This window comes from Photinus pyralis, unplaced genomic scaffold (genome assembly GCF_008802855.1).
Source record: "Photinus pyralis isolate 1611_PpyrPB1 unplaced genomic scaffold, Ppyr1.3 Ppyr1.4_LG1, whole genome shotgun sequence".
NCBI lineage: Eukaryota > Metazoa > Arthropoda > Insecta > Coleoptera > Lampyridae > Photinus > Photinus pyralis.
In genome coordinates, this window is record NW_022170249.1 from 48,392,050 (window position 1) to 48,536,228 (window position 144,179).

General features: G+C 34.8%; 1 protein-coding gene and 2 long non-coding RNA genes across 3 annotated transcripts; 1 reads left to right on the forward strand and 2 right to left on the reverse strand.

The window, feature by feature from the left end:
- Positions 1-18,674: 18,674 nt before the first annotated feature.
- On the reverse strand, positions 18,675-120,626 carry LOC116162150. Its single transcript, XM_031475698.1, has 5 exons — positions 120,583-120,626; positions 120,081-120,140; positions 23,194-23,702; positions 19,750-19,757; positions 18,675-18,734 (listed from the first exon to the last, which is right to left on the reverse strand). The coding sequence occupies exons 1-5, from the start codon at positions 120,624-120,626 to the stop codon at positions 18,675-18,677; spliced, it is 681 nt and encodes a 226-aa protein (XP_031331558.1).
- Positions 30,187-30,475, forward strand: LOC116158574. Its single transcript, XR_004142765.1, has 2 exons — positions 30,187-30,307; positions 30,363-30,475. It is a non-coding gene; the product is annotated as an uncharacterized LOC116158574 (long non-coding RNA).
- On the reverse strand, positions 76,466-77,007 carry LOC116158573. Its single transcript, XR_004142764.1, has 2 exons — positions 76,826-77,007; positions 76,466-76,756 (listed from the first exon to the last, which is right to left on the reverse strand). It is a non-coding gene; the product is annotated as an uncharacterized LOC116158573 (long non-coding RNA).
- Positions 120,627-144,179: the final 23,553 nt, after the last annotated feature.

Below are 144,179 nucleotides of genomic sequence, written 5' to 3' on the forward strand. Positions count from 1 at the left end.
TGTTCATAAAATATAACAGGCTTTTAATGATACCTAGGTACGTGTTAGTATAAGTCTATAAGTAGAACAGCATATAATATTTACCCCTCACAGTAACGGTAATAATGATACTAGATAATAGGGATTAACATTTTTAGGCGAGACACGTTTTAAAGGTCAACTAAATTGTAAACAGCACAATTGATATTTGCAATGTATTTATACTATTTGAGTTCCAATATTTACATTAACTACCTACGTATTGCATACGGGTTATAAAATTTATTAGATAATCTATTTTACAGAGAAAAACAATTCATGATGTATGATGGAAATAACATTATGTAATTGCTCAATGAAATACGGGCAGTTTTTTTGCTCCATCCTTCACAATATTAATTATAATTTTCCAGTGTTAAGACTAATTAATTAAAAAATTCAAGTGGGGAAGCTTCAAATTGTAGCCGGCGTCATCTGCACGAATTAAATTAATAAAACTTTTCGAGTATACATTTCGTAAAAATTCATTACACTTCGTTATTGAAATGTAAATGATGAAAATGTGTGAGCATGAATGGATTTTAGGATATTAAAAAGTTTTTAGCTTCTTTTACCAAATTGGTTTGTGATACGTTCCATTTTCTTCAATAATTTTCATACCATTGACCTACCTACCTATAGTTTGGTATTTTGTTAACACTTCATCAAGCGGAAACCAAATGTTAATGAAGAAACGTACTTAGATTTACGTACGCGTGAACTCGCAATTGCGTAAGTGTTCTTTTTGCTTTGTGCAAAGTAAAAGTAACTTTCGAGGTTCAATATTGATTACAACTACCGCTAGGTAGGTACCTCGGAAAAACGGCAACTATTAATCCCCATTTAACGAAGAAGCTTAAAACTTTCCCTCCACGAGGTAAGGTAGCATCAATCAATAAATAGCCAGATCCTATATGCAAAACACGTAACGGGTTTACTACGCAATGAACACGAGAAAGGCGGAAAGAAAATCTCACCCTCAATCTTATGGACCTCCTGAAAACTGTCCGAAATCGTGTTACAGCTTGGTGTTAATAACCGTAATTGATTAACTTCCCACTAAGATTGCCTGTGCTATAAATTTCCACCTATAAAGTAAAAGAAGTAAATCAGTGACTAGAAATACGTCAATAGTTGAAAAAAAAAGGTTAATTTATTATTGCTTAAACGTTTGGGGCTGCCACATAACACATTTATCGGGGAGCTGTCACTTTGAATAATTACTACACCGTGTTTATGTAAGAAGAATATATTTATCCAATAGTTTAAACGTTTAGGTTGATTTTTCTGTTGTTCATAAAAAGGAAATCGACATTTTTATAAAGTGGAGGTGCAGCATGAGCTAGAGATGGCATAACAATTAACTTAAAGTAAACCCCTTGAGCAAATGTTACTAGAACAGTAATTACTAAACCCGAAACCAACTGTTTCCTTAATTTGAGCTAGAAGGACGCTTTCAAAGAAACGCCTGAAAAGCTCAATATATATCTTGAGCAGAGTATTGCAGTACTGTACCGCACTTTAATTTAATTTTTCCAGCTCCCATTCTACTCAATTACAATACCTCTTGAATGTGAATGACATGAGTATACAGGCTGATTCAAATTCGAGGGCGACCGTGGAAAACTCGGGAACTGTAAGAGATAGGTTGGTAATTTGGCAAAGTTGCGTATTTTGATGATTAATAAAATGCAGTTTTGAAACTGAAAAAATTCCGATTACTTTCGAAGAGATCTGGAAAAAAACCGAAATTTTGCAAAATCGTTTTTATTTTTTACTGAAGAAAAGATATTTCGAAATAAATTACACATTATTATGGCCACAAGATGCTAGTTTTAAGTTTTAAATCCCACATTTCGTCTCCGGTTGACCATCATCAACTTTGTTTTTTCTTATGGCAGTAATTTTTACTTTTTGTGTTATTTGATAGAGATTTTTTCCGGGTTCAAAAATGTAAAGATCATAATTTTTTAATATTGTTAAAATATCTTGTTTTTTTGCCTAGAAAACATTGTCTTGGGTAATGTACGTACGTAGTTTCTTACGTTTTTACGAATTAAAAGATAGTGACATTTTTGAAATCAGAACAAATTCTCTATCAAATGACACAAAAGTAAAAATTACTTCCATAAGAAAAACAAAGTTGACGGTTGACTGGAGACGAAACGTCAAACCTAAAATTTAAAAGTAAAATCTTGTAGAGGAACAAAAGTGGCCATAATAATGTATCATTTATTTCGAAATATCTTCAGTAAAAAATAAAAACGATTTTGCAAAATCTTGGTTTTTTCTGGATATCTCCGAAAGTAGTCGCAATTTTTTCAGTTTTAAAACTGCATTTTGTTAAGCATCAAAATACGCAATATCATACAGTTCCCGAAATTCCCATGGTGGCCCTCGAATTTGAATCATCCTATATAAACTTCACCGCAACAGTACATGCGAAACGCTAGAATGCTAGATTCTCGCAGTATATCTAATCCCGGGGTAAATCACTGTGTTATTTCAAGGTATTTTCTGATTTTTTTAAGGTTAAATTAAAATATAAAGCAACGAAATCTTAAAATTATTTCCGGCATGGTCCTTACCACCAAATTTTAAATTTTAGCTTTCAAATTGAAGTTTAAAATTTCAATTTGGAATTGAATAGTATATTAAGAGACAAGAGTATAAATCAAATTATGTGCAATTTGACGACATTTACGTCTCGCTGATTCAAATTCACAAAAAGCTGTAATTTGGACAGCATTAAGAAGTAGAAAAAGGTTTACTTTATGAAAATGTCTGTCTGTCCATCCGTCTGTCAGTATAAAAATTACTATTATTGCAAAAATACGGGAAAACGCCTAAACGCCTTGCATCGATGCCCAATAAATGAATCGGTGATCACATACCTTCGTATGGCTCAAACTACCTTAAGTTCTCTTAGCACCTGTACTTTTTTATTAGCATTATTGCAAGGCTCAATAAGAGTAGGGGCCCGAACCTTTCTTCCACTAAATTTATGTGATGTACAGATACTTTCTCCAGGCGAGTTGTAGCCTCAAGGAAGCGGCGTCAATTTACCCTCTGCGCTCGCCAAAAACGTAAACAACATAAATTAGAAGAAAGATTATAATTTAGAAACATTACTTCCTCTATACACATTGGATAAAAATGTCGGATGTATGTGAGATCAGATTTATTCTCCACCCCATTTACCTACTTGGAAAGTATTAGCAAGCGCAGACATAATGTATGAGCAAACACATCCGAAACGCTATAATACACAGAACGAGGGTTCTTTTTCGTACGTGGTCTAGCTCTGTGTATAATACCCACTAAGCTTTTCAACTCCTATTTATGTACAAAAGCATCGCTTCTGTTTATTAACCATTTACTTTGTCCGGACTATGTAGTGTAAAATCCCAAAATACATGACAAAGAGTAGTTTGGGAAAGTAAGAAAACTTCAATCTTTGGAAATTCAGGGAACATATGGGAATGAATACATTTCGAGCGCTTTGTAACAAAGCAATTTTAGTCCTGGCGTTTACCAAAGGAACGCGGTTAAACTTTTCCAACGCTGTCTAGTAGAATTGCAAACTAGCCATTCTATTTATGACTATTAGAAATCGATAATGAATGTGATTAGGGGGTATCTACAAATTTATGAAAATACTTCTTCAGTTGATAGAGAAGACAATAACTCTCATTTCCAAACATGCATTTCATGAATCTTGCAACATGAGTGAACAAAAATTAACCGATCCGATGATACGTTTAAACATCTCTTGTAGCGGGGGCTGCTGAGTGAAAAGCGTATAGGAGAAAGTATAAGTTATTCAACTGGAAAAATGCAAATAGGGCTTTGTATGTACGATATACAGATTAATGACGTGTACTTCAAAAATAAAGAAAAAAATATACCCCCGTTTCCAAAAATATAGATAGTACCTATATGTATATTCCCGAAGGGAAATTATAATCTAATGCATTTACCGTTATCGAAACGGCATGCGTAATAAGATGGTGGCTATTTTACATAAAACTAGAGTTTAGAACTTTATAGCCGTTGTTTCACAGTACCGACGTCCTTTTAGTTATAATCTACAATAACAAAAATTTGTACTGAATTAGTAAAACTAAACGAAAGCCCAAGAGAATTACATTTATAGTTCGCCGAACAGCCAAACGTAAGAGAAAAATATGCCAACATCGAGCAACTTAATTAAACAGTGTGTTTCATTAGAGTTGTATTGGAGAGCTTGACTAAAATTGTCTATACAGGGTGGGTCTACGATGAATAGTCGGTAACTTTACCAACTACTAATTTATGTAAAAGCGCTTAACGCTACATGAGCAAACAAAACTCGTCGTATTTTGACGTTTGAACTCTAATCTCATCATTTGAATCGATCACGTGCAGTAGTTTGGCAACTATATCTACACCTCATAGCTATTGTTAAATTTTATACGGTCCCGAATCTGTAATATACTGAGATTACAGTGCCGCACATCAGCATTGTGGGAATGAGATAGGATAAACTGAAATAATTAATAGAAACTGCTTAAATAATGTTTAACAATCAGAGAATAAGTTAGGTGAAACCATAATGTCTTGAGAAGGCCGTGTATGCTTCGCATACAGACAATTTAGTTGATTCATTTTGCGCGTTTTTTTCAGTAAAGGCCAGAGGGCAACTGTGATTGAATTATGAACACGCCACTTGCTTGAATTGAGTACGTCGAAACAAAACAATGCGACTATTAAATTGGATTGTTTGTGCAAGTAATGTTATTGTATCAGATCTATAGATATAAAAACAAATCCACGTCTGGAATAGCTATAAAATTTGTTGGTCAAAAACTGGACAAGAAATTGGAATTGAAGGCAGCTAGAGTCATTTGAAAAGGAATTGAGGCTTTAATAAAAGTGAACTACAAACTAAAAGCCGAATTCAATTCCAATGAAAATAAAGTGAAGATTTTTTTTGTGAAATTTCATGGTTTCAAGTCCATACCAACAAAATCTAATCTACTGTTTGAAAATGAAATGAAGTAATATCAATGGTAATATACTACACTTCTATTAAAGGAGGTGAAAAGAATACAGGCAAAATGGTTACTCAGTACGCCAGGATCGGGCACTACAAACAGAAAGACACTTTGTTGGATCCGATCTGGAATATAACCATGTTGCGATATCAGCCTACTGCCTTCAAGGTTAAAGGCAAGGGGAACTTACCTTTTTTAATAGCAACAATTATTTTTGTTGATATTCTTTCTTTAACACCTGCATACCGTTCATGCTGTTATATCCAAAAGAGTGTACCATTTAATAATAATATATACATTAAAAAATATGCCCCTCTCCCCTTGATAATGGAAAAGTACGGCCACTGACCCGCAAATTTATTAGAGCTCTGTACTTAATGCGTATGAGAGGATCTGTCCCACAAAAATTGAAGGGTTTACAAGGAACGTTCCCTGGTGGAATGAAGAACTAGAAAAACATAAGGCTAAAGAAGACTATTCAATAAACCTAAACGACAGAGGCGCGAAGAAACATGGGAAGAGTAGAGAAGCGCCCTAGCCTAGTACAATTCCGCGATAAGCAGGTCCAAAAGAAGGACTTAGCGCAAATTCTGTGAAGGAATCTATTCGATACCAACATCATTGGCCTACAAAAGGTCCTACAAAGGAACCACTCCAATGTCATTGGGAATCTTAAGAAATACACAGTGGGCGCCATGGAAACGTTAGAGCTCCTTATGAGAACTTACTTTCCAGGCTCACAAGAAGTAGAGGGTTCAACAGATAGAGGCCGAGGGTCAAGTAAGGCCGGACTCCAGAGTTAAAAGCGAAGCCTCAAAAATCTTCACACAGGAGGTAGAATGGGTCCTAATATCCTGCAAACCCTTTAAGAGGCCTGGTGAAGACGGTAAATCTTTCTAACACCAAAACGCTTAATCTATGCCCATCAGCCTCAGCTCGGCCCTATTGATGAATGACGGGGATAGAAAAAGTCTTAGACCAATTCCTGAGAAGCGAGGTTCTAACCAAGCATCCGCTTCATCCCCACGCTTATAATAAAAACGAATTATCACGACCCTACATAGATTTTCTTTAGATTCCTATATTCTTTCCAACTAGCAGGACTGTTATTCTTGAGGCATTGGAAATAGAATTAGTGAGAAAAAGGGGGCGGAGATCTCTCTCAAAGCAAAATAACGTATTCTGCTACTGTAGCAAAGTTCCAGTCCTATGAAAAGTGGGAGAATATGGTTCTACTGGTAATCGCCGAGAAAAAACGATTGTTACTGTACCGTAGTTTGAACCATTTATTGTGATCTTATGAAATGATGAATGTATTACGTGTTTTACGTTTTTCTGTTTACACTTTATAGGAAATTGAGATAAAAGTATGGATCTTGAAGAAACATTTGGCGTTGTACAATTAGTAGGGCCATCGAAGACGCGTAGGAACAAGCCACCATACATAGACGGATTTGGAGATGTGAGAATGGTTTTGATATGCCACCAAACTTGTTTACAAAATACTTTCGAGTGACACCTGAGTTGACCCGTGAAGTAATGAAGATAATATTACTCCATTTGTACAACACGACACTTTACATTGACAGTAGTCCAGTCATTTACAGTGGCATATGACAAACTCAAACAGATGATTCTGATGCGGACGTTTTTTTTGCACCAACCAGAACACTGACCGCGACCAATAGCATCTGGGAAATTATGTTTCTATCGCAGTCAAGAATACGCAATTTTATCGGAAGAAAGGGAGAAGACCAACTGATGTACTGATATACTCAAGAATAAGCGTCACGAAAACAATTGATTTTGTTAATAAGAGTGGTTTTTTGGAACCAACGAAGCGAGCTGTGTCCTAATTATGTCGTTTAAGGCGTTTTACTGCTGAAAAGATAGCAAACATTTCAATTTTCTAATAAGTTAGGAAAATAAAACTTATCGTAATATTAATCAGTTTTGAACGGCTTCTGGAAAAGAAATTTTCTTCGAATTTCCAGTACTATCAAAGTTAGCAATAGTGCCACCTTTTGTTGGAACACACGGTAGGTTAAAGTGAAATAATGCCGTTCCCTTTAATAATTTATCTATTCTAATCTATCATGGGGATCTACCAAACCATAAAGATACGACAATGATCAAATTAGCAATTAAAGGTATTAACATGCTTTAAAAGTTTAAACTTTAAAGAAAACATGAAAATTCCGATTAGTTCTGAAGATATGCCAGAAAAACCAAAATTTGACGATTTAATTTGAACATCAGATACGAAAACATCAAAAACATTTTCTCATTGTCACTTTTTGGGCTCTAGTAGACATCGTTGAGAGATTTTCGATACAAGTACGTCTGGCCTCGGAAAAATCATCACAAAAAAACAAAAGATGGAAACTGTTGGTTTCAACATGGTGGTGCACCCTCGGACAATGCCCTAATCGTGAGAGAATACCTATCGGAGAAATTTTAATTCGTAATCTAGAACTCTATACCTGCATTAAGTTTTAATTATTTCTCAACAATCTATGTATGTATTAGTATATCCCCACTGAAGGTAAAATATCTCATGATAATAGTTTGTGGACAGCCCTGTCCACCTCCTCGAAACATGCTAAGAAAATTCGAAAATAAATTAATTTGATACACAAAAAGCAAAGAGATTCTTACAGAACCTAACAAAAAAATTCCACTTGACTTTCAAGTTACTTTACATTACCTGTGATCAAATTAAGTCAAGTATGGAAATTTGCTATCACGTAATTATTTATACCAGGTGTTTTAGATAAAATTTACACGCTATAAAACCAGTTCTCTGAAAATCAACACATAAAAATCTCGAATACATCACACTTGTATTGAAATGGAGCAAATTTAACCTGAACGACACTCATCTCGTCTACCTAGCTCCTCTTAACAAATTTAAATGGATGTGGCGTGCGATACACGCCCATTTCGTTCAATAATTGTATTTCTATCACTATCAATAATATTTAAAAATGTGCTTTACTGGTTGAGGTGGTAGAGTACGGTGCTATTGACATTTTTTTAAAGAGATTGCCACCCCAACGAAGGGATGAAATGTAAGACTTTGAAATAAGGTTAAATTTGACATACTCGAGGAGTTTTGTTTTGGGAATTTTGTCGGAAAATATTTATCAGGAGGTGCAAATTATATAGGTACCTACTCGTAGTTAGGGCACGCCTATGTCCAAAATATAAAGTAGGTTGCCAAGTTTCTTGATTTTCTAATCATTTAAATAACAACAGATGTTATTTAGATTCAAACTCAGTTATTTCTATATGAAAACAAACAAATTGAAACGGTACTCGTTCACAAACGATTATTATAACTATACTAACAACTATTTATAGGCCATCAAATGAACAGCTGGACTTTTTCCCAGCGAACAATCAATTTTGGGAAAATCGAACTTGGACCGTTTTAAGAATATGTTAAATTAATGTGCTTTAACTTTCGATTGATGCTGCGCCTTCACGAGGTAACCATTTTTTACACAATCGTGAACAATATATTCAAAACTTAAGTGTCATCTTTCACTGTTTAGTACAAAACAAGAACATGATGCAAATTCTGTAGCTTAGGTACAGGTCCTAAACGAAAATAATTTTAATGGGTGGTTCTTCAGTTTGTCGCTAAAGTTCTCAGATTGAATATATAAAATAGCGAATATAAATCAATAAAGTTATGTGTAGCATCTTCGACCTTCTAAATAGTTTCGAAGCCAAAACTGCTTAAATTGATGAAGATGAGGATTTTAAACACGTAAATTTACCTATACGACAAAATTGGCTGATTACGAAAATTCCTTAAATAGTCTCACATTATATGGTTTTCTCACAAAATGTAAAGTTTCAAATGTAACACTTTACGTCTAAAGGCTCATCAATCTCGCATTACGTAAGAATAACAATTAAACGCAGACATAAATCGTACCAGAAAAGGTATTTAGCGAATACGCTAATTGAAATTAAAACGCTATTCTCGTCACTAAATGAGGCTAGAAAGAACCTTAGCAGAAAGGGCAACTCTTTCATTGTCAAATCTCCTTTTTGTAAAATTAGAAAAAATAGTGATCAGGATGCAATCATTTAATTAAATCAGCAATCACAAGCAGATAATTAAAATAGTCTTAGTAACAATGTTGACTTAAGAGGATAATAATTCTAAATTGAATGTAATAGGTCTTTTATTATAATTCAGCACCACCAGTTGTCATTATTTTGACGTTCCCATTGATGAAAATAGAAATAATAATTTTTGATTAAATCTGTTGTGTACTGTATTGGTGTTACTTTAGGAATGATCACTCTGAGATTTTGCACTACATTACGATTGTGTAAACTGCACAACTATAAAATCACTCAAGGTTAAAATTAATATTTATAGAGATTTACTCTACATTTTCAAGAGCACTTCATAAAGTCTCGAATGGAAATTTTTATGCAGTGAATTTCCGAAGTTCATCGCCGTAGATGTCAATGTCGCAGAACGATTAACCTAAACCTTCTTTCAAGTTGATTGAGTACTACGCCTGAAAGATCCTTGAAGAAATTCCCTTGTCATTATAACTGTTTACCTATAGAGGAAGTTTTAAAATGTGCAGTTCACATTGGCGTCAATTTGTACCTAGTTAAGGACGATAAACTTGGCCTGAAATTACTTTAGACATCCCAAGGACGACAGGCAACAAAAAAAGTTTATACGATTAATAAAATTTGACAATCACAATTATTGCAATTACTACTAACGGTGCTTAGTGTTCCTGTATCTTATTGTTGGGTGACACGCAACATACTCGTTTGGGGCGGGCGAATAATTTCGGTTTCACCTAAATAAAACCGACCAATTCAATTAGTTTTAATTAAAATCAACTGATGCGAAAAAATGTGATACAATTCACAGAATTCATTGATATTCGTGACGCCACCGACTGTTTCGCTTCATATTCTTAAATCTCCCGATTTTCCTTTAACTACGATGCCCCAGAAAATGTAAAAAAATTGCTGAAATAGTATCATGCATGTGTCCCGTCCAATAGGTATGACACGTACACTAACATTAAAGAGCAAAGTCTATGTAATAACAATGTTAATGATCATAGATTGTTGCGTCATGAAGGAATGCACAATAAAATGTTGCAATTAACAATAATGAAAACAATAACAAAACTGAACATCCATATAATAATTAGTTTTACACCGTTTTTTGAGAAAATTGCTATTTCTCATCTCTATTGCAAATAAAAATAATAATTAAGTGTTTAGTGTTGCCATGGCTAGATTTGCTACATTTGATCCCGTGACTCAGTTTGACCTGGTTTAGTAGTAAAATGCGATTATTTGCAATAAGGATAATTTTTCTCCAAACGCAGCTATAAGGGCAGCTGGAGGTCCTCTCCGTTTATTAGTTTAGATCGCAAAATTGATAAATCGCATACGAGATTTTAAACTGTATAATAATGTACCTAAAGAACTGGGCAGAACTCAGCCTTGAGTAATACCACATTTTACAGTAGGAAGTTTTAGTGTGTACTAGCTATACTATCACATACTGTTTTAGTATTATGCAAGTAATGGGGAGTAAGGATATAGAATGCAAATACAGAACCTTTTCTAAACCAAATGCCAAACCTCTCCTTTACGTGATGCACTCTGTTTCGACCTGGCGAGGGAAGGGCGAAAAAGGAAAGGATACAGTTAGTTAGATTTTATACTAACACAAAATAGGAAGAAAGGAATTAAAAATCATCGCGATTTGCTCGGTGCAGAGATAAACAGTGATCATGTGTGGCAGAAGTGAAAATAAGACTTAAGAGAGTTAAGACTGCTAAAAATGTGTGGAATGTGGAAATTTGTTTCCACAATAACTGCCTTCTGGGTACAAACTTTTGGTTGAAATAGTATTCATTCAAATATATAATGTTTCGACATTTGCATGAAACAAATTATTTAGCTAATTCCTGCATTTCCGCCGTTATTTAGGAAATAAGTTGTTAAAAAAACTCCCATATAAAATACATATCTTTCATGTTTATCCACACACTGATGATAATAGTTTGTTATCAAATTTAACTTCATTCACAAGCTTAAACCCTTAGACCCACAGAAACTAATGTGGATAAGGATACCATCGGAGAGGTTAGTTGGAACTATGAAATATATGAAGTATGGCAAGAGAGCAGGTTTGAAATGCTTACACAAAAAAGAAGGGACCTTTGTGCTTGCCGTTGTGTAATGATATTGTTGTGTCAACTGCAGGGGAGTGTCGTTTCTCTAGAATGAAAGAATGCCAAAGATAAGAGCGAGCCACCCTGTACTATAAAATGTACGTGTTCCCTACGTAATTTCCGGTTTAAATGTTGAAAATAGCAGCCGGGATATAGTGTATGTGACATTTTTCAATTTATTTAATAGGACCTGCTGGGAATTTAGTTCAAAAATACACAGAATTGGAATCTTTATTAATCTTTTGTTACTTTAACCTTAGTTTTTTAAATTGTAAATTTCGGCATTGTTTAAGTGTGTTAATTGTATTTGTTATACTTAGTGAGTATCATAAATCTTAGAACGCATAAATACAACGTAAGGCAAAATGTTTATCTGGCTATATGTTTTTGTAAAGGCGTTATCGAAGAATAATATGGCTTTATTTAATAACAAGCCTCGTGCAAGATAACGAAGGCAGGTGTTCATCAATACGGGCGACGAAGCCGTGGTTCGAGAATCGCCGGTACGAAGAAGGTTAGGTAGTACATGCAATTATTTGTGGATTTATGGAGGGATTTAAATGAAATTTGATACATAGGCACTTGGAATAAAAGCTGAAGTACCAATTTTCTTATTTATAGAAGCAATTAAATGAAGCCATACACTTTAAATAAAAGCAAAACTAACACCAGGGTCAAAATTTGGTTTTGCACATGCTATAGCCATACCCAGGAGCTCGTTTTCTAAATTTGTTTACACGCTTATTTTGATCTCCATTAAGAACTGTCTAAAATTACGTGTGGAAAAGACATTTAGGTAATTTGTTTCCGGATTTTGGCATAGCTTACCGGAACGGAGCTCGAATTAAATTACGTAATTAGTGAGTAGAAGTACACTGTACACAACAAAAAGAACATCCCGTATCATATTTCATACACGGTAAGTAATTAATGGATCGCCACAGTTGCTAATTAAGTTTCGCCCAGTTTGGCTAATATAATAATAACCGTGAGTGGACTTACCCCTAGTGATCAATAATGCATATTAATTGTCATGTTAATTCGTATTTCAACTGCTGATGATCGCTGAACTGCAACACTAATTGATAGTAATAATTATTAAACGTACCAGTAAGTAAAATAATGTTTATGCATCTAGAAGTATATTAATGCAGGTGTAGAATTCTGTATCGTAATATCCATTTTAATCACATTTTGCGCCACAAAAAGGCTAAAAGTCCACCCATATCCGCTATTATCCTAGCGTATCAAATTTCTACTGAAAAATTGGAGGAGAGGATATAATCTCGTTTAGTTGTTTTAAACATCATCCCTAAAACCGTAATACTCAATCCTGAGGGTATTTCGGAATTTTCAAATCCATTAAATGAATGTAACAGTGTGCTTAGTGTAGGTTGCAGAGCATTTTGCCAAAAAAATGGGATGGGATTAATGGATGACACAGTTTAACTATTTGTGCCGCACTTAGTTGCCTATCATATACGTTTGAGATTCATTTGCCCTAAAATCCCTAGTCTGATGCTATTACTGTACGCGGCTAGGTTCCATATATACCTAGAGATTCGCAATTACAACATTCATCCATTTTCGGAGAAACATTAAAAAAATTCAGGAATTCACTTTGCCTAAAAAAATCTAAATATTGTACCGCACTTTTACTTTTTTAAGAGCGTTGTGACCAATTTACAACAAATTGACATTAACTCGCTTACTTAAATCTGACACATTTAACTTCAAATTTGAAGGAGTGCATAGGGTCCTTCGCGACAAGTGAGTTTTTCGTTCAAGATAAATGTATTAAACTTTATACATAAAACTAACACTAATTTTCCGATCGAACGAAAATATATTCAAGATAGCGGCACATTCGCAAGATCGGAAGTCCACACTAACTTTGCTATTTTAAATGGCTGTAACCCTTTTTTATTAGATTAGATCTCAAATTACTAGTCTTTTTAATGGAAATAAACGTGGACTCCTATTGCCACGACAGTGTAACAAACTCTATTTTATATAAGTAACCGCCACCTTTTCGAGCTTCTTCAAATTTTACATCGATATCTTGAACGACTTTAGTATTATCATTGAATAACGCGAAATCAGAATTAAGGGTATTATTGATGTTTGAGAGCAAGATTTTCTCTGTTACTGTGATTTCAAATTTTCAGTTTCTCATTTTTTGATATCGAATCCAACGAATTTGTAATTTCTCTTTAGCACATATACATAGCATAGAAGCAAAACGATAGTATTCGTTCCGTATACCCAAAAAGTGTACCTTTTTATCTATTAAAATCGACTGCCACGTCAACAATAACTTATTTTGGTTATCGAGTATAATACAAACTTACTTTCGATTTATGTTTATGACAAAGAAAAATTTATTGCCTCGCTTCTGTTTGAAATCGGCTTCCTAGAGGAATTCCTGGAGTATAAGAAAACAATTTCATGTTTATTTGCCTGATCGCTAAGATCTCACGCAACATAAATATAAAAAACCATTTATACATTGTATAGACATTTCAGAAGAAATTTGGAATGAATGTTATTGAAAAAGCTTCCGATTTACATTACACAGATTTTGCAAATGCAAACGAAATAATGTATTAAGTGCAGACGAAAGAAAACTAAAATCGCAATTTAGAAATAAATATAATGGTATTTATTATACTTGAAAATCTAAATGCTAGTATTGATGTGTGAGTATATTGCATTAAATACCACCTAGGTAACCACACACTTACCTTGCAATCCAATTCTATTTGTAATTTCTTTTTGTATTGGAGAAGTTTATTGGCAAGATGAAAATGAAAAAATTATTTGTGATAAAACAAGCAATTACTACCGGAAATGCGTGCCCATTTTTTATGGATAATTACAAATAGAATAATGAGAAATTATAAAAGAATAAATAATAATGCATTGGGTAAATATACAGGATGTAGCATCTAAGACTCCTCGGATGATAATTCCTATACCATAAAAAAGATAATGAAAAAAGTCTTAGAGGAAACTTGTACACCAAAAACTAGTGTGGGCACAATCGATTGAAACACCGTATGAAACATTTTTATAATTTTTTACAAAGTTTGCGGCCATTTCTAAAATGTGTATACGTTTTTTATGTACTTCCAAATTCTACTAGACATTTCTAAAACATTTCAAACGTTTCTACACATTTCCATGTTTGAGAAACATTTATGAAACATTTCAATCACTTCCGAAATACTTCTGAATTTTTCTAAACACACCAAATTATCGCTTTTAAACCTTTAAAATTCTCTACTCGTTTCTAAAACATATCCGAAGTTCTTTCAAAAATTCTTCCAACATTTCCAAAATTGTCTGAAGCATTTTCAAAAGCCTTTAAACGTTATTGTCAAGGGAGTGTTCATGGGTTTAATTATCGTTTTATTTTAGGCTTTAATGTTTTGAATTAAGTATTGCCCGATTCATTTGGGCAACTTCATGAAATTCTGTTAGCAAATTAAATCACTTTTAAAGATTTGCTGCCACTTTTGCTGTTGTTTTGGGGTTGCGGAGAAGCAACAAAATCTCTGTGTAATTGGCAGACGAGAGTTACCGGTGGCACCTAAACGAAGAACCAACCAACCACCCGAAAACTGCAAAATTTACAAACGCGACGCTTCGTTCATTAAAAAGCACAAAATGGCACAACTTGTTCCACCATACATCTTGGATTCTGATCACCAAAATAACCTTTGAGGGTCGAGGGTCGTCGCGTGGTATGTAGGCGCCCAAGGCAAATGTACACCCTCCCCCTCCCCCGGGAAAACTCGAAAAGACGTAATTTTTTTCGTTCCAGTTTTGGTTGGGTCGGGGGGATGATGGCCCCGCCGTACGTATGTTGGCAATTTTCCGAAGTAAAGATTCGCGGGATTTTGTTAAAATTTTGGAAATGTATTTTAGGCGTATGGAAACGAAAAATAACGGGTCGGATTTTTTGGAAAACATTTTTGGAGCGGCTCAACGGCACCGGCAAATTTTCTTATAAATTATATGAAAGACTTTTTTTGTATGGACAACCATAAAAAATGATGCTAGGTTTTATTACAAAAAAATTGAGGAAAAATATTAAAGTTAAATAACTAAAATTTTTGTTCAACAAGTTATTTTGATTTCATTAGAATTTTTGCAGTGTAAATTAGGCATAAAGGATGTACCTGAGGATGTAAGACATACAAAAACGTTTTTTTTAATATCTCGTTTGAGGTAGAAGCTGTTCTCTCAAGAATTTGGCATCTGATATTAGCCTGTAATTATGGGGGCGTATCATTTGGCCTTATAAAAAGAATTATGAAATATATTTTCGAATATCGAATTCTTATGCGTTATCGCCAAGACTTGGATAAAACGTGATAGTGTAGATAAGTCTAGCTCTAGATGATTCTCGTTACAATTTTTAAATCTCCAAAAAGGGCTACACATTATGAAAAAATTAAAACGTGTCAAAAATGTTCTTCTATTGATTTTCTCAATTTTAAATGTCTTCCCGTATTCCTAAGATTCTTAAAAATGTTTGATATATATCCAAAATTTCCTACACATTCTTGAAACAAAAATTTTCTTAAACGTTTCCAACATTTCTACACGCTTCTCATACGTTACCAATACCGACAAATCATGTGAAATTTGGGAGGTGAAATAAAATAAAATACTGCAGCTTCATGTTAATTTTGTGCTGCGACATGCCGTAACAAGTTTTTTACCTGAATAAAAAATAATTAAAAGATAAACCTTCGAATTGTATAATTTTTCTACTTTCTACTTTTATACTTTTTGATTTTAAACATTACAGTTTGGAGAAATCAAAAAGCAAAAAGCAAGGCATTCTGCTTCTTCTAAATTAATTAACCTCTCAACAGAGCTGATATTTTATAGGAGAGTGAATACTGAAATGGGTAAAGTGAATAAGGTTATTAAATCATGTTGCGATTAGTCCACTATAGAAGAGTCCACTTGGTCAGTATAGTTAATATATCGATTTCGACTAGTCGAAAAACAGAATTATGTCCCGACCTTTTATACCCACCAAAATAATAAAATAAGAGAGAAATTGGCAATTGGATCATAAAATGTCTAGGCACTTTTGAATTTGGAATAAAACTTTGCTAAACGCTTCCTTTTATGCTATTATCATTTCTATTTTTACATTTCTCAGAGCTGAGGCCAGCAAGGTTTCACGATTTGAATCACGAAAATCCCAGCTTTCTTAGCGGGACTGTCAGTTTGGGAAAGCTGATAATACCTTTAGCAACCTTTTCAATAATCCCATTCATGACGACACAGATTTAAAATATCACTTTCGGCGTTCACAATCGCATAATTAACGACATTCAGAACCTATTGTTATTCACGAAACATATTCCTTCTTCATTTTCCGTATTATACGTATTCATGCTCGGGCGCACTTCCTTCCTAGCATACTAATAATTTTATTGCCGCTTCTAAATTGAGATTTACAGTTTGGTATCGGTGGCGCAAAACTAAAAACAGGAGTTTTTTTAGAGGATTTTATCTCTTTAGTTTCATCACAGATTTTAAATCTGTGGTTTCATAGCGCAAAGGAGAATGGTGAAATTACCATTGCCATTTGTGACCCACCTACGATTTTCGATTTCCGGGAATCTCTCCCGTGCTCAAGTTGCCAAGAAAATTAATGTAGAGGAAAATGGTGTTAGGGTATTGGAGGAGGGCTTTAAGCTGTTTGAGTACGAAACGATTAATTCTGACAGAATTTGTTGATTGGGGATATCACGAAACAGGATGTTGGTTTCTGTAAAACCATTAATTTGAACAATCTTTATGTATTAAAAAATTGCTTTACGTGTAGGTGGACTTATAACAAGTTTAAGAACATCAACATTAATTTTAGTATTTTGCAAACGTAGCGAAGCTACGGAAAACGGAAGGACTTTCAAATGTTTGTTCCATGATGAGAATGTATTCACACTTTCAGTCGTTGCCCCGATTCTAATCCAAACATTTCATATCCCAATTAAAATGCAAATGGAAGGGCGATAGATAGATAAATAAAGGTGGACCTTTCGCGTATTTACATCGCTCGAAAATGTAATAAAGTGACGCTTGTACTAATCAGTTAAAGTGTCATTAATGATCGCTTTCCTGCATACCAACAGATATTGTGCTAAACGCGTTAACCTAACAGATAACAACTGCATATATATCCCAAATTGTGAATTTGCATCACAGAGATCTTATATTGGATCAAATTTGACAGATCCTGGCCTCGAAAAGGTCTTGCACTTGAGTCTTGAATTATTCATGTGAAGAATGTTTAATTAGTATAACCATTGACTAATAATTAGTATAACCGCAAATGACTTACTTTGTAAATATATTCTTCAAATCGTATGCAAGAATCTCGTTATTAATTTAAACAACCAAGCCAAACGATAATATTTTATGATATTGTATGATTTGCGTTTGAAAGACTAGTAAAGTTGCCCTTAGTGACGAATTTGTCAGTTTCGTAAACTATCGTTTGTCATTTTTGTGATCCTTGAACTTTGCTACGAAAATCCCAATTTATCGTCATATGATGGAAACGTGACACAATATACTGATGACAGTTTGACTTTCGTGCTTCCTTTTCAGTGGCTTTTTTAGATTAGGAAACTGTACAAATAAGATATTGTGTTATAAGAATAAAAAGTACACATCCTTTAAATGGTCAAAAAATATCTTGTATTACACATTACAGTTTTTATCTGTGAACTCATGGATGTATCATCTTCTGGCTATAATACGAAGTTACAAAGAAATATTTATAGATCTAGAGTAGGAGACCGGGGCTAGTTGTCATAATTTTGGATTCAGTCGTTATAACTCAGACGCCTTTTAATATTTTGAATCAAAATTACTCTAAATACTCAGTTGGTATGTAGACTGCCCATTATTTGAAATTTTAGATACTAACAATTAAAATAGTATGGTTTTCAATCATCTCTTTTCAAATCAACACATTTCCAAATGTTTCGTTTAGCAACAAAATTTCTAAAATTTGTGTTATCCGTAATATCCATTGGAAGAAGGGCGAATGGAACTTAATTTCATATGGTCTTTTCCAATGTGTATTCTTACTCGAAAATGACTTAGTTGTTACATCCTGTATAACTGTTAAAAATAATAGAAGTGAAATTTCATAACTGGTAACTCAAAGTGTTGGTTGGTTATTTATTAAAACGATATTCGTACGATGTTACGGTATGACGTGAACGCATATTTTTATTAAAAAGAAACTGAAAATCCTTCGAAGTGATGAATAACTAGGTCGCCGTGTTTTGAATGTGTAGAAGATAAATTGAAATACCTTCCGGTTCTATACGAAAATACATTGTTATTGACATTTTAAAATAATCTCCATGACATTATTACATATTTTGTAAGTACACAAATCGTATATTAAGTCCTACGCGTCCCACGCATTCAATCCCGATAAATGAATGATTGATATTCGATGGTTTTGATATTATTGGATTGCTTTGGGCAGTACTCGGTTTAACTAATTCATGTTAGCAGATAATGTGTGTTCTCTAGCCACGCCATCCAGGTTCGTGAACCTAAGTTGTTTATTTTGTTTAAGGGTTTGACGGGGAAGTACAAATTCTCCCGAAGAACTAATGTATGACAACCTACGTACGCCATCGAGGCCACAGGGTGGCGCGATGAAAACTAAACTATTATCGGTTAGATAAAAATAGATCTCAATAAAAGTTCTGTGTTCCAGAAAACCTCGCCAATTTCTGCATCCCTTGATGTTGTAACCAAGACCTCCAACAACATAGACGTATAATGAATCCCTGTCCCTGACGAATCTCTAAAGTGGGAAATGTAAACAAGTTCGGAAGCATATTTCAGGAATCTATATAGTTAGCATATTTGAAGATTCCCTAAAGCTAAACTATACCTGCAAAGACTCTTTGAAAAAACTCCATGAAGAATAATGGATAAACCTGAAGAACTTCCGGAGCACATTTAGCGAGCTTTAAAATCTTTAAACATTCCCTGAAAAGAATCGCTAAAAATCACTTGAGAATGTCCACAAATTCAGTCAATCAGAATCAAAAACATTTACCAAATATTGAGGAGTATTATAAAGATTCTACTTTTTTTTAACTATGACGAATCCTCTAAAGAATCTCAGAAGAGCTTTTGGTAAGGACCTCTGCAAATGATGGAATCTATTTTTCCTATGTTTGTCTATATTTTTAAGTGGACAGTATTTTAGTGGAGGTTGCTCCAGTCCCGCTATTCAGTTACAGAATTAGTCCCAACACAAATTCGAGGTAGGGACTCTCTTGGCCATAGCGTCCACAAAACCAAGGGGCCGGCAACCCCGGCTGCTGCATTTCTAGAGATATCTGTAAAATCGCTTTCCTAGGTTTCTCTGAGACTAAACAATCTCTGGAGAGCCAATAAAAACTTTTTGTGAAGATAATTTTGCATAAGCTTAAGGAGTTTTTGAGATACCTAATTATAAAACCCGGACGAAAAATCTGCTAAAAATTCAGACATTTCAGTCTAAGCACCGAAAAAATGGCGGGACATCCTGTACATGACAATATTTCAATTTATTTAGTGTAAATCTGGGGGATTATTTGCGAAATAAGCAAAGCGTTGATTAATTTTATTTGAATTTGTATCTCAGTGTTGTTTGCAAAATTTTGTAACTGCGTAGTTTTCGTTGTAATTTTATCGCTTTTGTAAAATGTTTATTTAGATTTGTGTATTTAATTGTAAAACGTGAAATTGCGTCTTAAGGTGTAGGATCATCGCGATAAGGACTTTTATCGGACAAAATTTATTTAACGCACGTGTTCTTCTCGCTGTTAGAAGAGATAATGTATTTCGAAGAACTGCTCATTATTTTCGGCGTGTTCCCTCGAAGCTGGCGTTATCAACTTTAATTGTGATTAGCGGCGTTTTTGGAAATCTTGGGATACTGCATATATACTAAGGTATGGTTATTATATTCATTTATAAAATTGGTTCTTTCTCCTACAATCTACATCTAAATTGTCTTAAATTCGCTATCATCATCATCTTCAGCATTTAAGTCACCTCTGGTAATTGGAGCTGGGCAAAAATATTATGGTATCAGTTGATAGGAAGAGAACAAGGAAGTACCTTTTTTTATTACAAAATATGTGCAGATGTAAAGAACAAAGGATTTAAAAGTAAGAGGTTCAGGACCTATACAACACACTGAAAAAATATGATTTTCAGAACTAATGTGCTCGAAAGAAATCTGATATAACATTGAATTTATTTCAGTTGAAAAGTGTCATTTTCCGGCTCCAGTGATGGTTTCACTAGGAGTAACAATTCTGGGAAAAACAAAAATTTATTTTGTAGGCTAAAATTGATCAAACAGATATTTGATGCATCATGCACTTTATCTTCCAACAAGATGGTGCACCATTGCATACTTCCAGAAGTACGATAATAAGTTCTAAATTTTATATCGCGTGGCCTCCAAATAGCCCCGATCGTAACCTCGTTGAATACAACACTTTGAGTAAGTAAATATACTCATAGGTCATAGTTCACAAAAACACTATTTTCAACACTAGCGCTTAATTAAATTATCGCATAGTTTTTGTTGTTTGACACCATGCCTACCAAGAAATTAGTAACCGATCAATTTGGTGGCGCCGAAAACAGTAAGCTGTAGTAAATAATCATGGAGGACAAATCCATAATGAATTCAATTGATTAATTTTAGGTTGTCTTAATTATAGTTAAAAAAGTTTTAAATTATCGTATAGTATCAAAATTTCACTAACCAACTCTGTGCAATTCATTGAATAAGTTGAGATAAAATTGATGACCTTTTGTATAATAACTGAAACCGATATTCCCTCGGATTTACTGCTGTAATCTCTGATGCCTTACAATCTGTTTTATCGGTTGTATTGTGCTGTTCTTTGATCTTCTCTTTCGAAACTGTAAGAGAACGTAAGAAAATGAAAGGAGTATTTGAATCAAGAAATTACCACGGAATAAAATGATGAAAAAAGTAGGTATCATTTTCCATATGATTGTTGACAAAAAATGCGGTAATTTGATTTCTATGCAAAAAAATAGTAGTCACTGGATTCCAATGAGTCCTCATGTATTACTTTTACCTCATACCCGACCTTAATTGACCAAATTATAGTACAGTGGAGTAATGTTGCTGTACTACAAGCGTTATATGTATAGTCAGTGGTAACAATTATATGCAGAAACCATAATTTGGACCTCCTTTGCAGATAAGATTTTAATAATTCCATCTTTCTATACCTAGGGATAAATTTAGAGCCTGGTAAATTTAAATATTCTATAGGAATACTATACATTTTTTAGAAACGGGCAATTAATAAACGCTCGTTCTGTTTGGCAATTTAGTATACCTTCTTAGGTACATTTATGATTAGCATCAGTTTTAGTCTTTTTTGTAGATTTCGGAAGTTGTGAACTTACACAATACAAAGCGAATTAAACAACACGCGATTATGCAAGAACTTAATAGCCTATCGTGCCGCTGCACCGTAAGGAATTGAGTAAATTTATCTTGATTGGATTGTTGCTATTAATAATTTGTTGTAGGTAGAAAGCATAAACGTACCCATTTCATTAGTTCCGAATACTTTTCATTAAAGAACGATTAAGCATATAATGAGACCAAATCTAAGAAGTACTACTCTTCCGCGGTTTGAGACCACCAAAAGTACAGGCTATTGGTTTTGATTTTTTGTATACCTAATTCTTGGTCAAGGTTGGAACATTAGAACAGAGATGGTATTCGCATAACTTAACGCAAACACGTGGAAAAAGTTTGCGCATTCCTCGTTTACGAAAATTTTTCTCATTCTTTTTTCGATTAGACAAATAGAGCAATTATTTTGTAACCACTTAATCAGGCGAATTTATTGCCAACGCGCAATTGCACAAAATAAGAGAAAAATGCACCACTAGCTGCAAATAATTACTTAATGCAACACTGGAAGCGTACGTACACTAAAAATTCGGTAGGTACCCAATGTTCGTAATCACTTTGCCCTGCGTAATTAATTCTTTGATTAAACTTTATCTAGAAACGGGATTGTTAAATTTCAACTTGTAAAGGACAAGGTTACGTTGTCATTGATTTACACTTTGCGGGTTATCTATTTCCTAAGAGAGTTAAGTACACGATATAACAATCTCAATCTAAATAACAATACAACGGACATGCAACTCGTACTAGTAGCGTTTATGAATTGAGAAATGTGTACTAATAACCTTAATAAATTTATTTATGATGTATTAATTTAAATTGATCAATCAGGACTACGATTTTCAGTTAGCTGAAGGGGCGCATATCGAATAAGACACACGAAATTTACTTCATTAAGAAATTGAGGCAAAGTGTTCTAAAAGAAATTGCGAACCAAGACACGTTCCCAATTAATTTATCAACTGTCAAAGTCAACTTATTGAATTGAAAATTTCTTCTTCTTTATGAAGGATGGCGAGTTCAAGGTGATACGATAAACTTTTACTACACGATTAAATATGTATTAACAATTACCGGAAAGATCTCAAATTAAGCGCATATTTACTGGCAACAGGTAACGTTTTATAGGGTATTTTTTATGCCCAGTTATCAAAATCGAATTAGGTACTTAAAGTTATGTAAAAATTATGCTATTTATATCTAGATTAATAGAATTCTAAGCGTAAATACTTGCAAAGTAAGTAATTTTATGGTTTCTTTGGGAAGGAAACCTATAATTTTCATAATATTGAAACTTAACAGCTTCTGTCCCGCGAATGTCTATTAGAGGTACAAACCGCATGCCCGTGTTTACGCAAAAATAATTAAGGTACTCACCTAAAGCTAGAACAAGGATGTATAACCCAATGACCTGAAGCTTTCTGTCGAATCCGTTCTTTCATAAGTGCCTTCTTCGATCCAAAAAGTTTCATGGCCAATTTGTTGTCCGTGGGTTGAAAGAGTGCTTGTAGCTGGTTCTTGAGGAAACTTTGTTTACCGGCTTCCGCGGAGCCCAGGGGGGTGGGTCCGGGCTCTTCCTTTGGGGTGCCGTACAACGAGACATCGTCCACACCGAAATGGACTTTGCCGCTACCCTTATAATTCATGTCGTTGGAAAGGTAATCCGCGATAAGCAACGTTTCGTCATCGAGTGCGGTCACCAAAGAATCGGTGCACGTGTTCGTGTTCTCGATGCTGATCTTGATAGAGTCATCCTTGGCTAAACGGCGCGGTGGAGGCGAGCGGATTTCCTCTTCGGACTGAGCCGCGGCCACCCGCCCGTTCGCTAACCGTAGACTGGGCACGCGCCGCGCTCCACGTCTCTCGACACCGTCGCCGCCGTCCCTGAAACACCAAAAGACAATGTGTAAATTGTTGGTGCATGCGTTTATGAGATTACAGTTATAAACACATACAAATTGTTTACCACACGCAACGCTCGTTAGAAAACCAAACGACGACGACGTACCTGCCCCATACGCCTACAACTTCGCAGGGGGTTGAACAATCGACTACCTTAACATTTCTAACATCATTTTATCATTCAAATACGTTTTCAAGGTTGGTATTCTTTTACACAGATACATGAATGGAAAGATTATGGAAAATTCATGTCAGAAATGCAGATCGGATGTAATGCACGCGACGTGCCTTCCCGATTATACCACCTTAGCGTCGCGTCGTCGTTCCATTAACACCGTTCATAATACCTGCTACTAGATTATGTAAATCACTGTTTAAATTTCATTTTTATACACTTATTGTGTTTAATTAGTTCACTACAAATCCTTGACAAATTACACATATCTAAAAATGTAATTGTTACTTCTAACGCACTTTCATAATCTGAGTTTTACGAGTCCTTCATATGTATGTAGATATGTTTTCGTCATTACCAATACAAAGAAATCGGTTATGTACCCACATATTATTATACTCTGTTAACTTAGATTTCCTGAAAAACACCAATTGTGCTAGGTTGCATCGTAGAATTCCTTTATAAATCTCTTGACCTAGCGCAACAATCTTAGCGCCTTACTTCCTTCCCCACCTCCCAGTGAGATTGAGAGCAGGGGACAAGGGGGCATTGTGAAACGAGTATGCAATAATAATACACAATTAGGAAGTGTAACAGTTTAACCATGCGTGGGTGGAGCAAAGGATATAAATGACAGGGGTGGGTGTACCTATACATTGTCATTGTGGCTCATTATCCTGTGGTGAATATTGTAGTAGATAGTCTAGAAATTCCGATAGACATCGAGGCACCATGAGGATTAGTCATCGGCAATAAGAAACTAAGGCGCATTCTTTCCAGGAATATAAAATTTAGAATATTCGGAAGCGTTCGGGAGCTCTCGAAGAACATTCTAGAAAGATTGTTGTTTGCTACATAAGCAACATGGTTGCGTTCGTGTTAAGTTATAAATTGTGAGTGATAAACGCTTATGAATTAATCCATTTCAAGACTAAAGTTATTGTTAATTAATTGTAAATAAATAAATCACGTAACTAAAGTTGACAATTTTTTCAATATTATACGGTTAAACAGAATGTGATGATATACCTAACTAAGTAGAAATAAAGTAAGAAAAAAGTTGTTGGTATAAGCGACCAAAATAAACATCTTTTCCAACTGAATTGAGATACCAAAATAGACCGTTTTGAGGCTATCAAAAAGTTTCATTCATTTTTTTTTAAACCATAATGGAAAGAAGGATGGCTTACCTACGTTTTTCGGAACGCATTTTCGGATTTTTAAAAATATATCTAAAAATGCTACTAGTTCAGTCAATTTGCACTTTATGGTTACAAAAGGTCCGGTAGAAGATTTTACTTTTCCGACTTGTTTAAATGGTATAGAGCGAGAAACGTCCAAGTTTGCCAATGCGACTGGCGTCGGGAGAAATTGTGGTCAAAAATCTGCAAAAATTTCTGACTTTTTTCGGTTTTTCTAAAATAACTCGCCAACGATAATACTCATTTAAGTGACCTTTTCTGTCCCTTTGGTAGATGTGTCTCGTCTACTTGATCTTTTCGCCCTTTGAGAGTACCCTCCTCCGACACCCCGACACACATTCTAGGTTTACTAAAGACATTACTGCAAGGTACTGCGTGGAAGGTACAAATGCTAGGGGCAGACCAGAAAAGGAATATGAGTACATTTAGAACCAGAAGTATATAATGGAACAAATCTCAGTAGCGCTATACTGCTCAGGTAGGTGAACAAAATGCACAATTTGAAGCATGTTAACAGTAATAAATATTATTATTATAAAGCTAGATTTGTGTTTAACATTAAATCTGAAGATTTTAATTAAAAACACGTCGCAGAGTAAAGTATTTAAACAATGGTAGAATCCATATTTCAGTATCGCTTTCTGAGGATATTTGCAGATATTTAATTGAAATCGTTTAGTCACGAGATGATTAAATATAAACTTTTTCGAAAATGAGCGATATCCCAGGACCACTGTGAGAATAGGGAGATGAAGAATGAAAATTTATAGATAGTATGGCAAAGCGAAGCCTGCCACATGCAATGTTGAGAATATAGATTGCTATCGTGGAGTTTTTCGTGATTAAAGATAATGTAAACGATTACTCATGTGAGATATATAATTATTGAAGATTCGTATACGGAACTGGAACAATAATGTTATTAAACTGATGAGTGATTTTTCCTTTAGTTCATAAAAAGCACGATCGCATTCACAAAGACTATATTTCCAATTAAACAAACACTAGGGCTTTCATTTCAAAACTAACCACCGATTGTAATTTGAAATTTTGATAAATAATATTGCAAAAAAACATTTAGATAGCTAGAGAAATTTAATCGACAAACTCAAATTTGGGTGAGCTGGATATGAATTAATCATAAAAAATCCAAAACTAACACAAAATAAATGAATTTGACACATTTCACGTTTTGCTTGTATAATAGTTATTTTAACATGAGAGTTCAGTCAAATGAAAAGAAACTGGAATACTTTCGATCGGATTTGCAATTGGTGGAGTGAAATGAATTTGAAAGGAATATTTCCGAAAATGTCATATTGACATTTTTCCTTCAAAAGGTATGAGTGATTAGAATGTAATTAATTGTTTTGCAACTATACTAAAGTACATATATTAACAGTCAAAGATGTGGAAAGCTTCAACCCTGTGGTCCACGTACTCAATGTCGAGGGTAAAGTAACTGATTCGGGGAAGGTATACCCTTGCGGAGATCGTGGGCGACCATATTGGCTACTAATCTCACTACATTAAGGTGGCATTTACAAAAAGTGCAAAAGTTGCCTTGCGATTTCCCCAATAACTTTGTTTTGAGGTAAAAAAATAAACTTCTGTTGACGACCGATGGTTGCTAAGGGTTTAAGCTCGTGAATGAAGTTAAATTTGATAACAAGTTATTATCAGTGTGTGATAAAAATGAAAGATATATATTTTATATGGGAGTTTTTTAACAACATATTTCCTAAAAAACGGCGAAAGTGCAGAAATTACCTAAATAATTTTTGTTACATGCAAATGTCGGAACATTATATATTTGAATGAATGCTATTTCAACCAAAAATTTGTACCTAGAAGGCAGTTATTGTGGAGACAAATTTCCAATTTTTCAATGTAAACGACACCTTAAAACGGTTAGGTGAATGGAAATCCTCAGATGTTTCTGAAAGTTATATTTAAGAAAGTATTACAATGAAAACCAAAGTATCCAAGAAATTACTTTCTACAACAACTACTACGTCTGTCACTTACTGCTTGTTTACAATGAACGTATACGTAAGAAATACATAAAACTTAAAAATTTCGCAAAGTTGAACTGTAAGTATAGAAACATACGAAGATGTTTATTGAACGTAACTTTTACGTACGTATACGTAAGCGATATGTAAGTCTTGCGCAAAAGTTGAAAATGTGCATACTGCAACGGTGAATTTGAACTTAATTGGCCTTATTCGCTGGTGATGGTGGATCTGCTCGAAATAATGACAGTAAACGCATTTACGGTGTACCTACCAACGAAATTGAAACAGCTGTTTTACTGGCAAGGAAATTTTTTTAAAGGTACCTAATCTTTTCATCCCCTATCATTTGTGGTGGATAACCCTCCGCTTTTTTTATAATAATTGCAACATTATTACTTACAAGTGTAAAAATACGTTTTATTTGATCCTCCTCTATTCAAGTCGGGAACCTTAACCGCTTACCTAACTAACCCCTGGCGACTTTTCTGACAATAGCTGATAGATTATTCCTTGAAGCAACCCTTTTGGCCACAATGTTTTTTCTCGTACAATCACAATATATTAAAGACGTTTGCTAAAACTTTAATTTTGTGATTGTGAATGAATGCAATCGCTTTCGTAAGTTTGTTGTGATGTAGGTGTCATTATAAGTAGATTTTAAAGTTTACCTTCCTTCCTCCGACATCATGGTTTAATTGTAATTTAACTGGAAAAATGTCTTTACTGGACTTGGTTTCACCGTAGTCCAAGATGTCCTAGGCGAACGGTCCTTAAATACCACAATTACTGTGTAACCAATTTTCTGATAATTTCTTAAATAACAACAAAACATGATTTAAGGCTACTATTAGTAGATATTTGTACATCAAGGCCGAAAAATCGTATACTTCAACGAATACCGAGGCAAAAATGGACAAGAGTTTATTTGCGGACGAAGCAAGGCAACCTCGAGGACGTACGAGAGTACCGAAACAATTAATCCCTCTATTTAGGTAATATTGTGGTTACAAATTAAAAAAAATTATATTGAAAGTTATAATAATAATTATGATTATACCAGGAGTATTGAACGACTCCGTGCCCTCTCTTATTTTGGCCATCCGGTAATTCTTCAAATGTGTTAACGTCACTCACTAATGCTTTAAAAGTTGTAAGTCTTCCCCGTGTAATACAAAGATTCCAGGGAATTTCTGATCATTCAAGATCGTTTTGGATCTCTACAGATTACACGATACCATTTGATTCGGACATTATAAATTCCGTAACAAAAAGTCTGTTTGAATCGACATAAAATATTTGCTTCTTTGTATCAACAAAAAGGTGAAAATGTAATAAGGGTAGCGTAGGTTTCATGGTGGCGATTTGGCGAACATTATAAATCTACGTCTAAAACGCTACCATATAAATAGAATGAGGATAGTCGTCGTTGGATGCATTCAAAAAATTCATCGAACAGGTAGTTATTCTAAAATCATTATTGAACCCCCCGCGGTACGACGATGCGATCTTATTAATTTTGGTGCGTAGAATCCAAAAGGATTCGTACTTTTTCGATTAGACTTCTCAATCAAAAGTTATGGACTAGAAACCAATTTCGAAAGAAAATTCAAAGGGCTGTAACTTTTGATCTAGTAGCCCAATCTTGGAACTGTTTGAAATTATGGTTTCTGCAGGCCACATTCTATAAGAAAATGTTTTTTTTCCGGTCGATCTGAGACAATTTTTTTCCGGCCTCAAAAAAAGCAGTGTATAACCTTCCTTTTTTACCAAAAATCGACTACACCAAAAATTTTCGGGAAAATACTTTTTCTTATTAATTTTGGTGCGTAGAATATAAAACGATTCGTACTTTTTCGATTAGACTTCTCATTCAAAAGTTATGGACTAGAAACCAATTTCGATAGAAAATTCAAAGGGCTGTAACTTTTGATTCAGTAGCCCAATCTTGGAACTGTTTGAAATTATGGAATCTACAATCCACATTCTATAAGAAAATGGTTTTTCCCGGTTGATCTGAGACAATTTTTTTTCCGGCCTCAAAAAAAGGCAGTGTATAACCTTCCTTTTTTCCCAAAAATTCTCGGGAAAACACTTTTTCTTATTAATTTTGGTGCGTAGAATCCAAAACGATTCACATTCTATAAGAAAATGTTTTTTCCATATAAAGAAAGAAGAACTAATCGAATTATGAGGTTCATTGATCATTTAGTATTGTCGCGGTTTCAAAACCAGCCATGAAATTATTGTCCTATTAAACTGTTTGAATGTGTTCACACTTGTCACTATAAAATGTCACCTATTCATACCCTAAATAGGTACGTATTTTTCCGTTAAATAGCTTTCCAAACTACATTCATAGAGCAAACAAAACAACACAAACACAGTAGAAAAAAATTAAACATGTGCTGGCGTATTGCATGGGTTTTCATTTACTATGAATCGGTCGGTACGTACGCTATTAAAAAATAAGAAGGAAATCGACCGAAACCGAAATCTAATTCCAGGGGAAACTCTCCTGTCGGCAATGATGTAGTTAAATTATACGAAGTGTGGCTCTTTGTTATTTTTTAACGCATGCGGATATACATAAATAAGTGGATGAATTGAATTGGTGTCACGTGTCGTTATTCTCGAGACGAGACGTAATTGTATAGAAATCAAATGTGGCCTACTTCTTAACCAATTTACCATGAAGTGATTATATTAGCATCACCTAGGCTCGTTCGAAAGATCCCATTCGAATTTTAATTAGGTAACATTTTAACGGTTTTCCTCGGGATTGACTCGCACGTCTTAGAGATAGTTCAATGGGTACGGACTAGGAAAATGGTCAGTGCAGATTCAACTGTTATATAATCATTACATAAGTTATATTGCTTTAAGTACTCTGTTTTGACGCTGGAATCCGCTTTGGAATGTTTTTCTTAGAAAGAATACCGCATGTGTGGAATAAATATTCACAATGTATGTTAATTACACTATAAATTAACGTGCGATGTAACGAGCCAGTTGTAAAAAAACCATTATACTTTCCCTGACATGCTCACATTTGATAAGTAGTACCTACCTAAGATAATTAATGTCAGTGCATGTATTAAAGCTTTTTGCCTTCTTCACATTCGTCGAGATACTTTGGTTATTTTTACTTTTATGGGGATTACACTAGTTTGCAATTATTTGAGTTACAAAAAAGTAAATTTGTAGTGTGCAAAACATGGCTTCAAGAGCAGTTTCCAATTTGTTTTAGTTCTGATTTTGTTCTGCCACCCTCTGGTTAGTACAAAAAATAAAGTAATACTGTGATGAATGGTTGTTTGGGGAGCAATCCAGTGCTGTATGATGCATTCAATTGCTGGAAAGGTATTTATCACGTACTTATACTTATAAGTTGTAATAATTGTGTTAATTGACTACTATGAATAATTACCATGAGAAGAACTCACTAACGTTTTAAATTGGTACCTAAATTTAAAATGGTCTCATTTGGTGCTCATATTTCACACTTATAGAAATATAGACTTTCAGATAGAAATCCTAAACCTTTTCCGACATAAAATCTATGATATGAGAGAGAATGATTCAAACGTGCAAACTTAAAAATTAATGTACTTTGGGGGTAAAGCTGGCATATATTTGAACTCACAGTAAAGTTTAGAAATGTGAGATACTATTTTTCCTTGATAATTCCGTACCCTATATTCAAAGCTTGTATGGATTACAGTGTTTGTGCAAATGTAAGCTGTTTGCATAGTGTAACTGTAGTACATTACCTAATAGAATGACTGGTAGCTTTAAGTGTGTTTACTACTTGCACAATTTTTGAGAAAACTAAAACCATAAACGAGAGACGTTACTTTGATATAAATGAAAATGCTTTTATTGTTCCTGCTAATAAGGCTTGAAGTTTGTTCTTTTAGCCTGCTTCTTAAGTAAAATAAAAATGCTCACCTCATCAAATATTTGTCGGTACATTGATTAAAATGCTTTGTCACGAGTACATTTTTATAATTTTGTGGTGATGCCATTAAAGCAAAGAAAAATCTCAATAGTTCTAAATTTGGTGCTTGTACAAAATGTGTCATTTAATGTTTAATTTTTGGAGTAGGTACTTACATTCATTGTCAAAACTCTCTAATTAAATTACAATGTTGTTTTTTGGAATAAGGAAATATATCTTCGCATATACAATCTGCTGATAAAATCGGTGCTTTTACACAAATTGAATGTCTTCATTTGCAAGCATTCGTTTAGAATTTTATAAAAAGGTTTTTTGGTTTTAAAAGTAATCTAAGATATGTTCGTTGCGAACTTCTAGAGTTCCATTAAGTCGATACAGGATTAGTGATACTAGTTCCTAATAAGCTATTAAGACAGTATCCCAAAAGACCTCATCAAATAATGTTCAGAAGTAGATAGATATTTATACTTTTTACAAAATTTACATTACATTATGATAATTTACATTTCCTTCCTTCTTTTTCTCTCTACTTCTCCCTTTCTCGCTCCTGACGTTTCTGAATCTGAACCGTGCCTATATTTTAATGTTTTTCTTTCCCTCTATTAAGATACCTCCTTACCCGCTCCATTATCAGCTCACTGTAGCTTTCGTTTCCTCTCGAATTCTCCTTTCGACCTCTGTCCCTTCGTTTCCTTCTTAATAGTTTTTCCTTTGTTCCCACTAAATACCTTATCTTTTCAATTGTTATTTTCTCCTCTAGTATGTAATGTCGTGTTCTTCTGTTTAGTCCATCCCCATGCCCCCGTTCCATATACCACCACCCCTCTCACCATTGCATCAAAAAGATGATTTCTTAATCTGAAAGGTTAGGCTCGTCAAGGCTCTGCAAACCCTGATCTTTTAAAGACCAATAAAAAATTTAAAACGGTCTAAAGGGCTCTTGTTACAGATTCTTAAAGCAGTTAAAGATTCATAAATCCTATTAAAAACTGAGTTGTAAAATACCCTTACAAGCTCTTAAACAGTGAAAGTCTCTTTGAGAAACACTCCTTAATGGTCTCTTAAAGGTCAAAGGTTCTATACGCCCCTTGCACATTTTGAAACTTTTGGATACTGCTAAAGGTTTAAAGATTAGTAAATATCTTTAAAAACTTGACGCTTAAAAGTTCTTAAATGCTTGTGAACGTGCCTTCCTAATGATCCTGATAAAAGCTTTTAAAGATTACTAAGGACTCCAGAAAACTCTTAACTCCTTTTAAAGTGTATTAAGGATAATTAACATCTTCTAAGGATATATAACCGCTTCTAGAGGTTATAAAAGCGCATTTGAAGCGTTTGGATATAAGTCCCTTAAAGGTTTTTAAAAAATCTAACATTCTTTATAATAATAATCCGTGCGATTAATTAACCAGGCTAGACCTGAGTTCTCACAAGAAACACCGACCATAATAATAATAATAATAATAATAATAATAACGGTCTTTATTGATTTTGTTTTTGCTAGCCACGAAAAATACACTGCATAGGGCGAGATTCACGAGTAGAAAGTCAAAGTTATAAGTATTTAAAGCTGCGAGCTTCGTTAAACGCCAGTGACGATCTCCAAGTCTCCAGGCCGCGGGAAAAATATGTGGCGGGAGGTCTTAAATACTCATAAAGACTAATAAACGCTCTTATACTTTTTAAAGTATCTTAAAAAATTTTAAAGATCCTGTACATGCTCTCAGGGACCTGAACCCGACGGAAAAAATACCGAAAATCGTACCGGAACAGTTTGTTTTTTTCAGAACCGAAATCACTGCTCAAACCGTAATCCCTTCCCTTAAAAAAATTACTGAGAACCGGAACACATCATTTTTTTACGATTTTTACTGTTTTTTAGCTGTGCCCGTTCCGAAAACAGGAGGCGATAATTTAATCACTTCCATTCTTAAAATAGATTTGTTCAACATTTGGTTTTGACTTTTCTTAGTTACAACCACTTTTTTGTGTGAATGCGATTTTCGAAATAAGAAGAGTGAGACGAACATAATCCATCCATTATAATTTTGAATCCAGTAAGCAAGGCTTCGGTTTTTTACTCATCCGCATGCATAATTGATAACCATTTTTCACTTGAAACCGAAAAAACCATTATGAACTGAATGAACTTCAACACAATGATGTTTAGAACTAGAATCGTTATAAATATGAACGAGAACAGTGTATTTCCAATAGGTCCGGAACATTGAGACTGAAAAAAAATCGAAACCGGAACGGCAAATATTTTAGAACCGGAACCCGAAACGGAACCGTTATACATATTTTTTTTATAAAAGTGTCATCTTGTCTTCGCGCCCTATTTCCACGTGCCGAAATGCCCGTCGCCGAATCGTCCTCGCACCCTAACGGTGTTATGTCCTAGACCGAAAATAGGGATGATATTGTAGATTAACTGTCAAATGGATAGTGCCCGAACACCTCCAAATCAATTTCCCCATTACCGTTGCTCACGAAAAATGATTACGCAAAAAACTATTTGCCTAAGAAATAATGCGGATAATTTTATTGAGCTATTTAAGGGTTATGCAAGAATCAATCAAATGCGTAAAGAAATATAAACCGACCATCTCCAAATTGTACTTGCTTTCTCTCATTACTTATGCCTAAAGGGAGTTATTTTCACAAAAGCTGCTCAGGAAGTTCGTGTTGTTTTATTGACGTTAGTTAAGGGTAAATATGTATAGATTACGTATCAAATCAAATTTGAATAAATATTGATTGAACACCCCTAAATTGGACTTCTATTCTCTCATTACTGCTACCAATCGTATTTCAATATAAAATTTCAATTTTCATATAGAACTTTTGATTAATGCCAATCTGTCAATGATCACAGGAGTCATTATAGACATTTAGCAATGTGACAGGTGCGGCAGGTAAAGTGACAGGAAAGGCGACAGGAAAAGTAGACTGGCCTGCCTCCGTCATGGAAACTAACATTTTCCTGACATAAAGTAGGCATGAAAATTGAAAATGAAGGTTTCATGACGAATTTGGGTAAAAAATATTTTCGCAAAAGTTTAGTTTCCTGCATGAATTTTATTGACGTTATTTAAGGGCTGATACATTTACTTGAAGTATCAAATAAATACGTAAGTAAATACTGATCGACCACCTCTAAATTGATATTGCATTACTTTTACCTAATGAAAAAGACTATGCTAAAAATTGTTTACTAAACATGACCTTACTTAATAGTTGATGTGACTTGATTCACAACCAACAAAAACGTTCCTAAATATTGACCGGTCACTCCCAAATTGGGTTTGCACTCCCTCAGTAGCTTTGCTTAAGAGAGCAATTAAGTTAGTCAATTATTTCCAAGGAAACTGAGGACGCTTGTATTAATATTAGTGAAGTTATATAAGGGATGATATGTGTACATTGAGTATCAATCAAATACGCGAGTGAATCACCTCTATATTGCACTTCCATTCCCTCATTGCCTACGCAAAAAATGATTTCTTACTGACGTTATTTAAATGATGATATATTGGCCCATATGAATAAAAGGGAGCAAATGCTTAATACTTGCAAAATTCAAAGTAAATACTCGTAAGTGCCCCTTTCCACTGGGCTGCTCAGCAGCTCTGCACTGCATCCCGTCCCGTGCCTAAGCGGTGCTGCTAAGTCGCCCAGTGTGAGGGGGCACTTACGAGTATTTACTTTGAATTTTGCAAGTATAAGCATTTGCTCCCTTTTATTCATATGGGCCAATGTCTGAACAAATATTGCTACGTCGGACTTACATTCCATCATTACTTTTGCCAAAACCACCACGTTAAAAAATAATTTCCACAGATATTGGAAAATTGAGCAGGCATGTATCAACTTTATTCTCAACATGTGAACATAAATTGACTCACCACCCCCTAAATTGGATTGTATTTGTATCCTTTTTCCTTCAAAAAACAACTACTTGAAGAAACTAATTAAAAAAAAATTTGTTAAGCCGCTTCTGAGCAAGAGGCGAATGGTGCATCTTCCAATTTGTTTTTTCGGTTTTAATAGCCCTGATGGACATTTCATGCCTTAACGAGAATACAAACATTAAATAATTTTTAATTGAATTAATCGAATGACGGAGCCTTTGTGACTCATACATATGGCAGATATCAAGAGCGCACTTTTTATTTTTTTAAAGTGAAAGTGAACTAAAAAATAATGATTGCGTTGTGGAAAAAGTTGAAAAAATATTTTTACAAATTCTATTGAGATTAGTATCCATCAAATATGTGAACGACCACCCCTAGATTGAACTTTCATTTTCTTCTGCCTAAGAAAAACGACTATTTTAAAAAAATTATTTTGACAGATTGAAGATGCGTGAAACAATTTTTAAATTTGAATTTGAAAAATTTTGAAACTTAGGCTTACCCAAATCTTAGCGATCTTACGTGGAACCGTATACACTGCATTTACAAAATACATTAAATACGTGAATAGCACAATATTCTATTTCTATGCTCCCCTTCCCCACGAATAATTTGCGGAAACGAATGTAATGAATAGATAAAAAAGAATAACTATTTGCTATACAAATAGTTTTTACTTCCAATTCACACTGATGGTAGATAGATGTTTGTGCAAATTCAATTTATGGATATTGATGGAGTGTCATTGAAATATATTATGCAAATGCCCAAAGTGAAACTCGCCACATTAGCTACACGTGTGTAAAGCCAAAATATATAAATTATGCCGGTAACCCATAACGAAGGAACATGAAATGACAATTCCACTTCATTATGCTTACATATTTTCTAAAAAGCAATTTTCATGTATAACGAATTCCCTATGGTTAAAGTTTAAGAGGATAATAAAAATATTTCCGCGCAAAGTGTGATGCTCACTTTATTATAACAAGACAAGTAACTTGATTAATTATGAAAGGAACATGTCTTTTTCTTACCCCTACTTTATTACTAACATTAACCATTAGAGGCATTTTGGAAGGAAATTGGACTAAATTTGTGGCGAGAACATCTACCTATACAGCATACCTAGAAATAATATTGTTATCACGCTCTCATAACAAAGGTATTAAGTTTTAACGAACATTTTTGACCTAGAAACCCTAAAGTGCACCCTTGCGTGCTTTATTGGACTTGATAAGATAATACGAAATGAAGATTGATCGCATGATTACTACTGCTGCCACCAACGTTGCGCTGCTGAAAGCTTTAGTTTGAATTGTCAGTTTACTGTACCGACTGGACTGGACATTTGAATTCCTGTATTTGGGGTGTAAGGTACATTTTTAGCTGGATCCGTAAAAATGCTAATGGGAATTTTTTGGTGAAAAAACTGGGATGTGGCTAGATGGCGTGACGTGTAGGAACGTTCGAGATAATCGATAATAGGTATACCCACTACTTCCTATCGTTAACGTCTAGATAGCGCCGCTTTATTCCAAATTCAATCCTTGGTAGCGCACAATTTTCTAATTTTCCGGCAGCACTCGTCTCATATAAATAATTCTTAAAGTGAATAGTGATTTGGACTGTTGTACGTAATACACATTTCCCTTACATTAAAATTAATAATATGAATAACAGTACCGTGTGTAGTATTTTGGTTGCGGCTGCGGTGTATCTCAGCTGTATTTAATTATACAGACTTGGGGTTTTAGTGACCCTTTGCCACTTTTTTGTCAAACTTTTAATACCACAAACAGAATCAATCTAGCCACGTTTGTTTCTGGGATACATTTAGCAAGATACGAAGAATCGTACACGACTTTTAATCCGGCTCATATTCAAAAGCACTGATTCTTGAACTCGTAGAAATCGATTAACGAAAATTTGACATCGCTTTCTCTTTTCGTTCTCGAGGCGAGGAACGGACAGACAGACAGACAGACGGACAAAATCATCACATAAGGAGAATTTTTTTATTTCGAAAAATTCCACTAAAAACCGTAAAAAAGGTTTTTATTTTTGGTTCATGGTTAAAATTTAAAAAAAAGTATAGGTTGTGATACATTAATATAATCACGAAAAAGAATTTTTAAAAATGACGTTCAGATATACAGGGAGTTGCATTTAAAAAAAAATACCAACTTTGGATCAAATTTCAGAAACGGTGGTCCAAAAATTTGTTTTTAATACTCCTCTGGATTCTACGTAAAAATAAATAAAAAAAGATGTGCTATTTTGCTTTTATAACTGGAAATTGGGAATTCGTAAACGTAAGTTAAGGACTGTCATTGTATTTAAATAAGCCGGCAAAAATTTTCCCGGACTCGTTTCGGTCCGGGAAATATATTTTTCTGAAATCGCTCGAGAATGCCTACTTTCTCGAAGCAAATTCAGACATCAAAATGCGCCAATCCAGTACTAAGCAACGAACTTTCCTGGACCGAAACGGATCCGGGAAAATTGTTGCTTTCAAGTTTTATTTGAATCTCATGGTTCTATTGTTTGTGTTCAGGTGGACGAGTGGAAGATCTTACCAACAAAATTTGTCACATAAATGTCAATCATTATAATTTCTTTCAATTTTGAATTTGATAAATAAACCCTTCATTGATTTGAGATGTTCCACAGGGTACACGCCCAATAAAATGTGGTATTATACAAAATTGAATTGCTCGATTAGTTTGGAAATTGAAATCAAGCTCGCTATATCACAATGACATACGGAGAAGCTTAATATTCATTAAATGAACCATTATCTTGAACTATGCAAGTGTAAATGAGTAATTTTAAATGAGCAGAGGTTTTATTTATAGCATAATGATGGAATAGCGTGCTTTAAACCATTATAGAATTTTAGAGAAGCTAAGTTTGTGTTAATTATTCATCCCTTAATTAAAACAATTTACATGTTTTGTCTGAACGGTCTATTAGGGAGAGTATAAGGTAGTCAAATACAATTACGTAGGTATTTAAGATTCCGTATACCAAAACAAAAGTTAAGAAATGAAAAAAAATGGAAAGTTAGAAGTATTCTCTCAATCCAACTGGATCTACGCATATACGTACTCTTAAGCTGAATTCTTCAATACTAATTTGTACTGTGATTTGTGAACAATTTTGTTTTGTCATCAGTTTTCTACTTACATTCAATATAGGACCTTGACGAGCTGGATTATGGAGTAACAATCGATAAAATCACTAAAAATGAACAGTTAACACTACACTCGACCACAAAACTCACCACAAAACACAAAATCACTATTGACATTCAAACTTGGTATGTTGTTATCAACAAAATAACTGTTTATATGTAAATTTCAGTCAAGCATTTTGATAGTTGATAAGCTATTAATAATTGCAGTTCTAGAACATAAATTTATTATTAGATTATTGCGATTTGATTTCCAGAAATATGTATGTTGGTTTGGCTCATTTTTGACAAATCAATAGTTCTTGATGCATATTTTGCTGTCTGCTGTAAGACTTTAGACAATGGAGTGCACTTGTAGTAATATTTCAGAGGTAATATTTGCCTTCATTATTTGTATCATTTTTCTTCATTACGTACTAGCAAAAATAGAAGTAGTGTTTGTTAACAATTATAAAAAAACGTATACGTATAGGAGAGTATTATTGCAGATATACAAGCCATTCTCTTGCTAGCACAACAAAAAGCCTATATTTCTTAATGGAATTCTCTGTTGGAATGAATGATGGGGCGAGTAATTTTTACTTGTATAATAATACTCTAAAAATAACAAGTTACAGCAATATCAAGGTAGAAAGGAAAATGGCGCATTCGAGCAGAGCATTATAATGTTTAAAGGGAGCCTCTAGTTAATATTTTGCATTTAAATTTGAAAGTTCCCACAAGCGTGTTAGATTTACGATCAAGACCGAGCTTGAGGGTCATTAAAATACTGTATTTCAGCTGCTAATGCGGTTTCATGAGTACCTACGGTTACGGTTTTCATCAATTCTCTGAAGAGATGGATATTATTTATGCGGGAATACATCGCGTTCCTAAGGCAGTTTGCGATTCTCGTTACTAAGTCATTTAATGATATTTCATTTATGTGCCTTCAACATAGTCGGCGTAATTTTCATTTCCTGAGCTTCATGAAATTTCTTTTTAAATTTTACTTTATAATGACGCGTGGCAATTTAGTGGAACGAAAAACTTTTCGTCTTAGTTCGACACTCACGTATAATGATGTGTTACAAATCAAGCAACACAGGCAATAAGAGAGTTACACCTGAAACCAATTTCGATGGAAGTCGATTTTAAAAATTCATCGCTTGATTTTCTTTCTAGGGCTTTCTGTTGCGAATTTCACAAGTGGTTAGTTGTTCTTCCAGCTGATTGGCTGCTTATAAGCGAAGGAAATTCGAATGAAATGCGAACCTTGCATCTTAAATTTTCACAGTTCACCTTTAATGGTCTAGACAATCAGTAACAATTAGGTCAAAGTAGAGGTGATACTTTTGGCTTTGATTAGTCACAGTGGTTAATACTTTCTAGAAAATAAACAAATTTACCTTTTAAGTTTATTACACATGAGTAACGACACCCTAATTTTAATATACACAGTGAAGGATCATTAAATTTTAATGGAAATTGTCCCAAATCAGACACCAAAAATGTGGCACACCATTAATCGTAACTTGATGGAAAAGTGCCCGTCAGAAAGTGTAGAAGACTTTCACATAATGAAAATAAATGAAGGTAGTTTATCGCAGGCAGCATTTTAATGCATAATCATTGAATTTATACTATAAATTCAATGGCATAATTTAAGGATAGATTTTAATAAAACTAAAGCGGCCTCTGTAACAGCGCTATGTACAAGATTGCTCTCTTCGTGGATGTTTCGAGAATACAGTCTAAATCAATATTGTTGTGTAAACTAAAGGGGTATGTCGTTTTTCTAGGTTGCAACAATGCTGCAAATGAGAGCGAACCACCATGTAATGAAGAAAAAGACGTGTTGTTAGCGTAATTTCGGTTTAAGTATTGGAAATACTTCGGGACAACTTGCTTGTAAAATCACACAAGTTGTTTCAAATGATCTGGGGAATTTTATTTCAAATAGACATAGAAACCTAAAAAAGTTGATTCATAATTTTAATTTTAGTTATTTCTTGTAAAGTTAGTTAGTAATTGTTTAATTAATTTAATTCAATTTCTTGTCTAAACGCATCAATAGGGGAACATGTAATTGAAACTTAATTATAATGTGAAAAGTTTAACCTGGTCAAGTATTAAGTAGAATTTTGTCGATGAACTCTTCTATTTTGAATTTCATTATTTAAATAAAAAAGACCAGCGATTTGGATGAAATTCAATATTTATTTTCTGTTATTCGCAATCGCCAGTTAGGCCGAAATCGATTGCGAATAACAGAAAATAAATATTGAATTTCATCCAAATCGCTGGTCTTTTTTATTTTTATTGAGTAGAAGTTTTGGTATCGAAAAAGTTAATTGGCTGTGATAAGAATTCCACGCGCGAGATAAGCAACGCATGTGTTTATCAATACGGGCAACGGAGCAGTATTTCGAGAATCGCCGGGAAGTTACGATATAGAACTGATGAATGGAGGTGGTTTCTCCTTTAAATACGAAAAATAAAAAATATACGAGGCTGTTTTTTCGAGTCGATTGTAAAAGCGTATGTTACTGTTGCGCTAAATTTTACGGATAGTTTCGCTAAATAAACAAGTTTAAGGTCTTGCGCCTGAAGTTCCCGAGATGAGTGTATTTGTCCAGTTTTATTAAAGTATATTTAAAAATTTGTATCACCCGATCAGCCATTATAATTATTTGTTAATCTGTTCACCTTTATAGCCCCCTCCTCGCGAACAATGCACTCCTTCACATAATCTTCACATTGGATTGTCCTAGAAGCGTTACCCCAGAACAATTGTGAGGAATATTGAAATATATGAATATCGAAAAATTTTGAAATTTTGAACTTTTAGGAATCGTAAAAAATCTGAAGGAATCCGGAATCTTCAATAATAATCGTGATCAAAATAATCCTGAGTAATCCAAAGATACCTCCAATAATAATAATTAAAAATAAAAGAAATGAATAATTTGAAGCTGATATGAGATTATGCTTCCTTCCGACCGCAAGGTTGCTATGGGAAAAGATTCTTCTTGACTTACCGGAATGGTCGCTGCATTTCTTCCCTTGTTGGGAAGAACACTTTCGGAAAAATTCCTAGCACTATCGCTACATACTTTTTCTGATCATGTCGAGACTGCCTTTTTCAAATGTATTCTAGATTTGTACTTAATGATGTTCGCACCATACCAATCCGTGGATTACAAAAAGTAAAACAGAAACACCACAATAATATTTTAATTCATCGTGCGCGTTTTAACAGCAAACTCCTCATCATCAGTAAACGGTGATTACACAAATTATCCGTAACCTCACTTAAATTGTCCTTATTGAGCTGAGTAAACGTTCGTGCGTCTGTTAATGTAGTTTATAGGGTTTTTAGTAGGACACAATCATTAGAGTACCTTGCGTTATTCAAAAAATACGTTAGGGGTTGCTTAACCTAGACCTCTTAATTACATTCTGTAGGTTTTTAAATATAGGTACATGCCGTTTCGCACGTCATTCTATGCATTAGGCGGTCTTTTACAATTCCAATTTCCACCTTCTCGTAAGAGTTTGACCTACTTTTTCCAAGCGAAATAACAATTTCCTTAGTATGCTATAACGAACTCCTTATTTAAATACACGGGAAATAAATTAACGTTTTGTCGTGTAGAAATGAAACTACCCCGAAATTGCTTGCTTCACTCCTGAAAGCTATCTTTGCACTTTTTTTCCAATCCAAGCTAGAATGCATAACGAAATTGTGAACCTGTTTTTATCACGTAAAGTATTGCAATGCTGTGCCCATAGTCTTTCTGTAATCCTTTACAGAAAAAAAAATCGGTTGGTAGGGCATCATTTCAATCTATTTTTGTATTGATTTCAAGATTTTATACCGTATTAACATGTTATTAATCCACGAATTGATGACTACTAAACTATAAAGTACTAGGCCTTTGCAATTAAGCCTAATTGCACTTTTAGCACCCATGTATGTAGTATGGTCCGTATTCGGAACTTCCTAATTCCGGGCAGATTGTTCACAACATTTTACAACCTTTATTTCAATTATGAGATGGCCGCAAATGTATTTAATTTTCTCTAAATAGAGCGAACATCATTTGAAATAGAATCCATGAAAACATTAAAAAGCATGGTAGAGAACACTGCTGTCTATGCAGTAATCAATCACAATGTGTCACTAGTCGCTGCTCGTGCAGGAAGACCAGTAGAAATTGCTTATGATCCTATGGTATAGGTTTAGACAAATGCCCGGGAATACGCTCAATTGGAATTGGAGAAATTCTTCTGAAATTGATGGGCAAAGTTATGGTTCTTGTCACTGGAGAAGATAGTCAATTAGAATGTAAAGCAGATCAGCTATGCGCGGGAGGAATAATAATTTGTTCATTAAGTCTTAATCGAGTGTTTGCACTGGCAGTATAAGAAAATAAAAATATTAGAGAGTTTCCAATAGGAAGCAATCTTCAGCTTTATAAAGGGATGTAATCGAGCGCTTGTTAGCACACCTTAAAAATTCCCATTGAAATTTTAATATCTCAAGTTAGATCCCCAGTTTATCTCGGATTAGTTTTGAATTTACTCAAAAAAAAAGTGTGTAAAAAGCTACAATTTTCGCTGTACCATGTCGTGAACGGTTCAAGATAGACGCGGAATGATAGCAATATTTCACTAACTTGAAACGTAAGCCTAATGAGGGTCGGTTAATTAAATTGTATTCAATTAACCTTCTAATCAATGGACGCGGACAGAACTGGCACACCCTTTATTATCAAGCAATAAAGGATTGATAAAATATCACAAAAAGCGGATATATACTTCATTTTGTTACTAGGGGTGGCCACACGGGGAATTTCATATTGATTTGCGAAAGGTCACCTTTGCTTTTGCAACTTACATTCGACGAAACCTTTGCTGCTACAATAACGCGGATTATTAATGCCCTTTTACACACGGCGTAAATTTTTAATTGCGCAGCAGCTACGATAAAGGGGAAAATTAAAAAAAAGCGGAAACTGAAAGACTCGGTTTCACTTCTGGATACCGATCGGATATTATGTAACCAATTCAATTTTCTTACCCATCGAAAAGATATCGGCTTTAACTGCTTTTAAATCATTTTATTTAGCACTTCCTTTTATGAAACCAATTTATCCCTGTTTGTTTATTTACGATCAGTTTTTACTACGGGCACAGCGGTGGCTGCGTATTTTCTGATAAAAATAGGGGTTTGTTTATTAACCGTTTATTGAATATTTTCAAGTTCAATAGGCAACTTCCACTCAAGGGAAAAACGTATAAATGCTTGGTCCCTAAGGCCTCTTGTGAGAACAAGTACGGTAATCGCACTTTGGGGTATCGTAAAACAAGACACGTTACGTGAAATATGCAATCTAATGGGAACTCTGGAGTGGTATTTCATATTGGAACAAATATTTGCCGTTTGGTTAGCCACGGTGTTGTGCGGTGCGTTTTGACGATTTTATGTACTTCACGTTCACATGATCACATGATAGAAATACATAAATTGTATAAAATTCTCGCAAGAAGGCGAAAAATAACATCTGCGAAGGAACAGTTTCAGCTTTAAACTTTTAATGGGCTAAGAGCCATTAAACGTGATGAGATTAAAATTTCTAACAAGTAAAGTAGCTTAATTTAAAGAAAGAGTTCTTCAGAACGTCGGAATGGGATTACGATCGTTACGTTCTTATAGAAGGGTGTATTTTAATTTGGGTGTGTTATGTAACAAGTTGATCAGAATATTATTTTGTATACGCGTACGATTGCAGTGTGCCCACATTTTACTAATTATCGTTGATTATTTTATTTTTATGCCGTTAGCACCTTCCCATAACTGGGACCTCCTGTTCCAAATGGGAATCGGAGTTTAAGTTTAATTTATAAACTGGGCGGCCATTGAAGTTTATTTTTATGTAATAGAACATCATTCACCTTTTAAAGAACTTTTTCATGGCATGCTAATAAATACATCTTTTCCTCGTGTGATACACACTTTTAATCAAAATTTCCACCCACACTCATGCTGTACTGAAACTGAAATTAATAACCAACTAAAAGTTTCTTTCGAATGTTATAGATCATCGGAAAAGCCGAGAAAAACAACTGTTCCAATACAATTATTTTCACAAACAATTTAGAGAAATTAAATATTATAAACGTGCGAAAATTGTGTACCTACCGTTAGTGATACGGACATTGTTATACTCGTACTTAAATTAAAAACCGTGCTTCAACATGAAAAAAGGGATTTCCACTTACTTCAAACAGACGAAATGCGGATTTCCTTTAGTAAAGGGATCTATCGCCTCAATATAAAATGAGACATTCACTAAAAAGTTCGTTTCACAAAAACATAACGCGCATCAATCATCGATCAAATTCAAACACTGACTAACTTATCGCAAATACAATTGTGAAGAATTTGGGAATTTGGTGACGCGATAAAATGTTATCTTCGCCTTTCTCTTTCTACTAGGTAAAGGCGGCACATGTTTAATACAAGCAAGAAGATTAAATTTGACCAAATGTCTTTGTAATGAAACGATATCTATGCTAACAGTGCAATAACAAAATCGGCATGCGTCCTTAGTACTGTGCGGTAGCTTCACTCCCAAAAAAATATTAATTCGAATTCCGCCACATTTTTTATTATGAAATAAAAAATGTAGAAGAAATTATGACAAAGAAACGATACTCAAAACCGTTACAGTTATTGAGAAATAAAACAAACTTTTAATTTTTGTAATAAAAATACCTAGTTCCCCTCGTTTTTAATAAATTGAAAATTTTTTCCCCGTTTTATGTTTTCATTAAAAATTGTTAATTCATAATAATCAAACAACACGAATATTAAATTTAGTTGTCGAACAGGCATTTTTGCTTCAATCTACACTTTTAAAAGTTTAGGAAATCGCTATGCTGTACGTCGAACTGCTGTCTGTCTGTACATACTTCGTGAGCACGATAACTTTCTTTAGAAACGTGACCCGATCGCTTTGAAAATATGGTACTCATGTTCTTCAGGATATGAGACAGGTCGTTACGTAAGTAATGCAAAAAGCGTTACATATACAGGTACGATTTCCGGATATAACTTCATCATTTCAAATGGGATGGTTACATATCAAGTAAGTATACTATGCCTTATTTAATCAAATTCTTTCCTTTATAATTTATTAACTAAAAAAGTACCTATGTTTCTAAAAAAATTCGAAAAAACTCAAATAATTCCAAAACCATTCTGTTTAACCCTATGCTTACTTATACAGGGTCTTTCACGACAACCGTAGGTGATGTTTTTGGGAAACTGTTCAAGAAAATTTCTTTAAACCTAAACACACTAAAACTAGTAGTAGTGTGCCGCCCTAATTGTTGCAATAATTTTGAAAACAATAACATTTTTGGATAGAGAATGAAAATATGAAACATTCCAATTAAAAAATTGAAGGTCGTAACTGTCACGCGAAGGGAGTACAGTACTCCCGATAATGAATTTATGTCATGATAAAAAATTTATCTCCATGACCAGATGATATCCTTACATTTTCCAGTAAGACTGCTTTAAAATGGAACCTACCCTATCGCTATCAACAGCATCACACGTGAAATGAGACTTCCAGTTAAAACTAATATTTATGCCGACGATCTTTTCATATACTTCAAAAGTAAAAACAACCTTCTAGCTTCGAAGATACTGCAAGGATTCTTAGACGAACTGGAACAATGGTCGATTTCGATTTTGCCCTAAAATGGAAATCTGATGTAGATAAATTACAACGATCTTGTCAACCTAAGCTCAATTTAATAAAAATACTCCCTATAATAGGTAATACCTGGAGAGCCAGCACATCCTGTCTACTTAACATATACAGGGTGAGGTTTTTGTCACTTCCACTATAGGGATCTCGTACATCGTAAAAACTTAAATGTGTTTTTGATACAGCGAAATGTAAATCAAATTAAAGTCTCTCTTACAATAGTGAGCAAATATAATTAGCAAAAGTTTGCGCTGTTACTGGAATTGTATTTGTGCACATTGCACAATGTTTCATTTTCCTGCGTCTGTAGTTTCGACTTCAGAAATTTATTTACTAGATGTAATTAAAGAGAGACGAACGTCGATGTTTCCATGTTGTTTGGCGTACCACTTTAGAGTTGTTTACTGTGTTTCAAAGTTAGACATAACTTTGACTTAGTACGGTAACGATTAAATTTGCTTGGTTTACGAAATTGTAATGAATATAAGGGAGGTTTTTCAAGATTTTAGCCCGAACTTCGGTTCTTTATTAATATTTATCCATTTATTAACGTTGAGCTAATTTGTGTGATTAATCGTAGCATTGACAATTGTCGCATTTCAGCAAGTTTTCTTGGCGATTTCTTTATATTAGGGTAGGTAGCGTTTCGCCGTTTCACATTTTTATAAATTTCTCTATGATGGTGCGAAACAGTATAAAAGTACCAATTTAACGGGCATATGTTGCAATGGCGTTTATTACAGGTTCAAAATGGAAAGTAATCTATTCGAATGAAATAATACCTATCATTGCTTGGAAAATATTTGACATAGGTATAATTCTGACGTAAACAAGGAACTATCCCTCAATATACAATGTGTCCGAGATAAGGAGGGCTGCTATGGACATTCTAGAAAAGGTAAGGGAGACAAATTTGGGCAATCAAAGTTCTAAGAAATTCCTCATTTTTTTGGTTTTTGAAATATTTTGAAAAATCTGATTTTCCAATAAATAATTTTTTATGGCGTTAATATTTGACCTAGAGCAAAACCAATGACACTTCTCCACAGCAATTTTTAATTCTCTTTAAGGTGGCGTTGTTAATTTTTAATCCGACGGTTCCTCTTCGTGGAACCATCTACCTCAATTTTATAAATACGACCCTGATATTCTTAAAGCCCTTTTTATTCTAAATAATTCTTTATGTTGTATTATGCGGTTTGGCCTTTTTTCCTGGGTTTATTAAACTCATTATTCCTCAGTAAGCCGTTACATCTTAGAGCGCAGTTCTAGTCAGTTCCAGAAGCAAATTCAAATCAACATGCCATTCAGGCGGCAGCTAATCTGTAACGTATTATTTATTTGCATATTAAATAGAGAGAGACAGATTCTCTGAAATTCAGAGCAAAACCCTACCAGAAAATTGGTACTACATACCTATGTGAATTCCACATCAAATCTGCAGATCTATTGTCACGTGGTACTACTCCAACTTCATTAGTATCATTCAATGTATGGTGGCATCCAGATTGGCTTTCATCTTCATCACAATGGCATTTCGTATCTGTGTGTTAAAAAATAGGACTTCCTGAAGTCAAAATGGGCCATGGAGTGATGAAGAACTTTCAAATGCACTGACTAATCTTCGCATTGTATTTTAGATGACAAGGGCCTACTACACGTTGGTAGTAGACTCAAACATTCTTCATGGTCATCCGAAAAACGACACCCTATCTACCTGAAGGTATGATTTCGCTGGAGCCGTCGTTGGTCGCCAGAGTAAATAAATCATCCAACCTTCTAAAAATAATGTGATACAACGTGTTACAATGCCCTAAAATAACATCAAATAGGTACGACATTAACATCTTAACAAATTTCTTTGTTTGCATGCGCTTTTCCATTCATTGCAAATATTTAACTTCTCACTGTACAACCTGCAAGTCGAGATACTCAATTAAGTTAAAATACTAAAATTTAGATAAGTTATGCTCACTTTGAGCACGATAGGCCTTATGGGAATGGTATTAAAACTTATCCGGTATCCCTAAGCGGGTCTACTTGCTAAAATGACCTGAAAATCCTTAATATATACGTAGAATATTCGCAGGATAATTTACCATAAATGCTTTTGGGAATGTAACGCTTGCAAGGGTTTCTACGTTATGCAATTATTGTTGCGTTCATGCTTCCGATTTTGTGTCTCGTATAAGAAATTATAATGGCCGTAATAACGTTTTATGTAATTGTGTAGTGAAATGTATAATACATTAACGAAATGACAGAAGATAAACTTCCGGGTCTTGGATCATTTAGGTAATCTAATTTGAGCGTAACGCTTCTCACAGTCTCCAGTACACGCCATTTCTGCCTAACGGAATTACTGGAAAATATTGTTCCTTAGAGAGAAACCTCTGGGTAAACGAACAGAGTACGTACTTACGTATTCCTTTTTTTAAGTCCGCATAAAATTAGAATTCCTGGATTCACAAGGCTCACTTCCTGAAGGGACAATCTTTTTAAACGATTACCATCAGCTTTTCGCCTGCTTATACATTTTTTTATCCTATACTTTATTCCCCAGTCTTAGCATTAAAGACTACTCCATGATGTGTCAAACTGAATCGCACCGTGCTTGGACATTGTACCAAAATTGTACAGAACCGAACTGATTAAGAGGAATTTATCGCTCACTTTTAGAATAGTGTGTTAAATAAGGTGCCAATTCGGAATTATTCACCTGACAACCAAAAAGTTGGATTACACGATTGAAAACACTGTAAACTTTATCGGCAAATTAGGTATAATCGTCTTTTATTCTATTGGTTTCTCAAAAACACTCTCACAAAGTTCTTGTTTTTAGAGAATCTTGAACTAAATTACTCCGAAAGGAAATTTAAAGAAGAATCGTCATTTACGGAGGTCAGGTGTAGATACATTCAGGAACCTGTACAATTTTTTTTTATAATTTCCGTTTATTAATTACTTCTTTTTCCCGAAATCTCTGTTTTGGACAAAACTGAACTGAACTGAACATAAACCTTCTATGGAACTACCCTCGTAGTATGCTTTCCTTAGAAAACAAGCGGTAGGTACTTAAAAATGATATATAAAAAAATAGTTTTGAAGTGGAGCAAAAATATACATATAGTTCCCAAGATAAAAACGAACACCACGGGGATCTTGAATATGGTAAAGGTTGCAAGTTCGTGGTTTATTGTAAATATGTAAACTTCACCTTGTACAGCTAAACAGTGCAAATGAGACAGTGTCTTTATCTCTGTACAAATAACCTCAGATAAAATCCTCAAAAAGACAAAATCCACACTGTAAGGCGATGGCCGAGTGCTTGTTTTGACGTATTTCCTTTTCTGTAAGCCTTTGGTTCGTTAATCGCTTCAGGAAGGCAGTTGTCGCCTTGGAGTCTGATGATTGTGAACCGCCATCTATAATTTTATATCGCGTAGAAAAGTGAATAACGACCTTCGAGGCTGTGTAACAAATAATTTAAAGCAAGTCGTTAACATGCCTAGCGACCGCCCAGTAACACGATCATCCCTCGATGAAGAGTCAGGAATCAGAGGATTGTTGAAGAAGTTAATCAGTAATTTATTAAATAAAATTCAAATTGAACTAAGTGGAAGAGTGCAAGAGGAAAGTCCAACGTTATAAACAGAAGATTAATGGAACTTGAATTAAAAGAAACCAAGACGGTGTTCAGTCAAAACTCAAAACAAAGATGAATCCCCAATGTACTTCCGCAGAAATAGTATACGCATTTTTGGATTGAAGCAGCAAAATGGTACAGAAATTACTGATCGTCAGGTGTTGGGTACTCTGAAAGACAAATTTGGTGTTGATTTGTCCCCCAATTCTATTGATTGCGATCATCGTTTAAGTAAATTAAAGGGAAGTAACATTGTCTCAGAGAGGATCTCACAAAATTGCGGTACCAGTTGTATAAAAAAGCTTGTTGTTGATTAAATTATGGTGTTTTGAATATTGCACGTTTATGGGTGTGTTTATTGATTGTAAATAATGCAGATTGACTTTGTAACCAATTAATTCAATTCGACTTTATTTGCTAATTGTGCTGGTAGGATTAAATGAAAAACGAATTATTTAAAGTTGTGTCGTTTATTGCTAGGTCTTTTGTTCCAAAGATTCATTTATTAAATGATTTAATAAGTAACCCAGAATTCGATCGTGTTGCAGTTTATGAAATATGACTTTTCGCTAATCAGAAAAGATAGGACGAGGTAAGTTGGTGTTGAAGTAGCGCTATATCTAAGGAATCTGTTCAAATACACAATTATCGATGTTACGATCAGTATTGAGCAGATAAGAATGTATTGTAGAGTAAATAATACCTCAGTTGCCATAGGTGCCATTCATCGACCACCTTCAAATGACTATAAAGCTTTCTGATGTGACGAAAGCGAAAAGAAAACATGCTCTCTGATCCTAATACTAATAATTAATTCCTATACTCAAACTTGGTTCATCAAAGCCTTTATTTTACGTGTTCTGCAGAAGCTCGTTAATTGGATTAGTCCTAATATATTGAGAAGATATTATTGTATTATTTACAGGACACTATTGACAACACAAGTAATTACTAACCTACTGATTTTATCTTCACGTTTTATAACTATAAAGTAGATTTATCATTAATGTATTCAAAATTATAATTAGGAAATGGGAAATAGGAAGCGCTGGTTAATTAAGGAGTGTTCCAAACTGTACTTTCGTAATTAAAATTTAATAACTATTTACTCTGATAAAGGGTAAAGTTTATCATTGTTTAATGAATTTTTATAATTAAAAATTTATTCTATTGTTTTCAGTATACAAATTTAATTTTTGAAGCAGTGTAGCGTTAAAAAAAGATTGAGCGATTCCTCTTTGTGCATTTAATTGGAGCTCTTTTCTTAACACAGATTATTAAATTAAAATGGGATAACAAACACCAAATATTACACTTGATATAAGCTTTTTTCACATGGACTTATAATTGAACTTTTTCATCAAATGATTAATCCATACTCACTGATTATACGTAGACTACATCACTCCATCAGGTCATGAATAAATCTCAAAACGGTTATTGTACCCATTTCAGAATTAATTGTATTCGTTTTCATTGCGCCCATGCTTTTTTGGGAAAATCCGTGGCATAATTGCCATTAATTAAAAAGTGCTAAAATCGATCAACTATTAACATGTTCTGTGATCGAACGGCCACCATTGATGACGTCATAGTCGGAAAACGTGCCAGGTGGTGGATGTCCACCCAAGCCCAAAATACTTACTAACACACAGTACAAAATATCTCAAAAATTTTAGCAGGAGCCGTAAAAATTTCCAAAGGATTTCTTCTCTATTTAAGAAAACAATAAAAAGTTTGTGAAGAATGTTTTGCAGAAGCTTTGAAAAATAGAATAATAGATTTTTTGAGATTATGTATAGAAACCTGCAAAGTTCTGGAAAAAATCTCTGAAGAAGCCTTGTGGAATTTCTAGGCTATCAATGAATACTACTCGAGAATGAAGAATCCTAGAAGAATTTAATAATAATAATGACCTTTATTCACATATTATATACAAATGTAACAACACAAAAATGAAAAATAAGGCATAACGATATATCAAATATATAATAGTGAAAGGGTGAAGTTCAGACTAATTGGTCTGCTCTTCCACTTTACCCCAATATACACTTCATTTTTTTATGGCGAAATGAGTAATGTTTCTCTTAAATAAAACGGTATACCTGCGTTTGTTAAAAAAATGTGAAAATGAAACTAATAATAATGTAGAAACACAATAAAAAAAAAAAAACTTAAAGTGTTAAAAGAACTGGTTAACATTGGATTTGACTTCTATAAAGTAAAAGTCGCGTTTGTGTTTTAAAAGGCTTCAAGGAAAGATTTTTGATAAAAGCTGGCAACGAGTTGTATTCGAAGCGAGGTAATTTTATGTGAATGTCTCGGAACCGTCTTTAAAAAAAGACTAAAAAAAGAACGTTTGAATACTCTTCCAAACATTTCTGAAGTCCAGAATTGAATACTTTAAAAAAAATGTGTAAATTCTCAGCAAAATCTCCGGAGAACTTTAGTGAAAATCTCTGAAGTCTAGTCTATAAGTAAATAATATAAAAAAAATCTTTCAATTTATCATGAACTTCTGAAAAATATGCATTCACGCATTACTTTGAAAAATCGCTATAGAATCATTGCGGGATTATACTCACTTTAAAAAGCAATTGATCATCATTTTTTCTGTGCCTGTTTTTCTTTCATTTCTGTCGTTATTGAATTGGAGAGTGCAAATTACCAGGATCCCACTTTTGTGATAATAATTTCAGCTGTGAAAAGCCCATTAAGCAAACTTACATGAACGCAGGTAAAACGAAAGGAGCAAACCGATTGAGCTAGCAATATCCGTGCCAAAGTAATTCTAAAGTGGCTAAGCAACCACTTGCAACAATTTAAAAAAAAAGGATGAAATGGCTTTAAGCTTTCACGTTTCATGTGAGATACTCCGAATTAAACTTCGAGCCGCAGAGTTAAAATTAAAAATTTGATTTGAAAGAAACAAAATGAAGCGGAAAAAAAGAACGCATATTTCCAAATCGTAGGCCGTATCCGTTTGCTTTTTATATTAACGCCACAAATGGAAACTGAATATTATACACGATTTGTTTTGTGAACCAATTGAAATACTTGAGCTAATTATAACGCAAATTGATTTTTATCCTTTGAACAGAACCCTTTTATTGGGTTACACCCGGATGAATAAATCAAATGGAATTTTACACCAAATTATCCCCCTTCAATTTACGATACTGTCAATATGAATGTATAAATGTTCATGCGGTGACATTAGTAGGGCATTGAGGTAGAGCTTGTGAATTCTAATTGACTTAGGGGTGGTAGTCGAGGACGATTTGTTATATTCTTTACTGTACCACTGCAACATTCATACTGTTTCATCAAGTATTCTGCGTTAATTATATTAATTAACCTTTCCTAGAATGAAAATCATCACTTAAGCTCAGCCGGCCCCACAGTTCTTGAAATTCAAGCGTTTGATGTACTAGGAATAAGCTCTATAGTAACATTGCACGTAATATTCACCATTTCCTTTCGGTTCGTCGCTATAGATACAATTAGTGTTTCGTTGCTTCGGGGCGGCAAATCGATAGCAAGAGGTGATGAATTATTTGTACTGTACCAGATTTATTAAGTTAAATCTAATTTCAGTAGAAAAAGAATTTGAACGGCATTGAATAGGAGATGCTCACAGTTTTATAAGGCTGATCTTTTTCAAGTTATGAGAGGTGCTTTTAGTTAAGATCAACGCTAACTTAAACTTGCTTTATATCTCGGTTCACAATTTGACCGCATATTTAAATTTTCAAAATATCAAATTACTATATGGGGTGTGATCGACGTGATAAGAAGGGACGATGGGACGTGTTTGCTTAATTCGTGGTACTGTTAGGTAAATTCAACAATCCAAACTTTGAAAAACTGTAATGTATGACCAGATGAAGTAAAGCCAATAGTTGACCAATATAAATATCATCCCCGCCATTATGACAGGTACAGATTACCTTTGATTAATTTTTGAACAAGAGCTTCTCTTCGGTTTTAAAGCCGTATAGAGTAAGTAGGCGCGAACGTTTTACGGAACTTCACTTTTCACCAGGGTAGTTTGATAGGCAGACCTTTGAATAAATAATGTCCAAAATATTGCTGTACTAAAGCGTTGACTAAAACAATTGTATTGAAATGTCCTTATGTATTTCATTGTAGAAATCAGAATAATAAATTACCAATTTATTATATCCGATTCCGACTTCCTTATAGATAGTATTTGTACATCATTAGTCAGAAAACCATTGAGCAATATTTATAAAAGTCAACGAGAAACGATCATGAAATTGCAAGCACATATGTACATTACTCAATTTTGTATATATTTATTCAATGCTATTTTTATCGACAATACTCCTGACATTTGAATCGGTTACGTAACTATAAGCATCGAGCTTTTCCTACCTTGACCTAAAAGCTGAATTTCAGAAAGCACGATAAATTTTTGCGAAAGCCGTCTTACTCGGAAAAGCAAACCAATTATGATAAAAAATACGTTTATTTTCCCCGTGCCTCGTTAATATAAGTTTCAATGTCAAATCTGTGTTATATTATGCATTATAAAATCTCTCGCCAGCTATTAATTGATGGTATATTAAAACATGTGTGAATATGCAAATTCAAAGTTATATTCAATTTATGCTTTAATAAATGTCGTCATTAAAATTTATCGGTTTATTAAACAGCGCACTAACCAGCACACATTGATTAAAAGGCAATGAGCGAGAAAAATTACATGAACGTGGTGAAAGTAGTAACAGAATTGGATAAAATCTCTCTTCTAATACTATGTGAAAGAGTCAAGAACTTGGACTTCCCTTTTAGATTTGTCCTCGGATTTGTCTATATTTCAGCAAAACAATCTCCAATTATGCGTGAAACGGATTATTATTTAATCTTGACAATATTTGGATGTCGGGGAAAATTACGTATTCAATGAAAAATTCAGTTAATGACAATGTTACAGGATGCAAAGGTAAATGAAACTAATAGAACCCTAAATATAAAGGCGAAAACAAAAAATAAAATGAAGTAATTACTAAGATCCTTCGGGAATTTTCTAACATCTTTATATCCGAATCATGAAGATTATTTAGAACCCATTACACGCAGTAAGGGTCTCCGAATACATTTAATGCCCTTTGGAACGCCTTTAAAAGTCGTCTACAACTTATAAGGGCTTCCGAAAGTTAGCATGAGTCTATGAGTCTTCTAAGGTCTTATGAAGCCTTTATATTTGTAAGAATCTTTATGAGACTTCATGAACCTTCCAGGGGTTACAAGATCCCTTAGTATTTAAGAGTATTTCGCCGAAGAACATGCAAAGGTCATAATACGTTTTAGACGAACCACTTATCTTGAAGAGCTTATGAGTCCTTAAAGACGGTTTATGGGTCTTTCAGGGTATTTAAGAGCCTTAATGACGCTTTTAACGTCCTTGAAATCCTCTTCTATCCTTAAGAGTTTTTAAGAGCATTGAGAACTTTAACAGAGTCTTTAAGGATTTTGTACGTGTATTTTAGAGGACCTTTGAAGTTTGATACAGATCTGAAAATGACTCCAAAACCCCATAATACGGGATGTTAACTTCTCTTGAAGAGCATTTATGCTTAAAAACTTTTGTGGACCTTAAGTGTAATCTCTCTGAGATCTACGATCCTCAACAATTCTGGAACTTCTGGAAGAAGTCCTTTAGGTTGTCTCTTATATTTAAAACCGGAGCTTTTGGGATCTTCTGTGAGCCTTTGAGAGCTTTTAAGAAATTTCGAAAACATTTAAGCTCATTTAATTTCTTTAAATTTAATTCTTTAAAAGTCGGTCAATATGACACTTTTAAGGTCTGATTTGATAAGTAGTTGTGTGTTTATCGATCAGTTATCGCTTATGTGAAGCTCAAGCCTTTCTATAAGGTTTTCCAAGTTTAAAGGTAAAGTGAAGTTTTCCAACACAGAAAAAGGTCACTATTGCATTTAAAATTACTTCAAACTTGGTGTTTAAATCAAGAATATAGCAAAACTAAAAAATACCATATTTTGTATGAAATTTTCGAACTGCAGCCGCCAAGCTTTCACTATTTTTGAAATATTCATTAATAATGAAGACACGTTGTTCTATCGTGTAACGCTCCATTTTTAATAACCCTATACTGTTAGCTGTCAAATTGCTTTTTTTTCAGGGTTGCCAACACTTCACCGCACAAATGGCGGCAAATTCAAATCTTGCGTTAATTTTGGGACACCCGTTAGTAATAATAGATGCCATAAATATCTAATTTTAGGGTTATCTGGATCAATGGTTGGAATATACGTTAATTTTCGAACAATAATACCTCTAAATCTTTATATCTGAAATGTCAATTAACTGACAAAATGCGCTCGTCCAAGGATCTCGAAAGGGCAACCTTTTACCTCAACATCGCACAGAGAAGAACATTTGCAGTTTACATTTTTTGTTAATAATAATAATAATAATAATTTGTGCATTTCGTCTCTATCTCGGTCTATTTTGGAACATTACGGTCATTACCAAACATATTTCTCACAAACACTACAAGCCAATAATATTTGGACAATGGGGTAACCTCTGTCTGTCTTTTTAGCATAAACTACTAAACAAGTTCAGCTGAAAATTTCAAGGATCCACAATTGGTAGTCTTAATCGCAAGGACCGAAAGTGCTTGAAATCAGGGAGATAAAGATATCAACATCATCTAAAGCTACAAACAATTTCCCACGACAATAATGTTAAATCTAAACCTTACCCTTACATCAATCTATAAAGTTGCCATTGGGAACTTACCTGAAAAAGAAAGAAAAATATATTAGTCAAAGCTCAAGTTAACATAATGATTCAATATACGTATTCAAAGTTTAACGTTGTTTTATAGTGAGAAGTTTTCCGTTATTGTTTTGTGGTAGAAGATAAATTTTTTGTTCCGACGCACGAACAAAAACCAAAATTAATTAGCACTTTAAAAGAGAACAGTGCCTCAAAGCGTCTATAAATAAAGTACTTTAATGTAAAGATAAGCATTTGTGCAGGGAAACTAATTACTGAAGCCTACTTTCAGGCCTGAAGTGTAACTGCTATATATCTTTCTCAACCGCTCATACGTTAATTACAAGTCTTTCTTTACATCCTTCTGTAATCAACTTCATTCATAAAAGCAAAGCTTACCGAGCAATGTCGTGTAGTACCTGTAAGAGTTATTACATTATCTGTGCTAAAACCGGCAGCACTTCGCTTTTCTCTGAGGCTAAAATAAATTGCACGAATCGTACTTACCCCAAACAGATATTGCAGACAATGGGGCTTTAAACGGCGAGATATATACCTATACAGAGAGAGGGAGATGTATAAACAAATTATTAAATACCATTGCCTTTGACCTTGACATTTCTCTTCCATATCTTGTTTGTGCCTTACTTACTACAATAAACGAAATATGTTGCTTGAAGGGTTACAAAATTGATGTTGACAAATAGAAAATTCTGCGTAAATAGTATATAGCGTTCATACAAAGAAGGTATATAAAATTCTGATGTAACCTATTGAAATTGAAATTGAAAAGATGCATCGATTTAAAGCAGAATGTTGACAATCTGGATATTGTACGCAAATTTTTAAGGGCTTTCACAACATTTTCGATCAAATTACATATCAAAAAATGCAACCAATTTTGCCACGACTCAAGCGGGAGGATCTAATAGATTCTGTTTTTACTCGGATTAAGCGAACTGAGGCGGAGGTTTAGTTCTAATACTCATGACTTATTCCGTAAAATATTTTATAGGGCAGTGAAAGCTCCAAATTTAAGGGCGCAATCGATCCGTTATATACAGACCGCCTTGTGGTGACGTACAAAATGCAGGGCTAAACGTAGGTGGATGACACCGGCCAGTTTGTTTTACTTCCATTTTCCGTTGTAAGCTTAACGCAATTACGAATGAACGAAACACTTCCAATACCAATCGAATTAACCTACTTTATAGGTTTATTTGTGGTTAATTCTACTTCTATCGTGCTCTCGATCGGAACTGCACCTTACATTGAAATTGAACCCTTAACCGCTAATGGATATATTTTAATTGGTTTATCTCCGCCTGTTATTCACGAGCCGCTTTTTTCGGGTAGGTAACTCATTATTCTTTGATTCGCGTTTTAACAAAATTATATCGTCCTTCACTTTTGCGCCGAAGTTTCTACTGGCGGATCAATTTGTCAAATTACCAAAGGTTAGATTAGTCACCCCTAATTGCAAATATGTACCTACTCGAAAATGGGGTTCAGTCTTACCTTCCTAATACCGTACGAAATTCCAGAATTACCAACGTCTTAATCGATATTTCCACTCAAAACATTTTCATTTTCAAATATACCTACATCAGTAAAGTGGTAAACCATTGTAAAAAAATACAGGGAATAATAATTATTTGTCTAATTTTTTAATGTCTAATGTCTTTAATGTCTGAGCATTTTATTCGGTTTCTGCTAATTTCAACCTTTAATGGGAGGAAACCAGATTTTCATTTTTTAACGGTTGGACAATATGCACTTAATTAAGTAAGTAGTTAAACTATTGGCCCCTTTAAAAAATAGTAGTTCAGTAAAATTTACGCAAAATAAATATCGCCTTAATGCCCTTGATGCATAAATAACTATTACGCTAAATCTCAGGTGTTCAGTCTTAGTTCCCATATTCAATTTTCTTAGACCATTAAAATCTTCAAAAACTTGTAAATATCATCAAACGCTCGTAAAGGCTACTTAAAAGCTATAAAGACCATTAAAAACTCATGAGGAGAAAATAATTATTGGTTCTTAAAAAGCAGTAAATGCTCTTAAAAGTTCTAAAAGTCTCTTAAAGTTTCATAAAGACTTCTAAAGACCTTGAAATCTCTTTATTCCTTTCCTTTATTCTTCAAGCATTCCGGTGTCCTCAACAAACTTTTCAAAAGTTATCGAGGCGTTCTTTTTTTACGAAGAAGGCTCTTAGAACACAGTCATGGGGCGTTTGAAACTTCTGAAACTTCTTGAATACCTTAGAAACTGTCATAGAGCGTTTAATATCCTTAAAGTCTAATAAACTCGCATCCCGTAAAAAATTCTTCAAAGCTCCTGGGCCAGTCTTGAAATTTTTTGAAAACTATTGAAGAACCTTAGAAGAGCCTTAGGTTTTTAAAGGCTATAGAGCACTTTAGAAGGTTAAAACCTTAGTATTAGAATTGAGTCACGTGCGTAGAAAATCTTTTTGAATCTCAAAATTCCCACATTATTTGGTTTCCTCTGTTTGACAGCCGAGCGAAGAAAAATGTTGGTTTGATCCTAACTCCATGAATCACGATAAATAATATCAAACTCACTATTTTTCAATCGATTTAGGTAGGAAAGGCTTCACGGTGACCATGTGCGATGAGTATGTGCGTTTTAAGCTCGGTTTTAAGCAACAGATATTAAAATCGTTGGTGGTATGAATACTCAAAGAACTTTCTCCCTTGTTTTCCTGTGTACAACTCATAACCTATGGAAATCTGGCTTCATGCAGTCGCGGTTTTGTTTTCGTCTCAATTTTGTTACAATTTCCTGAATTGGTAATATTCCTACCGCAGATGCAAATATACTATTTTACACCGGTGCTCTTACGAACGTCCCTGAATAAATTCTATCAAATCTCTCAACAAAAAAAGAATAAAGGTGTTCCAGTTTATTAATTCGAAACATTCACGTGTAGAAATATATACGTAACAGAGGATAGCGGGAATGCCAGAGAAAAATTTCCGCTGTTGAACACGGACCTCGATAAATAAAATTTCCCGTTATTTCATTTATTTGCATACCTTCCTATGGGAACACCAGTTTTTCGCCGAAAGGCGCGCCAAGTTTTCGTGTTTTCCAGTTTTATTATGCATCGTGCCATTTAAATGACAATTACAAACACCCCAATTTGCGTTCGTTTAAAATGAATTTATCAACACTTTTGAATTTCATTAAACGATCTTGACAAATGCGCCAATTCGGTTTGTTGGAAATCTGAACGTGAACACATTGCGATATTCTTTCCAACTAATGGGGATGGATATCACGTATATAAGCTTATCGATAAAATGTTCTTTATTTCCGGAAAGGGCGAAAAAATGAAGATATACAGATATGTCATATATTTTCAAAGAAGTCTGTGATAACCGCTTACAGACAGATATTAAATACTGACTAGTCAGATCTTACGAAATATAAAAATAATAGCTGTTTAGACAAAATTGCCTTTACAATAAATAGCGATGAATGATAATGAGAACAATTTTGACGGTACTTTACGAAAGTCAATTACTATTTATCAAATAGGTCAACAAAAAAAAATAAAGGTGTTCCAGTTTAATTCGAAACATTCAAGTTAACCGCACAACAAACTTGGTAACTTTACTTGATTAATACATTATAGATACGGATAGCTAAAACCTACCGCCATCGACATGCAAGAGTTTAAACCAGAACTTTCTTAAATATAAAAAGTTGAGATGATATAGACGGAGATAAGTATATCCTGAAAGTTTTCCATTTACACTTTGTCTTCAAGATAAATAGAGGGTGTGTAGTATTTGAGCATACAGGATTTAAAGTAGGATTTGCCATATTGATTTTCTTAACAACTTACCTAGAAAGTCCTTAAACAAGTAAAAAACATATTACTATCGAGATGAAGTTTGACTAAATTACATAGCCGACAGAATGGATATATTAAAACGCAGCTCTTCTTTAATATAAACTGTATGTCGTGTGCAATAATTGAAATACTCAGAATTCTCGACTTGCGTCTCATTTACACCAACTTTACCCGTTATTGTGTATTTCTTCCCCGCTTATTCAGTATTTGCCTATAATAGCTTAAGCAACTGCAAGAGCTCATTGAAAGGGCATTTCATAGATTTTTTCAGGCATCCGCTACTACTAAATAATGCAGTAACGTTTCTGGGTCGGTTGAAAAGTTTACACCTCACTGTTTGAATTTAAAATCAAAATATGGAAAAGACGATCGAAGCCATCGATAGATGAAGGAAAAGGCAGTACGAGGAAATTTTTGGGAAGGTGTTGTGATATATCTGGTATAGGTATAGAGTGTTTTTCGCCTACGTTAATTGTATTTACTATTTTCGAGATTTTTTTATCATCTGCCCCAGTTTCAACGCATTTTCTTCTGGGTTTTAGATAGAATAGTTGAATTGGGAGGAGGCTACAAACGAATTACTATCCATGAGACATTTTCAGTGCTTCCCCGTATATAAATTCATTACTGATTGGAATTTCCTCATTATAAATCAATATTCAAACGACCTCATATGGCAAATGAAAAAATATTGTTTCATCAACACAATGCACCAATCCACAAGTCGGTACAAACCATGGCAAAAATCAACGATTTAGGCTTGGAATTGTTGCCGCACCCACCCTATTCTCCAGATCTGGCACCTAGCAATTACTGGCTCTTCGCTGATTTGAAAAGGATTCTCCAGCGAAAGAGATGTGCTCAAAGAGGTTATTGCTAAAACTAATGCATAAACAATGAGACCCAGTTAATATTTGCCCCTCTCCCCTTACTTAAACGATCACCAGAAAAGATACAAATGAGTGCTCGAAAAAGTCAAGACCAAATTTGACCCCATTGATCCCATTTCCTAACGTTTTTCATTTAACAAATGGAATTTAATATATTAATTTACATTTTCCATCACTCTTACATCTACTAGTATTGATATTTTTTTTAACTTATGCGTTATTTCAAATAAAACAAATGATTCTGAGTAGCCCACAAAACAACGGATGGATGCTGATAATTTGAAGACTAAGCAATAATGACACTTTTTGTTGAATAATTTTTAAGTTAATTTAGATTTGGTTAGAAGTTAGTTTTCTGCGTATTTAAATTGTACAACTTGTTGACTTCATAATGAGTTCTTACTTTGTAGAGATGCATTTCAGCCGAATTTCAGCGCACGGGTTTCTTAAGGAACAGCCCAATTTTCATACACTTCGGGAGGGTAAAGCGATTTTGATTGACATTTAAAGAAAAATAGTTCTCTTAATTACAAGACGACATGTTGAAACAGGTGTTAATTAATTAATAAAAAATATGTAGGAATTATCTTGTGGGGATTTTTTGAGGACTGGGCGGTTCAAGTAAATAATTTATGGTATTACGAGTTGAGCAGTGAAAGAGATCGCGACATTTTGCGGGTAGTTAATCCAGGGTTTAGTCTTAGACGAAATTCGGTCGAGAACTACCAAGGGTTAACCGCGTAGTTAGTTTCGAAAGATAAAATTTAGTACCAAGAGCATTATTTACCAAAGGACATTATTTTTTTGAAGTGAGATACTCTGTATATCCATAAGAAAAATCGTTGTAAATTATATGGAATTGTAGTAGATAATTATCAAGGCAAATTTGGATTTGAATGTTCTTAAAATTGAAGCCTAAGCAGTATTGCATGTATTTTATTGTTGGTGATTTCATTGCCATTGGTTTAATGTTAATAAGAGTGGATAATGAGTTCCATATGAATAGTAATAGTTTACCGTATCTTATTATTAGATATGACATTAAGTAAGGTTGATTCACAAAAATCGTGGGCATAAATTAATCTAGTTAGTCTAGATGCCGTTGCAGGTAAAGAATTGAATAAGCTCTCAAATAGTATATTAAGATACAAGTGTATAATCAAGTCTTTAAAGCACGCGCAACGAGTTTAAGGGCACGACGCAAAGCGGAGTGCCTTTAACGTTGCAAGTGCTTTAAAGACCAATTATACACGTGTATCTTATAGTATTTTTTATTATACCTGCAGTATAATTTAAAAATAGGAAATACAATGAAGTCATATTGACGTTATACTCGAATACATGTCTAATTAAGTGGGCTGGGTGTTCGTAATTTCACGATTGCCATGGAAATGTCACTTGACGTTTGCTTATAAAAATCACCGTCTTTGTGAATTAAACGATTTCCGTTGAAAAAGATAATACACCGTCCATTAAATCGATTGTTGTAAAATCTAAACAAACGTTGGTAGGTGTAAAATCCAACTACAGTAAAGCCTATTATAAGGAATATGAAAAGTTGTTTCCATGGATGAATAGGAAGTTACTTACGAATACAGTCTTAAATGCATCCATAATGCTGGCATATATGAAGGAAATGTCAAAGGTATTTAAATCTTCTATATTATGGTGCATTCATTCAAAACTTTAAAGCAATGCTGCGATTAAAAAGTGGAACAAATTTGGAAGCATACCCTAAATTACGCGCGTTTGTGAAAGCTTCAACCAAAGGATAGGTACAAAAGCCAAAGAAATGTTCTGCATTTACAGAAACCGACCTAAGAGGATTTATTTCATCCAGATGACAGTTTCAAAAGTCATACTTGAAGTATCGTTACTTAGCAACTTTAAAGCACGTGTGTTTTAAAGGCCCTTTTTCGCACGCATTTGAGTGTTTAAAACGGAGATTGTGATTCAGGTATAATAAAAATAATTATATCACACGACCCTATGCACAATTGAAATGTTTTAAGACTTGAAGAAGACTTAAATTTACTTTATTACGCTGCAGGTTCAAAGAATCAACACAGCTTGAATTAGCCGATGCAAACGGACATTTGATGCACTGAAGGAAAGAAAAAATCAATCAATTTCTGTTACTGTCACTTACGATTTATAAACAAATGAATTGTATCACTGTTAGCAACAAATGTAATTGAAATTCTATCACAATGGTAATAGTTGCCCTATAATAAGAAATTTTTGGAGATTTACGGTCACTGTACAAGAAATTTATGTGCAACTCCGGTTATGCTTTTAGAAATGAAGAAAATAAATTTAATGCTTCGGTACAGTGTGAGCTTTTGATTGATGGGGCATTGTACGTAAAATAAAAGTCTCTTTCTAGAGTAAGTGCAAATAATAATTTACTTTGCTGAGGTTGATACAAATGTATTGATTTTATAATCAGTCAGTGTGTAACACAAGCTTAAAAGTGGCTTTACTTTGGGAAATGTATGAATAAATAACGAACTAATTTGATTTAAATGCGTGACTGGGTGCACTTGTATAGATAGACGTGGTAATTTAAGGAACTCATCATAATTATAAGCGTAAGTTAGTAGTTCAGAGTTCCCTGGAATATTAGTAAGTTTTGTGTTGTACGCCTTCGCCTTTTATACCTACTTCGTTGAAGTTTGTTTTCATATAATCCTTGATGTTTGAGGCTTAATGCGTATGGCGACCATTCTTGCAATTCAGAGGTCATGTAAACTTAGATTTTTAACCATATAGACTGGTTTACTCTATATGCAACGAAATTTAAAGTACACACTTAGATTCTTGGGTGTTTTCTAAATACGCATACAGAAAGATTCTTTTAACTTACGTACAATTCCCTGTGGAGTACGTCAAAGAATTAGATAATTTAGATAACTTCAATAGAATCTACGTGTTGTTAACAAATGCAAGTATATTTAATTCAGAAACATTTAATATTAATTATGTGAAATAGTCACATTAATTAGTGTGTTTAAAAGATCAAATTTTTGATATTTTTGTCCTGAACATTTTAATATGATGTGTATAATGCGGTATCTACCCGCCTAGCGAGTAGGGCTGGGCGATTACGGGTTTGAATAATCGATAATCGATTATGAAAAATAATCGATTACACTGATTAATCGATTAATCAAATAATCGATTAATCACCTAATCGTTTAATCAAAAGTCGATTGTCACATACAAGGAGTGATAAATATCTGTTTGTATGCATTAATACGTTAATTATTTAATAATAGAAATAAAAAATAATTCCATTACTCTTTTCATCAAATCGTTCATTACTAGGCAGATCGATTAATCAATAATCAACAAAGTGCCCTGGTTCGAATCCGGGTTCGGGCATGGATATTTGCAAATGCATAGTGGGTTGGTTGGTAGAACAGCCTTGGCTGAAACCCTGCCCATTTGAAAATGAAGGTCAAAAATAAAAATAAATAAATAAAAATAAATGATTAGGCAGCTTACTCTCCGATGAGGTGTGCTTTAGTTTTGATGATACAATCTTAATTCATTTTAGCTGCTTAAAGTGACGTTTTAACATCCGCTATAAAATAAAATAATACTTGTGAGCTGTGAGTGCTCCTTTTTGCGTAAACTGATGATCCAGCTAATAATAATCAATTAAAATTTACTTAATAATTGATTAATCAAACAATCGATTAATCAAATAACGATTAATCAAACAATCGATTAATCAAATAATCGATTAATCAAATAATCGATTAATCAAATAATCGATTAATCGATTAATTTAATAGAATAATCAAACCCGATTATCGATTATCGTTTGATTATAATCGATTTTTTTGCCCAACGCTACTAGCGAGTTCATTTAGGAACGGAGTATCAAACAAGCACCGCACCCGAGACCGCACCGATATGTATCTGTTTCTGTTGTTTATTTCAAGTGTGAGTACCTCAAAAACGAAATGTGCGAATAGCCTACCCGTAAGGGGAAAATAAAAGGTCTGGATGGGACGTATGCGAATATATCCAAAACGGAGTTTCAAAACAGAGGGTTCATAAAGCAACATCTGAAGGAGGCACATTTGTTGTTTGGCTCACCCTTTTCAACAGTAAAACTGCAGACGAAAAATGGTTATTTGTCTTTGGCATCGTTCATATGAATATCCTACTGGACTTATGAAACTGTATTAGTAATTAACGCATTTTTATTATGTTATTAGCCCAAAAAGGAGGGTTTAAATTACCCCTTTTTTTAAAATTCATCCTTCATCCTTCAAAGAATTTATATTTTAGAATTCGTAAATATATGTATCGCTGCACAAATTTTCGTACATTCAAAGGGGATTCTCGATTGCAGAGTCCATGGCACAAATATTTTGTCTCAACAATACATAACATATTGAGTACCCCTATATTTGTCTGTTCGATGGTCAGAACAAAGTTCATTCGACTGCAGTAACGAGCTCCACAACAAAACTTCTAAGTATACTATAAAATTGATTATTTGTCTCTTGCCTAGGAGAGCATTAATTAACTCTTACAAGAAATTAGAGAGCACGTGACAACGAATTTTATTATCTAAATAAGAGGTACATTAAGTGTACGAGTAAGTATGCTGCATAAATTACCTCTTACTTCTCCTTAATTACTGGATTTTATCTGTTACAGTTACTGTTAAAATTTAGTGGGAAAGATTTACATCATCTGATTGCTTTACATCCAAGTTAAATCCTAACGATGTCGAATATTAATAGAATTTGGCCGGTATTTTATAGTATTTTACATTATTAGCCAGGTAAGTGAGTTTTTACTGGCGTGAGGACAAGTTGACTGGCGAGCCGTTAGTCGAGCCTGTCATCTCCTAGAGCCAGTAAAAACTATTACCTGGCGTATAATGTACAATATTTTATTTGTTACTCATTTGTAAACAATAGTAAACGTAAATAATTAGTTCTTAAATTGATCTCGAAGAAATGTTATCCATGTAACAGAGACTTCGCATTAATTCTGGCCAATGAAATTACTAGATTACTAACTTGTAAAATTTTTACAGGTCAGCTGTCAGTTTTACAAGTCAGTAGCGTTTAAACATGACGTTTACCCGTTTGCGTTTTGTCTTGTTAATCAACGTTTACAACTGAGTAACAAATAATAGTATTTTACATTATTAGCCAGGTAAGTGAGTTTTTACTGGCGATAGGAGAAGTTTACTGGCGAGCCGTCAGGCGAGCCTGTTATCTCCTAGAGCCAGTAAAAACTATTACCTGGCGTATATTGTACAATATTTTATTTGTTACTCATTTGTAAACGTAAATAATTAGTTCTTAAATTGATCTCGAAGAAATGTCTAAAATATCATATTATCCATGTAACAGAGACTTCGCATTAAATCTGGCCAATGAAATTACTAGATTACTAACTTGTAAAATTTTTACACATCAGCTGTCAGTTTTACAGGTCTGCTGTCAGTTTTACAAGTCAGTAGCGTTTAAAGATGACGTTTACCCGTTTGCGTTTTGTCTTGTTAATCAACGTTTACAACTGAGTAACAAATAAATTTATTTACATCGCTATATCCATTGATAGAATGTAATACAAGATACCTACATTCTGCGTGTGGAAATATTTAACCAATGAAAAATACTTTTTCTCCACAACCATTACCCAATGTAGCCGTTCTGAAACCAACTTTTCCACTAGAAATTCAATATTCAATAATACCTCATAAATAGTAATGGAATAAAATATTCGATGACATTTTTGAAAAATGCAAACAATAACTGTCACAGTTAAATGGGTTTGTCTTACAACTACAAATAGCAGGTTAGTTTAAGCCAGCGACGGACCTATGGGGGGCAAGGAGGGGCAGGCCCTCCAATACTTAACTAGTTGGCAATTTTGACAAGAGTTGGTGATTTTCATTACCAGTTGGCGAATGCCGCGAAAGTAGGTAAATCGTAAATGTAATAAATCGACCATTGAAGGAATGAGGGATTGCGGCAAAATCTATAAAAAAAGATTCTTTAATAGGAAAGTCACATCCTTCTTCAACGCAAGGTTGGTATTTTGGTAATGCTTTTAATTAGTATGAGACCGTATACTGATATCCTACATTTTCTACATGATTTATTAGACTTGGAAATACCACTTAATACTTAATAGATACTGCCCGTTTGAGTTGGAAATTTTTACAGTTGAGTTGGCAAAATGTCATGTCTGCCCCCGCAATTTTCTTGTCTAGGTCCGTCCCTGGTTTAAGCTGCAATAAGATAGATTGTACCCCATTTATGGATTTGCAGCGGACAAATAAGACCCTGCATAATTATTATATATATATTATAATAAATTTATGTAGGACTTCCAGTACTGTTTTAAATAAATATTTAATTACTCGTGGCCGTGGAGGAAGTGTAGACTGTAACTCGATTGGAATGGAAACACAAGTGCTCATAGTTCCACACATGCAGCGAATTATCAACAAAAATTGCTTATTCTAATAGATGTATGGATTTTTTATCGAAACGTAGTGAGCGGGAAATTTGGATGGTGGTAGTTCTTTTTTGAATAAGCAGAATCGATTTGTTTTTTGAACATTCAAGCAATTTTCCATCGCGATAAGGAATCTGCTACACCCCTCTAGTGGGGCAGAGGGTGTGTCGTTCAATCACTGCGTCTGCGAAAAAGCATTTCACCTTTGTTCTTTAAAGCAAGGGGGAAATTTCCAAAAATCGCAGTTAAGAATATGTGTACTGTAATGTTTGTGTTTTTGTATATTATTATGTCCTGACCTAAAGGCAACATAACATTCTGTATATAAAGAATGTTAGCAGCGTTTATTATTTTTTAATGTTCGCTATTTAAACGTCCAGGATGAATGTCGAGAGTAATGTAAACGTTGAGTGTAAGTTGGAAGTCGTAGTTCAATGTACCTTGTGATTTAATTGGGTGTCAAATGTTCAATGATTTAAAATCAAATTTAAAGAGTTCAGTGGTTAGATAATGATATGAAAAGAGGGGTTGAACCCTGCTTGTCTGGCTATTGAATCTGTGCCAGTGTGACGGCACGCGTGGATTATATCATAATTGGGTATGGTCTTTATTGTACACACGGTGTTTATAAAATTAGCATAAAACGTATGTCTGGGTCCTAAGATCAAGAAAAAACAGGAGTGATTTTTTTTCTACACTACTCTGTACTAACTATGCAGCAATAAATAATGAATATACTCGTAATGTATTCAGAGGTTAATGATACCGGTGAAACGCAATTCCAATGTTTAGTGCTTTTTGGGATATACCGACCGCAACAATAACAGCTCATCGTCTTAAATTTCTTTTAGAGACGTATCTTTAAGATTAAAACATGTACGATATACATGTAAATCACTTAAAATAAGTTTAGGAAAACCATTATAAATGCAACTTCAAATATCAACCGTCAAGCTAATTGACGTTTATAAAGTGGTTTACACAATATCTGACTTGCGTCGAGTTTTTGGCGTACAACAATTGATTTTTTGCGATGATTGGTTAACGTCTGTCACAGCAATTTTCTATTTAGAAGGATTAGAACTAGCGTATAAACGTAGGTAGGTACGTACGTCTGTTGAACAATTAGTTCTCTTTTTATTTAATTTTTTTAATTTTGGCAGCACAACAAACAAAAGTTTATTAATAAACATCTGCCATCAATTTTAAAATAATATTGGAGAAAAAAATAACAGGGCGATACACATTGACAGACGTTTCTATTCGCTTGGTAGCATATATTACGTAATTTTTCAAAAATTGCTAAAAAATTGTGATTTGCAAAGGCTGTCAACATGAAATTTCAAAATCTATTAATGGCATATTAATAAACTTTTTTGTTGTGTTGTGAAAATTTAAAAAATTACTTAAAAATAGCACGTCAACAGACGTATGGTATACGTTTATACGCTAGTAAAGAGAAAATTGCGCCTCTCCACGTTACCACACTGTCCTCGAGGTCAAAAACTTAAGATAGACAGGATGTCTGTGGTGTACCCCAAACAACCTGTAAAATACGAATACTTTCCAGATGAAAGTAAATAAATAAATAAATTATACCCTCAAAACAAGTCGGATCGCCTCCACTGCTTGAAAAATTTACTCGACTTCACTCAAACGTCACCGGGGCAAACATTCAATAGCCAGACTTTACGTATTTAAGGAAAGTGGAACAGATTAAATAATCAAAACTTGTGTGTTCACCAAATAATGCCGTTGCCAAAATTTTGAAAATGGTTACGCTGAAGTAATGACTGAGTAATTACATTTTCCTTTTTCGGTTTTATATATGCTATTTCTTTCGTATGGTTCATTTCTTCATGCTCTTTTTGAACAACCCATAACCTTGTAGATTTTCTGCTAATTTTAAATATTGTGCTAATCATGTAGCTCGAATTTTTCAGATGACACTACACACTCCAGCTTCAACGTTGCACATTTTCATTTACTCATTTTGTTGTGTTACACGGGATTCACTCAATTTTTTTTAGACGACACATCTTCATTTATTCTTCTGATTTCTTCAGTTAACTGAATAATCTCAAACTCCACTTAAAAAGAATGTATATGGTATCCAAAATTATAAAATCTACGTACTTTAAATTTGTGGTTAGTGGCGTACTTCTGCATGGTCAAAGGGGCCAAAGTATGTCTCAAATTATTTCTTATGAATTGTGCCCATGGATAGGAAATGTTTATGGGGGTTAAGAAATTCAATGCGAAAGTAGAATTCCAACAATGCAATATGTTAGTGTGAACCCTGGTGTGAACTTAATTTTTTATACAAAGTAATTCCAAATATGGTAACAGATTAAGAACCCCTGAAATGACCTTATTAAGTACCTACAATGCTGTGTTCAGTATTAACGGCGTAATGTTATGCCGTTCTTTCAGCTCAGGGGAACGTAGAGTTATACAAAGCCATCAAACTATACGTGAACATGAGTAATGGTAGATTCTTTGAACATAGTGAGTTATATTTGTAGTCATTTTATTGAACTTTCTTTCACATTTATATTTCCAGGAAAATGTAAATAGCAAACGGGTTGTCAAGTCCAGTAATTGATAGCTCAACATAATGTAAAAATGAAATTTAGTCCATCGAAATGGCGAACGATGGAAGATCATAACAGAATAATTTGAATGTATTACAGAAATGTGGAGATTTACTTGGAAAATGTAACCATTTTCTGATTTTTAAAACGGCCTTATTTGATGAGCACCAACATTTTCATAAGCGACACGCAAGAGTACGAAATATTTGCATACATAAAACCAAAGAGAAATATGTTACGCCAATGTAAGGTACCTATAATTGTTTATAAAGTTAGATCAAGAAGTCGAGATCCAGGTCAGAAAAAAGGGTGCAGCAACGCGTTGTCAGGTTAGTAGGGCGCGACATGATGTATTATACGGTATAGCAACAGTCCGTACAAGTCATTTTTCTTAGCTTTCGTTTGCAGGATCCATAAGTAATTTCCAATACATGTCGGCTCATCTGATACAAACGTAAAACATGAACCTTAAGGACTTAAGGATGCGTACAGCAGGAATTATGTGAGTCCAGCTGCAGCTTACCTACACGAACTGTTATTTTATCGTTCTAAGGTTTTTAATATTAGACATTAACATGCGGATATAATCCACTGATGGGATTTTGCAATATGCAAGCGGGGATTAGCATTTACAATCCTGTACTTCTGTACTAAATAATGAGCATGATGCGCGCTTGCATTGAGTGAATTGTACCACTGGTGCTATTTCTAAGGCAGATTTAAAGCAATTGCTTGCGTTTGGGCTAAGAAGTTTTAAAACGCTCATGGCACATCCAAATTCATTCGTAGGTATCAAACGGCACTACAATATTTCAATTAACTCGTTTTCTTAAATGCCTCACAAAACTGTTTATAACAATGACCAAACAGTGCTTCATGATAATGGATTATGGAACGTCAACAGTAACCGCAGATTGTCAATCACCACTGAATGAACCCCTCAATCACTATTCGTATTGATCTAATTACTGCATGTCAACACCGCATTACAATGTTCAACGGTGGTAATTCACAGCGCTCCATAAATGCATTATGTCCAAAGAATATTTACCTAAGCTGCTACGGTCTCATTTAACCACAGGGAGTCAGTTTATAATTTTGCCGGTTTTCATTTGTAACGAAACCCTTCCTTCGTTATACTTTCAACGGTCTTTTTGCTTTGAACGTCCAACCTGAAATACCGTCATAATATGATGAGCTGGATCAATAACAACCTTCATTTTAGACCAGCTACCCTTCTAGACTTACTTAATGTGGAAATTTTGGTGCTCTACATCTGCCATAATCGCATTGCGTAAAGAAAGACGGAGAACGCTAGATATCCGCAGTTTTTCGATTTTAATTATTTAAAATGAATCTAGGAGACCAATTGTACAATGTCAGACACCCAAGACTCATTTTGAACTATACTGTGATATGATTACTATTCCGCAGGCAGTGGTTTGTTTAAAAAATGCAAATTGAAAACGGAGATGAGTTAGCAAAAAGCCCTCAATACGCATCTGAGTTCCGTTTGGTACAGAAATTTAATGCGATAAATTTCGAGCAACTTGAGCAATAAATTAAAAAAAGCTTATTTCTGACAATACTATCTTCTTATATTCTTAGCAGCCCATAGCCAATCGGATTTTATTATGGAAATAATAAAGATGGCTGCGAATTGTACATGTACCTACATGGATTAACAGTTCGAAACATTTCCGTATGTTAGTACGTTCTGTGTATATATACACCGCCAATTAATTAAGTGAAACTTCCATGACTAATAAACAATTAAATTAACCTGAAGGGATCTCTAATCCGTTTACGGTACAATATAAAGGGTTTACGTTTAAATAATGAAATTACGTTAGCAGACTTGATAGATTCGGTTATAAAATAATTGGTAATTGACTGTTCACAAACCAAACTTAAACGGTCGATCAAACTAAAGCTTTTGACTTTCAATATTACAATTGTTCATTCTTCACGTAAAACTATATATTTATAAAAGCCGAGAAGATCAATAAATGCGTAACGTTTTGCATAAAGCTTAGCCCATGTCGATAAATAAACGTGCTCTAATGGAAAATAAACTTAACCTTAACTGTATTTGTAAAGGTTAACTCCCTAGGAGTGCATCTAAGAAAGAACGTGTGCGATTATGAAGTAAGTTGAAGGAAGAATCTAGAGAACCAGCAGATCGAGCAGATAGTAGTAGAACGTATGTAGAAAAGCGTGCAGAAGTGCGGTTTACATACGAATCCGTATCGGTGGGATTTTCACAGGGTTGAGATCCCGTCCGGCGGAGTCTCCAAATGGCATGGCGCGCCGCCACGAGGCGAGCGAGACCGTAACGCGCCACTGTGAATGGGGCAACTAAGGCCCTAACCTCCACTGCACTGACTCCAAGACTACAGTAAATCCCAACTTGGACTACAGCGCAACCAGGCACGCACTTTGCTGTAATAGGACATGTTTTACCTATCACACGTTGATTTCTATAAAAGGAAACTACCCGTTACGTTCTTTGTAGTTGCTGAATTTACAATAAAAAGGAATTTGGGTGATCTCTTTTAGAAATCATCCATTCACCTTCTCGATTTCCTTTCGCAAGCAACGTGGAAGCACTTACTTTCCCACCCTCCTACTTTACGCACGCATCAGTTCGCTTCGAAAAAGTGAAAAAGAGAAATGAAATGAATGATATACGTACTCCCATCAATTGTAATCGATCTAACACTTCCAGCGTTACGATTTTCACACCCTTAGCTAAGCTTTCCGACAGTAAATTTCAGATAGCGATTCGACAACGCGATCACGTTGCTTCACTTAGCTTTCCTTCGCATTTTGGAGGTTACGAAAAAGCTACTAATAAGCGAATCCAATATAAAATAGCGACACTGTAAAGCTTTAAAGACGATTTGAGATTACGTATTACGAAATTTTGGCGTTTATTTGTGAGCTAATACGATTCGAAATTAGTCGGAATTGAAATGTCATAAGTAATCAACCCTTAACGCGGATCTAAGAAAGCGGCAGGATTGGATCCTTGTTACATGTGGTAAGGTCAGTTGTGCGTTTAACAACACCACGTTAGATTCAATCAGCGAGACTGCCGAAGGCTTTGACATTGGTGGGTCAATCGTAAGATGGATCCGCGCCATGCTCGGAAGCAGGCTCATTAGATCCTCTATCGGGACGACGAGATGAGCTCATCGGTTACTAGAGTATATTTCCATCAGGGCGGAGTGTTGTCTCCATTGTTCTGGTGCTTTCACAAAGGATAACGAACAAATGCCAAATTACCCTCCAAAATTGATAATAAAGAACGTGGACTTGGAAAAATACCATAGCTCCCTAAATCGCTGAGGTGAGTCTAAGAGGTTAAGCTTCCTTTGGATCCAGCGCATTGCGGAATAGGGGGCAACGAAAGAGCGGACCATTTGGCTTGTGAAGGAAGTGGTAGAGTCTTCGTCGGGCCCGAGCGTACCCCAGCAATTTTATTTTTATTTTTTATTTTATGGAAACAGCTATCTGGAATCGGGGAGGGTGAAGCCACTTAGGCTAAACAGGGTCCTATTCTTCATTGAGAGGAACGGCTCTAAACCTTGTTGCAAAAGAAAGGGGGTAGGCACAATGGGCCTTTGATGTGGCTAAGTGCTGCACCAATTAATTTAACCTCATGTTGACTTTTCTCTCTTTAAAATTTGTTTTATTTGTTAGACGCGCTGATACTATTGAAAATTATCTCTAATTCATAAGGAAATTGTCATTTCAATTGAGATTAGATACGTTAAAAGGTTCTCACAAAAAGTCTACGTATTGTAAAAATTCATTGTACTAAAGGAAGGTGCATGTGTAACTATTTGGAAATGAAATTGCTTTCAATATAGATTAATATGGTCATTTAGTCGTGTTCTTTTTTCTGGTGAGGTGGAAAATTGTGTGGTAAGCTTCAAAGAAGCGTAGGGAGAACTCTACAGTTGCAAAACCACCACAAAAGGTAAAAATTTAGTGCAAATTAAGCTATCCGGTTGAAACAATAATTAATTTTATGCTGATACAGTTTCAGTCCAGAATTTCAAAACTTTGTTAAACGAAGGGAAGTCACAGCCATTTATTGCAAGAAGACCGTTGCACTACAGAGCAGTGCCTACAGTATTTTTTCGTGGCACTTTGGATTGATATCTAATTTTTGTTTTATTTTGCTCTCTGTGTTTGACGGTTGTCACAACTTGTCTAACGTTTCACAGTTATTACTTGACAACACATACTTTTCCAATTTATGTGCATTTTTACAAATTCAAATCAGTTTTCTTAAAATTTTTTCGGTTTGTTTTCCAAAGGCATATCAGGGCAAAACAAGTTCAAAACACGTGCAAGAATGAGTCGCTGGAAAACGTTTATGTTCCCATAAAACCGCACTTGGAAAAAACAAAACCACATCAATTTTCTTCTTGGGGTCGGAGGGTCTCACTCAAGCCAATATATAAACATACTAATACGGTAATACTATAACGAGGGTTTACGCCAACTGAATGTAGGAGCAACGGTACAAATCTGTTAATATTTGGATATCATCTTACGTTAGCAATAAGGTTGCCCGTTTATAGAATTTCATGCGCTAGTATTGCTTATTCAAGGTGGGCGGGCAATATGGAATTATGTACTACAGACTCTGAGAAAGTCCATATCGATTCATAACTTTGTTAATTAAATTGCTTTCACGATTCCTTAAATTTACAAATTGCATGTACTACCAATAAAAATTAAATAAACAGAAAATCTGTTCGTAATGTAAAGAGCGTGAGATGGATGTTAAATCAATGCCACTAGCGCAAGCACTCGCATATGTTCCAGTTACCTTAATGATAATCACCTTCAACTGAAACAATGCCACTTGTAATTAGTAACGAATGAATTAACAAACCAGATGTGTGTTGCGGAAGGTAACCGATTGTAGTTTCGACTAATGCTTGTAAAATAGAACCCAGAATTTTGAGTTGGATGATTTTCTGTAATGTGCTAAGGCTAAACGGTGATGTGGTGCTGGTGTGTTAAAATTTAATACGGACCCCTTTATGTCAGTGTCAATTAAGCTCGACAAAATTCATTATTTGATTGATTTTCTTAGTAGAATAAGGGGAGTAAGTGGTTTGCTTTGTAAAAGATTAGCGAAATTAGAATAGTTATTATAAGATTTGCATATCGATTTTCAATCACTTCAGTACATTTTTTTAATACTGTACTACAATGTCAATATTCGAGTTACCTACTGCATAATGAACACCTTCCGCGCGGCGTTGGTAAAATGCCATTTGCAATCATATTTAACAAAAGAATTTAATAAAGGACGCTTTACAGCGACAAAACAGACATTTCACATTCAGAATTTCTCTCACGTTATATTTAAAAGCAAAACTCCAAGTTGTTTCTTTCATATAATGGAAAAAGGTAATTTTTGTGATGTGAATACAAATTTATTAATTATTTGAATTTGAAGATTGAGTGTAACAATTTTGAAAGTTTCGATTAAAAACTCCTTTATTAACAGCAAACATAAAAAGGTGAAACGAATAAAAATTCCTTGGTGTCGAACAAATCAAACTCATTACGTAAAGTAATAATTTGTATAGCCACAGAGTACCAAAAACTTCAAAGTTTGAGAAATCGGAGAGAGTTCCAAACCGGACTGCATTATTACTTTCCAAACCGAGTCGAGCTGAACAGTTTCGAACCATGGAAAAAGTTCGCTTCGAATCCATCCCTAATAAAAGAGAAAAGGAACCAGACGCTTTACTGCATTATCAATAATTAGGTCTTAGTATCGATTATGATATAATAATTTAAAAGCAGATAAGTTTGATGTGCGAGGTATTTTCCTCCAAATAGTACCTGGTATTGTAACTGATAACGTTATAGCAAGTCTCTGATCACAATCATTTGTGAAATGGGGCATGCAGGAGAGCACTAATTTGCAACCAAAAAAGTTGGGAACTACTGTGCTGTAAATAGTAATTAGAATTAATTAGTTATTCATAAGAAAGGGTCGAAACACGTTACTTCGTTGAAGAATACCCCATCTATAATATAATTAGAATTAATTGAAAGCGCGAATGTGCTTTTAAACTAAATAAGACTCCATAAATTACGCCAAAATGTTTTCAGCGACGAATAAAAGGGTAACGAAACGCCTACAGCTGAAGCTCTGAAAATCAAATGCGATTTCGAATTTAAACGAATTTAGGGAAACTGTAACCTTTTTTAATTTATTTTAAACCGGTCTGATATAATTTTCTCGTGGCCTATTTACATATTTACGCTATTTCGGTGATTTAATTAAAATTAAGAGTACGCAGAATTTCATTGATATGCAAATTTTGAAGCTGTCAAGAGATTTTTTTCAAAGTCGGTTTGAGAGCAGTTCAATTGTAGTAACAGGCGTCAACCTAAAGTGGGTGTATTTGTGCTTGCGATCCAAATCCAAACTGCATATAAACGTGCACGCCGGCGTGAACTGCATGACATAATTGCACGATCCTGTAAATGAGACGTGCTTATAATCGATGCGTTATGCGATTTACCACTTTAGTCGGATGAATTACTCACCCTCAAGCTTTGTTCAAAATGAAGCGTATTTCTCAATCTCCAATGAAACCGAGAATCCGTTTTCCAGATCGTCGAGTCTACATGGCATATACGCGGATGTATCTGATTTTAATTATAAGTTTTGTACTATCGCTTGCCCCAGCCAATCTGCAAGTGATACGTCAAAATAAAAGTTAGGCAGGAAAACCTGCACTAACTGGGTTTGTTTGAAGCACAAGCTTTTATTCTCTATTATTGCGCTCTCTGGTAGCAAAGTTGCGCACCAACGTCATTCTGTTCTGAATTTTCTCTAGAATTGCAATAGGTTTCTTTTGAAAGCTTCAGACTGAAAATGCTTAGCGCTGTATATCGTACCGTCAGTCAAGCTAATTTAACTGAAAAGGGTTATTATAAGTGCCTGTACTCGTATTAATCTTGCAAAATTCATCGAAACAAGGATATTTTTTTGTTAAATAGAAAATCTAACAAGGGTATAAAAAATTAAAGAGGGTGGTTTTTACCAACCTAGTTGGAGAAACATGGATAGGTACGTGAACTACCTACAGCCACTTTGCAGTAGATCATCCGAAACATTTTCTTGTGACGCAATGTAAAGGGGTAATTTTCTTTATGCACCATCAGTTCTATTTAGAAATCTTCTCTAAGACTGCGCATCGAGAATGAGTTTAATTTATGAATCAGATCACAGGTGTACTATTCGGGGAAACCCTTGATTGAGGGGGGCATATCACACGACGTTTAATTATTAGTAATGCTAATGCCGGTGGCGTATCCGGGTCATATTTGTTTCCCTTTAGCACAAAATAGAGGTTTCCTTTGCAGCGCATTTTCCCGTTGTTTTTGTCTGGAAACCAACAATGTGAATCTATGCAGGGTATCCCAGACCGTGCCGAGTTGCTTATTATGTGGAAACCAATGTGGGTAGATCTCTGAAAATGTACGTAGGTCTATTCAAAGGAACCGTTTCAGCTAAAATATGTTCTATTATTTATAATTCTGAAGTAGACATTAAATCCAACTTATGTTATATTTTACGCGCTTGTCGTTATACAGAATGTATAGAAACGGTTTACGCACCACAGGGATTTCTTTATTGAAATATTTTCTCCCTTAATGAATTTAGAGAAAAGTTGTAGATGGGTTTCTTGTAACTTGAAAAATTCTGCGTCTGCTCATTTGTAACTTTTCAATTCGGAAAACCGGAGAAATTAAGTAATAATTAAGTAATTTAGAATTTAGCATTTTCCTTGTAATTTTATAGTACACTGCATGGACGAATTTTTGTTTCAATAATTTCACGGCACGAGTGATATTTACTATAAAATGCTAATTTATAATTTCCTTAATTTGCCACAACAAAAAATACAAATGGGCAGACGAATATACACAGAATTTTACAACCTATAAAAACATTATTTGCAACTTTGGTGTAAAACAATTAGGGGCGAAAATATTTAAAAATAAAGAAATTACCATTGAGATACCTACGTTGCATAAACCAATTGTACGCCCTGCACATAAAACTGTTTGTAGATTTTTACAAAATTATCCTTTGCTTGCCTCATTGTTCTAGATTTGTTTCGTTAGTTTCTTTTTAAAAAAATGGTTTATCGGTGAGTGGTTACTTTGGGCAAAAGGAATAAAATTACCTTAAAATAAGCACACGGTCAGCTCAGGCAAATAGAGGTGGCTAGGGATGAATTTCGGGGTTATTGTTAACTAGCAAAGATAAGCTAAAGGGAAAAGTAGTAACCTGAACCTTTTTTGTTTCTCAAAGAGAAAATTAGTTTAAAAAAATAAAAATTTAAGAGTACATTTTCTTTGGCCTAAATTTTAGGTTAGGACCAAGATATCGAGATGCGGTTTTCGCGAGCCTCATTTAGAAATTATTTAGCTACTTTTTCATAAAAGAAAATCAAACCAATGCATTTAATTTTTATCATATAATTAATTAATTAATTAATATAAATTTATCATTACTGCTGTGTGGCACTTACGTCGGGGCTCATTACAATAACAAAAAGGAAAGAAACCAAATTAAAAACCGAGGACACATCAAGAAGAATGGTACGTCTTTGGATGGGATATTGGGTATATTCTTTCTGATTTTGTAAAAAAAATTCTATACTAAGATTGGGGACCTTTTAAATCTTCCAAACGAACTATTTATGTCTACAACTCGAGGAAGATAGATGCGATCTGTAAGGCATTTCCAGAGATTTTTCACTGAAAAAATGGGATTTTAAGGATAGGTAAAGTTTAGGAATAGATCAGAAGGGGTGGAGTTACTGCGCAAAAAGGGGAAAAGTAGTGGTTCAACATTAACTCCGTACATTTAAACTTAGCATTATAGAAAGCTACATACATCTGAGGAAGAACCCATGACAAAACCCCCAGCAGAATTATCGTACAAAAAGTCATTCGATTTCGCAATAATAACTATAGATAAAAATCCATACTTCCCATCAGTAACCACAACTTTGTCAATTCAGTACACTCAAATAAAAGACTTATGGGTGAGTCTTTCAGATAAGAAAGTGTCTCACGAAAAAGGTTCTTATACAGTATCTTCTACAAATGTTTGAAGAAATACCACAGAGAGGAGGGGGAGGACAAAGTTTGCTCAGATGATGCTGAACAGGACTGACGAACTGACATACGTTACTATGACAACTATGAACTAGCGTCGTAGGTTTTATCTTCTTAACTAGAAAATGAAATATGCAAACTTACCTCCAATTTGGCAGGAAGCGGGGATTAATGAAACTATACATCACCAACAGGTCAGCAATTTCGGGGATGAAAGAAAATACTATAAGGCTTCCACAATGAGGAGTGTAGAAAAAATACTTCCGCTTCCGACGTAAATAAGCTAATTAACGTGATCTAAAAACATTAATTATAAATTTGAAGTCAATCAGTGGTTATGCGATATACCCAATTTTAGAAAAAAACAGGTGTAATTTGTGTGTATTTCCTTTTATATTGTAATCCCCAATTTTTTAAGTATGTGAGTCGTATATAGAAAGTGTGATAAGTAAAATCATTGTATTTATAAACGTTTATAAATACAATGGTAAAATGAAATCCGATGTTGTAGGCGATTGATAGAGGATCACCTTTTCCTTGATGGCACTTCTGATCAAAACCCTCTGCGTGGTCTTGTACTAAACCCCAAAACGTAATATGTAATATTTCAGTCACCTTCACCACTCTAATAACCTATAAATATTATTTAACAGGTCAAAGTGTGATGATAATCATTACTTTATTTACCTGACATCATTTAGTTCCTTCTATTCGCCGTGGCGACAAAAAAATTAAGAGATGTATTCATGAACGTAAAGCGACAAATAACTGTCCTCGTTCTGCGGGTTTTTTTGTAAACAATAATAAAATTCACTTGGAAAGTGTACATAAAAATAATTAACCAGAACGATGGTACGACGCCGACGTATAACAACGTTATGTATACATATTTAAATACATCGAAATTACTCCTTATGCCGTTGCGAGCCGAAAAGTACTAAATCATGTTTTGTATTTAATGTACGAGTATAAAGCGGTCTTCAGAATTTATACAGTTAACTGCCCTTTAAAAATACACGTAATAATCACGAGGGAAGCTTGTTCACGCATTAAACGACTAAAGTATTTTGGGTTTCAGAATCGGTAAGGATTTTTGTGCTACACACCTGTTCTCATTCTCAATCCAATAAAAAGGGAACGAGGTGCAAGGCCCCTTATAATAACGAGACAAAAATCAGCTTTACAGTTTAAGATCCCAATTTAAAGTTTATCTTGGCTATAATTCCTTGCCTTTATTTTCTAAGCTATAAGCGCGTAATTGTCAAATTGCTTTAAAAGGGTAAAATTTAGTGTTTTATAGTATCAGTTGCTGACAATAAAACTTCTGCAAAGATAATTTGAGATCGACACGTTTACTTGGGTAACAACTTGGCCACTTCAATAGAATATTAAGCTGTTTGGAGAACAACTCAAATTGATATTTTCTAGATCTTACGGTAGCAATAAATAAGTCATCTTCGCAATTCCAGCTTCTTCCTCGCACAATAATCACGCCTAATTTACGATCGTAATGCTAACCGTCGCTAATTAATTAATTTGAAAAGGTCTTAGTCGAATGCCGAGGTTTGTAATTAATGCGACTATTTAGTTGGGTACATCTGGACTCTAAGGGACTCTGAGGTTTTAGGAATTGGAACTAACAGGGAAAAGGACGGGTTTTTTTTCCTTTTCCGTATTTAATTCATCCGTTTTAAAATTGTTCCCGTAGGGATAGGTAAAGTAGTTTCGTAGTATCCGACGGCCCTTGTAATAGGAAAAATGACGCCAATCTAATATTTTAAGATTTTAGCTTCATTAGGAAATTAACAATCGATTTCAAATTCCATGTTTTCAATAAAACTAGGATAGAAAAGGTGTTCTGACGACTCAAATCCAAGTATGTAGCATTATATCTTGAATTCTTGACCAGCCGATTGCACTTACATTCCAATTAAAAAGGTGTTAATTGGATTAACGAATATTGGAGTTGGGATGCGCTTAATTAAGTAAACATAATAACGATAACGCAATGAGTTCCAGAAAACCGTCGGATTAAGCTGAGCCGTATCTCAAAAGAATCGCTCTTAATTAACTTGAATTTTGACACCGGTCCTGTATTTTTAAGCCGCCTGGAAAGGACGTAGTTAATTAAAAACAGTTTTAATTTGTTTGAACGTATCGAAGGCATAAGCGAACGGAGCGGGAATTACACTTTCTTCCTACTTAAATTTGATAAAATAAAGCCATTGCTTAGAGGGGATCTTTTGCGTTTTGCATCTTTGGCATTTTTGGTGGTCGTAAGTACATTAAATTTTGAGCTTTTCCGTAAATTTATTTTGCATTCATACCGATTCCCTTTTGCTTTTACATTAAGTCTACTATACCATACCTTTTGCTTTTCCTACACAGTAATTTCTACCGCTCCGTTAATTACAAGGTAAGCTTTTCGTTACTTTCCGTTTTATGAATTACAAGGGGGGAGGGATATTGACCGTATCATTGGTGGCGCTCGAGTCTGTCCGTCCGCCCGTCTGTTCGTTCCGGCCACAGAACATCCAGGTGGCCGCCGACAGCCCCTACTATATTAACTCCGAAGAAACATGTATAATTGTCTCTAAATATACTATTGCCACGTGTGTTTACGAACCCAGTAAATTTACATCTGAGTCATTCGGATGTGTGTGTTATGAACTGTTTCTGAAAAGAAATGCAATGAACAATGTTTGCCTCTCTAGTTTTTGAAGTCACTTTAAGTTATACGAATAGTCGGTGACAGCATCACTTATTTTTTTATGTGTCGGCCCTGAAGTTCTGCGCGACATTTCAGTATCTTGTATTTTTGCATCATAAAGTCGACGGAGGGGTACAGCGCTCTCAAATTATGGTTACAGTATGGGGAAACATGTTTATCGAAGAGTCCAACAACAAGGGTTCTTGATTAACCTCCATTGGTGTGAATGAAATCTGTCAATCGTCTAATCGGCTACGCCTCACACGGGAATTTGCCACGCGCGCACGGAAAAAGCCTGCTTTCCGGACTCCTAATGAAATATACTATTGTCGTTGGTTTAGTTTTAGACAGCCTTAAATGTAGAGAGAGTGATAAGTATTCAATATACGCTATGCTCGACAAAGAAAACAGATCACCCGTATCGTTAAAACGGGCATTCCGTTACGCTGACAAGTAAACTGACATTTGTTTCCGTCTTGTTTTTATAAACGTCGTTATTCTTCAAAACCACGCGATGGATATACATGGGTGCACGCAAAATGTGCAAAAAAAACGTTTGCAAAAAACGACAAACGACAATTACGAATATTTGCTGGATTTTCTCAAGGCAAATAAAATACTGATCACGGGGAAGACCAGTCCAAAAGAAGCCACTAAAGTAAGAGCATTATCGGATTCATTTGCAACAAATATAAGCGCTAAAGGAATCGGACCACGGAAAACTGGAGATCAGTGGCGAAATGTGAAAATGAATTATAATTAAGGCAATCTGTAGGTAATTAAGTTTGAGTGCAGATCTTGCAAATGTATTTGGATTTTGAATGATTGATTGATCTCAATACAAAATACGCAAACTATTTATTCTGTACCCCAGTTAAACACATAACTTCCACGATTTTCGTTCCGTTCACGACAGTCCGTTATTTCACTCATAACCGGGCAACGTGTACGGATCCGTTAAGATAACCATGCTTACAATCTGATACATCATACGAAATCTTAGCTACTAACGGAAATTGGTTATTTTGGTTCATAACGGCTCCGTTATTTGTAACGGATTTGATACATCATAGAACTGATTATCCCTTAAATAACACGAATAACATTGATACATGCATCTTCAGTATTTGTGAGAATAATGTTTAGCTTTCCTTGGGCAAAGGTAGTGAAGGAAAGTAAGTAGAGTTTAGGTCGGGCAATAATGGTTCACGAATTTGATTGACCCATCATCTACAAATACCTATGGTGTAAATAAGGTAGTAACCAGTGCTGCTAAACCCCACCAACTTTACGCAACTTCATTGTACAATCGTAAACTAAAAACATTACCTCTGTGGAACCTAGTCAACGAGGATTCCTCTTCAATATAAAATACTAACTATTTCTGCGAGACTGACTTCCTATGCCTACCGTACATCCTAATTGATCACAAACTCTCTGACCGAGATCGTCACCCTAAACTACTATAAAGGACACACGTTATGTAAACCATTTCCTTCCTGTGTAAATAAACTAGGTAACCATGTCAGATATTAAGAATATAGCTACGGTCAAAGTAATGAATGCAGCCATTACTCATAATGACCGGTCAATGTGAATAATTGAGGGAAGGAAAAACAGCCCCCGGAATGATTTTTTTTTTCAATTTTAATATCTTCTCAGTTTCATTCCCCTACGTTTTAAAATGAAGTGCACCCCAAATTTAACACATGGACCGGCCATTATGAATAATCGTTGCATTATTACTGTGACCGGAACATTCTCGTAATGCACTGCTACGGTGTAGATTTTCATTAGCCAAAGTGGATCTTTGTATAACAAAACACTTTGCTAAAAATCTGTGTACTGAAAGATATGCTAAAATATGTATAAAAATTGAATAACAGACGAGTTAGTCGCCCCGTTTGGAAATTGCGATTCATTCCGAATAAATGGAAAGAAAAATTAATTAAACTCATAAATATCCAATCTTTTTCGAAGGAACAAACACGGGGTATTAATTTGATTAATAATTAAGATGGGACCAGTTGTTTCTATTATTTTAGACATGACGCGAATATTACGGTTCGAAATCATCAAAGCGGTAAGGGATCGTACGATGTCAACGACCAGATAAATTTTCCACTTTTCTCTACCTCAATTCGCACAAAGCTTTCTAATATCGAAAGTTCAACCCCAAGGGATGACTTAATCACGGTGTACGTCACATCATCTCACGCACGACGTTGATGTATCTTACATGATGGATACCCTTCACGAGGCTCACCCATTATAGTGACACGTTCAAGACTAGCTCTCCAACAAAAGTAATGGACTTCAAAATTCGTTACTAAAGCTAGAACACAGACAGAAATTACAATATTGAGTCGCGGGGAAAACTCAGCGAGATAGTTAAATTATAATTTTCAGGATTATGCTTATTATGCAGTGGTAATGGTTCAAACTTTGTAGCAATGAGTGTAACATCGAGTGAACTGATGAGCTTTTAAGCTACATTAGTCCAATTCACGAAGGTTCATTTATAGGTAATGTGCTTCAGGTTGGATTTACATTTCCACGAATAATCGCGGCCAATAAAATACAAAGTTTTCTAATACCAGTAATCTATAGTGATTCAGAAGAAAACGCGAGATGTAGGATGTACCGAATGGAAAATAGAATTCGTTGGTGCCCGAATAACCAATTAGCCGTTTCTAGAATAATAAAAATTATAAGCGATTTGTGGAATTGTAATTCATCCATTTTTGTCTTTGGGAAAAGTGAAAAATGTTTTACAAGAGAAAGGTTATCTGATTTATAGGTTGTTCCCCAAAAATACTGAACGGAAATAAATTCGTAGGCACATTTATCAGGGCGCCTGATTTGATCCAACTATAATGGCCAGTTGCGGATACGAACTGTTGACTTATTAAGCGGTAGAGCAAACCGATGCAAGCTTTATAGGAATTATAGGGGAGTCGATGGTGTCCGTCTATCCGTCCGTGAACATGATAACTGCCAAACGTTTGGACCGATTCGGTTCAAACTTTGCGCAATTGACCTTCATGCCACATGTAACAAGCCTATTGAAAATGGGTCAAATCGAGGTGCTCTGTCGCTTTTTTAGATCAGCTTTAATAGTTATTTGTGTACCAAGGCCGTAAAAGTGATCTTTTTTGGCCGAAGCTGCTGTTTGCAATTCAGATGAGGCCTAACAAATCACTTTTGGCCAAGGTGCACACAACATTTTTTAGGCGATCATCAAAAAAGAATTCAAAAATTTGCTCATAAACATATTTTTTCTGAAAATCATAGTTACCTTAGACAATTAAAAACAAAGCATTTCCTGTCGTATGTAATAAATTATAATTAGCATCTTTGCTTGTGTTTTGTGCGTATCAAAATGGGTGATAGCGACAGTTCAGATACCCCAAATTAAATTTTGGAAGCTGCAAGCGTTTCGACCCTAAGTCATAGATGATATAAGAGCAGGCGGTTGAGAGTAAAAGTACAATCGCAACTTCCTCCGTTGCACAAGATTTTAATAATGTCAAATGCAATAGGTCCTTCGTAACTGTGGCTTTCAAGACCTTATAGTTAACATGCTATACAATTATTACAAACCTGATTACCTACTTTGATGGTAGGTATAGCTACTTGTGTTCTCGGTTAATTGCTGGTGATTCTACGTATAATAATGTAAGCAATAACAGCAAAGATTGAAACGTCAAAAACTATAATTTTAAATGTGAACATTGTGATTATGCAAAATAGTGTGAAACATTCCTACAAGTCCGGAAATGAAAAAAACGCACGTGGATGGCCCAATCCTTGATGGGACTAGACCAGATAGACGCTTTGTATCAAACAGATTACTGTTTCTCACACATCAGTTATTCAAATAAGTAGGTACAGTTTGACAGATGTGTACAATAAAGTAAAGTTTGACAGAAGCGTATAATAAAGTTAAACTTTATGGCCGCAAAAGCGACCGCAAAATCAACGTTTTTGTGATGATAGCCTAAAAAAGGTTTATTATTTTTATTTTCAAAATCTTTGATACTAGTGGTATTTAAGATTTTGTGAAGAGCAAGGACTCGTTTCCTGAAGTGCCTCTTTCGTGTTACTAACTAAAATTATTAAATTAATAATAATTTCCTATTTTCTTTTGGCTGTGCATATTCAAAGAAAAAAGGCTTACTAGGCTTTTGTCCTCTTAGGCGTTATGCTTTTCAGTAATGTCCTAGATTTATTAGCAAGTAACATTTTATTCAATATTTAAAATCTATCAATCTATAAATCAAATTTTGGAGCAAACGTTGTTGAGGGTTCAGCACATCCGGCTTTACGTCATTCGCAATGAACGGAAATAAATGAACGTATGACATCAAAAGTCTAACCCAAACGAAATATACGGAACTTTCCTAAGCGAAATGAAACGGTTTTCGCTTACATTCATGTTTTATTAATAGGTTTGCAAAAGATTATCTGAGTAAAATTCAATTTTCACAGCGTTTTTATTTATGCGGTGGAATTTTTCTTACTGATCGGCTCAAATCACATTTATTACGGAAAAAAGGGTTGGATGCCTATCATTACAAATAAACAAAGGATACAAAGCTTCTTATTATTCATTTCATTAAATTCCAGGACTTCCTTTTGAAAACGACCGGTGAATTTGTATTCTTATTTATCTGTCAAGGAAATCGAATTGAGGCAGACGGATTATGAATAATTTTAGCTGAGAAAATGCGCTTCTACGAAGAAGATTGCAGTTTTAGTCACAAACAGTACTCCTTCGTTTTGAAATGGAAATTTTATGTACTTCTGCTTGTAAATTTTTATTTATTTATTATCCCTCTCTTGTTTTGGGCCCTCAACAGGCATGCGCCCAATTACAGAGTGACCCGCATAATGCTATTTAGAGGTGCCTCAGCAGAAGGTCTTAAGATGGTCTATACTACTCCGGTATTTACCTTACGAATTAGGAAAACTGCAGGAAAACCTAATTCGGAGTAGCCGGTAGAATGCTCGGAACTGGTCTAAGGTAATTTCCATCTCCGTCACAGATGAAAAATTCACCTCAACCCAGGTTCGAACACCCGACCTCCGGATTTATAACCCAATGCTCTTACCACTGAGCCATAAATCCGTTTTATGTAAAAAAAATAATTAAAAAAATAATATTTTTTTTTCATTTCAAGATAGGTAGGATGCGACTTTACCGAATGTGGCAGTTTCAGTATGAATGAAAGGATATGTAACATTTCCAACACTAGTCTACTAAAATCCCTACCAGCGCCCGTCTCTTTCGCAAAAATTGTCCAGGGCTATTTGGTTGACCACACTTATTTGGAACAAAGTTTCAAGTACGAGGCTTCTTAATTGAAACCCATCCTTGGTCCAAAAACAATATATTTACAAATAATTACCACTACCACATATTTCATTGTTAAACCAACCGGTGTATACCCAGCTTATATAATTCTTGTGGATGCTTGCACGAAGAATTCTTTTACTTCTTCGTACGAGTGAAAACGATTACCTGTTAACGCCTTTTTCAGTGGGCCAAAGATGTGAAATCGCAAGGCGATAAATCTTTTTTTCGTTGCAGATTTTCTTTCACTACTTTGGAAACATGAGACCGAGCATGAGACCGATCGCATAGTATATTTTATTAAGGGTTTGTGGGGAGCATTCAGTCTCCACATTGAACTACATAGAAGGTGTAAATGAAGGACAAAGTGTTTGTATAAAAATTTATAAAATAATCGCTTAACTACACTTATTAGATGATTGAATTGACATTTTATGTGCCAAAACGGTTTGAATGTGCGCCCACAGCAAGGCACCAAATTTCGCTTTGACATTTTATTGTATTTCAATGGGCAAATAAACTCACTGACGCAACAATCGAAAAATTCAAATATCCAACAAAGTAATTTATTCTCCTAAACATCAACCAATGCTTCTCAAAGTATTGATCGGCCCCTCAAAGCGACACAGTTCTTTTGTCGAGAGCAGTTTCATTATAATACCCTCCTACTATATCGTCTTCGTTCTATCAAAATTTTAATGTACTAATTCTGTTTACCTAAAATTACGGGATTATAAGTTATATTTCTACCTAACGTTGTCTACGTTTCTTAAATTGCACAAAGTCGCCAATAAGTAATTAAAATTTAGCGTTCGGAAAAACTGACAAATAACAAGAGGGCACCATATGTTGCGAAGTCTAAAAATGCTGAAGCTGAAAACAGGTCTCATTCAAGTAACGTGATATCAGCTTTGAAGTTTCAAACTGTTTGCGGTGTGGCACGTTGTGGCAATGAGGTTGTACGTGATAAACAGAAATGAGGATAATATTTGCTTTTGGCTTGGAATAGTGCATTGAAAGGTATAGCACGTGTATTTTGACAACAGTTAACAATAACTCTACCACACGCGAATTACCACCACTGTTCTAGGTACTTACATAAACATCCAGCAAAACTCAATTTCGCGTACAGATTTATCTCACTTGCTTTGATCATTTATGCAACGCGGGAAAATGGAGTCATGTCTTATATAAGAGAGTATTGGAAGCTTTCGATACAATATGGCTCAAAATGAGAGCCGGGGAGGGGATAAATTGTATATGGAGCAAATAAAAAGATTTCCCTTCTTTAAAATCCAAAAGATCAATTTATCTACAAATTCTTGTAAATGGACTGGTGTTATCCAGCAAAAAATTTTCGGTTCAATATGCATACACGGATTCGCCTTTAACTCCGTAGGAGAATATAATTGAGGAGGAGGATATAATTGAGTTTTTCTTCTTTACCGTAAGTACCGACATTTGCATTTCATTTACTTGAAGTGTACCTTTTCAAATTCAAATTTAATTCAACTCTAAAGACCAGCTTCAGCTATCGTTCAACCAAATATAATACCTAAAATAAACACTCGGTTTTCTCTTACCGAGATTCAATACACCAAAACTAAGAGCAAAAACACAAATTCCGGCCCTTTTAGCAATTTACAATCATCTTTGGATCAACCTGACCTTTCCCGATCAGTGGTTGGAAGTCACGGTATTACCCATCCCTAAACCCACCAAACGCCACACTCAAGCAACAAACGACAGGCCGATCTCCTTAACATGCACCACGAGCAAAATCCTGGAAAATTTGTGTGCAAACGATTGAGATGGAGGTTAGAAAGTGAAAACCTAATCTCACGCACGCAGTACACCTACCATCCACTTTGACTGGGAGATGTGCAAATACGATAAACCTTCAACAATAATCTAATCATATACTAGACTTCACTAGAGTCAAGGTTTTGACGAATACGAGGTTTCGCTATTAAATAACGTGACTTCGCTCGCAGAAGGCGTGGGGGAAATAAGTGCATCGTTGGCTAGCTGATAGTGTCTATTATTTCAGCACGTAAACTCGTTTTGTTCACTGTAGTACTATTTTTTCTGTAGAGATTAGAAACGAACGTATCGTGATGGACCACTCTGATCACAGCTTTCATAGAATATTTGCTTAAAATCGCATATCTAGTGTCTCTTGCAGATGCATTTTATAAATTAGTATATGGAACAGATCCTAGCAGCAAGTGGTAGTTTTTATATTCCATTCGAATCAATATGTAACTGTCCTCTCCTTCCACAGCGAACGTAAAAAGTGGAAGACCATGTCACACAGTCTGCACTACTTCGAAAAGTATCTAACTACGTCACTTTAAAAATCTGCAGTATTAGCCGAAGAGCTCTCGCGAACAACCACTTTATATTCTGCATATGCGAGGGTGTTTTAAATAATCGTAGATATTTTCAAAAGTTTCGCGTTAGTGTGTAGGCGTTGGCGGAAAGTAATTTCAACTTAATTTAATACGGCTATATAGATATACCCCAAAAACCTTCTGGGGCGTTTTCATTAGGAAAAAGTATAACACGAGTAGGTACAAGTAGGGGGAGTGACGAAAACTACCTTTACATTTACAATAAGAGGAGAATAACACAGGCCTAAAAAAAAGGTTAGATATTAATTCAATTTTAGCTTTTTACTGAAGTCGATCGAAATGTCGCCGTAATTTGGTTCTGGTCAGGCGTGCCTTTATATTATTATCTTACACCTACGCGTAGTTCAGCGTTTCTCTTTTAATGGTCATAATTTGATAAAACTTGCAATTTTAAATTTAGTTGATGCTGATGAAAAGTATTCAAACAGAATTTGACATAGGTACTACTTTAGCATTTTAAATAAAAAAAAACACCCTCGTGCAGTTGGCCCACAACTCCAAACTAATATACCGTGTATACTTAGTTCGTTTACACAGTGTATTCAGGTTTAGACTCGAATTTTCGATTGGACAGCAAAGGGATTATTGTATTAAATAAATAAATTTAGGTGTCACAACCCCATAATAATATATAACATTTGTGCTTAATTTGTTTACATATTGTTTACCCATAAAGCACTGGATTCGCCATTTGCACACCTCTGTAAACAAAGATATAACTAAAGTGAATTTGGGGCATGGTGTTGCTATTCTCATGACAAGCTTTTATTAAATGAAATTTGACTTCAGTTTGGAAATAAAGTTGCATAGGATAACTAATCGCCCCTAACAATTCCCCTAGGCCGTAAGTATAGGCAAAGAATACTTACTCTTTGGTATAGGTGAGGAAGGTTTTACTCTCAAGACACTTTTGTGGTTGATGGGCGATGACGTTGCAAATTCACTTTTTAAAGATCGAGTGAGTACCAATCTAACATCCATGTCAGTTCCTTAGAGAATTTAGTAGACAAGACCTTACTAAACTGTGTCACAGAGTCTTAGGCACCAACGTTCTCTTGTACTTATAGAACACGCCCCTGAAACTACTTTATTACGGATTTTACATTTGGATATATACGAGTAGTATATTATAGAAAATGTTTTACTAACGCCCTTACATTTTTAATTAGTAAGGTAGATCGCTAAGGCAAACACATGCTGCTGAGGGTTGACACCCCTTATCCTACTCAAAACTTCTCCAGAAATACTTTCACAGTACGAGGTTTTGAATTTGTTGGTCAACTCGAGTAAGAATCTCAAAATTAAAACCATCAACATTCTCAATTGAAAGATACTTGTTATCTCAAATACGCCATCAAACACTACTACAATACAGGATATTGAAAGGAGAGCTGAGTACTTTTATGCGAAATTAATGCGAATAGTTTTCCGAAAAGCTTGCATACAGGTTATTCGATGAACCAATTTCGACTAAAGTATTCTGTTCATACGGAAGCTGTTGTAATTAAATACATTGTTTTGGAAAAATAGGAGAATTTTAAAAATGCCTTTCACAAGAAAAACGGACCTGGATTTGATTAAATAGGACCACCTTTACATATTGTGGAACAATTGTTGAAAGTATTATGCTTTCTTGTGAAACTGACCCCTCAAATTTACGTTCTTTGTGCCTTTCATTTGACCAGAGTGCAAACCAAAAATGGAACTGTGGACTAAAAGTGTAAACAAATGAAATACAGACGGTGTATATATTCTGAAGCTAGGACTTTTAGATTTGCGACGGAACTGAACAGGTGGGATACCAAGGAAATACGCTGTGGAGTCTCTCCAGTGTCCAACTGGAACGGTCCACATTGAAGTTAAAGATTCTGTTCAACTGAACAGAATTATTTCCAAAGTCGATTTCAATCATTGTATTCCAGATGGGCCATGGAAACGAAGACTCCGCATAGGGACTTCCACTGCATTCCTTTATTGTGAATTTCCCAAAGCTTTCGATTTTAAGTCGTTTTCAATCATATTAAAATCGAAAGTGTTCAGAAATTCGCAATAAAGGAATGCAGTGGAAATCCCTCTCCGGAGTGTTCGTTTCCATGGCCCATCTGGAATTCTTAATCTAATTGTAGGAACACAATAAAGAGAAAAAAGTCAGTCGCACATAATTTCGTTTCCAATTATATAAGAGATGAAATAGCTCTTTTCCTAACTTGTTTTCAGAATTTCCTAACACAGTGATAGCGAGGAAATCCCCTGCGTAGTTTTCGTCTCCAACTTATGTGGAATAGTTCTCTTAAATCTAATTACACGCTTATAATTAAGTGAAAGAAGGTAGTCGAACAACTTTTTTCCAAAGCGATTTTCAGTTATATTAGAGATGAAATAGCTTTTTTATGCGTTATTTTCAGAAATTCTGGAATAGTCACCTTATATCTAATTATAGGATTATAAATAAGTACGCGAAGGTAATGAAACAGAATTTTTTCTAAAGTCCAAGAGAATTGAACTGTCAAATAAATTGGAAAAGTCCGGGGTTTTTTAGTTAGCTGCTACTTAACTTCAGATTTTTACAGTGTATAACATATAATATATATGCATAGATCCTCTACGTTTTCAGGATTCGCACTGTAAAGTTACTTATGCATCGCATATCCTAGAACATATTGACCTCTGTATTGATGTAGGTACTATGTGGTCAAAAATGAGTTGCTGTCGAGCCACCTTTGGAATTTTTGTTTACATGGGAAATCGTACTTAACTTGAACTTCCAAAAGCGACTCGACAGCAACTCATTTTTGATCACCCGTTACCTATCTAGCTACCCGAGGACTTCTCCAAAATCAAACGCCATCGCTGTGATAATAAATTCGTCCCACACAGTATTTATGGTAACATACTCCTACGGTTTGGCAACACCTCTCACAACTAAAACAATCTCAGTATGGGAAAGTACAAAACAGTCTGTATATAAAGCAATCGTTCTACGCAGCTGCCAAAGAACAGGGAACTTCTACAATGAAGCTTGACAAGAAGAGTTAGCGTCGGTTTCCAGACGCCCCGGGTAATGCCAGGCGCATCGAATTCTCATTGTTTATATGACATTATATCGCATAAAATAAGTACTTACTTGATAATTAAGAGTAGAGTAGAAGATTGAGCGAGTATGAACTTACCTGTAAAGAAAAAATAGCAATTAGTAGCATTCACTTACAACATATAGAATAGTATTGTGTAAAAAAATAAAATGGTATGAACGCCCCCATAAGGGTACTGTTTTATCTAAAAACGCTGGCCAATTAAAAAATGATGGCACATATTAACTGATTAGTGGTAAGTATCTTTCAAATTAGGATACTACCATGAAATGGTATGAATGCTCCTGTAAGGGTAGTGTTTTCTATGAAAACGGTGACCACTTAAGAAATTCGAGATGGTTGCCTTTTTCCAAGATGGCGTCACAGATCATGCAAATATTAACTTATAATTAGTGATAAATAAAAAACGGCGGCCATTTTGAATTTTTTTAATAGCCAACGTATTTATACATATAAACCAATATCCTTATAGAAGCGTTCATACCAAATTTCATGGTAGTATCACTTAAAGATAGCAGAGAATTAGAAAATTAAAGCCCACATTTTAAGTAATATGCTGTCAGGGATTCTCCAAAAATGATTCTTGCATTTTAATAGTAATAATAAGATAAGCAAATCAAGTGAAACAATTTCGTCGCACAGAGGATAAGAGTTTAGTTCTGCGGCATCAGTTTCAGTTAGGTAGATCAGGGATAAAGTCAGAGTGTTTGAATTAAAGTTTTCTAGTATTTGGGCATTATTGAAAGGTTTGTACAGGTTGTAACATATAAATGTATCTAGTGTAACGGTAGCTCTAAATTTACATCTAAATTTTTCTCGAAATTTCGTTGTGAAGTTCGAAATTATGCGACTTCTAAGAGTAGAACAATTTGAGCATTGCATATCACTGACTATAAAAAATTTAGCAAGTTTAATATATTTTTCACATAAATGATGTTCTTTGGTGGAAATTGAAAGAATAAATTTGATAACTGCGGTGAAAATGTGGTGCGTTTGTTGCGTCGTTTAATTTCTATGGAGCATTGTTTCTTAATGGATTTGAGGAGCCTCTCGAGTCGAGATGTCTGGGATTAATTTATTTTTCCTTAATTTGTGCTATTGGGTTAAACTTGCTAGCTCAGCATTAGGTCACTCCCTTGATCTGGAGAAGATTAGGCAGCAAGATTTCAATAGTTATCCCCAGTCTTTCTTCTGTGCTTTCATGAATATAACGATTCTAATTGGCACAACTAAAAACCATGGTGGATTGAGTTATTACACGTGATATTAAAAAAGGGGCAGTATTTCGCAAAAATATAGTGGGAATTAGTTTTGGAGGGAGATTTTGAGATTATTCAAGTTTTTTACTGCCAGGGTAATCGATGTGTAGTCTGAAAGTTAGAGTTATTAATAAATTGGCGTTTTGATCGCGTGATTCCTGATAGAATTTGGAATAGATCGCGTTTGCAAAGCCGTTGCTAGAAGTGCGGGACTCAAGTTTGAATCAGATTCTATTTTTAGACAACCGTCACGTCTGGTATTTGTGTTTGGAACGTAAAACATAACGATACATATTAATAAAATAAAAACAGCGCAAGTTCCGATAGATATCGTTAAAAAGAAAAGTTCAAAGGGAATATAAATTTTATACACGTAGCAAAAATCCGAATTATCAAGAAAATGAAAAGGACGTAATACAGTTAACGTCACCTAAGAATTGTTTACGTAGATAAAAACTGCCGTATTTGGTCAAGAACAATTACTACAGTAGGCTAATATACATATTTAGCTATCACAATGAACCTTTGTTAAAACTGCTGTGTAAAGATTTATTGCCGTAAACCTGAAGAAAGGATCGAACTCTGGGTGTTCGCAGTCGTAAAATCATCCTAATTGACGTATTGATTCAAGAAAGAACATTAAAGTGCAAATTATACATAGTTAAAGCTTCCTGCGACTTTTGATAATCTAACCACGAGTTTCCAATTTCTTGGTCAAACTTGTGGAGACATTTAAAGTTACTCAAAGATTTTTAAAACCTTTTGAAGGCTTTTCGAAGCTCTTAGAAACTGTTACAATGCATTTTCTTTCTTCAGTTCTAGAATGTTTTAGTTTCGGCGCTTTCAATAACGTTAACACTGCTTGAAGAAGTTTTCGGTTTGCTTTAGTTTAGGTTAGTGTTAAAATCAGCGACGTCGGAAGTGAATAACGGTTGGGCGACCATGGAGTCTGAAAGGGCCCTCCCATGCAAAATTGTGTACAAATTAATACAAAGCAATGAGTTTTTTCAAGTGATCCTGAAACCTGTTTATTTAATCAATAAAAAAATGTATTTTTGAAAGAAAAGTTTTGAAAAAAATTTAAAAAAGTGTCGGAGGATGTATAGTTATATGCAACTGAGCAACTCAGAGATACTTGACTCGATTGAGAAAACCATACCCATAGGTCATCAATATTTTATTTAAAAAATAACTAGAACATACAAAAGTTATAAAAATTTTGTTGCTATATATTGCACTATTGAGCATTGTAAAGAAAGTACAAAAAAATATATATATATCCAAAAATTTTCCGCCTTTCCGCAGTTTTGCTGGCAAATTCTTTCAATATATCCTCTACTTCTACACTTTTTGTAATTTCTGCATGCACATGCAGTAGAAGATGTGTTAAGTTGCTTTTGAGTGATTTATCTACTCATTCTTAGAGAGGGAGCGGCCCCCCTTGTGTAAAAACTTTTCTCTTGTTTAGTTTCCTGTCTTTATGTACTTGCACTAATGTCCGTTACTTTTTGATTTCTCCCCAATTTTTGTTGTCCTTGCTGAGTCTCCTTTTTGTTTTGTAGAGGTCATTCATTCTGTCGTGCATGATTGAAATACGGAAGAGTATTATACTTATCGATAATTGTTGTGGAATTTATCCTGGAATTGATATCGCTACGAAAAAGTTTGTTTCTTTTGGCCTCAGCCCTCATTTTGTATTTTTTCGATGGGATCGGTGGGTTCAGATGTTCTAAAAACTACCAATCTCACATTCCTATTTTCAATTAAATTCTTTATTTAACCAAATTCATTATAATGATGGAATTGATGGTACAATTTTTGTGTTCATAATAGTCCCTTGATAATGGCAAAGGCGAAGGTTTTATTTTGATAAATTTCTCCATTATAATGAAGAAAATTACAAACTAATATCGTGAATGGACTTGTCACTAAATGTACTGCGCATTTACTGTAAAGTATAAAAGATAGAAATTGGTGTAGTGGCAGTAATTTCTTCGCAGTGCCTATTACATGACTATCGCCAGTAAGGAACCGGAGAAATGTTAGAACATTTTAATTTACGTATATGCCTCCAACCCACTTAAAAGATTCTATTAAATCACCCCCGCAATAAACGAAGGAAACTCAGGATAGAGGCTATCCATAAACTATCATTTCCATCTATATGAAAATGATTCTAAATGCCAGATCGGAAAGTATTCACTGCGAAATGGCCCTAAAAAGAATATTATGGCGAAAAACGAAAGTCTATAAAAACCAATATGATGAGGTCATAAAGCAGAGAACACGAGCGTAAAACAAAAAATTGAAATGGTGTGAAAAAATGTATAAAGTTAAGTTGCGTGGAGAGTTATAAAGTCCGTTTGAAAATCGTTACGCACATGCGAGTTCGTCAATGTTGACAAAAGGGAACGGAATTTCCTTCTGCTAGGTTAAATATCTGGGATGTTTCGATTTATGGTAATTAATCATTAGAGGGCCCTCAGAAAATTAACTAGGCAAACGATAACCGTAAGTAGACAGCCAATTTCATGTTAAACGCCACACCAAATTTGCATAAAGCCTAATGCACAATGGATACGTCGAATAATGACACTTACAATAGATGGGGATGATAAATAGTTTAGTTAGGTCTAGTCCCAGAAAGTGTTAAATCATAAAGCAGTAAATGATGTTATAACACTCTGTAAGCATTGAAACAATGCAAGCAGTCATTAGACGAGCTTCTTTCTCTGATGAGTCTGTATTATGTTGCAGGTAACTTAAAATAAATAAGAACAGCAAGTGTTCTAACCACACAAAGGCGAAGAGAGGTACAGGTAAGTACATAAAAAGTATAGAGAATTACAGAACAAGGCTGGACGAATGAAAAAATGCGTAAAAACAGAAAGGAACAGTCGAAAAAGATGCAGGAGAGTACTACAAATGTAATATTATGGAAACAGGTAAAAGAATGAACTCAAGAAAGAAAATAATGATGGGACAGGGATTACTCGGAAGGAATGAAAATGGATAGGTACACAAAAAAGATGGTAAAGAAGGAAAAGGAATCAAAAGAACAAAAGAGGGAGAACAGACCGAAAAAGAGGAGAGTAAAAGAAAAACAAAAGTAATACGATTGGACGACAATTAAAAAGGTTCAACGGAAGAAAGGAGACTGAGGGAAAACTGATCTGAAAAATTAACCATACATATGGGAAGATGAGACTAGAAGAGTGGAAGGGAAGGGTAACAGTATCGGTTTACAAAATAGGTGACAAAGATCAGATGGAAAACTATCGGGTAATTTTGATTATAACGACAGCGTATAGATTGTACGACAGGATGATCAATGAGAGGTTCGGAAGGGAAGTGGAAGAGAAGTGGAAGACACTGGACATTGGGAATAGAGGGCAACGGTAGGCTGTACTATATAAACTGGTGGGAAAAGAACTGGCATAGTCCGCATAGGGTACTATGAAAAATAATGGAGGGAGGAAAAATAAACAAAAATTAAGGAATGTGAGAAAATTGAAATATCTGGGATACATGGAAAAAATAATGGAGCGAACGTAACAATCTAATTCGTTAAAGCAAAATTTTTAAAACAAAATTCTAAAACACTAAAGACTAATTTTAAGTTTAGGGATATTTCATAATTTTAGAGCCAAAGATTACACAACAATTTCCGTCGAATGCAAATGTAATGCTCTACATTCTACAATCTACATTACAAATTCAATGCATAAAAAAGAATTGAGTTGACGTTTCCATGTCCGACATCCTGGGGTTGTACTCTACTTATGCAATAATAAAAACGAAAATATGCATTTATTACGTCTCCCTACTTGATTGTTTCGCTTGTATGCGCCGTATATTAGTAAAATTTGAAAAAGAAACGAGTGCTCTTAAAAATAAAATATCCACTGTGCTATTACCTCCCGTCTAAAGCAAGCAAATTTATTTACTTCGATTCGATGATACTGAAAGCGCGTGTTTTTGCATTGTTAGACTCCGCGATGCGTTTGGGTGTGCCGTGAAAGATTTTCTCCTTCCATACAATGTCTTCATATCAAAGCAGTTTTATTTTAATTTGTTATTCCACCGTTTTACACAGGGATTCACTTTTTACTCACTGCACTGATATATTTTACATATATCTGTGGCTATAGACCTTTCAGTTTTTTTTCCGGAGGGGTGCCAGACCCGTGTTTACAGCACACAAAAATACTCCCCGTGGAATCACTATGCTTGAAAGTTTCTTGTTTAAAATAGTTACACAACATGTCCCTTAAAACAGATGGTGACGTGCCTTGTTCTGTTTATAACTGCGTAGGTACAGTTCGTTACCTCCAGACACTTCGATCTGGAACCTGCGAAAATTCCCACTGAGGTGCCCGGAAGGGTGCCAAACTTAAGACAGGAGAGTATTGGCTAGTCCAATCAAATTTTTATTTCTAGAATTAACACGTTGTAATCCAACGGCAACGGAGTACAAGAACCTCAAAGCAGGAGTATAAATCTCACTACTTACGACTTTCCTTTCCGAGTCCTATGTCGCGCTTTATGCTGAAAAGCAGCGAACAATTTAATTTCTAGTTTTGTCGTTCACAAAGAAACTAAATACTGCGCCAGCCGAAGGGGCTTATAAAATGCAGACGAGGAAATTAAATTCTTGCTTAGGTAATACTTTTCCTAGAAAGAAGCGTATCATTTTTGCTTCGCGACATAGTAAGCCTTATTACGTTGACAGTCTCAAAGCGAAAGTTTGCCATGTAAGAATTTGTAGGTGTGGATGTAATCCCGCGATAAAGCAAGAAGCTGCCTCAAAACGCTTTATGTTATCGAATTTTAGGCGATGAAGTTAGTAGTTGCTCATAGATAGTAACTAGAGTGGTTTAGTCACTCATCCTGCAGGGAAATTAAATTCACCTTCTGTACCTAAAACTTATTTTCTTTTCATAACTTTCTAACTACTCGTCTCGCATTAATCTACTCAAGTCCTTGTATTTATTCGATTTTATTAAATTTTAGGCATTCATTAGCTTAGTAAAACGAATGAAATACATTTAGCGGGAAATTTACCCCCATCCCCACAGACTAAGCCATAGATTTGAAGCAAACCACAGTTATTTCGAAAGATAAGGTAAATTGAGAACCACCAAACCGACTGATATTGTTGGGTTTCTCCCTAATAAATACTTTTTAACTACCCACTTCTAGTGAACATTATCTTTATTTTATAGAGAGAAGCGGAAAGTGGATAGGATCATAAGTTAAAAATTGACGGAAAATATGTTTTCAATTTGTGCCGGATTTCAATGTTATGGGACCGAATAATTGTGTAAATCGATCGAATGCGTGTTTTACGAAAACGATTCCTTCTACTTATCTTTTGTGCTGTTAAATCTTTGAAATTATCGTGCGTATAGCCATGGTATTTATATTACACCTTCGGTAGCTGAATATGTCTCATTTTATCAGATACGGAATCACGAGAATAGAATATGAAGTGCCCGGAGTTACTATCTAACTAACACATTTTTCTCGATCTTTTCAGGCCTCTTTCCTGAATTGCCCAAATGTGTTATGTCATAGTACATTTCTTTTATATGAAGACAATCTTTACTCACTAAAACGTGATACCATCACCTCTTCAGCCGAGGGGTCGGTCTTTGCTTTTTTCAAAACATTACAGCAATAAATGATTTACAGGATGAATCACATGACTGGACATGTAATTAAATGGGCCCAAACAGAGTTCTGGATCGCTATTTTTTCTAGACAAACTAATTCAAAATTTGTGACTTTTTTGTCTATAAAAAAGAACGTCTTATGTTTTAGGATCCGCAGAAAATATCATTTTATTATGAAATTTTATTTACATGATTTATACGTTTTTTGAGAATTTCCACAAAAAAAATATACGCTAATTGTGGCCACTTTGTCCGTCCCTACCATAATTTTACGCTTTTCCCGTTTATTGTGCATATAGAGAAATAGAGAATCGCACAAAAACTAATTTGATGGTAGATAATACTTATTTTTTTAGCAAATGCTGTGATATAACACTTAATTTTTCCGTAACGAATGGCTGTACTGAATTATAGTAGGGGGAATTCGTCTTCTGACCGATGTCAGGTAGTTATTACGAAATCTAATTACGGCCGAAAAAGTACCTTTATATAAAACCCATTTAAAGTAGTTAGACTGCCTTCGGCTGAAGTCAAGCGATGTAGGTAGTCTGCCTTTTAAGAAGAAAACAATTAGAAATACAGCATGAATGGTATTTTGTACCTCAGCACAATGCAAACGTCATACATGATTTTAAAAAGGTATATACGACTGTCAACTTCACTAGTCTCCCTAAACATTCGCGGCCATCTTGCCAGTTTTAGACAGTTTTTTGCAAATATTTTCCTTATTTCATCATGAACATGTACTTTTCCGTTCATATTAAGATTCGTCACAAGATCTGTTTTCTAATGAGACCCATCTCATTTAAGTCTTGATACAAAAACCGAGCCTGTCCATAAGAGCCCATGTTAAAATACTCTATTTTTACTGTCAAATCTCTCAAAAACGGCACATAGGAACTTTTGCAAACCATTGCAAAGTGCGTCTCTCAGGGAATGAGTGACCCAATTTTCATCAACTTCTTGTAACTTTTACCTAGGCGCTCTAACTATATAGTTTAAATGGTGGCTTGTGGGTCCTTTAAGCAAAACAAAAAAAAAAAAATATTCGATGTACTCGTACTATAAAAATTACAAGGGTCTATAATACTTTTAAGTGCACTAAAAAGGTGAATTGTGGCCCTTATAAATTAAATTAAATAAGGATACAAAAGTGTGCTACAATAATAAGAGCACTAACAATAAACGAATCGGCCAGCGACGTCGGAAGTGAATAACGGTTGGGGGGGGGGGGCAAAAATCAGCGACCATTGAGTCTGAAAGGTCCCTCCCATGCAAAATTGTGTACGAATTAATGCAAAGCAGTGGGTTTTTTAAGTGACCCTAAAACCTGTTTATTTAATCAATCAAATAATGTATTTTTGAAAGAAAAGTTTTGAAAAAAATTTAAAAAGGTGTCGGAGGATGTCTAGTTATATGCAACTGAGCAACTCAGAGATACTTGACTCGATTGAGAAAACCATAGCCATATATCATTAATATTTTATTTAAAAAATAATGAAGAACTAGAACATACAAAAGTTACAAAAATTTTGTTCCTATTTATTGCACTATTGAGCATCGTAAAGAAAAGCAAGTATAAAAAATTAAATATATCCAAAAATATTCCGCCTTTCCGCAGTTTTTCTGGCAAATTCTTTCAATATATCCTCTACTTCTACACTTTTTTGTAATTTCTGCATGCACATGCAGTAGAAGAAGTCGCTTTTTAGTGATTTATCTACTCTTTCTTAGAAGGGGCGCGGCCCCCCTTGTGTAAAAACTGAGGGGGCCACTCGCCCCCTCTGACCCATACTTCCGACGTCGCTGGAATCGGCATGTAAAGGTGAATTTTCATTTTAAAAAAATTGTAATTTTTAAATAGGGGATGGCTCGGGGGATGGGCTATATTTTTATATGTATTGAAAGGGTGGGTTGTGGATCTGATAAACAAAATCAAACAATGAAATAAACATGTTTGAAGTAGCACAAAAATTTCAGTCCTGGAAATAAACGAATTGTTATGAAAAGTATTGTATTTTTCAAAAATAGAGAAAGGCTATACTTTTGTGTGCATTTAAAGCGCGACTTGTAGATACTGTACACAAAATTAAAAAAACGAAAATATTTGTAGTAGCTACTTTTTGTGAAAAAGTCAGTTTAATAAGACTTGGTATTTTTTAAAAATCGAAAAGCATACTCAATAAACGGATTTTTATGTAAAAGTGAGTATTCTTGAAAAAATTGTAATTTCTGAAACGGAAAAGGACTATGGTTTTACGTGCATTTAAAAAGTGGCTTGGGGACCCCCTGAATAAAATCAAACAAGGAAAGATGTTACCACAAAAGTACCACAACAATCCATCGCAATAGACGAATTGCTATGAAAAAGTAAGTTTCCTTAAAACCTTGTATTTTTTAAAATAAAAAGGGGCCATTATTGCATTTAAAGGGTGGCTCGTGAACCCTGTAAGCAAAGACAAACAAGTAAACAAAAATATTCAATGTAAATTAATAATAGAAGCTCGAGGTATAAGAAGTGCTCCAAAAATTGAGTGCAATTGAAACTGAAACTACTACTCCCAATAGCTGCGAAAGGTTTACTCCAATAAATATCCGTCGTTGTCAATAATTAGGAATTGTACAGATGATCAAGATATAAATAATACACCAATACAACCATTGATACTAAGACCAGATAGTCATTGTACTATAAATCTTTAAGCATTCATATTTTCTCGATTATTGATCCCTTAGAGCGCAATAACTGTTAGCTTCACCCTAATGCATCTTGACTTAAATGCTTTCCAAAACCAAACTGTTAAACAGATACACGAGTAAAACGATAGGAAAGGATTACCAGCATAATGGCGAAAAAAGAACTTCCTGTCTGCCAATGACACGTAATTCCTAATTTGTTACGCAGGTTTTTCGTAGCGGCTGTATTTCTACCCACGCGTAAAAATTTTGATTTCCTCTCACGCAATGTTACCATGTTACGACACCTCATATAATAACAAGTTAACCCCTTCGATTTCCCATTACCGCCGAAATACACCTATTAACCTTCAACTGAATATACCACTCATGTTTCTACAAATAATAACGGGTTCAATGTCATACATTGGTTTATTGAAATTCGACCCTTTAAAGATCATCTGGCTAAAACGGACAAATGAGCAAGAGGTTTACCCCAAATCATTTGGAATAGTTTCCACGTCCTTATGATAAATGCGTAAAACTTTTCTTAGGAGGGTGATTGCTGTTATCGCGTGTAACAGTCCTTTAATATTCACTTTTCTAGGGCATTTCGCAGAATGTTTCACGCAATCGTTCTAATTAGAAAAGAAACTCCATTGAAAGTAAAGCTTATACCGCGCGACTGATATAAATAGATTCAATTTAATTGAGAATACGACCACAAAAGCATCTATTTTAGGAATTACAGCTACACAATTACGCCATTAGGAAAGTTCAAGGTATTTATATTCCTAAACAGTTTTATTCCAGTATCGCCGCACAAGCATCATCGATTAGTTAACGGTGGAAAAGTTTTAAGCGAGAAACAACACGAAATGATATACAATCAGAATCTGTCTTTGTAAATTATTGATTTTACAATAAAAATATTTTTCATACGCAAACGTTTCATAAAAAAGAAAACGTAAATGTAGGTTGGAAATCTAGGGTATATTCACGGGGAATTGCAAGGAATGTTTTTCAAGAAAAAAAAACGTTATTACGTTGCCCCTTTTTACTCTTTAATCCCCGAATGTTTACAGACGATAGAACATTTCACGAAGTACAGAAAACTCCCGTCTGTGGATGTTGAGATATGAAGTTGTTCGCTTTAGACGCCATGATTTAATAATATAAATATTTTAAAGTCTTATTAAATGGAGTAATTAAAAAGTTCCCGGTATACGAAAACATCAAGCGGAAAGCTTAATTTAAATGCTGTTTTTTTAAAGTCGAAAGAAGTCGGGAAAATTATTCCTAAAAATCGTTAATAATTACGCAGGCACCTAATAATAAAATGCGCAGTTTTTCACTTGTTCCCTATAAGCGATCCTAACTAAAGTGAATGATTTTTTTGCAGTATTATTGTAGGTATTTCAATAGGCTTGGCGGTTCGCAAAAACTAAAGTAACAAATATATTGGTAAAATTGGCGAAGCTTGGAAAATGGTTCATACTATCGCTTACCTACATAGAAGGTTTGTTATAGTGCAAAACAAGTTTGATTTATTTATTTTTCTACTTGTTCAAAAGATTGTTAATGCGCGTCAACAATTGTGTTCTGCCAACGTATTAAGAGAAGGCAAAAATGAATCATTTTAAACCACAATAAACGTTGGAATTACGTATTTATAGACTGGTCAATGTATTTAAGAGCTTTATGCGAGTCACTCTGTAATTGGGCGCAAGCTTGTTGAGGGCCCATTGACGACGGTTGATCTATTGGGCGAGCGTCCTAGTCAGAGGGCCGAAGGGGGATGTGTATCCTAAATAATGCATGTGGTCTATCTGAATCCTTCAGCATCTCATTTCCAACGACGCATTCAACCAGAATCGCCGATCGGAGGAACTCAGCGCTAGCTCGGTGCAGGATGTTTGTTTACATGACCCTCAAACGCAAAAGACAACCAATCAGACTAAATGCTGCCATGCCAACCCTTATGACCGTACGCGTATGCTATATGAATGATTAAGGCATTACATATTGAAAGATGTCTTCAGACGCTGTCACGAATTTGTCACGACGCTGTTTCGGAGATTCCTTGCTCATTCTTCTGAGGTTTTTCAGAATCTGCTTGGAGAGATTATTTTTTAGATATTTTCTGAACAACTTGTAGACATTCATAGACATTTTTAAAGACTCAACAGATACTGCTTATTTATTCTGGTATCCGTCAAGCGCTTAAATGTTTTAAGAGTATAGGTGCTTTTCAAAAAGTAATCAAAAATTCTGAATAGCTGAACTGTTATACAGATCATTCGGGTCTTCTTTAAAGAATCATCTGAGGCCCTCACAAAATATTCTGTAGAGAAGCTCACTTCAGGGTTTATTCACATCATTTTTCATTGAGATACTCTTGAAATATTTTCAAAAATTGTTCAAACATTTTATGTTATGTCATTAATAATGTGAATAAGGCCCCATCTCTATTAATCTTGTGATATCAGAAATTCCCTTCAGAAAATACTATAGGTACGCCCATTTACGTCTTATAGGTACATATACTACAACTAAAAGCCGTAATGCAAGGGTACCTCCACGGTTTTTTTCTTCAAATAGTTATAATGCGAAAAACTCAACTCCAGTTGTAGAGTATTAAATTTTTGCTAAGAAATACTACTTCGTAAAGCTTAATTTCTTAAATGCACAACCAAAAGGTCGCGCCTAATATTGCGACAATCAATTTGTGACCTACAAACCTGCTCTAGTTAAATAATGACCTGCTAAAGGATTTGCGTGCCTGTAGCGTTTTAAAGGTTAAGATGGTGTCGGTGTTCTTGAATGTTTCGCTTTCATGTTAATGGAAACAGGAGATCAATTTCCTCTTGTCGTATTTGTAAAAACAATAAGAGCACACCTTCCTAACTGTTCGCGTTTTAATTTTAGGTAGGTACCTACTTATCCCATTTTAATCTTTCCATTTGTTCCTTGTACTTATGATATCAAGCATGTAAGCGTTACTGTACAGTACTAAACGTCGAACTAGATATTGTTTAATACATGCTTAATCTGACGCGAAGGATGATGAATTGTTGCTACCCTAGGGCAACACCCAGTATGTAACCTTTTTACCAGATCAATTTTGAATTAAGATACCAGAATTCCATTAATTTCGATAAACGAGTGAAAATGGGTTACTGTATTAATTAAATAATAACTACTCATTCAGCTCAAGACGTTATAAATAAAATCAATGGTGAATGATCACTAAGGCACAATAGGCTAAAGTCTAGGACCCCAAAAGTTTGTCGGGTAGGAATGAGGTTAGATTGTCTCAGGGACCGATGAATGTGCATTAAATTCAAGCATTTTATTGGCCCCAAAAGTTTTGGGGTAGGAACGAGGTTAAGTTGTCTCAAAGACCGATGAATCTGCATTAAATTCAAGCATTTTCTTTATTGTCCGTTGTTCTGATAGCACTAATTAAGGAATTTCAATTGAGAAAAATTTTCCGTTGAGTTCTATGTGTGGGGACAAACTACAAAGAAGCAATCGGGTTTATCTCCACTGAAGGAAAATGCACCTAATGGTTAAGTTTTTATATGTTTTTTTTTAGTTTTTCAATCGTTAACAAATCAGAAACTGGAAAAGGACCTGCACAAATAGTGCTGTGTATTTCAAAATGGATTCAACTGTACCGATGAACCGATGAAATATATTGAACTTGAAAGGAATTGAGACGAATTTGAGAGGTACATATCTATGAATTTTCAAAAATTTTCCAAACCATCCCCGCTTCATGGTTAGCTCACGTAAGAACGTACGGATTATAATTGTTTCTGGTTTAGTTTGTAAAAGTGGGTTAAGAGTGAAAGGTACAACTTCAACCCTTCAACAATGAGGTGGACAATTGCATTTTAATTACTACGAAAGGAACATTTCTAAAGGACGTTAGGCATAGCCATGTTTCACTAAATTCGCACCACAAAAAAAAGTAATCTCACTTATTAAAAAGGAGATTATATATAGGATTATTTTATCTGAACACACGTAGAACCACTGAGGCTGTTAACCTTTTGTTGTGTAGCTTGTCGTAATTTATGCTTCCCTTGTTTCCATGTATTATCTTGTATTGTGCTCCTATTTGGAACTCGAGTCTTTCAAATAGTTTCGTGAAATACGATAAGCTAATTAAATCGCTGCCAACGAAAGTTATGCGTAAGGGAAACGCATCAGAATGTGATTTCGTGTTTGTTTTTCTCACATTCCAAGTTACGCGTTTCCAACCCCAAATGACGGTACGCATTTAATAGCTGCGGGAAATCGATACAATACACACTGAACGAAAGTCTTTAATCTTTAACATTTTTGTACGATGACTTCGCAGGATCGTTTTAAAAGGGTGCATGGGTAAGAGGGTCTTAAGAATGTTTGTGGTCAATAACTGTAAGGTATCCGTCGTTTCCATAATTATTGCCCATGGCAGTCAATAGTTATCTGAAATTTTTTTGAGTATGGAAAGGTATGGAAAGTATACTGGAAGAGTTTTTCCATGCATTTGATGGCGATGAAACATGCACTTACCTCTGCCCAACAAATAAGAGGATTCTAGCTTCCCAGGCAACAATATCCAAAAAAGCATCATCCATAAAAGAAGTTGACAGTAATGTTTACTTTTGAGCAAAGGGCCTACAATGGCCTTTTTTCCTCACAAAAGTTTTCCAGGATGTAGTAAAGACACTCAACATGATGAGTTGAGGAAGAATGAAATTTTCCAGATATTTAGTGAAAATTGATTTCCAGTTTTGATTCGAAGGCTAGTTGCTTGTACTCGTACAACCTAAGGAAAATGTTATTGTGGAAAATAAAAGGTTTTAAGTTTAAGGCAGACTATTCGTTACGAGGCAATTCTCAAAAACAATATTGCACCGAATTTAGGAAAAGTAAAAGGTAGTGTCTACAAATCGACTTCTAGCACGTAATGAACAGAAAGCAAAACCTGATCAAGAATATAAGGAGCCGGGATGCCATTACAAGAAAAATAATACTCAGTAAAAGTTCACCCTATGTGTGTAAGTTAACTGAACCAATAAGGCGAATTTTCTTCTAAATGTAATAATATAGCAGGAGTTTATGTTTCCTTTTTAGGACCGTATGCGACCGCAGGCAGTGCTATAATACTGCCTAAACATTAAACACAACCCCGTCGTGTGATTGGTGTGATTCCGGAAGAGAATTACGAAGAAAAAATAACCGAAAAAGATGCTAGCAATAATAGATCCCTTGGCGCGAGTAACGGTAAAATATTCAGGAAAATGTAAAACGGGTCGGACTTGATGAAGTGTCCGAGGGCACACGAAGAACGAGTGCAATAAATAACATAGCATTCCTGCATAAACGATGATGGATTTAAATACAATTAGGATAAAATTGAAGTTCCTGTAAAAAGCCAAGCTGCGAATTTGAGTTCGCCGAAACCGGAATTGCCATATGGTGGAGTTGTGGAGGATGCCAATGCGGCCATTGTGTTCAAAATTAGCATTGTATAAGATGGCGCTGTTACGTAATCGATATGTAAAATCAGCTGATGTTGAGGCAGGACGCTTATATTGTGCGATAAATTATGAAGGTTCTGCCAAAAGAAAATAGGTAGTTGAGAACACGCATGTTCGAAATATCTTAGTCTGCACGAACGATTCATAATGCTCATGAAAATGTGAAGTTGTATTTTATTGCATAAACTCGCTTGTTTATCGATTGTAGGGTAACCTAGTTAAAAAGTATTTCGGAAGAGGCTTACTTTTTTTGGACCGGTACACACTTTTCGTTATACCTTAAATCTTGTTATTGCGAAAGTTTCGCGTGGAAGAAAATTTGTTTTTTAAGATGTCGAGGATGAAAGCGTTACGGTGACAATTACTTCATTTATTACCTAGTCTAAAAAAAAGTAATAACATTGTTTATTACAATATCCCTAAATATACATGTTCTTCTTACAGCGACACCCAAGGAAATCGATGAGATCTTACATAAATGCAATTATTTGTATGGAAATGTAGAAATAAGTTCTCCTTTTTCAATTAGAGACAAAATTGAATAACCAACCTCTTCATCGTGCTGAGTTTAATGTCAAATATGCATATTAATTTAGGTAGTTGCAATTTCAAAAGCACTCTAATTGCAAGTGTTAATACTTTACGTGATTCTAACAGAAATGAGGCTATGCTATATTAACTCAAACAAAAGCCAATATGCAACTTAGTAAGTTTGTGACTATATAAATCGCTCCCAAATGCAGATGAACAACTAAAGTCAACGACATAGGATGCAGAAGGCAAAAGAGAAATAAAAGCATTGCATGGAACACCAAGGACGGGAGAAAGTACGGGAAGAGGATAAATGAAGGTGTAATTAGAATTGGCAAAGAGTGCATAGGGTTCAGCAACTGGCCAAGAATACAGAAACCTTGGATAACAATAACAATAGTAAATAAGATTGAGGAAAGCTAAACATTCAAGGGCTGCCGAAGGAAGAAGGAAGATTGTAAATAAATTTCAATCAACGATAAAACTTAACACTGAACAAAGAAACGGATAAAGCAAGAGCAACATGGTTTGAAAAATAATGTAGGGAAATCGAAGAACTGGAGAAATTAGGTAGACATGATTTAGTAGTAGTAACGATCGGCGAAATATATTTGGAAAAAGGAAAGACCTTCTGTGTAACTTTTGTTCTTTTTAAATGCCTTCGATTGGGTAAATTGGAAATACTAAAGAGAAAAGGTGTCAACTGGAGAGAAAGACGACGAAACACGAAAAATAGTAAAAAAAATCAGGAATGGCTGTAAAAAGGCGGATTGGTGTGATATCAGAAAGGGAGTTAGACAGGGATGCTATTTATCACCAACTCTGTTCAATTTATATGTAGAAGAAATGGCGGAAATATATTGGAAAAGGAGAAAATATCGTATGGATATCGAATGGAAGTGGAATGTTAGTATGCGATTTGCGGATGATATGATTGTATTTGCTGAGAGTGAAAAAGAGCTTGAGATATTGTTGAAAAAGAACAAAATAAAAATTATGAAAGTGGAAGTATTTAGGTACAGGTTTGGAAAAGCGAAAGAGACCAAGATAGAGATGGCGAGACAAGTATTTAATATGATGAGGGTTTTACGCAGTAAGATGGAAGTACAGTATGGAGTGTTCTTACGTGCGGTAGTAAAACGTGAACAGCAGTAAAAAGAGATCAGGAAAGGTTGGAAGCTTTTGAAATGTGAATGTGGAGAAGAATGATGAACATCAAATGGACTGCCGAGATAAGTAATAAATATTAAGTAAAATTGGAGAGCAAAGGTGCATGTTAAAGATCATAAAGCGAAGAAAAATGAACTGGATTGGACATGCACTAAGAAAGAACTGTTTGTGGAAGCAAGTAATCGAGGGAACTGTTCAGGTAGAAAGGAAAAGAGGAGGAAGAAGAAGGAAATGGGTTGACGATCTATAGACTAGAAAAGATATGATGTATAGATATTGATATCATAATTTAAACCTAAAAGATTTTTAACTTGAATTATGATATTTTGATAAATTTGCCATGTCCATGTCCACAAAACAGAAATAGTTCAAAAAACCTTCGGGTTAGGTATGTGGTGACATAAATTTCCTATAAATTGAGGTACTATTATACAAATGACTAAAAGCTAGGGTAGAACTTAGTGTCGGTCAACTTTCGGTATAATCGAGAGTCGTGCAGTTTTTCAGAACGTTATTCGCATTAATCTTTTATATAATAATATCGTGGGATTTTCTAGTTGTTTGAAAAGAATTAAAGAGATAATTAAATTTTGAAACTTTGAGGCTGCCTTCATTTTATGACAGGAGTATAAAGGAAAAATTACTTTTTTCCAATAACCCACTAAACAAATGCAAATGTCCATTATTCATCTGGAATTCGAAACAAGAATTTTGCAATAACGGCCAATGCGTACAGAGGCAAACTTAGTAACGATTTGTACCTGTGCACGAAGCACATCGTAACCCTGTGATTAATGAACGTGTTTTATATTTCCAAAATAAAATCGTTTTTCGAATGCGAATCTAAAAAGTTAGAGTAACTGTGGTGGAGATGATTTATTGCCGTGCCCAACTAAAGAGAAAATGTGAAAATCATGCAATTATTGTAATGAAAGTACGAAAAATTGAGGTTGAACTTCTGTTTATACGAGTAGCTTAATATTGAATTTCGTATAGTAGAAATATAGATGTTTCTAGACAAAAGAAGGGATTATTGAATTTCCTTTTTGTGTATTTGATGTTAATAAACCGATATTGCTTTTTAGGGTTTGCATAAAGGTTTAGACGTCGGGCTTTCATCCGATAAAAACAACAGCCACAATTCCCCATGCATATGTACGAAACTAACGAAAATGGATTAAAATGTTTCCTTTTCAAACATAAAGTTTGCCATGCAATTGCGGTTAGTGCAGATCTTTGCCTCGCTGGGATCTTGAAATATGCACATCATCCCATATAATCATATGCATTTAGCGACACTGACTGTCAAGTTGCAACGTTGACAAAACATACATTATAATACCCTTCGCGTTGAAAGGGAATGCTAAAGGCATAGAAAAAGAGTAATACGAGTAGAAATACGATATTTCTTCAGCCTTTATGAACTCTACCATAGAGGAAATACTTTACTCTATGACTCTACTCAAAATACGTTTTGCATAAAAGCAATTTCATCAAATTGTGGTCCCATATTCTCTATCAGCGATGGAAGTGTATATATTGGACCTGGTTAGCAGAGCAGATAATTAAAAAAAGCAAAAAAAAACGAATATGATTTCTTTAAGGGCTGTAATGTGTTTCAAGCATACTTTTAGGTAATTCTTCAGAAATTCATCATAGATTTTTTTTTATATTTTTAGCTATCGACTTTTCCGGTGTATTTGATAGTGTCTTCGGAGATTCTCACTAAAGATGCTTCAGAGAATCCGCTAACTTCCATAGAGATTCATCGTCAGTTGTTCTGGGCTCCTTCAGAAGCTGGTTTTCAATGTTTCTTTAGAAGCATTTCAAAGAATAATATTTAGAATTCAGAGACACTCAATAAAGTTTCTGTAGAAGCTGGCTTAAAAGTAGTGTTACAAAATGTTTCATTAATTCTTGGCTCAATTTTCATATATTTTTCAGAAATTGTTCAGAACTTGCCCAGAGGCTCTTCAGAGATCTATAAAAAATTCTTCAGATTTTTCACAGATGCTACAGGCATTCGTACATTTTTCGGGGATTATTTAAAACAGATAGTCTTTAAAGGTTCCTCAGAATCTCTGGAAGACATTTTAAAACATTCGTGAGAGATTTTTAGAAATTATCCAAGAATTCATCGAACACACTTAATAGAGTGCTTTTTGATCCTTCAGAAGCTTCAGTGACGGTCACTGTGGGAAGATTATACTCGACTAATTATAATAAAAAGGTTCGGAAGCACTCGAAATTAATAACGTGACTTTATATTTTTTTAATAACTACGAGAAAATCAATTAATATAACATGCCGCCCCTCAAAATGCGACCACCGGGAGCATTTGATGGAGTTAGCAAATCTCGGAGGAGGGTGTGGGCAATTATGTTTGACATTGGCAGATGTGGTTGTGGGGTTGACATTTGTATTTAGATCCACCAGCTTTTTGGGTCTGGTTTTTGCTTGTAAATTGATTTGGAAGCTGCAAAGATAGCCGTGGGCATGGGGGTTGATCTATAATAATAATAATAATAATAATATCTATTTCTTTAACAATTGTTTTACAATTATAGAAGCGTCAGGTACAATACATATCACAGATTAAATAGGATCAAATGAGTTATGGGACTCTTGTATAAATTCTTTAATGTTGTAAAATGCCCTCTTTTGTAAGGAACACTTGACTAGTTTCTTAAATTTTTGTATTCCAATTCTCGTAATATTTAATGGAAGTAAATTAAATAACTTAGTTCCCATATAATAGGGAGATTTTTCAAAGAAGGCATGGCAATGCTTCATCGGCAGAATCTTGTGCTTTTCTCTTGTATCGTGGCTATGTGTATCGCCGCATTTTGGCAAGTTATGTTTGTACTGGTGCATAAAGCATAGAATTTTGTATATGTAAATACATGGTAGTGGCAAGATTTTATTTACAATAAAGATATTTCTACGTGACTCTGTTGGTTTGAGTTTAAAAATTAAACGTATAACTCGTTTTTGCAAAACAAAGAGTCTGTGGGTCTTCGAACTCGCTCCCCAGCAGATGATATTATAGCTTAAATGGGAATACACCATAGCATAGTAAATGTTAAGCAGGTTTTTTGCATCGAAACGATTCCTAAGTTGGGCTATTAGATAGTATGATTTATTTAGCTTTGAACAAGTGTATTCAATGTGTTCATCCCAGCGCAAATGATAATCTAATTTCACTCCTAGGTATGTAGTCGATTTTGAGCCGAAAATGTCATTATTGCTAACCTTTAGGGTAAAGATATCCTGTCCGTTTTCGGTGGGTTTCATATTCATAACAATGGTCTTATCTGAATTGATGTGCAACTTATAATTGTTACACCATTCTAAAAATTTTTGGATCACAAGCCTTAATTTTTCTTGCGCTTGATTGTAGTTCTTTGCGTTAACAACAATAGCCGTGTCATCCGCGTACATGAAAGTTACTCCATTTTTAATATACCTGGGCAAGTCATTATTAAATAAAAGGAAAACGATAGGCCCTAGATTACTGCCTTGGGGTGTTCCAATATTGAGCGTATATTCATTGGAGTACGTATTGTTGAATTTAACGACAGACTTCCGATTTGACAAGAAAGAAAGTAGAAGATCATGAATGGGATTTCTTTAACAATTGTTTCAATTTTTCTGATAATAAATTTAGATTAATGCAGTCAAATGCTTTTCTAATATCGAAGTATACCACAAAGCATTCTTCGTTTTGATCTAGTTTATTGTTGATATGTTGTACTAGCTGTATTGTGGCTAATTCGGTTGACGATCCTGATCGAAACCCATACTGTTTGTTATATATCACATCATATTTTTCTAGGAATGTAGTTAGTCTGTTACAGATGCACTTTTCAAATATTTTGGAAAATGAACTAAGTAACGAGATTCCTCTATAGTTTGACACCTGTTTCTTGTCCCCTTTTTTGTGGATTGGTATCACACAAGACTTTTTTAGTCTAAGTCCTGCTCCAGCGTTGTTGGACTTGTTGGATCCCATGTTGAGTATCTAGGGGTAGTTGGGAGAGTTTCAGGGCGCGGAAGTAGTCTTTCCAATGGAGTTTCCAATGCCGAAACTGAGGAATTGTGAGGTTATCTGGTAAGGCAAGCCTTTGAAGCAGGAGAGACTTCACTGATGGGATGTGAATTGGGGTCGATGCAGTACTAAGGAAGAATTTTGCTGATTTAGAGCCTAAGTGAAGGCACGGATGGGTTCCTGTGGGTTCACATCTTGTAATAATCGAGGAGGGATCACTGCCGTGTTGGTGCGTAATGTGCCATGTGGGAACCTTATATAGTTTTTAATTATATTAAGAAGAATCGGAAGCACTCGAAATTAATAATGTGACTATCTTTTTAATAACTTCTTTAATACAGTCCAACTGATTTTCTTTTTCAAACAACTACTTCAATTAATATCACAGTCACAGAATCTGTCGGTCTTAGAGCTCCCGGTAAAATGTTTGAGATACTTTCTGGAGGCTTTTTAGAAGTTCGGGTATGATTTTTTGGAGATTACCTCTGGAAAGAACGATTTTGATGATATTCTCTAGGAACATTGCAGATTGGTTTGCCATTGAGAATTGGGTAGGAGGTTAGATGCTAAACCCAAGGGGATTTGAGTGTGAATTCTGGTTCAAAGAGTGTAATGGGTAGAGTTAGTATAGTACAGCAGTCTCTGCTAATACCGTATACACTTAAAACCTATGTCTCTTCAAGGAATCTTTAGGTATGGTTTTGAGAAAAGGTTCTTGCAGTGGTATAAAGATCGTTTATAAGTTGTTTAAGGATTATTTTCAAAATTCTCCAGATTATTATATGAAATACAGAGTTTCAAGATATCTTTCAAAGATTTTAAGACATTATTGAGTGACTAAAAGATGACATAAACACTCTTGAGACACACCTCAAAAATTTTCTTCTATAATGCACAATTTGTCTTTCACGCAAAATAAGTACGAAATTAAAGTTCGAAAACATCCAGTAAACAACAAAATCTTCTGCTGTCGCTACGTTCAAATCTAAATATCGAAGTAAGTTTCAAGTAGAAAACGGATAGAGTCGCAATTTCCAATGTAGATCCAGAGAGAGGTTGCGTATTGTAAAGCAAACGCAAGTTAGGCATTCCATTAAGATAACTTGGTTACACCCCACCTATGAACGTCTGTATCTATGGAAACGCGAAGAAAAGGAAATCTGTAATTGACCCCTCATAGCTCTATTAATCAAATTCAGTGTAACTATTCTAATGGGTTAATTTTTGTTTTGGTCTATTTACTATTTTCTCATTTCATTTTTATTGCCCCATTATTTTGTAAAAAAGGTAACGCCTCATAGAGTTCAGAACTGAAACGATTCGCTTTTCGCTGCACGTGTCTCACCTCACCTGCTCGCTAAAAACCAATTATACGGGAAAAAAATGTTTTACGTCGCACTTACAATCCCAGACTCTAACAATGCAAAAAAAAGGCTATTTTAGTAACATCGTGTGAATCGAAGTAAATAAATTTCCTTACTTTAAAAGGAAGGTAATAACACAGTAGATATTTTATTTTTGACAACGCACGTTTCCTTTTTAAATTTTTGCAAATGTAACAGCCAAACATTCAAGTATGATGTCGTATTAAATGCAGATTTTCGGTTTTATTATTGCACGAGAACATCTCCAGAATACCGGAAAAGATCGTAACCATTTCCCTGAAAACGTAAACGCCATTTCGTTTTTATGCATTAAATTTGTAATGTAGAGCTTTACATTTACATTTGTTGTATCATTTTTGGCTATAAAACTATGGAATATCAGAAACTACTATCTTTCTTTTATATAAACTATTATTTTGCTGTATTCAGAGCTTAATAATATCAATATGTAACCACTACTCAACGCCCAAGATGATAAAAGATATACATGCCAACTTAAACCATTCGCGAGCTTCATTTACCCTCTTATGCTACACGGCTGGAGAGGGAGGAGTAGATCTACTCGTGTCCGAATGCGGGAAAAAATACGCGCCCCGATATGTACAAAGAATGGACACGTAGAGTGGCACTAACAGCGTTAATCGCCAACACGGAAAATGAGAGACTCCATTCTGGATATTACGTTACCAAGTGCGGGCGCATTAAATAACTGGATGATTGAAAACGAATCAACGAAATTATCCCGTAGCATAGGAGAGTGCTGATGTAACGTTCGTCCCAAAAAATTTCTAAATCGGACAAAACTAGAAAGCCGTAAAAAAACAAGGCAATACAGGAAACCTGTTAGCGATGTTGATGGTTTCACACAGGCAGCGATTCGAAACTCCATCTATGACATGATCTAACACAGTAAGTAAAAACGCACGTTGAATGGTTGAATGTAGATAGGCGTTTATGTCAACTGTGCAAAGATTAAATTATATTAAATTAACATTTGTGTAGATATTAAGCAATGGTATCGCTCGCCCTATAAGCTCCGGCAAGAGAGGGAGGGGGGGAGGGGGATACCTTACCCTTATAGATAATAGATTCAGGCGGAGGTGCGAAGGTCAATTTAACTAAAAAAAATCGCTGTGCCTTATGAAGCAGTCCAAGCTTAATCAGTTTTCATGCAAGTTACAAGTCGTTGCTTCAGCATAACGTTGAGGTTCTAATTATGCGACAATTAAAATATGTGATCACTTTCAGTATTATTCAGTAGCAATTCAGACAGAGAAAGGTACAGGCTTTTTAATTCTGAACCGAACCCAATTTTGTCCTTCTAGAGGTCTAGATTTCAACAAATCCATCAATTTTTAATGGGGAATATAATTTAAATAATGCCGTAGTTAACGTCTGCTCATTTCAAGTCTAAAACTAAAAGCAATCAAAGAAACTACATCGTTGTGTTTAGAATTTAACAAAGTTCAACGAAACAGTATCATTATCATCTGAAATAGAATCACGTTTGCACTGAAAGAGATTATAACATAAAATTACATTCGAGAAAATGAAAGGAACAGGTTTCCAATTAAGCATAGAGAAATCAATAGGAGTTTCTTAATTAAAAATACGTCCAGCATAAAAAGAAGCATCGAGTTGTTAACCTTAATGATTTATGCTGTAGAACCTTTTGCTCTTTTGTTTATATTGACTTATTAATACTTGTAAGACAAACGACATAGGGTGGTAAAGTTATGTTACGCAATGTGTACTTCCAAAAATCAAAAATGAATTTACATGAACTCCTAGTTTCCGATATATACTAAACAGCTTTTCTTCCAATTGTGTAATTATAAGTAAAGTACACTTTTGGTACAATAACAATATTGTTAATTTTGGCGAAGAGGTATGGTTGTCAGTGGAAGATCGGGCAGGGACAAGTCGCCGTCGCCGAGTCGCCGTGGCCGACTGGCCGTTGGCAACTCGCCGTCGGGCAATCTCGCCATCGGTCAACTTGCCGTCGGTTAACTCGCCGTCACCGGAAACAAAATAAAGATTTTTTTTAAAATATTTAAATCTAACACTTAGATGTCTATAACTGCAATCAGTTTAGTCATATAATATTATTTAGCAATCTCGTTTCATCATTGGAATGCTGTAGTTATTTGCAGTGTTGTGTAACCTTTAATTCTGGATCTAGATAGAGATCCAGATACATTTAAAAATCATGATTTGATCCAGATCTAAGAGTCCCCCAAAACGATCTAAATCCTTTTATCGTATGCAAAATAGCAAGAAAAATTGTACCTAAACCGTTGTGAAAAAGACCTTCCTTGAAAATTAATAACCGCCTACACCCTTTTAAGAATTCACAACAGTTGTAAATTATAATTGCACTTCGGTTTTCGTGCTTGGACACCGAAGTATGTTATCCTTTCTTTCTTCTAATGCTAACAGACTAATCCTTTACCTGTACCCGTCGTAAAATACACGGATTGATTGATTGATAGTGATATTTCGGAATATCTTAGGGGGTTAGCCCATAATTATGAAATATAAATGTATAATGTATAACCAAAAATATTTTTGTAATTTTAGAGTGTTTTGTTTGATAAGAACAAACTGATAGCACTTACAAACATTTAGTAGTATTTTTTTATTTATTCTCCTGACGGCGACTTGACCGACGGCGAGTTTGCCCGACGGCGAGTTTGTTCGACGGCCAGTCGGCGACGGCGAATCGCCAACGGCCAGTCGGCGACGGCGAGTTGTCCTAGACCCAACTGCAGGAAAACCTAATTCGGAGAAGCCGGTAAAATGCTCGGAACTGGTCTAAGGTAATTTCCATCTCCGCCACAGATGAAAAATTCACCTCAACCCAGGTTCGAACACCCAACCTCAGGATTTATAACCCAACGCTCTACCACTGAGCCATAAAGCCGGTATGTAGTTATAGTCCAGTCAAATAAGAAAAAATAAAAACATTAATTGGTAAAGATCTGAATTTTGGTAAACATGTTCATTAGTGTTCCCCATTGGACATACTAAAAGTCCCCGTCAAAATCTGTTGCGCTCGAGGCACCATCTTGGAAAAAAGGAGCACTTGTTCAGTTTCTTGCCTATATATCGGCAACAATTATTGACACGGAAAAATAGCTCAGATAAAAAATATAGTTTATTAAATTGCCCATAAAAAAGCACATTAACATTTTTTTGTATGTCCAATACTTTAGCTATAATCCGACATCGAATAGGGAATCAAGTATCCTGAGCTCTCGAAACAGGCGCGCAGATATTTTTTTACAACTTTTTACAAATCATTAAATTTATTGAAAATTGTGCCAGTATTTCTTATATATGAGAAGTCGTCGCACTCAAGCTTGGTATGAGACACGTTTAAAGGTTTCTCATAAAACTCTCTCTCTCTCTCTCTCAATAGAACTTTCATCTTCAATGTGAGCAGTTAAGCACTGAGTGTGGACTGGAAGCCTTCAGTGACCGAACAGGGTCAAGGAAATCGTGGACTCTCCTTCAACTCCACAGTTCGGGAGATTTTTCATATCCACAAACCTTCTGAACTTGCTGATTAATACGAAACGTGTGTTGCTGCGCCGCTGCAGCCGTAGGGGGTAACAGTGCGGTTAGATTCGGCTGACCCTTGTATGCGTATTTTCTGCAGGTCTGATAACGATGTCGGTTTAAATATCTCTCACTAGCAGGCACGTTGTATGCAGAGAACGGCGTTCTCCAGCTTCAGAAATCATTTCGTGGCCCCAACAATTTTAATCATTTTCGCTTACCTTTTTGAAAAAAAACATGATGTCGTATCATGAAACATTATGTCATTGCTAGAATGCTTTATCGCAAGACGATTCTGTTCATTTTTTGGTGCTTTTACAGCTTTCGGTGTAGCCATAAAAAAGACGGCCTCCTTCCTATAACTACGATGCGGGGCCTAAACGCTTTCTGACGCATTCAACGTGAGATTACAGCTAAAGTATGGGAGATACAAAAAAATGTAAATACTCTTTTTTATAGGGAATTTAGTAAACTATATTTTTCATGTAAACTATTTCTTCGTATCAGTAATAGTTGCCGAGACATGGGCAAAAAACTGGAAAAGTGTACCGTTTTTCCAAGATGGCGTCTCGAGCGCAACAGATTTTGACAGGGACTTTTAGTATGTTCAATAGAAAGTCCCAATAAATGTGTATACCAAAATTCAGATCTTTACCGAATTAATGTTTTTATTTGTCCAAAATTGCGCTAATTTGACTGGACTATTAAGTTTTCCTAAATACTTAGTTCAAAAGCATTTGTAAGGCAAGAGTTGTACCTACTTGACTCATCGATAAATGATGGTGGAGGATAATGTAATTTAAGTTGTGTATTTAATTGTAAAGTGTGAAATTGTGTGTTAAATTGTAGGGACAGGTGGTCGTTTGCGATAAGGAGTTTTTATCGGACGAAATTTAATTAGCACACGAGTTCTTATCGCTGTGCCTACATTTTACTAGGCACTTGAGAGATCAAAAAATCTGGTTATGTGGTAAGGGACATTACGAATGCTCTGCAGTGACATCAAAGGTTTCAACAAAGCTTTTACAGAAAAGCCACATTAAAATATTTCAATTGAAAAACACACACTCTACTAAACAAAACAGCAAAAACACAACATTGCTACTAGTTGGCCTGTGAAACGTAAAAAATACGTTTTTAAAAATGATTGTAATCGCTAATTACACATTTATTGACATTTCAAAGGCTCAACACGTTGAATTCTTAACGATAATGATTTCGCTTTCTTGCAACACAAAACATTTATTTTTACCTCCATCCGTACTGCTCCGCTGATCTAGCCTTTGTGATAAGTAAAGTTTTCTCGCCGTCTCTGTATAATAGAAAGTACTGTTAGTAAATGTTTTTTCTAATAAAATACATTCGGGGAAGAAACGTTGGAAAGAGTGCATGCAAAAGGAAGGTTATTTATAGAAGACGAAAGGAGAAAGAGAGCAACCCTTAATTATTAGTGCAACGCTATATTTACTACTAAGATTGTTCTATTTGTGCTCGAATATCGATTCGAATAACAATTTAACCGCATGAATAATACCTTTTGATTTGCCGAACATCGTTGAACGTTTCCACCACAAACTAGCAGATTATTGAATTGATGTTGTTGTAAAAGTAGAAAAATTCTTTTAAGTACAAAGTTAAATGTTTCACAATACTTGTCTAACGCCATTGTAAAAATCTTTCTAAAAGTTAATAATACGTTGCGTTCGCTTCATAATTTAGAAAACCCACCCCCTCATCACGACCGTGAGACCTACATTTGGAGGCGCTTCGCCACGGACACTTCCTGGGCCTCTTTCATTCTTAGTATAATAATAATAAAATAAGAGACGTCCTTCCTCACAAACTACGCTTCATATAACTATCGAATCAAAAGGTCGGAAGTAGATAACGTATAGAAAAAACGAAAACGAGTGTACACCTATTACGCAAATTGAGGTGTTCGTGAAACTTTTACAAAGATTTGGATTCATCAGTAAAATGAACACGACCGCTTCACCGTATTTCTTGAAGCGCGACAATTGCTATACAATTTCGCGAACACGTTTCTAATTTCATTAATAAATTCCATCCAATTATAAAGTTATTTGATGTTTAGAAAAAATCTCTAAAGCCATCCGACTTTCTTCGGTAAGTACAGGAGTAAATGAAATGGGATTTTCGCTCGTTTGTCCGTGTTAAAAAATTGCCTGATGTATAACAATAGTTATTTACATAAAAGTCCGGAAAATGACACATTACTGGCGAGAAAATATTGAAGTGCAAGGGGCCGAGTACTTTCATTTCCGAGTCAAGTAATGTCATTTTACTGACGAGTTTTGTATTAAATTTTACTCGAAATCGTATTTTATTATAAAATTTCAATGTTTATATAGAACTTTTGATTAATGTCAATCTGTCAGTAATGACAGGAGTCATTATAGACGTTTAGCAATGTCACAGATGCGTCCGGTAAAGTGACAAGTGGCAGGAAATGTAGTCTGATCTGTCATGGAAACTAAAATTTCCTGTAGAAAGTAGAAAGTAGACATGAAAATGAAGGTTTCAGGGTAGTAAAAGGAAAGGTATAAAAATAAAGAAAGAAAAGATTAGAAACAAAACAAAGTAAAGGAGTTATACGAAGGGACAGTAAGTGGGGAGGAGTAGAAGGAGAGGAGTCAAAGGTGTTTTGGACAGAACTTACGCACTCGGCCCAACATAGAGAAAATATTAACACAAAGCCAAAGTGGAGAAATCGTAATAGGAAGAAAGAAGATGCGTTCCCTGGGTGCAAGTAAAGGATATGACGTTAAGAATAGATAGAGACTGGGAAAGAGTGATACTATATGTGAAAGCATCGAAGATATGAGGAATGGGGAGGGGAAAGAAGGTAGAATGGAAGTGAGAAGCACAAGAGGATAGAAAAAGCTGAGCAACAAACGTGCAAAAAATAATGGTGAAAACGCACAAATACGGAAATTACGGAAAAAAGAAATGGCGATAAAAAGATTACTACAATTGTATTGGGCCTAAACAAAGGAACACCAAATTGTTTAGTGGAAGAAAAGATAAAAATGGAGACCTTATAAATAGAGATAGGGCACAAAGCGAAGTGATAGGAGAAGGGAAAGAAAAAAGAAAACTGATCAAGGAATGCCTGTCGACAAATAAGAACACAAATAGGAAACGGAGGGAACAAAAAAAAGTTACCCAGGAAAAAAAATCGATCAGTAGAGGTATAGAAGAGAGAAAGAGGGGAAAGTAAGGACTAAGAAATAACGAAAAAAAGAAGAAACGTAGAAACAAAAAATATAGAATTAATTCCGGATATTCCAAAGATTTAAGGGAAACATGTAGCTAGACGAGGTTCCGGTGTAGAAATGAAGAGAAAGGATGAACGATGGAAAGAAGAAAAAGTAAGGAAATGCGGATTATGTGTCGAGAAACACAAGAAAATTGAACATAAGAAATGGGAATATAAAGGACAGAAAAACCAAGAGAAGTAGGAAAGAAATCTTAGACGAGGAGGGAAAGTAGGGAGGCAACTAGATGAGGAAGATGTGAAATAAAGAAACAATCAATAATAATAACAATAATACATTAAATTTGTTGGTAATTCCTTAACCAAAACCATGACCAACAAAATCGTTCATTGGTGAAGCTTGTTTTGTATGGTTAGCAAGATATCATGTTTGTTGAGAAACCCCGTTTTCTCATTTCGCCCAAATAAATTTTGCGCCACCAAATGACGTAAATTATGAACAATATCGTCAGACAAAAATGACTATTGTCACAGACCCATATCTGTATTATTGTTTGAAAGGGCGATATTAGTGAACACCTGAAATCATTTCCTACACATAATGACTAAATTCGAGCTAGGTAACGACCTCAACCCCCAAGCAGATAAAATCCCAAGAGGATTGGTGGTTAGTGAAATAGATCTTGTAAGTTGTAAAGATCTCGTAAAGTAAAAAAAATTGCGTTACGTTTACACAAGTTAGGTGCAACATAAAATACATTTAGAATTTACCGCACGACCGTAATCGATTTATAGAAATAATTTCTTAGTGCAAATCTTAGGACCGTGCCGCACAAAAGAACGACGACAGCAGGCTAAGTAGCCGTGTACAGCGTTTGGAGATACAATATCGCTTAAATAAACTTATAAGAAAAAACTGTTTACATTTTCAGTATAAATAAGTAGGGTGGATACAATTTTCGTCAGCACAAGTAAATTGAAAATGAGTATGCTTTTCCTTAATACCTAATAGCGAAATGAACTACTGTTCCCATAAAAAAATTAACACGCTGAGGTATTTCTCAAAAATTGTAGTCGTTACGAAAATTCTTACTATCCCATTGATTTCTGAAAGGAAACTTAAACCGTTTCTCAAGTTTCTACTAAAACAAAGCAAAAAAAACTTTCTATTCCATTAGCAAAGGTCGAAACTAACATATCGTAAACGAACGTGCTAAAACAACTCACATAATTAAACAAATAATTTGTTACTAAACCGTAATTTAAATTAATTATTTCTACACCTTAACCCCAGAAACGCAACAGTAAAAGGGGCATTACTTACAAAAAACACATGAATTATGTACATGAAACTTTATGATAAAACAAAAAAACTTTAGGTTTAATTTATAAAAGGATGCTCAATGCTAACAAAAGACGTATTTATGCAGCAAAAATAATTGCATTAGATAGACGGTTAAATCACATTAAGTAGTACAACAAAGAAAAGTTTTAAGAGTGCTTACTTGATTTTTTCCTACGTAATATTTCAACGCTTAACTTCTGTTTATTCCCTCACGATTTCCACTAAGAAACTTTGCGCACCTTCGGCGCTTGTGAAAAGTTTCCTGTTTAGCACAAACAAACAACCCTACATTTACTTTATACATGGATTCTGTTGAATGTGATTAAATATTCACATGACATGAAGCGATATGTAGTAGATTGAACTTTTTTTGTTTGAAATTCCATTCCGATTTCATTCTGAAAAAGGTCAGGCAATCATTTTCTTTGACGCTTTATTCTCAAAATATGCAACTGAAGTACCTACTGAATTTGTTCAGTCAGCAAATGAATGCTCATCATGAAAAAACTATTTAATCATTAAGCCCTTAAGAATGCATGAAAAAGTGTCCGTCTGAAGTAGAACTATTAAACTGCAAGTGTACACTACACCAACGGAATCAAGTTACTTTGAAAGCACAATTTTTACAAGTTATAAAAGAAAGAAAGAGGAAAACGTCATTTCCAGTGGATAAACACGTCATCCGGATAATCTTATTTTGGATTTGAAATGAATATAAATCACTTAGATTACTTGGTTTACTTCAATTTCGTCATAGCCCTTTTTAATATAACAAAGAAAAATGTCTGCATTGTGTCAAGTTTGAAATTCTAAGCTGGCATTCGTTAGGTAGGCAGTGCTAAATTTATTTAGCAATTTGTAATAATGTGATATTAAAAATTTGGAAGGTTGGATTTCGTTTGTAATAAGTTTTAATTTCCGATGTGTTTGATATCGTCGGTTTTCATCACAGTAATTTACAGAGCGGATGAATGCGCGTTTTTCGTTTCATAATCTGCAAATGAAGATGGGGTGGTAATTTAAAAAGTTAGGTGTGTAATTTCTAAATGAAATTCTCATCTGTAAAAATTAAGACCTTCTCGTCATTTGTCGAAATTTTTTTTACACTATAGTTGATAATACCAACTTTGTCAAATAATTGTGGGTAGCTTGGCTTCTCAAAGTGAAGTTAAGGTACTCACAAAAAGTGCAATTTTAGTTTTATTAAAATTTTAAAAAAACCGTTCTACAGACGTAGTGTTCCTATGCCCATCTATCTTAAAGGCTCAGAAAGTCACATTTTCTGATGCTTTTTAATAGAAAAATTTGCTATGGCAATAATAAAAGCTTGTTTTATAGTTTTTATTTCGGACGATGTTCATTCTGTTGCAAACAATGCTCCACACGTCCTATATTCTGACTATTCATTATGTTGAGGACCCAGAACAAGAGAGGGATAATAAATAAAATAAAAAAAATAAAAAAATTGTGACCATGTTTTTTTTTGTTTTTGAGGTATTTAGCTTTCTTGAAATAAAATTCCACCTTCGATAAAGACTCGCTATGTCTCTTGTTTGTTTATTAATTAATATTAACTTTTTATTTTCGCTTATATTTTTATGTGGACGGGGTTTTATTCGAGTGCGTAACCCAAATTCAAACCTAGAATTAGTGGATTGCTAATGGATGTAGCCGAGCTTCTAATAAACTCTAATACAAAGGTCCCCGACAAACCAAGCTGCGGTCCTCCTAGAAAATGCGGTACAATCTCCTAGAAGAGGCAGAGGGCAAGAGGTGAAACATTTTTGAAGGTCTTGATTCGAACCAAGAACCATCTTGGTCGTAACCAAGCATTTAACCCACTACACCAAGCCGCATCCTTTCTAGGGGATAGTCATTCATGAATCTGTAAATATTATCCAGATAACAACCTTAAAACGGAGCCATAAGAATCTCGAAAGGTTTTTTAAAGTATGTCTGGGCAAGCTGTAAACAATATCTAGAAAACATTTGAAGAATCTTTCAAGAATAAATAACAAATTTCGTAAGCGAGACATCTGTTATAAGCCTCTCAAAAGATTATTCAAGAAAGACCTGGATAATATGTAAGGATCATAAAACTATTTGTATGCTATTATTGATTCCTAGTTAATTTCTCAAAATTCATTCTTTAAAAATCACATAAGAAAGTTAAAAAGCCCCTAATTGGATGTTTTTGCAAAGAATGCTGTTATTCTTTGGAAAAACATCCAATCACATGTCATAACGACATTGTTAACCTGATAACATGGTTAATTATGCTCTATAATACCGACCGTAAGGGTCATAAAGGGTCTGCTTTTAGGGGCATTTTTCGAAAGAATAAAAATTCCGCTCCAAATTTTATGATGATACAAATATATGGTTTTAACAGATTTTTTTAATTAAGTATCTTTGAAGCATGAAAAAATTGTGTTTCTTAAAACACCTACGCAATAAGTCTGCATCTAAAGTGATGATGTCCACTCCTAGCATTAATACCAAAATTACGCCCCAATTTACACGATATAAATTTTAGCTGACGATCTTGTAAAATCTGAACATGCAAAATTTGAAATCGCTAGATGGTTTGTCAAATCTAAATAACTGACGCGACGGTAACGGTTCTAATCAATCACCTTGCATAGTAACGAGAAAACGAATTTACTACTACGCACCCTTAAAGGGCGAGGGAGGATTTCCTTTTAAAATTATTCTCCGAACAAAGGTAGGGTAGAGTACGGAATTGTAATTCATTTGTCTTCAAATTATATATCCCAATATCAAAATTCGAGGCATAATGTTGAACACAAGTCTTTTAAATCACTCGAGCATAAGATGTGTCCAAGGTGAGTAAAGTAATGAAAAACTAATTTGGTCCACGGGTGTCAGTTACAGTAACATCAGAGGATCTGAGCGAAGACCAGATTTTCTCTCTTGCCTAAAAGGAATTTAGTTTCATTAACACCGCCATTCAAACCTGAAAAAGGTTTCTATACCAACTTGATGACCAATCGTCCTTACAGGGAGATGTAACTAGTAAATAACCAACGTTTTGCAGACGTTATCCAATCAGCCATTCCGCAGCTGAGATTTCAGGATTTACGAAACAGTTCCATTTCTGATCTTAATTTCGCAAGATTAGAATTGGAAAAGAATCCTTGAATATTCGTATTATGCGTCTCTTCTGGGATCGAATTTGAATTTAATCTATTGATTCGCTTACTGCAAGTTTTTATCCATTGGCCCATACCAGGCTAGAGAGACAAATCTCGACGGCGCGGCGCGGCGGGACGTTGCTATATGCTTTCTTTTTCATTACCTATACAGATATACGGTTTTTCACGTATAGGAGGTCTATTCACACTTCGTTATTTTAAATAGGACACCCTAGGTTTTACGTATGCTACGAAATCTGCGCAAAATGTGCAGTAAATTTGATATAAGAAACTATGGCAATTGCGAAGTCTCCGAAATTTTTGGAAAATATACTCCTTCACAAAAGTGAAGACTTAGAGATAGACCTTATTTGACTAATGAATCCTGCACTGAAACTAAGGGTAGATAATTACATAATGGTGATATTGATTGATTATTATTAATTGGGGTCGTTATTTGAAAAAGAAAAACAATTGGTCTGCTATTAAAAGATACAAAGTCAGGTTGTTAATTTCGAGTGCTTCTGAACCTTATCATAATTATAAACTATATGCGGCTCGCATTATAAAGCATACTTAACTATGTTGTCAGCTAACAATGTTGTTAAGGCATGTGATTGGAGCCTTACATTCAATCACATGCCTTAACAACATTGTTAGCGGACAACAAAGCTCGTGGATCATGGCTTTATTAGACCGCCTTATAATGTTCCCGCATGGCGCAGTGGAATTAGTTAATTAAAGTGCTCAAAAAGTGGTTTTGCGAAAGTGAATAAATTGTTGCTGTTTCCCTGTCAAAATGACAAGAGGAAGGAGATTCAAATTAGTGGCTAATCAGCCACCCAATCCGGCAGTGATCCTCCAGAAAATGGGAGCACATCTTCGAAGAGCTTTTACTCAACCCGAAGCACAGAATGCGGTAACGTATTTCTCCTTAGTAAACATCTCCAAGATGTTCGAAACCGTGATCGACTTATCTGTGGTCGTGATAAAGAGATGCAAAAGAAAGTGCTTGTTTCTTCGACATCACACTGGATAAGGTTCCATCCATCCATCCTAGAAAGCTGGTGGATCTAAATTCAAATCTCAACACCCAACCACGCACATACCCGTTGCGAGTGCCAAAGAGGCAAGATATGGAAAGAGAAAGTTGGGGAAATGAGCAAAGCCTGGATCAGTAGTTCCGTTGATTCAGCAACAACAACGGGGACAAACTAATTACATCAATTTCGTAAAATACTATTGAAAGAACCAAAATCACCAATAATAAACAACCAGAAACGTCATTTGAATACCTATGTTTCGTTTTTCAATTGAATAAAAACTTTACTCAAAGGTTTTCCCTACCTCATTCTCATAAATGCATAATCACGGAGAAGTGCCTGCAAATTCCCTTCAAAGTAGAATAACTCGCCACTCAATTAATAATTATGCCTTTAAAAATCGCCTATTCGCAGAGGGTGAATCAGGATAGCAAAAAACTGTCACCCCTCCTGAAAACTAAAATTTACATATGCGGAAAATGGACCCGTTTGGAAGCTTTTCAATGAATATTTCACTAAGCTTTTTCTACGTAGCTCAATAAAGAACTAAACTGAAGATGACTAATTATTTCTTGGCGCTATTTCCTCCTAAAAAGAATAACTATGCAAACACTACAACGTAATTAAGCGTTTTGTTGTACTTTCAGTATTCAGTAGTGCCTTCCTTTTTACCGTAATGGGGATTAAGCAACACAAAAACACTAAAAGCGCCGTGAGCGACGGTGAAGCGTCAAAACGTGGTGTTCGCATTTAGATTAGCAAACAGCGCAAAATTTTAAATTATGGAAAAACAACGCGAATAGCTTGGTCTTTACAACCGAGGTGCTTTTAAATCTAATTTATTATTTAGAATGTGCCAACGAAAAACCTTAATTAAAAATAATGAAGTTCATTAGTTTATTAATTTCTGTTGTTATAACGAACAGGGTCGATAATACGATTCTTATTAACTACGGCCTGCCTTTTTTATATATTTCCGATAATGCCTCTTGAGGTTTTGGACGTTCATGAGACTGTAGTAATTATTTATGAACGCTTCTGCGTTTTATGCCCCATTTTACATTTATAGTCTAATACGGCTTGAAATTATAGCTGTTATATCTCGCACGAGTTAACCCGCTTCCAATTTCTGCAAATCTGTTTTTGCAATTTCTATCAAATAAATATCGTGCTTTGACTTTTTTATTTGTCATTGATACTTTCACTGTAATATTATACGGTGTAGTTGTTGCCTTCTTGATAACAGTCAATCTATATGGTCGTATTAAAATGCGCAATTTTGCAACTAATAAAAAGAAAAACCGATTGTATCATGTTATTTGGTCTGCCAATCGCTCTTCCATCGTAGGAGGAAAATCTGGAACCTGGAGTTAAAATTGCGTACGCGCTTGATAGATACTATGTATGCAAAAAGGGTTGGTTAAATAGATTCCTACTGCAGAAAGTAGGAAAGCGAAACTAAAGACTGAAATTGAATACTAATGTATAACGAGACAACTCAATTGCGTTTAAATGATATTTCTCCTAAGGGATCAATCATCTGTTCTGTAAGCTTCAAAATACGAAATCACTACATCCATCTTTGAATGTGATGCAAATTCTATAGAAGAGGAAAAAACGCATGTTAAACAGAAGGCAATTGCAATATTACACGAGGTTTATCAGTACGTTAAAACTAAACAGTGCAAGTTTAATACATGCCTTAGTCTAGATAAAAGAATGACTATTGAAATTACATGTAGAAATTTTGTCACGTAGCACAGGTGTTAGATAGTCAGCTCGATCTGTGGTGATGAAAAATATGTCCATTTGTTCAAGAAATGACGTTCAGTGAGCAATGCAATGTTTCTTATATTACTGTGTGGGAAAAATAGATAGAAAACAAAATTTCTGACAAACAGTACCTTTCTCATGTCAATGTGAAGATAATTGGTTAATAAGTAATCGAGGAGAGATCACAAGATTTTAAGTAAAAGGGAATTTAGATTGTTTCCGAACGATAGTTTTACCTGGCGATACGAAGGTCCGATGGTATGGCAAAAAAGGCGTTCCGCCATTCAATTTTTTTANTTTTTGAGTACAAAGACTCCTCGTTAACGGACGCCAGAAGCATTGCGGACGCCTTTGCATCCTTCTTCGAGTCAGTCTACACTATGGAGAGGAACGATGACCCGGAAGATGACGTGGAATCGGACCTGGTGCTATCCAAATTGCACTTGACTCAGTTACATGAATCCGAGATACTGGAAGCAATTAAAAAATTGAAACCGAGGCCGGCTATAGGCGAAGATGGAATCCCACCCTACATCGTGAAAGGATGTGCATCTTTATTGGTAACCCCCTTACAACATCTATTTAATTTTGCTTTGCAAACATGTACATTCCCTGAAGCTTGGAAATGCACCAGAATAACACCAATTCACAAAAGTGGAAGCCGAAAATTAGTTGAGAATTATCGCCCAATTGCAATTATACCAGCAATAGCGAAAATTTTCGAAAGAGTGATCTATACTAGACTTTATTCCCATCTCAGCAGTATAATTGTAGATCAGCAGCACGGTTTCACGCGGAACAGATCAACGATTACAAATTTAATGCAGTTTACGCATTTCTCAGCAGGAGCCTTGGATGAGAGAGCCCAGGTTGACTGTGTTTATACAGATTTTGCGAAGGCATGATACAGTATCCCATCAAGTCTTGCTCCGTAAACTTGTTTTAAATTGCGTAAGTAATCCGACCGTCAAATTCTTAAAATCATATTTATCTCTCCGTAAAACAAGAGTGAAATTCAATGGTGTGAATTCAGCCGAATTTTATCCCTCATCAGGCGTTCCCCAGGGAACATTTCTTGGTCCTTTTCTGTTTCTCTTATACATAAATGATTTACCGCGAGTGATAAAAAACTCGAAAGCACTACTATTTGCGGACGACCTAAAACTTTTTAATAAAGTCCAATCCCCAAGTGACTGTTTAAATATTCAAGAGGACATTAACTCAGTAATTAAGTGGTGTATCAAAAATAAACTAAAACTAAATATCAATAAGTGTAAAGTCCTTACTTTGACTAGATCGAAAAATCCCTTACTTTTTGACTATAAGATGAATGGAAAGGTCTTACTACGAGTCACCTCCGTTAAGGACCTGGGCGTGTTTTTCAATACCAACCTTAACTTTAACTTACACATTGAATACCTAACAAATGAGTGTTACAAACTTCTTGGTTTCGTTATCAGGCATACACTCAATTTCATGAATATACAGACAATGCTAACCTTATATAATGCGTTTATTAGATCCAAGCTGGAGTATGCTGCATGTATCTGGTCTCCTCAAACTCTCAAATACTCAGACATGATCGAAAAAGTGCAGAAAAAGTTCATCCGAGTAATGTTTTTTAGGTCAACCCAAAATTATCCACATTTGATCTCTTACGGTACCCAGCTTAATTTCTTAAATAGTACTTTCGGCTTAGATATAACGAGGTTAGAAACCCGACGGTACATTGCCTCCACAATTTTTGTCTTCAAAATTTTACACAACTTGTTATACTCTTCCGAATTACTTCAAGAAATTAAGCTTAAGGTACCATTTGTTAAGCTAAGGTAAAATAATACTATTTTTGTAGTTAACAACACAACTTCCCCACTTATTAAGATCTTGATCGCTTTAAATAAGTTATCCTCAGTTAATGATATCGACTTTTTTCACGATCCCCTAAATTCAATAATAAATAAAATTAGATCCTAGTCCTAATATTTGTTCAGAGCCCCAGTGCCATGTAATTGGAATTTTTATTCTGTATGGTTTCTGGTTAAATAAATAAATAAATAAATAAATAAATCATCTGTTCTGTAAGCTTCAAAATACGAAATCACTACATCCATCTTTGAATGTGATGCAAATTCTATAGAAGAGGAAAAAACGCATGTTAAACAGAAGGCAATTGCAATATTACACGAGGTTTATCAGTACGTTAAAACTAAACAGTGCAAGTTTAATACATGCCTTAGTCTAGATAAAAGAATGACTATTGAAATTACATGTAGAAATTTTGTCACGTAGCACAGGTGTTAGATAGTCAGCTCGATCTGTGGTGATGAAAAATATGTCCATTTGTTCAAGAAATGACGTTCAGTGAGCAATGCAATGTTTCTTATATTACTGTGTGGGAAAAATAGATAGAAAACAAAATTTCTGACAAACAGTACCTTTCTCATGTCAATGTGAAGATAATTGGTTAATAAGTAATCGAGGAGAGATCACAAGATTTTAAGTAAAAGGGAATTTAGATTGTTTCCGAACGATAGTTTTACCTGGCGATACGAAGGTCCGATGGTATGGCAAAAAAGGCGTTCCGCCATTCAATTTTTTTAAAACTCATTTTTAAAGAATTTGCACAATTTTATTCTAGCTGGTGGATGATTCACTCTTTACTTTGGATTGTCGTAAGCTTTATATTATGGACATACTGTGATATTTATTTAGAAGTAGACACAGGGATTTATGTATATTGTTTTTCGCCATGTCTACTTTCAAAAAACAAAATCTTTTCTGAAGGGTGCCTAATTTTATGCATCCAAAATAACTTTTTAGAACACATAAGCATTGGCTATCATATTAATAAGCCCTTCAGAAAAAATTTTGTCATTTAAAAGTATGCATAGGGAAAAATAATACACATAAATCCCAATGTCTTCTTCTTAATAAATAGCACTGTATAAGTGTATATAAAGCGCTCATTTCCAAGTGTGGTAGTCGATTTTGTAGAAATCAAGTAAACCACTTATTCTTTTGTCTCCTTTTCTAGTTCTGCTTCTAAAGCAAACACATTACTTAAATAACTACTCAAGGAGATGAAATTACAAACTATTCGAAAAATCGCACAACACCAAAAAATAGGCTCAATTGACCTATAGTCCAGTATGCAGATAATTTTGACCTGCAAAAGGTGGTGTAAAAGATTTTATTATTTTAAATGATCCATTTGGGTTCAAGTAACATGGATTTGATGAGTGCACACCAATTTTTTCCCGGCACAAATTTTGGCAGTCAAACATCCTCAAAATACTTGGACTTTTTTCAGTTTTTCGCTTAAAATTCGAAAACGGTCCATATTTTATGAATAACACTTCTTTAGTAAATTAAAGAAAATAAAATTCTACGTTGATTAAAATATGAACCAACAAAATCGGTCCAATAGAAAAATTGCTAAAAGCAATCAATAAACACCCATTTTTTCCACTTTTCTTAAAAACTGAGAATTTAAAACATCGTTTTAGATGTTACACTTACCCAAACCACGTCTTTACGCAATGGACTAATGAACTTGAATGTTCTACAGCATTTCTAATGTGCTTTACAACATCCCTAGGGCCTAGGGGCGTCGTTTGGGGATCAAAAAAACACCTCCTTGGGTAGGAATTTTACAGATCAGAAGGCATACCCCAAAACTGGGTATAGCCGCAAGTTTAATCGCTCCGTTTATGATGGTTGTTGAGACAAATACCATTAAACACTCATACAAGAGGTAATAATACAAGTTCAAGACAAAATTATCTGGTCTGAATATGCGAAAAATGGAAATCCACTTTTCGATTCTTCAACTCTAAAGAAGTTTGTGAATAGGTACGTTGATATATTGAATGAATAGTTGGACCAATTAAATACCTTTAATAAGGACCCGGATTTAACATGAATACAGAGAGAAAGAATGAAATTTATTGCTAGTCACCCTTTTCGTACAGTTTTTAGGCATGAAGTGGCACAATAATTTTGAGTTGCATGTTTCGATTTCAAGACATTTCATTTTGCGAAAGAGGTATTTGGTTCACTCGTATCAAATTAATTCAAAATTAGTACACTCTGCGATAATTATTATTAAAGCTAATAAAACGGCAAATGTGGTTTTTGTTTAGAATGAAATTATCAACCGACTTTTAAATGCCGACGCCGTCGACGCAATGGACTACACATGTGTTTCCAATTTTAGAGTTGGATAGATAAGATGATTGTAATTGTCGTGTATACATTTTTGATTTGGAAAATGATTGATTGAAACTAACGGGAGGTAAATTTCCATACACAATATTTAGTCACAGTTCACCTATTGTCCAACTCCAAAATAATTTTGCATTGTATGNAAAAAAGAAAGAAATAACAACTATAATTATCAAACAAAAAATTCATACTTTGGGCGTCGATTTCTAAAAAAATTGCTAAAACCCACAAATTTTTTTTGTTAATACTAAAAGAGCATAATTTTAGAATTTTAAAAACATATCTCAATCAACCGGATCGAGGGCAGAACATATACTTAGGGTCTGCACTTTAGAGCCTTTTTAAGAAACAATAGGCAACTTTGATTGATGCCATAAGAAAAAAAAAATGGAATTTTGATCAATGTAACTGCAAAAATAATGATGACTGACCTGGCACATTATCGCCCATAGCACACAACATAAGAAAACTAAAACTAAAATTAGTAATAAAAAATTGAAATTCGCTTGACGCGTGGCTCTTAGAATTCTGCAAATGCTTGGGGATCAAAAAAGCACCTCCTTGGGTAGGAATTTTACATATCAGAAAGGCATGCCCGAAACCTGGGTATAGCCGCAAGTTCAGTCGTTCCATTTGTCATGGTTGCTGAGACAAATAGGTACCATTAAACACTCACGCAAGAGGTGTACAAGTTCAAGACAAAATTATCTGATCTGAAAATGCGAAACGAAGTTCGTGAATACGTTGATATACTGAATGAATTTTTGGACCAATTAAATGCCGCTAATAAAGACCCGGATTTAACATGAATACAGAAAGAATGAAATTCCCGGTCACCCTTTTCGTACAGTTTTTAGGCATGAAATGACACAATAATCTTGATTTGCATGTTTCGATTTTAAGATTTCATTTTGCGAAGGTATTTGGTTCACTCCTTATCAAATTAATTCAAAATTAGTAAACTCTGCGACAATTATTATTAAGCTAATAAAAAGGCAAGTGCGATTTTTGATAAGAATGAAATTCTTAACAGACTTCTAAACACCTGTTTAAAATGCCGACGCGGCCGACGCAATGGACTACACATGTGTTACTAATTTAGACATGGATAGATAAGATGATTGTAATTGTCGTGTATAAATTTTTGATTTGGAGAATGATTGATTGAAAATAACGGCATTTACATGTGTGGAGGTATCTTTCCATACACAATATTTAGTCACACTTCACCTGTCCAACTCCAAAATCATTTTGCATTGTATGCCCAATGTTTAAATGTATAAATCCAAATTACTTACTGCATTTTACGCGGTACCTAATCTGTGCTTGTCAAAATTCACCCTTCGCCTTCTTGCTTTCGGTACTAGGCACTCTCCTTCGAACCATTTGGAATTTTTGGAGACCATTCCGCACAAGATACACTGCACTTCGCGTTAACACGGTCGAATGACTTGGTCATAAGTTATATTTTTGATGGAGGAGCGGTAACGTAAGCAGGTAGAGATTAATCACCTGATGCGCTTATCTACACATGCGGTCACTTTTACCTTTCAATAATTGTTTTGCCGTACCGAATGGTCGTTCCTGATAAAATATGACATGTGAACTACAATTTTTTAACCCATGAGATTGTGTTCTAAATTAATTTTCATTCTCACATGGAAAAAGTCAAAATCTGACTTTCCTTGTCCACCTTCGACAAAATTATCTGGTCGGAAAATGCGAAAAATGGAAATCCACTTTTCGATTCTTCTACTCTAAAAAAGTTTGTGAATACGTTGATATATTGAAAGAATTTTTAGGCCAATTAAATGGCTCTAATAAGGACCCGGATTTATCATGAATACAGAGAGAAAGAATGAAATTCCTAGTCACCCTTTTCGTACAGTTTTTAGGCATGAGGTGACACAATAATCTTGATTTGCATGTTTCGATTTCAAGATTTCATTTTGCGAAGGTATTTGGTTCACTCCTTATCAAATTAATTCAAAATTAGTAAACTCTGCGACAATTATTATTAAAGTTAATAAAAAGGCAAGTGCGGTTTTTGATAAGAATGAAATTGTCAACAGACTTCTAAACACCTGTTTAAAATGCCGACGCGGCCGACGCAATGGACTACACATGTGTTTCTAATTTAGACTTGGATAGATAAGATGATTGTAATTGTCGTGTATAAATTTTTGATTTGGAAAATGATTGATTGAAAATAACGGCATTTACATGTGTGGAGGTAACTTTCCATACGCAATATTTAGTCACACTTCACCTATTATTGTCCAACTCCAAAATCATTTTGCATTGTATGCCCAATGTTTAAATGTAAAAATCCAAATTACTTACTGCATTTTACGAGGCACCTAATCTGTGCTGGTCAAAATTCACCCTTTGCTTTCGGTACTAGGCACTCTGCTTCGAACCATTTAGAATTTTTGGAGACCATTCCGCACAAGATGCACTGCACTTCGCGTTAACACGATCGAATGATTTGGTCATAAGTTATATTTTTGATGGAGGGGCGGTAACGTAAGCAGGTAGACATTAATCACCTGATGCACTTATCTGCACGTGCGGTCACTTTTACCTTTCAATAATTGTTTTGCCGTACCGAATGGTCGTTCCTGATAAAATATGACATGTGAACTACAATTTTTTAACCCATGAAATTGTGTTCTAAATTAATTTTCATTCTCACATAGAAAAAGTCTGACTGTCCTTGTTCACCTTCCATTGCATTTTGTCACTGAAATAGCTTTCTTTGGCTCGTTCAAAAATCAACTTGTTTTACTCAATATTGCCATGCAGTATTTGAAAAATAACAATCGCAAATATTGGTATTAATTTGTATTACCTGTGAGAAGGTGCGTGACGAAACGTGGGTTTTTCTATAGGTATAAAAGCGGCGGTAGTATTGGAATGGAGTGTCAAAAACAAGTAGGTATGAGGAAGAATTTAAGAAGAATTCGAAAGGATTTCTGAGGAATTCTAAGGAATTTTATCCGTTTTCAGGGATTTCCGTGGATGTCCAGGAATTGACGGGGAGCTTAAGGGATTTCTTTGATCGCTTGTAAAAAATTTGTTTGTTCATCTTTTGATCGACGCAGAATTGTGTTTTCTTTAATTTACTAATGAAGTGTTATTCATAAAATATAGACCGTTTACGAATTCTAAGCGAAAAACTGAAAAAAGTCCAAAAATTTTGAGGTTTTTTGGCTGCCAAAAGTTGTGCTGAGAAAAAATTGGTGTGCACTCTTCAACTACATGTTATTTAGACCCAAATGGACCATTTAAAATAACAAAATCGTTTACACCTTTTGCAGGAATCGGCCCTTCTGACTGCTCCGCATACTGGACTACTAATTATATACATTAATTTATGTAAAATTCCTAGTTGTTGACGTTGTTGAAAAAAGTACTATATTTAAGCAAAATTGTCGCAATTCAATTAGGTCCAGATGATTTTTTCCAGCTTATTTTAAGCAGCTTAAAAATTATCACCCTACCGTCAGATACTTTCTTTTTCGCTTTCTCAAACAAATGTATTCCTTTAGGCTTCTAGAATAACTAATTTGAGAAGTAAACTCTATTGATCGTCTCAAGCAGCAGTTCCGTTTACGGATAATAAATAGGTCGCCGCGTGATGCTTTGCACTTCAACTGCAAACCATAACCAATATTTGATGTTCGTTCCAAAGAACAAACGAACTCTTTGCAGATGTAAACTTCTAAAATGAGCTTAATTAATATGGTACCGAATCTAAATACCAATTAGCCGGCAATGGAACATTTTAATTCATTCCGAAAACTTTTGCTTTTAAAAGTGTGCTTCACTTTTTAATTATGTGCACTTTCGTATCCTCGTCTCCAGAATAAAGTAGCTTAATATTGAAAATTTCTCGCGCCACGAAATTAGTGCGCTATTAACGAAGCCGCACGTCTAATTAATCACTGGTTTACATTAATTGAAAATGCATGGAAAAGGAGATACTGATTACATGCTCCTAATTTAAGAGTAAATGTTTAGTTTCAATTACCTTTCGTGACGCAAAGGAGAAAAAGGGCTTTATCATCACAAGTCGAGCTGTGCTGACTGGTCAAAATTAATGAAGTTGAGGTAACCATTACTTTGCACGCAGTTCGCTTTATAGGCGAAAATGGGTTTTAGTATTTTTCACGTCTTCTTCAAGTTTATAATCAGGTTAAGCGACACAAATGTTATTTATGGACGTTAATCTTTTTATTTGGGAAAAGCTTCCATTTACATCAATTACCAAGTGGGCAGTTTACAAACGTGGTGGAAACGTGATCCAAACTTTGTGTGGCGTTTCAGTTTGGGCTATGAGAAATACATACTTCTTATGAGAATTAATTCAGTTAGTTTTCTGATCAAGATTCAGGTTGGTTATGTGTTTACTATATAAACAATATTTACTAGCGTTCATTCTCCCTTCTTTTCCAGTGCGTAAACCTGAATAGAGGTGGCACCCTAATTAAACACGTGAGCTACTGTTAAGGAATTAATTAAACATGAGCACCTCTTCATTTAGTAGTTCTACAAGTGCAATAACGCAGTGGCACTTGAACGATCTCTTTCACCTAAAGGAGAAGTTTATATATTAATATTGAATAGAACACTTGCAAAATTCTAATTTCTGTTTGCATATTGGAAATTACAAGATTGAAGTGAACATTTAATTAAAATGCGTACAAGTTTGTCAATCAAGCGTACGCCTTAGCTGGAGAACAAATACTCGAAGGAATTTCGATAATTAACATACACCTACATATGGAGCATCGAAAGCATTTTTTGTGAAGACACCTCCTCTTCTAAGTTAACATCAGTTCTTCTCAAGCAATACCGTTGTTCTCGAGCCCCTCTGAAGTTACTCTAAAATTCTAATTATTTAGTTAGAGTATCTACGAGGAATTCATGGGCATTTTCGAAATCTATGCGGAAATTATAAAAAATTTCTTTGGAAACGTTTCGCAGCTTCTTCTGAATATTGTTAGATATTATTTGAAATTCAAAAATTAATCGCGAATTCTGAATGGCATGTCCAGTCATGCACGATTTAACAAAATTCTGTCCTTCTGTCCTTTATTTTTCAATTTATTCTTTACGCGTGCTCAAACATAATTTTCGAACAAAAATGGCGGTTCGGTACTTTCGGCCGTACACGTTTGACGCTACACATACACTTTAATTTGTAATAAATACCTAGTGCTTATAAGTTTGAAGGTGGTAGAGAAGAACAAGGATTCCTGCAACGCAACACCTTAAATAAGCAGTGGGTAAGTGCCCTTCTGTTTTCATTGCAGATTGTGTTGCGTTTCGAAAAAATGTACTTGCCAAAAATTTCCACATTCGATATTTCCATGTTACAATCCAACCTCCCAGATACCAAATTTTGTCAAGATGCATTACATTGCATTGTTTTAATTATTCAACTTACACACCCATGCGACTAATTTTTCTTCGCCTTCGCGTTGGAAAATATTTATGAACTGTATAGGCTAGTTACGTATAAGTTCTTTTAATCGCTCTCGACGGAAAAGATGTCCGTTCGGATGAATTTGTAATAATAGTGGGTTCGCGTTTCCACAACATCGAAGTTGACATTTTGATTTTCTTTCAGTCGTATAAATGGTTACGAAATAATGCAAGGGCCTGAAAAGTTTTCACTCATCTCGCTAAAGTCCTTGTGGAATTGTCAAAATAGAGAAACTTCGATGTTCAATATAAATCAAATCGCTACTAATTCAATTTTTCCCCGCAAATGGAATTGTTAGAAAACGAACCTATCTTCCGAAACGCGTAAATCTAGAATTTATAAAGGACTCGTTTATATTAAACCAGCAGGTCGTGGCAGCACTGCACAGTTGCACGAAAGTGTATTGCAGAGTAAGTGGCAGAAAGTGCTTTGAGAACGTCTTGCAATAGTTCTAGAGAAACGAATTTAAATGTTTTATTTTAAAGGACTTTCTAAGAAATTCAAGTCTCGTATCGAAATTGATCGGAAGAAAACCTATGAAAAGGAACTTCAATTTTTAAGATTAATCGTAGAAAGGACACAAGGGGTCAATTTCGTATGTGATTAATGAAGTGAAAATGGATGAAGGCTTGTAAAATTTTGTATTCGTGTAGCAAGATCAATACAGAAATGTCGTCGCCTGCCCTTCATAACCACTGAGATATATGACCGCAAATGTTAGTAACAAGGTGTGACGAAGATCTGGAAGCTGCCTTTTTTAAATAAACCATGAATCGTATTATTAAGGGATGATAGATTTGCGCTAATTTTCTAATGAATAATCTCCTAGGAAATTCGTGAATCGCTTCAACCGCTTGTAGGTAGGTTAGAACTAATTATAATTCATTGACAGAATATGCCTTCTAGGTTTCTGGAACGCACAACAAAGCGTTGCGTGCAATGGAAACATTAACAGCAAAACGTTTCCTTCAACTGGAGCATCGTGTTCAATTTAGGTTAACGTGGACTTACCTACTATCAAGGTTAAGATATTTCTTTTTACAGTCTAGTCGCCTGAAGCAGTTTATCTTAATTAAATTGTTATTTTTAGTAGGTATTATGCACCTTCTATTGAGATATTCTTTCCTTCTAAGACACGAGGGAACAAATTATCAGATAGTCTTTTTGAAATAGGCAAGAGAGGACAGAACCATTGAGTCTCCTGAGGTTATTTATAAAAAGTCAAGTAAAAAGTTCCTAAAAGATTTGATAAAAACCCTTCTGCCATTAGACAAACAGTAGAAGCAACTGCACCCTCATTCTACCTTAACTATTTAATAAGTTGCGAGCCGTGTTTTATGGTTGAGGACGTTCTGCTTCCATTCGGATGACTTCTATGTACATAGTTCCCACTATCCTCATTAAAAATAGGCCTTAACTAAATCATCACTGCAAAACAACACTGGCTCATAGACTATTATACCTATCAGAAAACATGTGGCTTAATCCATGATGGAATATTTAATAAAAATCGTAGTCTGCAAGTTTATTACTGAAAGAACTGTATATTGAAGTAATTAATTAATTGAAATGAATCAAAACAATTGCAGTGATGCCACGCATAATTTTAGTTTGCGTATTTTTTTATATTTTATGAGAAATACTGATTATCCATATGGATGGTTCGTTTGTTAATTAATTTGAGTATAGGTCATTATTAGTTAAAAATACGAAATTACTGCTTTTATTTAATTTGATCAGACATTACAAAATGATAAAGTTGCAGGCGTATTTCTGAGTTGCAGCGTGAGTTAGCGAGCGAATTGACGCGTTTTAATAGAGCTGCGGCTGTTTAAAGTGTTGGCGTTTGTTTTCGTCAAAAATTTTTGTGCCTAGTACCGTTGTGTGGGCATTTCTTTTGTGCTTGTTTAATTAAATCGCCCCAGTAGCACGGGGATACGAACGTTTAAAGTTTTTAAGTGTTTTATAACAAATAACAAGTGACGTTTATAAGACAGGGATGGAAGGCGAAGGAGTAGAGGCCTATAGGACGTGCTAAGAGGACGAAATGGGAAAAGCTGTGCCTAGACTTCAACAATGACTCTTTTGTGCAGGTGCGCCTAGGCGCATCGAATCATATCAACATCGCGCAAGGTACCACAACCAAAGGTGGACCTAGATGATAAAGTGGGGGTTGTGTTTACTCATGAAGACAAGGGAGACGAGGTATGAAATCGTAATTGCTGAACCCCCAAAGATGGAAAAAGTGGAATTAGGAAGGGCAGAGAAAAGAATCAAAATCAACAAAATGCCGGGACCAGACCGGAAATCGTTCTTCCTAAAGATGTACAACGAGGTCTTGATAATACTCGTAGATTCTCAAACCATTAGAGGCAAGCTCTAGTGTTAATTCCTAAAAAAGACGAAGGAAGGAAATCTGCCTAGGAAAGGTATACGAGACAATTCTAAATGTGAGCTTCTCTTTCGCACGGAACAGTACGCTTGTCGCAATTCTAAGTAAAGCGTGAGAGAGAAGCATGTGTATTGTTTCGTGTGAAAGACGCAGCGTAAGAGCTGATCGTGGTGTACCCGTCGATGTACTCTCTCTATGTTATAGAAGCAGACAGAAATATTAATTACATTAATTTTAATTAAAGGTACTCTTGACTTGAATTTTTTTAGGCCACCCATTTCCAATGTGCTTGTGTAGGTACATATTAAGCTTAATGCATTTCCCTTGGTAAACAGATGGGCGAAGGTTGGTCTTATATGGTATCTTAGACTATATACTCTAGAATTACAATGAAGGCACCGATAAGAGATGTAAGAGTTGACAATAATTCATTAAAATCCACTTGCACACTTAAAACTATTGATAATATAGACCTTGCCCGAGATTTGATAATAAAAGGTAATTACAGGCGGTTAGTTTTGCTAAATCCAAAAATTCGATATTCAGTTATAATTAATCTCCGTATACAGAAGGTTGTGTAGAAAAGATTTATCTAATTGTATGAACATTTGTTGGACAGCGACAAGCTTTCGGTTTTAATACTCGAGTTTTAGCTTTAGATACATAATTTAGCTCAGCTTATTTGGGAACTTTCCTCTTTTAGTAAGGATGTGAAAGGAACAAAATCTGTACCTGTAAACTAGCATTACGAGATTCGTTCAATAATTTTTGCGACCCGGCAACCCTTGACGCGAAACTTGTCATAATCGTAAAGCTGCACCCTAGACGTACAAATAACCTTAATAACAGTTTAAACAGGGACGTATTTAGCACCACGATTCTGAATATGATATAATGCTAATAGCTATTCCGAAAATTCTGGCGCCACGTCTAGGTATATCGATCCCATTAAAGGGGAGCATATTCCTGTAACATCGAAACGATAGCACAAAAACACAATCTATCTTCCAATATTTGCAAGAAAATTTAGCTATGCTCGTAATACATTATGCTAAGATCGAAACTTTTAATTGGTGATTTAAAGCAGTCTCTGACTGGTCAGTCAAGTAAAAGTGCTTCACGTAATTGCATTATATTTCGATCAACAACTAGACGACGTTCCTTGAGGAGTGCACGGAAAACGGGTAGGTGCCATACAAGTTTGATAACTAAGGCTGAACGTCATTAATATTATATGATAAAGTTGCTTACTGAAATTAAATTATGGTGCTGATTATATCAGTAGTAACGTTGCTTAAAGGGCATAGTTAATTTTATTAAGTGAATTAAAATAACCATACTCCCTACAGTGCCATAATCTTAGTGTAAGAGGTTTGCCCATTAAATTACAGGGACAACGCTATCAAAAGATTTTACTGTAAAAATTGTGACACCTAAAAGATTTTCCCTTCAGAGTACTCCTCTTTCTATCCTTACACCATCAAATTCCTTGGAAGCGGTCATCCTCTGTGAAGCTTATAATAGTTCCACCGATTTTTCTATAATGGCCCGCGCCGAGGTTCAAATCGGGATCCCTTTAGCATCACGAATTGGATAAAATCCACACGAGATTAAATCGGGAAAGTACGGAGAATCTTTGTTTTTGGCCAATACTAGCAGAGGAAGGCAAGAGTCGTATCTTGATGCAGAAAACAACCACATGGCCTCTTCTTTCAAACCCTCTGGAACCAAGTCGTGGATAACCCCTCAAATGTCGTAGAAAATGATTATCGCTCTGAATTTCGAGTTTCTCACCCTGGCATTTTTAACACTGGGTGTAAAAGGGGGTCTTTCAATGCATCGACATCGATATTGAAAAATTCATGCTTGCAAGTCATCACATTTTTTAAGAAATCTGTTTCAACTGAAGTGGTTATTAAAATGTCAGAGCAAATCGTTTTGCGCGTTTCTGTTTGATCATCACTCACAAACTTTGGCACCATTTTCGCGCAATATCTTTTTAGGTTCAAATCTTCAACTCAATGAACTTGACTTGTTGAGTATCCATTCTCTCAGGGAAGCTCGAAATGAAGCAATGAACTTGACTTGACGGAAGAAAAGGTAACTTTAACTACAAATGAGATCTGCAGCAGAAACATAATGCAAGATGGTGTACTCTGCTCTAAATTAACTTAAAAGTGCTACAGCAGCTGCTGGTGACACAACTGCATCCTGACCTAAACCTATTTTAGTTACGGATTGGTTTGTCACCATTTTCAAGAACTATAGAAATGCAATGATGCCGATATACTGTAATTTCGAGTAGTTTTCAGTAAGTATATGAATAATTCTACAGAAGTTGAACCATTTTAAAAAAAGTGATTTAAAGTTTAATTACATACGCCCATGTATCTACATACCTTCAAATGCTGTTGTCGTTCAATCAATTTTCCAATTTCCGATGTCAAATTTTAAATTAGGAGTTGCGTAGAACAAGGCTGAGTGCGGATACGTCGAATTCAGTTATATCTAAAACACGGGAGAGTTGTAGAGTATAATTACACTTTAAAGTTAATTTGCCATATGGAGACTCGTATTCATAATAGGAATGTACGATGATGACTTTAATATAGGTGCACTAACACCCAAAAGCCGGTATAATTCGAGTAGAATTTTGCAGAAATACTAAAATTACGTATAAGCCGTTTTCG

Coding starts and splice junctions, on each gene's coding strand:
- LOC116162150 (XM_031475698.1), bottom strand. CDS start 120,626: ATGAAAGAGGCCCAGGAAGTGTCCGTGGCGAAGCGCCTCCAAAT. Junction 120,141..120,582: donor GTGGCGAAGCGCCTCCAAAT/GTAGGTCTCACG, acceptor TCTATTATACAG/AGACGGCGAGAAAACTTTAC. Junction 23,703..120,080: donor GCGGAGCAGTACGGATGGAG/GTAAAAATAAAT, acceptor TTGGTGTTTCAG/GGACGGCGGCGACGGTGTCG.